Below are 142,146 nucleotides of genomic sequence, written 5' to 3' on the forward strand. Positions count from 1 at the left end.
GAAATATCAGCCTTTGCTATGAGATCCTTACATTAAAAATATTATCACTATGATGCCCTTTCCGAACTACATTTATATATACAATGGAGTGCTGTTATGCGGCACTTGTTTAAAGGGGGCAGCAAATAACTTCATCCTTGACATAGAACTATAACTATCCAAGCAATGCTGCCACATTTCCCCCAACCCTTTTCTGGTATAAAAAAGCAGCCCCGGGGCTGGGAGAGCTTGCCTTGTATACATGAAGCCCTGGGTTCGATTCCCCAGCACCACATATACAGAAAACGGCCAGAAGTGGCTCTGTGGCTCAAGTGGCAGAATGGTAGCCTTGAGCAAAAAGAAGCCAGAGACAGTGCTCAGGCCCCGAGTCCAAGGCCCAGGACTGGCAAAAAAAAAAAGCAGCCCCTATAGTTCATCATGACTATGTAGCTGCAGGAAAACTCACCAAAAATTTTACTTTAAGATCTGTGGGTTACTCTATGAACTCACTATATTTAAGTAGAAACACGACTGAAACAAGGGTCTTTGATACCCAACATCCATATTTCCTCTTCCTACAGGTCTAAAAGATCTCCTTAAAACCAGAGAAGCGAATCACTGCAGTGCTGACACAAACGGACCTCAGAGACTCTCTCTCTCTCCTAACTGCTCTACCGTACACTAGACCTAATCGTCCCTGGTTTGCAGTTCTAAAAGATGACCATCCAGGCACCAAACTAGCTTCTACTACTGCTAAAGGAAAGAAGATGGTTCAATGCCCTGAATGAGTCCAGTAGGAGCTCAATTACCCCACAAGCTACGCCTGGTGCTACATGCTGAGCAAATGTGCCAGGTCCGACACATGCTCCTCACTTCTGTCTTCTAAGAGTTACTAAAGGAGTTTTTTTTCCTCCTCTAGGTTTATCAGAGTTATGTGATTGTCAAATAAAGCTAAAAAGTATGCAGCTCAAGCAACAATACAATCTGCTTCTTAAGAAGCAGTCTTTACTTCGTTGGCTTCTACTGCATCCTTCTAGGGGGGCCGTGTTCTCCCAGCAGTTATATGCTGACAATTCCAGACACGTACAGGCAGCTAGACATGTGTGGAAATGGGCAGGGAAATATTTTGTGAAAGACTGAACAAAGTGAAATTCTTCAATCTGTTTTTCTTACATTGTTTTCATTGCACACAGACTAACCGGTGTAATTAAATATTTTATGAGTAACTAAAAAAAACTTCAAATCTAAATATAATTTCAAATATTTAAGAAATGGGCTGGACAGTCTTTTAAAGGTGTGCAAATATTAAGAAGAAAATGTAAATAATGAAAGATGAAAAGGTAATAAAGTGATTATTAACTAAGATGTGGCACCTTGTGTTATCTGGCTGGAGTATCAATGTCTTGGAGAAGTTGGGGTGGGCAGAAGGCCCCTGAGCGGGAGAACTGCCAAACTCCTCCTGACTGCAGTCTCCTCAAGGCCCCTCAGAAAAGCCCTACGTGACTGGGGTGGCATAAGGGAACTTGTTCCGAGCCTCACACTCCACAGCCAAGTTTCTAGAAGACATCTCCATCTGCGTATTCCACAAAACCTTCAAATTCCAAATGCCTTACATTCCCTTCTCTTAGATCTGTTTCTTTTCTTCTATTTCCCAGGGTAAATGCATTCAGTTCCCAAGCCAGAAGCATGAAGCAATTCTATACTACTTCCCTTACCTCCACAGCCAGTTGTTTGGAATATACCTATAATACAACTAGTTGGCAAACTTTTAGTGCCTAGAATACACGAACACACACACACACACACACACACACACACACACACGGCCAAATTAGAAAGAGAAGTGAATAAAATTTTCATAGAAGAAAAGGGCATGAACTCCTAATATGAAAAGATGCCCAGCTTCGTCGGTAATCAAGACCATGCACATTCAAATCCTTACAGGAAGCCCCGCACCTGGGCTCACGGGAAGCTCACCCCTGTGATCCTAGCCACGCAGGACTCTCAGCCACTGACCTCCAGGGTCTTTTCAATGTGAAGAACCACTTGTCTTCTGTTGTCAGGATTCTCTTTATCTCTGGGTTTTGAAACTTTGACTATTATGTCGCTCAGCCTATCTGGGTTTCTCTTGCTCGAAGGTCACTGCATTTTTTGGATATGTAGATCTGTATCCTTCATTAGATTGAAGAAGTTTGGGGTAACTGTTTTTGTGAAGATGGTTTCTACTTCCCTCTTGTCCCTTTCAAAACGCACAGTACACACACGGTGCTCTATCTGCTGGTAGCCCACAGAAGGCTCTGTCCTTCTGTTCACTGGTTTGGCTTTCTGCTTCTCACTCAGTGTCAAAGATCCTACCTTTCAAATTTGCAGATTCTTCTTTCTGGTTGTTCAAAACTCCCACTGAAGCCCACGGGTGAGTTTTTTCTTCATTCAGTTTTTTTGTGGGAAGTTTATTCTTTTTTTAAATAATTATTATTTATTGTCAAAGCGATGTACAGAGGGGTTACAGTTTCATACGTAAGGCCACGGGTACATTTCTTGTACTCTTTGTTACCTCCTCTCTCATTCCCCCCTCCCTTCATTCAGTTTTTATCAATTTCTGATCTAGAATTTTAATTTTATTCTATTTTGGTAATTTCTAACTTCTAATTTGATTTTCTCATTTTTCCTTTTGTTCCTTAGCTCTTTGGTATCCTTTACCTCTTCAAGCATATTTAAGTCAACTGGTCTGACATCTTTGGGTAGTAAATTCAATGTCTAGGCTTCCTCAAGACTTGAGGGGCTTTATTCTAACTTAATTATTTTCTTAAAGCCCCCAACTCTAAATTCTGTCACCTTCTGAGAGCACTAGCTATTATAACTGCAACCCAAGGATTTTGAGGAGACATGATTCAGCTATATATACTTTCTCAATTTTTTTTTAAAGAAATTAAGGTAATAGAAAAAAAGCAGATGTTTAAACTAAGAATGGACTTTCTATTCAGGACAAGTAAAGAATTGGATTTATAATATTACAGTTTCACTTTTAACATATTGTTACCAGGAAAAAATATTTTGAAAGGGACAGAAATATCATCTTCATGTACCTTTCATTATAGCATATTGTTATAACTCTTTCATTTTGATATTGCTTTTCTTTGTCCAGTCCTGGGCCTTGAACTCAGGGCCTGAGCACTGTCCTTGGTTTCTTTTGTGCTCAAGGCTAGCACTCTACCACTTGAGCCACAGCACCACTTCTGGCTTTTTCTATATATGTGGTACTGAGGAATCGAACCCAGGGCTTCATGCATGCAAGGCAAGCACTTTACCACTAGGCCATATTCACAGCCCCTTAGTATTGCTTTTTTAAATAGTATTTTATGAATAAGAAGATGATGCACGTATGTATAGGAAAAAAATAGTGTTTGGTACTACCCAAAATCTCAGGCATCCACTACAAGTCTATGCAGGCATTAAGTCAGCATAAACTCAAATGCCAATATGCAAATTAATTTTTCTGGCACATTATTTATCAAAATATTCCAGAAATGTTTTAATTTTTGTAGTTCTAGTGTAGATAAAAAATCTCAAGTAAAAATCTTGTTTTTAAGAAAGTTTCACTTAGGTTGCCCAGGTTGGTCCCAAACATCTGGGCTCAGGTAATCCTCTGGTCTAGGCCTCCAAGTAATCGGGACTGCAAGCACATGTCACCACATCTGGCATTAAGAAAACCCTTTTAAAATAAATAAAGGAATGGATTGTGACATTCCTGACATATCAGAAAACAACCCAAATACCCAGGACTGAGAAGAAGCAAACCAGAAAGATGAAGAACTATTTTAAAATATGGGAGCAGCTTGGAGTCAGTCGCTCATGCCTGGAATCCCACATCTGAGGACTGTAGTTCAAAGCCAGCCTGAGCAGAAAAGTCTGAGAGACTCTCATCTCCAATGAACCTCCTGCTCCCCCCGAAAAAAGCTGGAAGTAGAGCTGTGGCTCAAGTAGTGGAGCACTAGCCTTGAGCAACAAAATCTCAGGGACAGTGCCAAGGCCCCAAGTTCAAGCCCCAAGACTGGTACACACACACACAGAGAACTATGCACACACTATGAAAGTTTATGTAAACCAAAATTAGTTAATGGGAATTATGCCGTGAAAATGCTTACACATATAACTGTGTGTAAAAACTTCATCATTCGCTTGTTATTCTCCCTCGGGGTGTCATCACTACAAGATTAAAAGGCCACTTTTCCTCCAGTTTTGCTCCATTTTCTAGCCTCCTGTTTCGCCATTACTTCATTGTTAGTCACCGGTGCCCAAGTGTTTACAGCTTCTGAGATCTGGCATACTTTATCATGCCTTCTGCTAAAAATATATTCCCTTCACTTTCATCTAGCAACAAACTCCAAGCACGTCTTTTTTTTTTTGTTTTTCAGCCCGTCCTGGGGTCTGAACTCAGGGCCTGAGCATGGTCCCTGGCTTCTCTTTGCTCAAGGCTAGCACTCTGCCACTTGAGCCACAGCGCCACTTCTGGCTTTTTCTACCTATGTGGTGCCAAGAAATTGAACCCAGGGCTTCATGTATACAAGGCAAACACTCTACCACTAGGCCACCTTCCCAGCCTCCAAGCAATTCTCTTTCAGGCCTGATAGTATAGCTGTATTTGAGCCCATCTGTGAGGGTGGGGGCCTTCTCTCTGAACCGGATAGTTTTATATAATCCTTTAACATAGGATTTCTTCTACAGTAACTAATTTACACGTTGTCCCCCTGACCAACTAAACTGAGCTCTCTAAGGGTAGAGATCATTGCTGGTATTTGTGTCCTCAGTCTAGAATCATAATAAAAGTTGAGCAATGACACATGTGATAAAACACTCAGTGAGGATTTAAAGGCTGTAGATTTTCTTTTCTTTTTTTGGTAGACATATTTTTTAAAATAAATCCGGATATTTTAAGTATAAAAGTTGTTTCTCCAGGGCAATTTTTCCTCGGGTAAGGCGGCTGCTTAGCGAGTAGAGTCACGTGCAGTCAGACCAGCGCCCAAAATCACACAAGAAAAACCTCGCCGCTGCCAACATCCAGCCACGGCTGTCCTGGAAAGGGGGTCCTGACCTCCTCTCTCGAAGCCGCTCACCCCCGGATCGCACCCGGCCCTCGGGCTGTGAGAGCCGGCCACCCAGACGCCCACAGAGGAGAACTCAACTCGGAAGGACGTCCCTACAATCCGAGATGCAGACAGGACGCGAGACCCAGGCAAACTATCACCGGCTGGCTGGTGGCTCGACGTACCCTGTGTCCCACTACTTGGCTGCAGGGGGAGAAAGGGGGGGTGGGGGGTGGGAATGTGAAGTTGGGGTTCTGAGGCTGTTCCCCACCCCCACCCCCGCCCCCGTGCTCGGTCTTTCGGTAGCGGCTGGAAGGAGCGGAAGTCCACTGAGGGAGAGATAAAGCAAGGCGCGCTCCGCCCTGCGCGCCCTGGGGGCCGGTGCACCCCCAGTCCCTGCGCACAGTGGGGGTCCCCCCCCCTGCCCCGCCCGGCGGATCCACCGGGGAACGGCCACTGTCCCGCCGTGCCTGGCTCCCTCCCCGTCCCCTCCCCGCGGGACCGTGGGAACGTCCTGCCCCCTGCGGGCTGGGAGCCGCTTTTACTCCCACACGAGGGGCGTTCCGACCTGGGCCCGGGCCGCCTCCTCCCCATCCCGCCCCCCCCCCCCCCGCGCTCACCCAGGCGCCTCTCCTTCCCGGGTGGGATCGATCCTCCGCGCCGGCCCGGGGACCCCGAGCGGCGACGCCCGCGGAGCTAGCGAGCGTGGGCAACTGCGGCGGTAACTCCAGCCTGGAGAAGGTTCTGGAAGCGCGGCCGGCCGGGCATGCGCAGGGTGCGAGCCCCGGCGGCGGCGGCGGGAAGAGGCCCGGGAGGCCCGGCCGGCCGACGCGGGACCCAGGTAGCGCGGCCCGGAGCCCCTTCGCTCTCGGCTGAGCGCGCGTGCCGCGGACTTCCGGGGCCCGGCTTCACGAGATGCACACGCCATGGGACAGAGCGCATGGGGCGCTCACGCCATGAGACAGGACGCGGGGCGCACGCGCCAGGGGACGCACGCACCACGGAACGCACGCACCACGGGACAGGGCGGGCACGGCGCACGGGACACGGGCCGGGGCTGGGACAGGGGCGGAGCAGCGAGGCCTCGGTCCCCCCAGCCCACCCCCGCCGTGGGCCTGCCCTCCTCCGGGACCGTCCCCCGGGGATAGGGGCGGGGAGGAAGCCAGGCGCCCGCATTTCCCGCTGGCATCCGCGCGCCCCTCCCTCCGTGACATGCGCTGGGGGGGGGGGAGGTGGCGGGGGCGGAAGGAGCCCGGGGTACCAGACGCGTGGCCCGCCCAGGCTCAGCCCCAGGCCCGGGATCCGCCCGGGACCCGTGGCGGGCGGGTCCTGCGGGTGTCCTCGGGGAGAGGGTGCGCATCGCGGGGAAGCCGAGGCGGGCGGGTGTCCTCGGGGAGAGGGGGCGCATCGCGGGCAGGCTGAGGCGGGCGGGTGTCCTCGGGGAGAGGTGGCGCATCGCGGGGAGGCCGAGGCGGGCGGGTGTCGTCGGGGAGAGGGGGCGCATCGCGGGGAGGCCGAGGCGGGCGGGTGTCGTCGGGGAGAGGGGGCGCATCGCGGGGAGGCTGAGGCGGGGGGGGGGTGTCCTCGGGGAGAGGGGGCGCATCGCGGGGAGGCCGAGAAGCCGCGTGAGCGCGGGGGAGACTCAGCGAGGGCGCCCAGGCCCCGGGTCCAAGCCTTGGCGTCCACGGCCACGCGTTCTGGCCGACTGCCCTGGCGTGGGGAGGCTCCAGAGGGAGGCGCGATCCGAGGGCCTGACCCGGGGAGACAAACGGGACCGGAGCCGGGAAGGAGGTGGACAGGAGACGCGGCTCGCGTGCTCGGGGTTTGGGTTCCCGGCGGCTTTCCTGTAGGCCTGGCATTGAAGGGGGTGCGGGACTGGAGCTGTGGCTCCAGGGGCAAAGGGCCGCCTGGGAGCAGGAAAACTGATTCTCAAAAGCTCTGAGTTCAAGACCCAGTGTGGACACAGGAGGGGGGGGAGGAGAGGGAGGGAGGAAGGAAGGAAGGAAGGAAGGAAGGAAGGAAGGAAGGAAGGAAGGAAGGAAGGAAGGAAGGGAAAAGACAAAAGCATGCATACTTTCTTTTAAAGGCTACCGGGAGTGGTATGCATACTTTCTTTTAAACCCACCGGGAGTGGTGGGTTCCCCCGCACGCCCGCGGTTGTCCTCGGGGAGAGGGGGCGCATCGCGGGGAGGCCGAGGCGGGCGGTTCCTGCGGGTGTCCTAGGGGAAAGGGGGCGCGGGTCCGCGGGGAGGCTGAGGCGGGCGGGTGTCCTCGGGGAGAGGGGGCGCATCGCGGGGAGGCCGAGAAGCCGCGTGAGCGCGGGGGAGACTCAGCGAGGGGCCCAGGCCCCGGGTCCAAGCCTCGGCGTCCATGGCCACGAGCTCTGGCCGACTGCCCTGGCGTGGGGAGGCTCCAGAGGGAGGCGCGATCCGAGGGCCTGACCCGGGGAGACAAACGGGACCGGAGCCGGGAAGGAGGTGGACGGGAGACGTGGCGCGGGCTCGTGGTTTGGGTTCCCAGCCGCTTTCCTGAAGGCCTGGCGTTGAAGGGGGTGCGGGACTGGAGCTGTGGCTCGAGGGGCAAAGGGCCGCCTGGGAGCCGGAAAGCTGATTCTCAAAAGCCCTGAGTTCAAGACCCAGTGTGGACACAGGAGGAGGGGGGTGGAGGGGGGAAGGAGAGGGAGGAAGGGAGGGAGGAAGGAAGGAAGGAAGGAAGGAAAAAGACAAAAGCATGCATACTTTCTTTTAAAGGCTACATAGATTCTTCACTGGAACTCCATTTTTGGGAGGCTACGGAGAGCGTGGAGAAGGAGGAGAAATGTGGACATGTACCACGGCAAGCCTGGCTGGAAGCGTGTCCCCCCCCCCCCCCCAGTAACACAGTGACACATTTGCCAGGTTTGTAACTAGTGTTTCTCTCCTAAGTAAAAGCTGTTACACGTTCAGGCATTGTTTCCTAAGACTTATTTTTAATTAGAAAATTATTTACCTTCAGTTCTTTGAATTAATTGCTCATATGGAAATTTAGATCTAATACTGTTTTCATTTGATGCGTTACATGCTTACTGAAAAAAACCCAAAAGACCTTTTACATTTCCCTTAAACATGTCCAAGTACTTCTGCCTTTTCCATAATAAGGCCAGGAATCTACTGAGCTGAGTTCCTTTTTGTTCTGCAGAGAAGTAACAAAGCCAGTAGATAAGCTTGGGCAAGCCCATCTGTCCTAATCAACAGATATGTCGGCTGCATCAGTTCTGTCCACACGCCTCTTAGGTGTTTGGGGCCAGGAAGGCAGGGGATGCTTGCGTGCGCGTGTGCGTGTGAGGACAGGGCAGTGCACTATGCGTGCGTGTGTGCGCATGTCCACTGTACTGGGGGCTGGAGAAGGGGCTGCCACAGCAGTCAAGTAGAAGCCAGGAGAGGTGGAGGGCAGAGTAGGGGCGCTCATTACGTAATCCATTCCTCAGCCACACGGGCAGCTATTTTACATCCTTTACTAAAAGTCACCAATTTATGTGAAATTGAAATTAAACCTGCAGAAATTCCCTTGGATCTGAAAGTAGGGTTTCCTCAGCACAACCCAGATGGTGCTCTGATTAGTTTAGCGACATCAGCTAAGGAGAGCAGCCAATCGGAGTTTAGTAGGAAGGTGATCCTCGCAATAAATAGGGTCCCCAAGAACATGCTCTCTAAAGGATCCCTCAGACTTGAGCTCCCCGGTAGGAGTGACCCGGCAGACCCCATTCCACTATGGAGAAAAGAGGGGCTCCTTTCCTCGTGGGCATCATCCTCCTGCTTCTGATTGCAGCTCAAGGTGAGAGTTTTGAGTAATATTAGGTTAGTCAGGTCAGAGCTGTGGTTCACGCTAAAATCCTTGGGGTTCAACCAGGTAATGTTGAATATTCTGCATGTATTAGGAAGCAACACTGGGATGAGAAAAGATCATGCAATCAGTCATCCAAAGGCCATCACCTAGATCTGCCAAGTCAAATATGAGTCTTTTCTGTCTGGGCACGTGAGTTCCTAGTGTTTAATACATGTTTGAACATTGACAGTGAGACATTATCTCTCAGATCCGAGGGAATTTCTGCAAGTTACTACTTCCAGATCACATACATGGGCAGTTTCTAGGAAGGGATGTGAAACCAGTAGCACTGGCAGCTGGTAATAAAGTCTCCTAAATTATGTTTATCATGCTAATCTTGTTTCTGTAATTATGTGTGTAATGAAGCAATCTCAAATCTAGATCAGAAAAGCTGTTTACTAATTGGTTTTGTTACTGTAGGCAAATACAACCTCTCTGCAACTCCACGTCGGTATAGTGGCACTGTTCTAGTTAATGTGTGGCATAGTGGATGCTAAGTGTGAATGAATGTAAGAATTAAGGTATGACGGTAACTGTTGTGAAGGCTTTGAGGTGAGCATGGCAACACGCGCCTGTAATCGAGCCCAGGGACTCGAGCGGTGGAGGTAGGAGGACCATGGCTTGAGACCAGCTTGGATGAGCATTTGTGAGACGCTGTCTGAAATACATTCTAAAAGCAAAAGGACCAGGGGCATAGCTCAGACCCCCTGGAACTCAATCTCCAGTCACACACACACACACACACACACACACACACTTCAAAAGATTAGAGCACTACTGAAAATCAAGGAAACGGGAGGGGAAAAGATGAGAAGGGGGTAGTAATTATTATAAATAGGACTTGAGATCCAAACCTATGCCAACTTAGGTAATAAATGGATTTGAAAGTTGCTTAAGGTACTGGTTCGCATAACATACCTGAATCATGTGTCTAACCTGTAGTAGGCATCTATTAATATCGTGTAAGTTTTCCAGCCAGGGCTATAAAATAAGGAAATTAAGAGCAATATCTTTGGATTGAGGGATCTGAACTGAGACCCTATTCTCCCTCTAAAACCATATGACTTTGTTCTTACACTTAACCTCTCCAACCTTCAGTCTTTTTCCTCCTCCTCCTTCTTCCTGTTGGTCGTGGGACTTGAACTCTGAGCCTGGGCACTGTCCCTGAGCTCTTAGCACTCTTACCGCTTGAGCCATAGCACTACTTCCGGTTTTCTGGTGGTTAATGGAGATAAGAGTCTCACAGACTTTCCTGCCTGGGCTGGCTTTGAACCACAATCCTCAGATCTCAGCCTCCTGAGTAGGTAGAATTACAGGTGTGAGCCACCATTCTTATTAATTTATTTTTTTCTTGTTATTAAGGTGATTACAGAGGGGTTATAGTGACATATGTCAGGTAAAGAGTACATTTCTTTTGGGACAATGTCACCCCTCAGTCTTCTTTTTTTCTTTTCTTTTTTTAGTCAGTTGTGGGGCTTGAACTCTGGGCCTGGGCGCTGTCCCTGAGCTCTTCAGCTCAAGGCTAGCGCTCTACCACTTGAGCCACATCGCCACTTCCCTCAGTCTTCTTATTTACAAAGTGTTGTGGTGAAGATGTACAGACAACTCACTAAAATAACTTCACTAGTGTCATCCTGATGGATCACATCCGCTGAGACATTAGCCTAAAGAGGCATTGTGATCTTTCTCTTTCCCAAAGGAAACCCAATAATTAGGACTCCACGTTGTACCTGCATCGGCAGTAGGCAAGAGAGGATCAACCCCAAATTCTTGAAAGATCTCAAACAACTTGCCCCCAGTCCTTCTTGTGAGGAAACTGAAATCATGTGAGTAAAAACTCCTCTGACACCGACTTTCCTTTGGGTGTCACCCCCTCCCCCCCAACGACAATTCAGGTGGTTCCTTCCTCTGAAAATTCCAGCAGCAACTTTCTTTCTTCACATAAAAGATAAATTTCTGGTAGAGGTTAGGATCCAGGAGTGATCAACTACTTAAGTAATATACATTCATTATAGAACATGTTTTGTTTCTTCAAGAACAAAGAAAATTGCATTTCTTTGAGACTAGTAAGAAATGCTATTTAGGATAGCACAGGTGCAAGCTGTCTTGAAAATGGGCTCCTAGAAAATATTGAATGCATGTAACTAAAAAGATGAAAATAAAAACCATTTACAATCCTGCCATCCAGTGATAAATACTATTAAGCCTTTGGTATTTGGTTTTCCAAAGTTCCCTCATTTGCTTTGTGTGTACATATTTATATGTAATGTATGCAAATATATACATATATACAATCAATATACAAATAAGACCAGTATAATCATGTGCTACATACAGTACTTTCCATCAAATCTGCTGATTCATGTTTCTTGGTTTTTACCCCTTGGTTACCTATGATATAAAAACTATAAGATGGAAACTTCTAGAAAAAAATGTTTAAATAATTTTATTATAGTATATTTTTATAGTTGTTTTAACATTAGTATTAGTTGTTTTTAATCTCTTGCTGTGTCTAGTTTATAAATTAAACTTTATCATAAGAATATGTATGCATAGAGATATGGCAAAAAATAGTATATATAAGGTTCAGTACTATCAAATATTTCAGGCATCTAAAGAATGTCTTGAAACATAAGCCCCTACAGATAAGAAGGGACTGCTGTATAGTTTTATACAGGTGTGTGTGTGTGTGTGTGTGTGTGTGTGCGTGTGCATGTGTGCATGTGTGCTGGTCCTGCAGCTTAAACTCAGAGCCTGGGCATTGTCTCTAAGTCTAGCACTGTACTAGAACAAAAGTTCAAGCTTAATCTCCAGTTAACCACTGATTTTTCTGGTGCTTAATTAGATAAGAATCTTATGGGCGCTGGGAATATGGTCTAGTGGCTAGAGTGCTTGCCTCGTATACATGAAGCCCTGGGTTCGATTCCTCAGCACCACATATATAGAAAATGGCCAGAGGTGGCGCTGTGGCTCAGGTGGCAGAGTGCTAGCCTTGAGCAAATGGAAGCCAGGGATGGTGCTCAGGCCCTTAGTCCAAGCCCCAGGACTGGCCAAAAAAAAAAAAAGAATCTTTCCTGCCTGAGCTGGCTTTGAACCATGATCCACAGATCTCAGCCTCCTAAGCAGATGGATTATAAGCGTGAGCCATCGTTGCTTCGTTTTATACTGATTTTTAGTAGCACAATGGTTATGAATTCTCTCACATCCAAAAATGTCTAATAATGTTATTTTTTCCTGATGTTGGTGCGGAGGGTTGAACTCAGGACTTGCACAGGTTTACCATATACCACTGAACAGTAAATTCCCCTACTAAAAATTATTCCAATAGCCAAATTATATTGCATGATACGAGTATCCCATAATTTATATATCTAATGCCTCTCAGAAATGTAGGTTATTTCCAGTTGTTCCAAAGTCTTATTTTAGCAATATTGAGTTTCCAGTTATCTTTCTAGAGATTAGAATTGCTATAGTTAAAGGACACATGTTTTCTAATTGCTTTGATACCAAAATCAAGGATGATACAGGGAATGACTACTTTTATTTAAGAGTATACAAAAAACTTAATGAATAAAATTTGAGATTATTTCTGGAGTGACAGTTATGGCTTTTTAAAACTTATAGCTTAGAAAACAGCTTATTATCTTTTAGGTCATTTCATTAGAAAGATCAGCCAACACCATTCTTTCATTGTTTCTGCAAAAACTTCTGAAATCATTACTAGAAAGAAAAACAATCCCATTGTTATTTCTTTGGCAGTGCTACACTGAGGAACGGAAAGCAGACATGTCTAGACCCCAAGTCCGCATATGTGAAGAAACTGCTGAAAAACTGGGAGAAACAGGTTTGTCAAGAGGAGGACCAAGAGTTTGCTTTACAACTTTGGGAGACAATCTATAATTCCCCATTTTTCATCATTTCATCCATTCAGTTGCACTGAACTGAACAGTAAGATGCTGAGGATAAAAAGTTAATAAGAAGCCAGGTGCCAGTGGCTTAGGCCTGTAATCTTATCTACTCAGGAGGCTGAAACCTAAGAATCACAGTTAGAAGCCAGCCTGGGCAGAAAAGTCTGTAAGACTCTTATTTCCAACTAACTACACCACACACACACATACACACACACACACACACACACACACACACACACACACACACACTCTGCCAGAATTGGACCTCTAGCTCAAGTGGTAAAGCACTAGCTTTGAGCAGAAAAGCTCAGGGACAGTGCCTGGGCCCAGAGTTCAAGCCCTATGATTGGCCAAAAATAAATAATAAATAAAAGGCAGTAAGGTAGAGTCCTTTCCTACTGTAGCAGAAATGTTTCAGTGATGTATTATGTAAGTGCAAAACACTGGGAGACGTATAGGGTATGTATAAGAATCTTGAAGATTATAGCCAGGCACCAGTGACTCACATCCTCGCTACTGAAGAGTCTCAGATCTGAAGACCGTGATTCAAAGCTAGCCCAGGCACACAAACCCAACAATCCGCAGCCAAACAGCCAGACTGGTGGTGTGGCTCAAACAGTGAAATGCCAGCCTTGAGTGAAAACTCCAATCAAGAGCGCTAGGACCTCAGTTCAAGTCCCAGTACTGGGGCACAAAAAGTTGAAGATTATAGAGGAAGGAGTCACAGGGGGAAGAGAGTTTTTTTGTTTGTTTCACTTTGTTGGGTCATGGGGTTTGAACTCAGGGCCTGGGCACTGTCCCCGAGCTTTTTTGCTCAAGGCTAATGCACTACCACTTTTAACCACAGCCCCACTTACGGTTTTCTGGTGGTTCAATGGAGATAAGAGTCTCACAGACTTTCCTGCTTAGCCTGGCTTTGAACCCTAATCCTCAAATCTCAGCCTGCTGAGTAGCTAGGATTACAGGTATAAGCTACCGGCACCCAGCTGAGAGAAGTATTAAAGACTTCTTGTATCTTGATTTAGATATGGAACGGTAATTAGTTTACCAGGAGGGTGAGTATAGCATAAAGAAAAGTAGACTCATGAGGGAGCTAGCCGTGTCAGGTCAGGGAACCTCAAGTAAACTAGCTGGGGAGCTTATGAGTAAAGCAACCGGTGTGGGGGAGGGGAGCATACCAGAAGAGAGTGGAAATAATCCTGCTTGCCATGCTCAGAGTTGGGTTTAAGGAGTGCCAGAGAGTACGTGCTTGAGTTCTGGAGTCTGACAGTCACGTACTACATACATAAATACATACAGGTGATTGAGTTCTGAAGTTCTGGAGTCTGACAGACGGTCACGTACTACGTACATAAATACATTCAGGTGCTTGAGTACTGAAGTTCTGGAGTCTGACAGACTGTCTTCATCATATACTACTAGCAGTCCAACTTTGGGCAAGTCCCCCGTCCTCCTCTCAGCTTCATGTAGACAATGGCACCAACCTCACAAGGACAGCGCTGGGATAAGGTCACTGGTGAGCACCAAGAACAGGCAAAAGGAGCACTATCGAGGAGGTAGGGCTGTGGCTCAAGTGGCAGAGCACCAGCCTTGAGCAACAGAGGCAAGCAAGAGCAAGAGGCCCTGCGTTCAAGCCCTTCTACACCCCCCACCCCCCCACCCCGAGAAAGAATCTGGAAAGCTGTTGTAGTGCCCCCTCAACATGAGCAAAATAAGGAATCAATAGCAGCCTCTCTGGGCAAAGAGCAGCTTAAGCCAGTTTTGAGACAAAACAAAACGAACAACAACAAATACCCCATACACAGTCAGGAGAAGTTTGAATGTAAGGAAAGAAAACTGATCAGACTCTTAAATTGTTCTTTCCTTCCACTTCTCATTGTAGATCAGCCAAAAGAAAAGGCAGAAGAAAGGGAAGAAACATCAAAAATTCAAGAAAGTTCAAAAAATTAAAAAATCCCAATGCCCTCATCAAAGGAAGGCTACCTAAGAGACTCCTTCACCAACAAGTACTTTGCATGTTTGTAATTGTAATGAAATTACTCCAACAAGAGATCACTATAGCTGTAATACATAGGCTTGCTGATTTCACTCAAAATCTTAAAACATTATCATGAAATTGTAACTAAAGCTGGAAAGTTAATGTTAAAATCCAAATATTAAGAATTGTTGCTGGCCTGGGAATGTGGCTTAGGGGTCGAGTGCTTGCCCAGCATGCATGAAGCCCTGGGTTCGATTCCCCAGCACCACATATATAGATAGAGCTGGAAGTGGCGCTGTGGCTCCAGTGGCAGAGTGCTAGCCTGGAGCAAGAGAAGCCAGGGACAGTGCTCAGGCACACTCTCAGCCCAACACGCTTATCTTCTGAAGAGAAAGTGAGCCTCCCATCACTGGGTGGGGGATACCCGCCATCACCACTCAGCATCAACTTTCTGCACATTGTCCCTTCACAGTGACACTTAGCTAGAGTTAAGGACCATAAAATAGAGTGCTCACTTAAACTAATTTTATATTGTAAGGAAGAGTGCTTTTCTTTCCTCAAATAAGCAGGCACATAGCTTAAAAAAAAGAAAAAATCCTACAATGGCTGGGTGCTGGTGGCTTATGCCTATAATCCTAACTACGTAGGAGGCCGAGATCGGAGGATCGCAGTTCAAAGCTAGCCTGGGCTTGGAGACTCTTATCTCCAATTAAGCACCAGACAACTGTAAATGGAGCCGTGGCTCCAGTGGTAGAGCACTAGGCTTGAGGATAAAAGCTCAGGATAGTGCCCAGGCCCTGAGTTCAAGCCCCAATACCTGTACACAAACACACAAAAATCCTGCAAAGACATTACATGGAAAATAATACTAAGAATACCAACATAAACAAACAGAAGAATAAAATATGCATTGATGGGTTGTACCTATGTGAGTGCATAAATTTAGGCCGGTAACCTAACCCATTTCCTCTTCCTTATAATCAGTTATAATAAACTTCAGTATGATCTGAAATTATCTTTAAAAGATTTTGTGAGAGTATTTCTTGTTCCTCATCTGCGAGCACGCACACACACACACACAGATACACACAGGTTTAAGCTCTAGGTCTCCTCCGTTGTGTCCCCCATACCTGAAACAGTCCCTAAAATCTAGAAAGTGCTTAATCCGTATCCTTTAGTGCATTGGCATTGCTTAACCCTAAGTTCTTTCAGGCTTTTTCCAAACCAGTCTCAACCTCTCTTACTGAGGTCATGTAGCCACCCTCATTTTGTCCTCCAGCTTTGTTCATTCTGTGTGGTTCACCCACCCTACTGCCCCTCCTGTCTATGGGACTCCTGTCCACCATGTCTCCAGTTCCGAGTCTCCACGACTCCCCCCAGATGCCTGCTAGCCACGTGGAAATCTGCCACTGCCTTGTCCAAGTGACAAGAATCACCTGCTTTATCAGGTGCTGTGTACCTTAACCAAGTTTAGACCCTAGAAAGCAGCTTTCCATTTCCCCCAAACAAAGCTGTTTCTCAATTCACTGACCAAGAGGTTACCGCCATTATAATAGAAAATTGGAGTTTACAGTGTCTTATCAACTGTTCCAGTCTATAAACTTTCTTCCCCTAAGAATTTCTAAATCTCCTTGAATAAGAAAACAAAAATGCCTCTGGTAGCTGATAATAGAGATCAAGAATAGTTAAAAAAGAGAGTAAGAAGTAGGATTGTGGTTCAAGGTCAGCCTAGGCAAAAGCTAGCCAGAGTCAATGTCAAAACAAAATAAAAGCAAAGAGTAATGTAGGAACTCATCTCCACCCCACTAAGCCTGTTGGTAGACCTGAAGAAGGACATAGATGGGATTTTGAGAACAAAGTTACAGTAAGTATGGGAAAAGGGAGGAAAGACAAGAAAATGAAGCTCACTTGGAAAGGATAAAGTTTCTCAGTCTCTCATTTGCATGTGCCTTTTTTTTCTTTTCTCAAACTGCTGTTTTCTTATTTTAAAGAAAGACAGGAGCACCACCTAGTGGGCAATTTAGCAATATATTCTAGCCAGGTGCCGGTGGCTCACCCCTGTCATCCTAGCTACTCAGGAAGGTGAATGTGTACCAGGTTAGAACTGGACAGGAGAAATATCTCCCAATGTTCTATTGTACAGGATGACGACTATGGTTGACCATAATTAATTGCATAATCTAAACACCTAATAGCAAGCAGAGGCTTTTTTTCCTTGCTGTTTTGGGGTTCAATTTCATCTCACAAATAAGCTATGTAGGGGGGCTCACCGATATAATCCTAGCTATGAAGGGGTTGTAAGGAGGAGGGCTGCTGTCTAAGGACAGCATGTATTATACCTGAAAAACATCGAAAGCAAAAATGTCTGAGGCACGGGCTGGGAATATGGCTTAGTAGCAAGAGTGCTTGCCTCCCGTACATGAAGCCCTGGGTTCAATTCCCCAGCATCACATATATAGAAAAAGGCCAGAAGGGGCGCTGTGGCCCAAGTGGCAGAGTGCTAGCCTTGAGCAGGAAGAAGCCAGGGACAGTGCTCAGGCCCTGAGTCCAAGGCCCATGACTGCAAAAAGAAAATGTCTGAGGCATGGCTCCAATGACAGAGCATTTGCCTAGCAGGTGCAAAGTCTTGAGTCTAAATTCTAGTGCTGCCAGTACTGCCAATAAACAAACAAACAAACAAAATGCAGGCGGAAGTCTCATGGGGAAGCGGAGGTGTTGTCTTTAGATGGAACCAAGGGTGCTTCATCTTACCGTGGAGTATACTAAAAATATAACCAGAACATTAAATATATCATTGCTTAATATTGTTACTGTAGACAAACCTGGATGAATAAAGGGCATATTTAGCCCCAACTTAAAGGAACACTTCAGTTGATCATGTAGATAGTACTTCCACGTAGCAAATATAATAAAGTCATGTGAATAGTATGAGATTGACTTCAGTCAGCACCCTCATTTAACACACAGCTATGTCCCCCAAATTCTCTATTTTTTTTTTGTTGTTGGTCGTGGGGCTTGATCTGTAGGCCTTGTTGTTGTTGGTCGTGGGGCTTGATCTGTAGGCCTGGGCACTGTCTCTGAGCTCTCAGCTCAAGGCTAGCACTCTACCACTTGCGGTTCTCTGGTAGTTAATTGGAGGTAAGAGCCTCATGGACTTTTCTGCCCAGGCTGGCTTTGACCTGTGTGATCCTCAGATCTCAGCCTCCTGAGTAGCTAGGATTACAGGTGTGAGTCACCGGCACCCAGAGTCCCAAAATCTCTTTAAATAAATTATACTGATAAGCTCTTGTAGAGATTATTACTTATCCTCATCGCCTCTTTTTCCTCTATGTATCCCTTTCATCTAAAAACCCCCGTACATCCTTCAAGACATATCTCAAATACAACCATCGTTATGAAACCTATTCTTATTTCTGGAAACAAGCAAGACCTCTTCTTCCTCTTATTCAAGTCCTCTCTTTTAAGCTGCCTCGTAGGCTTGCTCATGTACCCAGGTCTTGATCAAGCAGGTAAGTGCGGAAGCATTGCCTTCAGGCCTTTGTGCATCCCTGTACACCTGTAGCGGTGGCTCCTGCCTAACAAGTGGCTAACAGGACCCTGAGTTCCAACCGCAGTGCTGCAGGAAAGGTAGGGCATCCCCCCCTTAGCCTCGTGTCTTGCACTTACGTGATGCTGCATTGAAGTTTGCTGAAGGGCTCGCGTGTGACTCTCCAGCCACATTTTGGTGACTCCAGGTATTTTTTATAACACACCGGGCAAGCGTGGCTCACACTGCGGTCCTTGCCGCTGGGGAGGCTGAGCTCTGCGGGTCAGGCCAAAGCCAGCCCGGGCAGGAAACTCTAGGAGACTCCAAGAAGCCGGAGGTGGCATGGCGGCTCACCCGGAGCAAAAGCAGCTCGGGTCGGCATCCGGGGCCAGAGTTCAAGCCCCAGGACTGGCAAAACTCAGGTAAGGAAACAAACAGTTGTTTCCCCCAGGCAGCTGCCTGACGCTCGCCTCGCGGCTGGTGAGGGCTTCCCGTGGGCGGGTGGGACGGGCCGCGGGAGGGTGGGATCGGCCGTGGGCGGACCGTGGGTGGGTGGGATGGGCCGTGGGCGGACCGTGGGCGGACCGTGGGCGGGTGGGATCGGCCGTGGGCGGACCGTGGGCGGGTGGGATGGGCCGTGGGCAGACCGTGGGCGGGTGGCATGGGCCGTCAGTGTTCCGTGGCGGGGCGAAGTCCAACACCGCAGCCCGGCTGGGGCGGAGGAACAGTCACTGCACGGGGTTGGTGGCGGCCCAAGCGTGTTGTTTTCTTTTCCCGTGGCTGTGCGCAAGATGGCCCGGAATGAGATCCCGCCTCCTCCAGCCACGCTCCCTGCGCCCGCACAGGAGGGAAAGGTCGGGCCGCTTCAGGGCGGTGGGGTGGACGCGGGGTGAGCACGCGGGGGTGAGCACGCGGCGGGAGCGCGGCCGCGGGGGGCGGGGGCGGCGTCCAGGTCGGTGTCCCCCGGTTTCCTTCACCCCCTGGGCGCGGGCTGCGGAAGGCCGGGTCCGCTCGTCCGGGTCTTCGGGATCTGGGAGGCGTCCTTGCCCGCGAGCCGCCACCACGTCGAGCAGGCACAACAACAAGCTGCCCAGCAACCTGCCGCAGCTCCAGAACCTGATCAAGCGCGACCCTCCGGCTTACGCTGAGGAGGTGGGGGGGGGGGGAGCGGGGAGGCCGGGGTGCCGGGGGGGGGGGGGAGCCCGGGGAGGCCGGGGGGCCGCGGGGCCGGGGAGGCCGGGGGGGGGGGGCCTGAGGGGCCGGGGAGGCCGGGGGGGGTGCCGGGGGCCAGGGAGGCCGGGGGGATCCGGGGGGCCGGGGAGGCGGGGGGGGGGGCCCCGCGGGGCCGGGGAGGCCGGGGGGGGGGGGTGCCGGGGAGGCCGGGGGGGCCGCGGGGCTGGGGAGGCCCGGAGGGGCCCTGGGGGCCGGGGAGGCCAGAGGGGCCCGGGGAGGCCGCAGGGGCCCGGGGATCCGCGGGGCCAGGCAGGCCGGGGGGTCACGAGGCCGGAGGGGCCTTGGGCCCGGGGCGCCGCGCGATAGCTGCAGGCGCGGAGGGCCAAGCCTGGGCCCGCACCGCGTCCCCAGCTGGGCTGATGATGACCCACGAAGCTGCTCCTATGTAGCTCATCCACATCATGCTTGTTTGACACGCACAAGGCCCTGGGATGGATCCAAAGCACAACAGCAGCCACAGCCACGAGAACACACACCAGACGTGCAAAGAGTAGCTACCTGGCAAGCACGGGCTCGCTGGCTGCCCCGTTAAACGAAGGGTGGGTCGATGTCAGGATTAAACGTCCGGGCAACTGCTGAGTTGAAGGAGGAAGCGATCGATACTTCCAAATGTCTGATGCCCCTGGCTCCCAACATATCCATATCTAGAACGCTTGCATAAAAATCATGCGCATGTATGCATATGGGTGTCTGTGCCTGTACCGGGACTTGAACTCAGGGCCTGGGCACTGTCCCTTGGCTTTTTCGCTCCGGGCTGGTACTTTGCCACTTGAGTCATACCTCTACTTTTGGCTTAGACTTTTTTGTCTGGACTGACTTGGAACCAGGATCCTGAGCTCTCTCTCAGCCTCCTAAGTAGCTAGGATTACAAGTGTGAGCTGCTGGCACCTGCCTTCCCAGCACCAACGCTTAATGAGTATTTAGAAGAGGGAGATTTTGACTGGAGAGTATTTGTAGTTGATACATACTTTATGTTTTCTAGCTGTTACCTTTTAGCAGATTGGAATACTTTCCATACATACACACACAGCATTTTGTCACTCAGGTAGATAGATAGTAAATGGCAGAGCAGAATCTTCAGTTTTTGACTCTTGCTTTCTATTCCTTGCTCAACACCCAAATCTTCTGATCCTAAGGAAAGGGTCTTCAGGTTGTCTATGATGTGCTTAGGTTTTTTTTTTTTTTTTTTTTTTTTTTTTTTTTTTTTGCCAGTCCTGGGGCTTGGACTCAGGGCCTGAGCACTGTCCCTGGCTTCTTCCCGCTCAAGGCTAGCACTCTGCCACTTGAGCCACAGCGCCACTTCTGGCCATTTTCTGTATATGTGGTGCTGGGGAATCGAACCCAGGGCCTCATGTATATGAGGCAGGCACTCTTGCCACTAGGCCATATCCCCAGCCCCAGGTTGTTGTTTTTTTTTTTTTTTTTAACCTCACTTGCAAGAATGCAGATGAGGAAAAAAGAAACATGTCTGTATACTCATTCAAAGCTTTTTCTCTAGGCTCTTATCAAACACTTGGTTTACTGAGGAGATTTTTATCCTATGCTTAGTCATATCGTAGAACATAACAGACTTAAATTTGATTTCTCTACAGTTTCACCAGCAGTATAACCACTACAAATCCAATGTGGAGGTTTTCAAGTTACAACCGAATAAACCCAGCAAAGAACTGGCAGAACTGGTGATGTTTCTGGCACAGGTAAGAAGATGATTTCTGAATGAAACAAAACTCAGTGTCACACAGTCTGCAACTGTTTTTTCAATGATATTTAACTTCATTCCATTCTAGAGTGGAAACTTCAGGTTTTAGTAAAGCTTTCCCTTATTGCAGATTTCATTTTCTTCCTGTAGTATATTGTCATGCAATTTTGCTATATTTTTTCACAAAGCCAGTCAGAGCAAAACTGTCAGGCTTTGATTTTCTTCTTCCAATTCATCATAGAAGTAAGTTCTCAATCGTGTCACAAATGTTTTTTTAAAAACTGGAGTTTTCAGAAAACTTGTATTCTCATAGTTAAGAGACATTAGCCTATAGGAAAGACTGGCTCTTCAAACCCATCTACTTCTATGAAATAAAGCTTTTTCCTCTACTTTTGCAGAACATCTAAACCTGTGCATCTGAATTAGAGAGAGATAAAGGGAAACTTCAGGAGCGTCTTTGCTTTGTTACAGATCGGCCACTGCTATCCAGAACACCTAAGTAACTTCCCTCAAGAGCTGAAAGAACTTCTCTCCTATAACCATACTGTCTTTGATCCAGATCTTCGCATGGTAAGAGCAGTTCTTGGCTTAGCAAAATGATGCTGTGCTCATGTGTGCAGTAATAGCCTAGTCACCTCAAGGACACATTGTCGGTGAGCTTATCTTTCCTCTGCCCTGTGTGCTTGTTCCGGAGAGCACACTCCCATGGATCCTTGTAATGGATCAGGCTCTGTGTCCAAGCGGCCCAGCTAAGACATTTTCAAGTGGAGTACACCTGTCTTTCCAACAGCGTTACAGCAGCCTCTCACACAGATAAATTGCCATCACAAAAGTGTGTATCCTCTATTCAAAACTTGCAAAATCTGTATTCTTACATTTTCCAGGCTTTTTGTATCATTTTTGTTTGTTTGTTTTGTTTTTGTTGCCAGTCCTGGGGCTTGGACTCAGGGCTTGAGCACTGTCCCTGGCTTCTTTTTGCTCAAGGCTAGCACTCTGCCACTTGAACCACAGGGCCGCTTCTGGCCTTTTTCTATATATGTGGTGCTGAGGAATCGAACCCAGGGCTTCATGTATAGGAGGCAAGCACACTACCACTAGGCCATATTCCCAGCCCTAATTGTATCACTTTTATACTTCTCTAGGGTTTTTTGGTTTGTTTGTTTGTTTGTTTGGAGACTAGCCTGGCAGTGTTGGCTCAAATGATCCCGAGTAACTGGGACTACAGGCGAATGTCACCATGACTGGTAACTAGAATTTCATTCATTTAACTAGGCCCAAAAGGAAAATACCATCTCAGCCAAGCCTAGGTTATAAGCTGTAGTTTTTTACCTGATAGAGGCATGAGTTTTGACAACACAGGGATTTGAAACTCAATCAGTTAGAAGGCTTTATTTTTTTTTTTTTAATTTTGTGCCAGTCCTGGTGCTTGAATGCAAAGCCTAGCACTGTTCCTGAGCTTTTTTACTAAAGGCGAGCACTCCACTTGAACTACAGCTCTGCTTACAGCTTTTTTGGTAGTTAATTGGAGTCTCAGACTTTCCTGCTGGGGCTGGCTTCAAACCACAATCCTTAGATCTTGGTCTCTTGAGTAGCTAGGGTTTAGGCATGAGCCACCGGTATCCAGTTTTTATTTATTTGGGTAGTACTGGGATTTGAAATCAGGTCCTCTTGCTTGGTAACTAGGTACTTTGCCACTTAAGTTTGTACAGCTGGCAGGAAGTGACCAAAATGGTCTAGGGACCTATGTTGTTTGTTTTTCATTAATGTGTTGGTTGGAGGTGTGGCACAAGTGGTAGAGTCCCATCCTACCAAGCAAGCTGCTCGTAGCCCTTTGCTCAAACACGAGTACTAGCTAGAATAAATGAATGTTTATTTTGAGATAAGATTTGCTATATTGGCTTTTCTTTCTACCTAATTTGTTTTCCTGCTTTTTGGGGAGAACTTGTGGAATCCTTTCTCAGTTTCTGTCTACTTTTTCCTGCTGACAGGAATTAAAACATTTTTTGGTGAGAGAAATGAAAATCTATAAATATGTGATTGTTAACTTACCTATTTAATAGTAAGAATCGAACTTAGGTTTCTGTTTCCTTGGCGGTGTAATTTCCTGTTGAAGTACTTGTTACTAACTTCTTTTTGAGCCTTATTACTTTCTGGTCAAATTGTGACCACTTGGCTGAGGAGTTTTCCTGGTCTTTCCCCACAAAAGAAAACAGACTTGCGTCTGCTGTCACATTGCCCTTCCCTCACTTAGAACTTACCAGTCCTATTCCTGTCTCACCGATATATATCTTATTTGGATCCCAGGAAAAGGAGAGACTGTTATCCCTCCCTTTGTATATGGTACTTGGATTTGAACGCAGGCCTTGTGCTTGCAAAGCAGGCATTCTTACCATTGAATAGCCATACCTCCAGCCTAGTTTTGCTGTGATTTTTGAGATTAGGTCTCGTTTCCTGCCTGGGTATTTCCCTGGGTATGTCACCTGTGTTTGGCTTCTTGTCTTGACTTGTAAAACTGCATTGAACTTCCTGTTGTAACTATGCTACCCCACCGGCCTCAGCAGTCACTGAGAAGGAGTCGCTTGAACTTTTCTGCTCAGACCACCCTTGAACTGGGATCCTCCTGATCTTAGCCTCTGAATTCGCTAGAGTTGTGTGAGCCATTAGAACCCAGCTTCTCCTCTTTTTTTTTGAGACAGAGTGTCACTATGTAGCTCCAGTTGGCTTTGAGCTCGTCTGGCTGCCTCAGCCTCCTGAATGTCAGAATTATAGGAATACACTTAACCCCCTGCCCAGAAACTGTCCTGCTACTTAAAATGGTGCCTCATGTTAGTAAAAGGCAGAAAGCTGTTTGGAATATTTGTACTGCATTTTCTCATTGGATTAACATTACCATTGTCTTAGTGGGGATTTTTTTCTGTTCTGAGACATTCTGCAAAGCTTTGATGTTGCTGAGAAATAAGAACCTCATCAATCCATCAAGTTTGCTGGAGCTCTTCTTTGAACTTCTTCGTTGCCATGATAAGCTCCTGCGAAAGGTAAAGAGCAAAGCATTCCTTCCTGCATCTCATTCTGTTCGGTAGCGTTCGGAGGCCCTTGAACTCTACTTTACGTTGGCTATAATTAAGAATAGTTTCAGTAGACAAAAGCTCCACTATTGTGTGCATGCAATATGGTATTCGTGGCTAATTACTGAGTGCCTACTGTATGCCAGATACTATTCTTGGTTTCTGTGTATTAATTTGTTTATTCACAAATACCCCACAAAGGGATGATGGTGATGGCCATTAGTATTTCACAGATGAAAAGTCTGAGGAACAGAGATGGAGTAACTTGTTCTGGGTTACACAGCGCCTCTGATTGGCTGTCAGGCTCCAGAACCCAAGCTTTCTACAACTCAGTCAGGGCATGAGTACTCATTCTATACCCTTCTGCACAATAAAACTAGCTTTTGTTATTAAAATTTATCCATGACTTTAAGTTTACCTGTATAAAACCAGGAGCTTGAAGGCTTATGAAACAAAATTTCTTGTGGTGCTGGGAATCAAACCTAAGGTCTTGTACTTGATAGGCAAGCACTCAACCACTGACCTATATCCCAGCCCTGTGCAACAAGCAGGAAGAATTAGTTCACTTTCATTAACTTGAAAATGGTTAGCAAAGTAAGAGGAGACGAGTACTACATTAGAGTCTCTTTGCTTCTGGGCTGAGCTTCAGGCTGAAGGTGGTAGATGGAACCTGTGCTACTTGCATTCCCGGAATTAACCACATTCAGTTCGGTGCTCAGTAAATGGAGTCACTTTCCTTTTTTAAAAAAATCTGCATTTACCTTATTTTGTTTATTCATTTATCAATTAATAGACATTTTGGTTATTTCTACTTTTTGGCCATTGTGATTGATGTTGCCATGAATATTTGTATGAACACTGATGTGGAAATGAGTTTGGTTGTTTTTTTTTTTTTTAAATAAGGGTTTCATACTCTTTGGTATATAAACTACTCATGCAATTACTGAGTCATAAGGTAATTCTGTGTTAATCTTTTGAGAGCAGTTTTTCCTTTCTGGCTACTTTTTGTTTCCTTGTTTGCTTATTTTTGGTCTCTGGTGGAATGAAAGTGGATGAAATTGAATCTTGTACATTGCTCTAAATTTAGCATGGTCAGATTAGAGTTGATGTGTATGTTCTGTTTCTTTTTCTCAGACTTTATACACACATATTGTGACTGACATCAAGAACATAAGTGCAAAACACAAAAACAATAAAGTGAATATAGTAAGTGCCTTCTGTTTTTCCTGTTTGCTGCATTGCACAGCAAGATATTGTATTATATCGAGTCTTCTCTTTCTCCTGTTGTTCAGGTGTTACAGAATTTCATGTACACCATGCTAAGAGACAGCAATGCCACTGCAGCCAAGATGTCCTTGGATGTGATGATCGAACTTTACAGAAGAAACATCTGGTAATAGATACATCCATTTTCCTCTTGAGAAATGGATCTTTCTCTCTCTCTCTCTCTCTTTTTTTGCCCAGCTCTGGGGCTTGAACTCAGGGCCTGAGCACTGTCCCTGGCTTTTTTTTTTTTTTTTTTTGCTCGAGGTTAGCATTCTACCACTTGAGCCACAGTGACACTTCCAGCTTTCTCTGTATATGTGGTGCTGAGGAATTGAACCCAGGGCTTCCAGGGCTTCCTGCATGCTAGGTGAGCAGTCTACCACTAGGCTACATTCCCAGCCCCCGATCTTTTTTTTTTTTTTAATTAATCTTGCACTCTTCATTATACCTCTGTCATAGATTAAATTAGAACTAAAACTACAGAAAACTAATAACATTGACTTGCATTTCCTGAGCAAGTACTGAGATGCTCAGTACCTCGCGTCCTAGTACCTTTGATGTATACTTCGTAGTACCTTGTCGGCCTTCAGAGCAAGTTGAGAACAACTGTCTAGAATCATTCCATTTTATAAGTAGCAAAACAGAAGGGAAGTGAATAGAATAAGAGTTTAGCTATTAGTAGGCAGAGCTGAAATTCAAACCCAGATTTGTCTAACTCCTAACCTAACCTTGTATTCCTTGGCCTGCCACTTGGGAGAGTTTGAAGTCGATTCATGCTGCTTGTATAAAATAGTATGTGGTGTTTCTCATTGGTACAGTGCTCTGCCCCAGGTCTTTTGCTGTTCTTACTAACTTTTCTTACTGTGAGCAATCTTTACTGTTGCAGAATAAGTAGAGACAGAAAAGCTTTAGTAGCATGTGTTAGTAGTAGAGGGGGTTCGTTATGATAATCTGCAGGTTATCACACAGAGTACATGTCGTGTACTTTGAGCGATTCCCTCCCTCGGTGAAAGCCCTGTGGCCCTCCCCCCCCTTTGCATGTAGTATTTGATGCATTTCATTATGCTGCTTTTGTGCATATGTGTAGTGTACGTTGATCTCTTCACTGTCCTAGAAAACCTTTTTTTTCAATTGCATATAATCTCCACTTAGAGGTAATTATCATTTAAAAAACACTTTATGGTGTTTCTTCCTGTTTTGTTTTTTTCCAGTACTGGGTTGGAATTCATGTCTTAACCTTAGGCAGGCACATTACCGCTGAGCCACGCGTCCAGCGCTTTTTTACGCTGGTTATTTTGAAATCCTAATATTCCCTTCCCATTGCATGTGGGATGCCGGGCGTGCCAGCTGGCTCCACTTCTTCCGTTGAGATGGAGTCTTGTTGGATGTTCTGCCTCCATTGAACTGGAACCACCGTTCTCCTGCTCTCAGCCGCCCCCCTTGCTAGGATCGCAGGTGTGAGCCACAGTGCCCACCTCCTTCCTGATCTTTTAGTTAACATACAGTAACTATGCTTTGAACCAGTTTAGAGGCTGAATTTTGCAAAGTTGTCTTCCTTCTATTGTGTTAAATTTTTTCCCATGTACCTTGAGTGGGAGAAGGTATTCTTTTAAATCGGTAAATTCTTCATCTTAATGGCTATACATTTGATGTGAGTGGGCTAAAGTCTAATTAAATGCTCCACTTGTGGTTCATTGATTTAGCATGGGGTTGGGAACATGGCCTAGTGGCAAGAGTGCTTGCCACGATTTAGCCATCTACGATGTTAATGTCAGTATTTCTTGTGTTACTTTGTGTCATTGTCTGCGGCTTGGCTGGCAGTATGAAAGAGTGAAAACTGACTTCAGAACGCTCATTGATTCCCTCCAGGAATGATGCCAAAACCGTGAATGTTATCACAACTGCCTGTTTCTCAAAGATCACCAAGGTGAGCCCACGTGTAAGGTGCGTGGAAGCACTGGCTGGTCAGTTGCTGGGGCTGGGAGGCGAGGGTGTGGAGGAAGAAGCGGCGTGGGCATGCAGAGTGCTCACTGATGCTTGCTTGCTTCCTTTCTACTGTGCTTGCCTGAGTCGTCAGTATTCTTGAGAAGTCAGAATTATTATGAGCCCCTAAACGCTGTGTAGGTGATAGCTGCTGATGTTTTGCCTGTGATTCTTCACGCTTCTGTTGGGCATGGGCACAGGTAAACGGCTATATGGACTGTGTTTGATCTTTGTATTTGAAGGATTCCAATGTCTGACTTTGGGGAATGTGGAAGTTGACAGTCGACCTTAAGGATGATTATAGAACCTGGCAAATTTTATGTAGTTAAAAATCTTTTGGGGGTTCTAGGAATGTGGCTTAGTGGTGTAGAGTGCTAGCCTTGAGCAAAATAAGCCCTAAGGACTGGCAAAAAAAAAAAAAATTCTGGTAATGTTGGAACTTGAGCATGGGACTTGTGTAAGTTAAAAATGTGCTTGACTAAGCTATACTATCTAACCGTGAAGATTTAAAGGACAGATGACACCATAAAATGCTTATCTAAATTAAGAAGAAGGAGCAGAAACCATAACACCCTTGAATTTCTTCAGTTTCTAGCGAATATATGCATAAGCTACCAAAAAAAGTATTTGTCCTGCCTGTCACTGGTGGCTCACGCCTGTCACACCTGTCCTCCTAGCTACTCAGGAGGCTGAGATCTGAGGATCCCAGTTTGAAGCCAGCCCACGCAGGAAGGTCCCTGTGAGACTCTTATCTCCAATTAACATATCTTCTTCCCCAGGTACCCCTCCCCCCAAGGAAAAAAACAAAAAACACCAAGTGAAGCTGGGAAAAGTAGAGCATGCTAGTCTTGAGCAAAAGAGCCTCAGGGCCTATGTTCAAGCTCCACACCTGACCCAAAAAAACAGAAAGAGATAAAACATATTTGTTTTTTGATAGAAGCTGAGTTAAGTAGACTTTCCGGTTATCTTTAGATATTAGTGGCTGCTTTGACATTCTTCCTTGGGAAAGATGAAGATGAGAAACAGGACAGCGACTCAGAATCTGAGGTTGGTTTAATCACACAGGGATCTTTTGACATTTGCCAGTTCTTCAGGTTTTCCTATTGTGCTGAGTTTATGTTGTGAAATCTTTAGCTGTTCAAGTAAAAAAAAAACTTATTTGTCTCATTTTTTTTATTGAGTTCTGCTTCAGTTTTGGATTCATAATCCCTTCAGTTTAACTGGCTTTATGTAAATTTAGAATTATTGCTACCACCATATTATTAAGGTGGTATTGTGTCATAGAAATAAGCTCACAGTGTGGAAAGAAAATGAAATAATGGTAGCTTTAAATTGACAAATCCAAGATTTAAGATATGATCAGGGGGCTAGGAATGTGGCTTAATGGTAGAGTGCTTGCCCAGCGTGCATGAAGCCCTGCATTCAATTCCTCAGCACCACATAAACAGAAAAAGCCGAAGTGGGGCTCTGGCTCAAGTGGTAGAGTGCTAGCCTTGGGCAAAAAGAAGCCAGGGACAGTGCCTAGGCCCTGGTTCCAGCCCCAAGTCTGGCAAAAAAGATATGGTCACACTTTTTAGAAATATTAGAAAGAAAGATTTTTTATAGGTATAAACTTACCTTGTTGTGTTATCATTTTACTAGCTAGATCCAGACAGATAACATCTTTATTGTGTTAAGTGAGCAATGTATATTGATGTGAAAAATTCCAGATACTGTGACTTTTTTCGCCCTATATTGTTTCCTATACATTTTATATGCACATATGTCCATAAATTCTTACACTTACAGTTCATTTAAAAACTGTATATATGAAGCTGGTGCCATGGCTCACACCTATAATCCTAGCTGCTCAGGAGGCTGAGATCTGAGGATGGCTGTTAGAAGCCAGCCCAGGCAGGCAAGTCCGTGAGATTCGTATCTCCAATGAGTCACAGAAAAAGCTGGAAGTGGCGCTGTGGCTCAAGATAGAGTGCTAGCCTTGAGCAGAAGGAGCTCAGGGACAGTACCCAGGCCTGAGTTTAAGCCCTAGGACTGGCAAAAATAATAACCAGATTGTATGAGTGATGTGTGCTACTGCTTGCTTTCTTAGTGTCAGTATATGTAGATGTACTCACGCATTTAGATCTTTACAAAAACCACTACATACTTTAGAACAAATGTAGTTTTGGAAGTATTCCCCTGTTGATAGATAAGGACACCATGCATTGTTTCCGTGCAGATTTTCCTTGTTTCCAGTTTTCTGAAGTCCTTTTCTTCTTTAGGATGAAGGACCCACAGCAAGAGACCTGCTGGTTCAGTATGCCACCGGGAAGAAGAGCGCCAAAAACAAGAAGAAGCTGGAGAAGGCGATGAAGGTGCTTAAGGTGAGACTGGAGAAAGGACAGGGGACTCATAGTGTATGAAAAGCTCCAGCTTTTGAAGGGGCAGAGGAGCAGTATTAAGGTTTGAACTCGGTTTCTTGCTTTCTGCGTAGGAAGGTAGGTACTTACTGCTTGGGCGACCCAGCTCTCCCCTTCCTCACTTTTTTCAGTGCTAGTACTAGGGCTTGAACTCAGAGCTGTGAGTTCTCCCTTGGCCTTTTCATTCACAGCAGTTGCTCTGCCACTTGAGCCGCACCTCCACTTCCGAGCTCTGGCTTTTAGACTTTGAATGATGTCTCAAAGGTTGTTATCGAGCCATGAGACATGTCTAAGCACTAATTTTAAATGAATAAATAAACTTACCCTGCAAAACTTGTGACTTAAAAAAATAAATTTGATTAAGTATACTTTTACTTGTTCTGATCATAGTAGTTTCTTTTATGGTGTCTTTGTTAGACCTGTCCTATTTGAAGGCTGAAGTATGTGGGCTGGGAACATGGCTTAGTGGTAGAGTGCTTGCTTAGCATGCGTGAAGCCCTTGGTTCTATTCTTAGGCACCATGTAAACAGAAAAAGCTGGACGTGGCGCTGTGGCTCAAGTGGTAGAGTGCTAGCCTTGAGCAAAAAGAAGCCAGGGACAGCAGGCCCTGAGTTCAATCCCCAGGACTGACAAACAAAAAAAAAATTTAAAGAATGAAGTACATGTGATATTTTATTACAATTACTCCAAAAAGCACTCATTTGTCCCCATGTGTTTTGTTTGTTTGTTTGCCAGTCCTGGGGCTTGGACTCAGGCCTGAGCACTGTCCTTGGCTTCCTTTTGCTCAAGGCTAGCACTCTGCCACTTGAGTCACAGAGCCACTTCTGGCCGTTTTCTATATATGTGGTACTGAGGAATCGAACCCAGGGCTTCATGTATATGAGGCAAGCACTCTTGCCATTAGGCCCCATTCCCAGCCCTCCTCCCCCGCCCCGTGTGTTTTTTTAATGTTTGTGGTTACAAATTCTTGTAAGTCTCAAAAGTACCGATGGCTAGAACATTCCCAAGGTTTTTTGTTTGGTTTTTTAAAAAATTTTTTCTTTAGACAGGGTCTTCCTATGTTGTAGGTTGGCCTCAAACTTGCAGTTTTTCTACTGTATCCTCCCAAATGCTAGGATTTCAGGTGTTATAACACCAGGCCAGCTCTGAGGTTTTAATCTTAAAAGATAAAAACCATCTTAAGTTTTTCCAATTTAAATTATTTTTAGATCTAGGATTTTTTTTCTTATTTTCTTTTTTTGGTGCTGGGGATTGAGCTCAGAACCTTCTGCATAATAAGCATATATTCTACCACTATATATACCCTAGTCCTTTTTTTTTTTCATTTTAAGAAATTATTTTTGTCTGGTTGGTTTTGGGTTTGGTTTGGTTTGTTTTGGATGGTAGTGCTGGGATTGGATTGAAGGCCTTGTACTTGCTAGATAACTAGCCCACTATCACTTGAGCCATGCCCCTCAGCCCCTTTTAAGTAGCCTAATAGACTCACTTGCAGACTTTGTTAATGCATTGCGTTCTATAGCATCACCGTCATTTGGATTGGAAAGCGTTTTCTCATTCTTTCTTTCAGAAACAAAAGAAGAAGCCAGAGGTGTTTAACTTTTCAGCTATTCACTTGATTCATGATCCTCAAGGTAGAGAGAATCGTGACTATCCAAGTTCCTTGTGGTAGAACCTGTACCTGTTTAGTTGCACTGCCAGGGTTGTCAAGGCACTTAATAAGATCCTCAGCGCTTAATAGGAATCAACAAATGCTTAGCTGTTACCACTGGGTTATGACGTAGAAAATTAATGTTGTCAAGGAATGATTTCCAGTCTATATCAACATAAGGATGAACAGGTCTCTGATTTGTGTTATTTTCAACACAAAAGTAGTAAGACATTATACTTCACTGCAAATTGGTAGTCTCTTGTTAGTCTTTTCTTTCACTAGTTTGTGGAATCCAGAAGTTTGGGAAACCCGAGTTTTCAAACAAGGCTGCCCATTTGAATTAGCTAGAGGATGTATAAATCTGAACTGAACCCCAGGATTGTGATTGGGTTGGTGTGGGGTTGTGGGTGAACATTGAGATTTAAGCGTTGTCTATACATTTGCTAACCTGCTCTCGGTGTTTCTCAAATGTGTATGTGCCCACCAAACACCTGGGGACCCGGGTCAAGTGCCCATTCTGACTCAGTAGGCTTGGGTGGCCTGAGAGGCTACGTGTCTGTGAAGGTCTGGGTGAACAGGCTGCTGCTGGTCTTCAAAGCACATTCCAGAAGCAGGACCACCGAGCATCTGTTGTCAGTCTCGGTGGTGATGCTGAAAACCTTGACACGCCTTGAGGTGTGTTTAGTGACTGGGCACCGGTGCTGGTCAGGATCACTTGGGTTTAGTTCGTCACCCACCCCCTGCCTGGGCCGTGCTGTATGGACATGGACTCACCGAGCACTTCTGTGATCTTGTCTTCTCCAGATTTTGCGGAAAAACTCCTGAAGCAGCTAGAGAGCTGTAAGGAGAGGTTTGAAGTGAAGATGATGCTCATGAACCTCATCTCCAGATTGGTGGGGATTCACGAGGTTTGGATGCTTTGCTCCCCTTGTGGGGGTTCGAAGTCGGTGTGGGCTTGGTGAAAGGGGAGCCCTTTGTGTTAGGTGGCACAGCCCCTACACTGCCCATCCCTGTACAGTCCGCAGAACAACACAGCCTTCCCATCTGCGGATAGTCAGTTTACGGATTACTGTTTTATGTTTTCTGTATTTATTTCCCATATCCGTTTTCCTGGCCCATCCAGTCTTCACTGACTTGTACTGCATTGCCCATTACTTAACCCTCCAAAGCCTTCCTGACTTTCAGATGTCTCTGGCAGGAAATTAGGTTTTCAGAGCTGAATCCTTCCTTTCTCTCCTCTTAAATTAATTGCTAGAGCTCCTTTGTGGTGCGTGTGTGCTTGTGAGGTGTGCACATGGGCCCCACACTGCTTTTGCACTCACTGCCATTATGGGAAAAAGGGCTGGCAGAAAGCTACAGGCCAAAAAGAAACCACTAGACAGGCTAGTGCTGCTCTGAGCATTTGCAAACACGTGGCTTCCCTTAAGCTTTTTAAAATAACAAAAGGAAGGGGGCTGGGAGTCAGACTCTGGGGCAGCTGCTTACCATGCCCAAGGCCTGGGTTCCCTCCTGGCATTCCCTGTCCCTTTCCCTTCACTCACCTCGCTTCATCACCCACCTCGTCACCCACCTTGCTTCGTCTGAAAAGTAAGAAAGTCGGCTAGTAAATACACACATCCCAGTTTAAAGTGAAAGCACACACAGGAACATGGTTATTTCCTAAGAAAAACCTACCTCTTCACTGCTTTTTCTCTGTGGCTGTAGTTCCATAAGGGTCACCAGGTCAATGTATGCAGTTATTTCAGTGCAGGACTGAATTTGAACTTGATGGGAAAGCAAAAGTGATTGGTGGTTTAAGCGTAGTTTGAAGGAAATAATATTGGAGTTTTAACAGCTGGATATCCATCTTTATATCGAACCATTAGAAGAAATATCTAATGACCCAACCGGGTTTTGTTTTGTGGCTGAAGTGGAAAAAATAAATTTATTTCCATATGAAGAACATTGAGAAAGCATAACCAAGGTTTCATTTCTTGAAACTAATCGTTTCCATTTCCTTTATAACTGGACTCTTGTGACCCTTACGTAAGTAGGCTCCAAAGTGAGTATTTTCTCTTTAAAATATGGAGAGCAATTCCTACAAGGTAGCTGGACTAGTAGACAATACAATCAAGACTGGCAGTGTTTTGGTGGTCAGATTACGTTAGTGCTATTCAGAGTTGATTTTTTTTTTCTTGTTCCTTTTCCAAAAGTAATAGGGATTGAACTGAGGGCCTCATTCCTGCTAGAGGCTCTCTCCAGCCCTGTGGTTTTGAAATAGGGTCTGCTCTAGCCCTTAACTGACTAGTAGTCTGACATTTAACTCTTGCTTCCATCTCTAAACTAGCCGAAATGACAGGTGTTCAAGAGTGTTGTTTTGGTTAACTCTGCCTTTATTCTTCGTTGATTTACTTTTTTCTTTTTTTCTTCTTTTTTTTTTTGCCAGTCCTGGGGCTTGGACTCAGGGCCTGAGCACTGTCCCTGGCTTCTTCCCGCTCAAGGCTAGCACTCTGCCACTTGAGCCACAGCGCCGCTTCTGGCCGTTTTTCTGTATATGTGGTGCTGGGGAATCGAACCTAGGGCCTCGTGTATCCGAGGCAGGCACTCTTGCCACTAGGCCGTATCCCCAGCCCTGCTGGTTATTTTTTAAGATAGGAGCTCTTGAACGTTTCTGCCCTGGCTAGCCTTGAACTGTGAGCCTCTTGCTCTCAGTCTCTGGAGTTGCTAGGATTATTGACTTTACTTGTATATATTTTTTTAATTTTTAGGCAGGCACTGGGCATTTTGCGCCATGCCTCCAGCCTCATTTTGTATAGGTTATTCTTGAGGTAGGATCTCATTTTGTGTCTGGACTATGAGTCTTCTGCTTCCTTGTATCACTGGGAAAGATAGACAGGTGCTTTACTACCATGTCCAGTCATTGTGCGTCTCTCATAGCTGGGATATCAAACATTCCCATTCAAGTCATTGGTTGAGATGAATTCTCTCAACCTTTTTTTCCTTTGGCTGAGGCTGGCCTCAAACTCTGATCCTTCAATCTTTACCTCCTCAGTAGCTAGGATTACACTTCTGAATCACCATGCCTAATAACCTGAAGGTAGCAAAGAGATTCAACAGGAAAGTAGTTAAAAGTGTGGTACGTGGCACTGTGGCTGCTATCCATGGAAAATAGGGCCACCCCACTATCTAGTGCAAGTAACAGAATGAATTGAGCCAGGCGGGCTTAAATGAGGAAGAAGACACACAGGCTTCCTGGGACTCTAGTTAGCTTCAGTTATGGTATGATCCAGAAGTCTGTGGCACTCCCCTAAGCTCTCTTGGTTCTGACTTTCTCTATTTTAGACTGAGCACTCCACACTCTGCACCCCGCCCCCCGTGGTAGTAAAATATGATAACTCTTTCTGACCTTATATACGTACTCAGATCCTGGAAGAGAGAATCTGCCTCTGTTACCTCTATAGAAAAGAGAATCAATGTCTTTTCCTATCATCTCAGCATGATCTGTTTAAATCTTATTGGTCCAGTTTGGATCTGATGTGTTCATTAGGTTAGATTCATTCACAATCACCCGTCAGGAAGGTGGGCTGTGCTGGGTGAGTTAACGTACCTTAGAGCTAGGGGTGGGATTGGGCCACCCAGATCCTATAGAAAGAACATTTACACCTAGAAGAATCTGGCTGTTCCTGGTTGTGTGGGTGGGAAAGATACTTTGAGAAGAGCCGGACAGATGTCCACTCTAGAGCGCTGCTGACATCATGGGGACCGGACTTGGTCCAAAGAAGACCAGTCTCCTTGCCACTCTGGACCAACCATCTTTGTGCAGCACTGAGCCTGCATCTTGTAGATCGGCACTCTCTGACATCCTTGGGGCTGAAAGGCTAACTGCATGGGCCTCAGTTTCTCATGGCGGTGGGGGTGGGGGAGCTTGGGTTGCCAGCCTTGTCGCCTCGAGATGAGTAGTTGAAAGCGATCCTCACTGATTATTAGCTTATCAATCCTGTGGCTGCCTTCCTCTCCCCCGACGAGATGTCCCGAGAGCTGCCCTTTGCTTAACCATACACAAGTCAGCTCACTAAAAATCTCTTGAGCTGAAAAAGAACTTCTGTCTTTTTAGCTTCCACTTTTTTTTCCCCCCAGCCTGGCCCTTCTAGCTGGAGGAGGCGGAGTGTTCGTACTTCAGAAGCTAGAGGAAAGCTATAAACAATTCCACTTGCAGTGGGTGGGTGGGTGGGTGGGTGTGTATTTATGCATGTGTAGCTGGCTCTCCATGTGGCTCTCTTCTGAAGCACACAGAAATGCTGGTACTATACCCAGGATGCATAGCCTTTTAGGGTGGACTTGGCGTTTGAGCCTGTTGAGTCTCTGACCCAACACAGACCCTCCATCACTTGGTTCCTCCACATCTGACTAAGACAGCGGGCCGTCTCCCCACTTGCTCTCCCCTCCTCCCCCTGCAGTGATCTTCTGTAGGAGTGAAGATCTCTGAGCAGAGGAGAGACCATTATCCTGTGACGGAATGTTTTTTGGTTGCCTGTGAGGTCACTTGGAGACGCTGTGAGCTTGAAGAAGCCCCTTTGTCTCACCCTTCCCCTGTCCTTGTACTTTGAGTGCGTGCGTGGGGACAGCGCGTGTATAGGACTTTAGCTTTGACTTGTGGGGTGGGGGCAAGTCACTTGACCTCTGCCCTTGGATGTCTTGATCTGTAAATGGAAAATAATGTGAACTGTTTGGGGGTTTCTTTGGCGCATTAAATGAGTCACAGAGCAAAACCCTGAACATACATAACATGGGGTACAGATTCCATTATTAGCTACAGAACAATCAAGGGGTCGGCAGTGCTGCTGGGCCTGGCTTGTGCCTGGGTGCCTAGGGTGCCCCTTTATGGAAGATGAGCTTTCTGAGGTTAAGCGCTGGGGCAGGCTCAGGGTTGGGAACAGGGGAGGACAGGCACAGTCTGATTTTGGTTGTAGCGAGGAGGTTGTGTGTGCAGAGCCTTCTGTGCATTCCTCACCCTGATTTTTTGGCACTTCAAGTGATCCCTGGGGTCCCTTTCTGCTTCCCAGTTCGGGAGAGCCCATACCCTCAGCACTCAGAGAGAGCCTGCCATCTGCAGCCGGTATGCTTGCTGACGCTAGCCTCAGGAGGTGCTGGCTGTTTTAGTTCTCCTGAGCCTCCGTTTTCTCAGCTGCCTCCTCTGATCAGAGCCCCTTCCAGGGGCTGTTTGAAGGAGCACTGTTCTATGGTGACCCAGAGCCCTTCATATGATTCTATCGTGAAGCTCAGAAGGATTTCTAATCTTCCCAGGTGCCACTTCTGTGTTTCCTGTTTTTGTATCAGTACTGGGACTTGAACTCAGACCCTGGTTGCTCTGCCTTAGGTTTTTTTTTTTTTCCCCCCTCAAGGCTAGCTCTCCACCATTTGTTTTGTTTTGGTTTTTTGCCAGTCCTGGGGCTTGGGCTCAAGGCCTGAACACTCTCCCTGGCTTCTTTCTGCTCAAGGCTAGCACTCTACTACTTGAGCCATTAGCGCCACTTCTGGCCTTTTCTGTTTATATAGTGCTGAGGAATCGAACCCATGGCTTCATGCATGCAGGGTAAGCACTCCGCCACTAAGCCCTATTCCCAGCCCCTAACTCTCTACCATGTGAACCACAGCTCTACTCCTGGCTTTTGTGGTGGTTCCGTGAAGATAAAGAGTCTCACAGCCTGTCTTGCTTGGGCTGGCTTTGAACTATGATCCTCAGATCTCAGCCTCCTGAGTAGCTAGGTTTTATAGGGATGAACCACAGGCACCTGACTCTGACACTACTTCTTGACCATAGGAACTTACCTCAGCTCTTTTTGTGTCACTTTTTGTGACATCTTTGCTGAGTACGAGGAAAAGGAGGGAGAGAGAGAAGAGTAATTGGTGCTCATTACTGTTGGAGCTGGCTGGGCAGGAAGCCTGGCTTTGAGGAATGGTTCTTTCTGAGCTTCAGGGTGCTTCAGAAGCTCCAGGTAGCCTATTAAGGATGGAGCCTCCTGGGCCTAGATCCTTGGAGTGCAATAAGGGCCGGTCTGTAGTAGGCTAAGGATCCCATCTTTCAATCCAATTGAGGGCCCTGCAGAGAGCCTCTTCTTTGTGAGAGATCTCTCCTTCCCCAGGGGTCCATTCCACTCTCCCCAGACGCCTTAGAGTGCTGGGGAGTACCTTTGTCTGGAGCTCCCAGTCTTGCTGGTGAGCACCAAAAGGGCTCTGTGGTGCCTGGGGGCAGTGGCCCTGGGTCAGATGTCACAGACATGTCAGGGCTGGGGGCCTGCTGGCCTTGGCCATGCCGTTCTGAGTCCCTCTGCTGTGGGCTCTGTGGACTGGCAGAGCTCCTGGGCTTGGTTTCCTGTGCCACCTATAATGTCACCCTTCTAGGGTAGGTCTGTGCCTTCCTGCGTGGCCTTGTAAGTGGGGAAGGGCCATCCTGGAAAGAGTGGCATGGTGGAGACCCCGTGGGGGTCGGGAATAAGCTGGCACAGACAGAAGGACAATAGAGTAGAATTGTGAACTATCCCAATTGAGTTTCCAAGCCCAGTCAGGGTTGGTTGGTAGCTCCATGCCTGACCTACATACACATGGGGTGTCAGATTTCTTCTCCCCCAAATGAGCTTAAGTTAACCCTTGGCTTCCTAGTGTCCCGGTGATGGTGAGATTAAGCTCCAGTGGTGGGGACCCTGCTGAGAGGTGAAGTAATGCGCCCAGTGCACTCAGCTAGGGAGCAATCTCCGCTGAGATGCTCCAGTGTGCGTCCACCCGCGTGGGGGCAGCTGCCACATGGCTGGCCTTGGATGGATGTCTGAGGAACTGCCCGTCCTCCCCCTGGGGTTCAAAGAGTTGCTGGAGGAGATGATCGCTGAGAACCCAGGACCCCCAAGTTCTCAGGCTAGTTGCTGTTGACTCCAGAAAGCTCTTCCAGTACCTAGCGACAGTGCCAGGACAGTGATTAGAGCCTGGGCCACGTGCTGCGTGGGAGCCAAGCGCTGGTTGGCCAGGGTCATATGTCTGTGTGGCCCACTTCTGTGGGGTACAGATGGCATCTCGGGAAGCAGGTTGCTTAGCACAGCGGTGGGGGCCTGCTGGCATTTCTGGGGGAAGGGCATTTTCTTAAATAAAGAGAACAGGTTGGAAACATCTGGAAGGAGGCTTGTGAGAGCGACTTCCTGCTGCTTTGGGGTATTGTGTGTTCTCAACTGAAAACGGTTCCTTTTTGCCAGTTTCCTCCTGAGTATTGATCTAGGTCGGCTGTTGACAGTGAAAACGTGTATGTGCGTCCATGTCTTATTTGTGAAATAATTGGTCTCTCCGTCTGCCATCTAACTTTACCAAGAAGTTAATGATTCTCTTCTTGGAGCAGCTTCTGTTGTTGGTCAGTAATTTGGCTGGCTGGCTAGTTTATTAATACTATCTTATTGGTAGCTGTTTTCTTTAGAGATCTTTTTTATTAGTTCATTTGATCTTCACATAAAAAAGTGTCTTACATGCAAGTTCCTACAGAAGTTGGAAACCAGCGGCTTTTGGGTTGTAACCTAGAGGTAAGTTCTATATGACCTAGCCACTGCTGACCTTTAATGATGGGATGTCTTTATTTTTTGTACTGGTACTGGTGCTTGAAACTCGGGGTCTAGGTGCTTGCTGTTTCTTAGCTTTTTCACTCAAGGCTGGCACTGTATTGCTTCAGTCACAGCTTTGCTTCTGGATTTTGGGTGATTAATTGGAGAGAGTCTCAAGGACAGTCCTGCCTGGGCTGGCTTTCAGTCTTGATCTTCAGATCTCAGATCTCAGATTCTGCATAGCTAGGATTACAGGCCTGAGACACTCATTAGATGTCGTGTGTGTGTGTGTGTGTGTGTGTGTGTGTGTGTGTCTGGGCTTGAACTCAGGGCCTGCATGCTGTCCCTGAGCTTTTTTGTTTTTGCTGAAGGCTAGCACTGTACCACTTGAGTCACAGCTCCACTTCTATTCTTTTTGGTGGTTTTTTGGTGGTAAAAGTCTCATGGACTGTCTTGCTCAGGCTGGCTTTGAACCATTTATGCTCAGATCTCAGCCACCCGAGTTGCTGAGATCACGGATGTGAGCCACTGTTGCCCTCTGGATGTTTCTCATTTTACATGTTAGTAAATTGCCAGTAGCATAACATTGGATGAGTTGATATATTTTTAGGACCTATTCTTATTTCTTGCTTTTAGGGGGAAGTCAGAAAGTGAGCAGCTGGACTCAGGTTCTAGGATCCTAACTATGCTGGACTGGGTAGCAGCTACTCCTCTGGAGAGGCCTCAGGTCTCCTGAGGGCCGCAATACCAGCCACCCTTTGTGGTTTCAAACCTGGATGCTTCACCCTTTGAGGAAGCCCGCCAGCAGTGGGAGACATTTGGGTTTAGAGCTCTACTTTATTACCTACACACTTCTAGTAGGTTCTCTGTGAGGCAGGATAAGGCTTATGGGCCCCTTCTTAAGGCCCCCATAGCTTTGAAAACGGAGGTTCAAAGAGCTGAGTGACACACCGTCACAAAGCCAGCGCAGTGAGCCAGAGCCTTCTGACTCGAAGATCAATACACTTTCCAGGGGAAGAAGTGATTGCTTGGAAAAATAAGTATATTGTCCTTGGCCACTGAACTGGCTCACTCAAGTTTATATTCTGATGTCTGCTCTAATGCAGAAACCATTTCCCTTGCTTCTTTCTCTCTGTCTCTAGGCCTCTGCGTCTGAGGACTTCTGTGTCTAAGGCAGCTTGGTCCAGCTAAGGTGAGAGCTGCCATGGCCTTATGAGCTACTTTGTGGGTAACAGAGTTGCCTTTGTTTTCTGCCTTGGACTTCCTGGCATGTCAGAAAACTCCAGAATGTGCATCCTGTGATTGGGAGAGTGTTAGGATGTGAGAGAAATGGGAGAGAAGACAGCTTTCCAAGCAGAAATGGTCCTTCCTACATTTCCTTGTCAGAGGGAGCCTCAGAGGCACCCCAAAGACCGCAGCTGGGCATCCCCAGTGACTCCCTATCTCAAGCCTATGATCTTAGTTACTTAGGAGGCTGAGATCTGAGCATCTAAGATTCAAAATCAGGGAGACTCTTCTCTCCAATGAACCACCAAAAAAAGCCAGACATGGAGCTTGTGGCTCAAGTGGATAGAGTGTTAGCTTTGAGCCCCAAAGCTCTGCGTTCAAGCCCTGGGACTGTCACAGATAAAAGGGGGGCAGGGGCTGGGCTTGTCCATTTTTTGCCCTAGTCTTGTCCCCACCTGCCCTTCCTTGGGGCAGTTGTCAGAGGCTGTGGCAAGGGGTGAGTCATCTCCTCATCAGGGGTGGTGGTGGTGGGAAGAGGGTCTTCCAGTGGTGTCCCTCATGGGTCCCTGTGCTCCTGCCTGTTTTTCCCTCCCTTCCCAATGCAGTTTCCCTCTGTTCTCTGCTTTCCCCTGGCAGTGGGCGACACAGCTGACTGCTCCCGCCACCAAGGCTCTGCCAGTGAACATGGGCCACATTAAGAGGGCTGCCAGGTGCCATGCCAGAGGTATTAAAGGGACATTTGATTACTTTTAACCTGAATCGCCAGGCTTTGTACTCTTTCACTCTGCAGCAGTTAAAGGGCAGGAAAAGCCTAGGCTTTGTGGGGTTCTCTTTGTGGTGTTAAGTGTGCCTCTTTCACCCCAACCTTGCTCTCAACCATCTCTCCTCTGTTTGTATTTGTGTCACTCCTTCCCTCCCCCTCATTCCCAGTTGGTGTTGGGGTGTGTGTGTGTGTGTGTGTGTGTGTGTGTGTAGTGGCTATAAGCTACCATTCTGGAACCCACAACTGCCCCTTGTCCTGTCTCTCTTAACCTGTTCCCTGCTAGATGGGCAGCCATCTTTGGTTTGAACAGACCCCAGTGGTGGGGATCTCACTCTGTTTAGCTCAGCAGGGCTTAGGGGCTTAGGTAATGTCTTATGGCCCACGGTGACTTAGAGGGCCTCTTGCTTGGGTACTACCTCTTCATCCTTTCTGTCTCCTTCCTTTATCCTGGCAGGTAGAATTCATCTCTGTCTCTTGGAAATGCTTATAGAACTTAATTTGTACAAGGCTAGTGGCATGGATTTTGTGGTGTGTTTGTCATTATCCTTGGTAGAGTTAAGCAATGTTGAAGGAGCCTTCTCAGCAGAACTGCCACTAGGGTGAGCCTTTGGCTGGGGAGATGGGATCCCCAAGGTCTACCCTGTGAACCTTACACTTCTGGCCAGTGTATTGTCTGTGATTTGTTAGTCCAGAACATAATTTAGGCTTTGTAGATAGTAATAAGTCTCCAGTGCAGCCACTCACTTCGTCCACTGTAGTGTGAATATAGCCATGCCCAGTACATTCATTACCTGAATATGCTGTGTTTCCATAAAGCTTTATTTGCAAACGCAGATTGTTGTTTGCCAACCTCTCTTTTGCTTTCTTCCTGGTGGAAGAAGTCCTACATTGTGAAGTGGGGCCATCCTGAACTGTATGACTGGGCAGACCCTTGGCCTGGCAGAGCCTCAGTTTCCTTATGTGTACATTGTGTGAGACAGGGGAGAGTGAGTTCTAATGTTCCTGAGTCAGCCCTGGACACTCAATGAAACTCTGAGTTCTCCATTGAGTCTTATCCTGGCATTGTCTGACTCCACCCTTTTTCCTCCTCCTAGCCTATCCTAGCTCTCGTGGATTCTGGCTCCAGCCTTCCAGCTCCTGTCCCCACCTCTGCTGGAATCTCAGTCCATTCTTAACACTCAGCCAGAGAAAGCATTTATGAATAAAATCAGTCTCCTATCTCTTTTCTGAAACTCATTAGTGCCTTGCAGCTGCTGCTCAAGTTCAATCCCCTGCCTTGTCTGGTCCCTGCTTACACCTCCAGCCTCATTTTGTGTGTGTGTGTGTGTGTGTGTGTGTGTGTGTGTGTGTGGAGTTCTCAGCTCCAGTGTCACTTCAGACAGCCTTTTGTTGTTCCTATTGTTTGTTTTTATGTGTGTACTGGTCCTGAACTCAGGGCCTGGGTGCTGTCCCTGAACTTATTTGCTCAAGGCTGGTACTTTTCCACTTGAGCTATAGCTCCACTTCTGGCTTTTTTGGTGGTAAATTGAGGCTAATAGTCCCATGGACTTCTGCTGCCTGGGCTGGCTTCGAATCGTGATCCCTTAGATAGCAGCTTCCTGAGCAGCTAGGATTACAGAAATGAGCCACAGGCACCTGGCTTGATAGGCATCTCTTGGAGCTGGCATCTGGGGATTCTCTCATCACTCTGCAACCTGTCTGTGAATTATCCATATAGCAAGTTGGCACTAACTAGAATTCATCTTGCTTGTTTGTTTACATGTTTGTTTTTCTGCTTCAGTAGGTTGTAAGCACCATAAGCTTTGGGACCATATCTGTCTTTTGTACTGCTGCTTCCATAGCAAAGATAAGCAGATAGTGGTGCTCAGTATGTTGACTGATTACTGTGTTTCTGTTCAGACTGTGTGTGTGTGTGTGTGTGTGTGTGTGTGTGTGTGTGTGTGTGTATTTATCCTGGTACTAGGGCTTGAACTCAGGGCCCAGGTACTGTCCCTTAGCTTTTCTTGCTTTTGGCTGTCAATCTACCATTTGAGCCATACTCTACTTCTGACTTTATGGTGGTTAATTGGACTTCTCTTCCCTATCTGGTTTTGAATCATGATTCTTGGATCCAGCATCCTGAGTAACTAGGGTTATAGCTTGAGCCATGGATGCCTGGCTGCCCAGGACTCTTGTGTGCTGCTGTTCCCTTGTATGTCATTTGGAAGCCATTCTGCTCTTGGTGCTAGGAGACACTGCCCATGGTCTCCCTCAGGAGGCTGCATTCCTGTGCTTCTGTCTCTTCTGGTGATATCAGGGGCCTCAGAAGGATGAGCTTCCTGGAGGAGCAGCTAGTTCTTGGCCTGAGCTTTTTTTTTTTTTTTTTGGCCAGTCCTGGGCCTTGGACTCAGGGCCTGAGCACTGTCCCTGGCTTCTTCCCTCTCAAGGCTAGCACTCTGCCACCTGAGCCACAGCGCCCCTTCTGGCCTTTTTCCATATATGTGGTGCTGGGGAATCGAACCCAGAGCTTCATTTGTAGGAGGCAAGCACTCTTGCCACTAGGCCATCTTCCCAGCCCTTGGCCTGAGCTTTGACTGGGGGCTTCCTCTTAATCACAACTGTCCATCAGCATCAATCTGTCCCTCCCGTTGGCCTACATGGCTTGGTGGGTGGTGTCTCTGCATGAGAATCTGTCTAGTTCTTAACATTTTTTAAATTGTTCTAATAAAGGTGAAGTGGGGTTACAGTTATGTAATTCAGATGGTCTTTATAAGCACAAGAGAGTCTCTTTGGGGTTAGATTTTGTTCTTGGAAATGTGGACCCCTGTTAACTGTGTTGGGGGAAGGTGTTTGCTGCAGCTGGGGTGACTGTCCTGTGGGTCCAAAGGTGGGTCTCTTGTGGAGAAAGGCTGCATCCCAGTGACACAGTCCCTAGGCCCACAGCTTCCACGGAGGGGTAAAGATGGAATTGTTTCTTCAAATAAGGTCTGTTAAGCCGGGCACCAGTGGCCCTCACCTGTAGTCCTAGTTACTCAGGAGGCTGAGATCTGAGGATCGCAGTTCAAAGCCAGCTCAAGCAGGAATGTCCAATTAATATGCAATTAGCCACCAAAAAGTCAGAAGTGGGGGTGTGGATCAAGTGGTAGAGAGCAAGCCTTGAGTGAAAAGCTAAGGCACAGCTCCCAGGCCCTTAGTTCAAGCCCCAGGATCAGCACAGAACAACACACACACACACACACACACACACACACACACACACACACACACACACACACACGATCTGTTAAAATTCTAAGACTTAGTGCCTCAGAGTGTGGCCGTATTTGGAAATAGGGTGATTGTAGTTATGTGGTTAAGAGGTGGGCCCTGCTGGAATAGAGTGGGTCCTTAATCCCACACAACTCTGCAGGTAAGACTAGCCCTGCAGAGACAGAGGCAGAGACTGGGGTTGTGCTACCATCAGCAAAGCACACTGAGAGATTCCAGAGGCAGGGATAACTGTCTTAATCTTGTCTGGCTCCTTCCTTTCCTTTTTAATTCTTGGAAAAGATCCTCTCTTCCATGGAGGATTAACAGATCCCACTGCCCGTATGTGTTCTTTAACTAAAGCCACTCACCTGACTAAGAGATCTCCACCAGTAGCCTTGAATACCAGTGCATGAGCACGTGGTCCCTGTTGTTACTTGACTGCATCATCTCTCATTTTGATCTGAGTTCTAGCTATATTGATTTCAACAATTTTGTTCTGGACCCAAGCTAAATCTGGGGGAGTACTGTGTGAAAACAAAACAAAACTGCTGCCTGTCTAGTAGAGGAGACAGATGAGTTAACAGCACTGTAGCATGCAGGGCAGGACATAAGAGTAATTCCCACTGTGAGAGGGGACCAGCCCAGTGTTGTACCCATGAGACACCACACTGGAGATCTGGAAAGGCTTCTGCAAGTGATGAGGGTTTTATTTTGTTTTTGGTGCCAATACTGAGGCTTGAACTTAGGGCCTAAGTGTTGTCCCTTACCTTTTTTTTTTTTTTCCTCAAGGCTGGTTCTCTATCACTTGAGCCACAGCTCCATTTCTGGCTTTTTGGTGGTTCATTGGAGCTAAGAATCTCCTAGACTTTCCTGCCTTGGCTAGTTTTGAACTACGATCCTCAGATCTCAGCCTCCTGAGTAGCTAGGATGACAGGTGTTCACTCAGGCAGAAAATTTTAAAAAGTCCAGGACAACAAAGGCTACCTGGAGTCAAGATGTGCTCCTTCTCATCAATAATGCTCCTTAAACATATTGAGGCATTTTCCTATTTATCATTTCAACTATTTTTTAAAATTTTCTTAACAATCCTCAGAAGGATGGAACTCAGAGATGATTGTTTTCATTTTACAGATAAGGATACTGAGGCTCAGAAAGAAAGGCTGGGAAGTGGACTGGGAAGTGGATGAATGAGATTCACCTATGCTAGACTCCTGCTCTTGCTGACCTCGCAGGCACTCCCTGCCCTCCATGTAGATGAAACCTTTTAGACTTTTCTACCCAGATTGACCAGGAACCGTGATCCTCCTGATCTCAGCCTCTTCAGTAACTAGGATTCCAGGTGTCAGCATCTGGTGCCCTGCCCATGAACATAGCAGCCTAATACTATTTGGACCATAATTGCTCCATTTTATAGATGAGAACCTTAAGCTGGCTGCTGAAATGCTGACTGGCCTGCAGAGCCTGGCGTTCTAATCCCAGGATGCACTGCGGTGTGCATGCATGGGAGAGCCAGGCCTCCTGAAGGAGGGAGCCCTGACTGCTCTTTTCAAGGGGAGTGTGATGGTTCAGCCAGGCCCTAAATGCTAGGGATGGGGTGGGAAGCCAAGTGATTCTAGGGAGGGGGGGGGGAAACAGCATGGAGTAGTCAGGGTCCCCAGGTTTGGGAGAAGCTGGGCCACAGGGATGGCTGGGTCTGCCTGGACTCCACCTTGCAGTTCATGGAACACTGTGTTCAGTAGCTAATCATGCGGCCAGGCTTTCTCATGTGTTGACAGAGGGCCAGTTCATTGTTTTGTTCACCTCTGTCAGGCATTTGCACCTGGGCCAGCCGAGGCAGGGAGAAGCCCAGGACCAGCCTGGGGAGGACGTGTGCGCTCCAGGTCCAGGCCTTGTGGTGGAGTCTCAGCCCACTGGGGGGCTGCTGTCTGAGTCTATGGCTAGGCTCCATTCACATGTCAGTCATCCATCAATTTCTTATTGAATATGGAATGTGCCCCAGGCTGGCTCTCTGCTAAGTGCCTGACATTTCTAGAGGGAAGGACATGGTCTCTGGCCTTGAGGACCTGCTAGACCGCAGCTAGACTGATAATTCTAGTCATGACCTTGTGAGCACGGGAAAGGCCATGCAGAACCTTTTAGACTGCCTTCTTTACTGCTACTGCCACCCTCTCCTTGCCTCATCCTGCCTTAACACAGTGTTTTAAGACTTCAGTTTTGTCCAGGTTTCTCTCTGTCCTAGCTATGTGAGTTTAGATACATTTGGGGGATGGGGAGGGCAGTGCTGGTCCTAGGGCTTGAACTCAGGACCTAAGTGCTCTCCCTAAGCTTTTCTGCTCAAGGCTGGAGCTCTACCACTTGAGCCACAGTTCCACTTGTGGGTTTTTTGGTTGCTAATTGGAGATAAGCGTTCATGGACTTTCCTACCCACACTGCCTTTGAAGTGTGATCCTCAGATCTCAGCCTCCTGAGTAGTTAAGGTTAACAGGTGTAAGCCAATCAACACCCACTCTGGATATATATATATATCACTTTCTGATCTGTTTCTTTTGCCATTTCTTCAATTTTTTTTTGTTGTTGTTCCTGTCCTGGGGCTTGAACTGTGGGCTTGGGTGCTGTCCCTGAGCTCTTTTGCTCAAGGCTAGTGCTCTACCACTTGAGTCACAGCTCCACTGCTGGCTCTTTTGGTGGTTCATTGGACATAAAAGTTTCATAGACTTTTTCCTGTCCTGGTTGCTCAGCACTGCTTCTTCTCAATAAAATGGACACCATTCTAGAACTTAGTACTTCATGGGATAGTTTCTAGGATTAAATGAGTTTGTGCGCATGCGCGCACACACACCCTCTGCACTTGGAATAGGTGTCTGGTGCTTAATAATTGTGATAGAGATGCCATAGCTATGCCCAGTGTGGGTTCTCTTAACCCAGACCTTGTGTAGTGGACACACATTAGAATTCAGAGTTCGGGTTCAGCCGGGTTAACGCAGAGGATTTTAAACTATAAAAGAGGAGATTAGACTAATGAAACATTGGCTAATTAGGAGTACAACGAGCCAGTGGCTCAAGCCTGTAATTCTAGCTACTCAGCAGGCTGAGACCTGAGGATGGCCCTTGGAAGCAAAAGTAGAGCTATGGCTGAAGTGGTAGAATGCTAGCCTTGAGCAAAAGCAGCTCAGGAAAGGTGTCCAGGTCCTGAGTTCAAACCCCAGGACTGGCACCAAAATTTAAAAAAAGCAGCTGTATAAGACATCTCTCCCCCCCCTCCCCTTGTGGCAAAAATGTACTTAGACAACACACTAAGTGCATAAATAAAGACTAATAATGGACTCATATCTATTTAGGTCAGGCTTTGTTGCTAAATGAGTTATTTTTAAAAGTTATTAGTTTCTTAGGTTTTGGAATTGAGGCTAAGGGATGGTTGACCTGTGCTATTTTCGTGACTTTCTCTGCTCAGCAGTCACAGTGATCTCTGGAAATGTAGCTAAGGCCCCTGGCTCTTCTGGAGGAAACTACACCTGGTTCTGTCCTCTCCTGTCTTCCTCACCTCTGTCCCCAGCCGCATTGGCTACATGAAAGCCACCTGCCTCTTCCTGCATGGAATACTCATTCTCCCGCCCCCTCTCCGTCTCTCTCTGTCTCTCAATGTCTCTGTCTCTTTCACACGCACAAACTTATAATTGGTCCAAATGGTTTGAAAAACTTCGATGTAGGTGGAAAAGGATAAAGTGGATGTGGGGGGTGGTCACAGCCAATGTTTATGAAGGATATGAAATTATTGCATAATACAAAATTTAAATTCATTGATTAGAACAAATAGAAGGGGAAAGGGATGCTAGGAGGAGGAGAAGAACCCTCTTTTCTCCCCTCTCCCCCAGAAAAAAAAGCAAAGGTAAAAGGGCAGGAAGGGTGGCGTCCCAGGAGGGTTGTGTGGTTGCCGGGGGCTTTGGGGCTCGGAAAGGAAGAGCAAGAGGTGAAGGCAGAGCCTCTGGTGGAGTTGGCTGGAGCCGAGTGTGACAGGGCTGCATGGTTCCCCGTTTGCTAGAAGTTTCCATCTCCCTTCCTCCCTCTCCTTTCCTCCCCTCTCTGTTGCAGGGTTTGAACTTGGGGCCTGGGCACCTTCCCTGAGCTCTTTTTTTGCTCAAGGCTAGCGCTTGACCACTTGGAGCCACAGTGCAACTTCCGGGTTTCTGGTGGTGTTCATTGGAGATAAGTGTCTCATGGTCTTTTCTGCCCAGGGTGGCTTTGAACTGTGATCCTTGGATTGCAGCCTCCTGAGTAGCTAGGATTATAGGCAGGAGCCACTTGCGCCTGGCTTCCATCTTTCTTTTTTCTTTTGGTGACTTTTGATTGCATGAAGCCAGGTCTTCTAGCTGTTTTCACCCATGTGAACACTATAATTTCCTTGTTGTCTGCTTGCGGTAAGCATGCCATATGTTTCCTATTTTATTTAGTTTATTTATTTTGTTTTAGCCAGTACTGGGGCTTGATCCTAGGGCCAAGGCACTGTCCAAGGCTGATGTTCTACCACTTAAGCCATACCTCCACTTACCTGCTGCTTGCTGGTTGATTGAAAATGAATGGATTTCTGCCTGGGCTGCCTTCAAATCTTGATCCTCAGATCTCAGCCTCCTGTGTAGCTAGGATTATAGGTGTGGGCTTCCAGCACCTTCTGTGTTTCTTTCTTGTTTTAGTTATATGTTACTGCCTAACAAATCATTCTAGAATTTGGTGGCTTAATAGAACAAACATCTCTCAGTTTCTGTGGGTCAGGGATTTGCCCTTTGCAGTCTCTTGTGAGAATGCAGTCATGATGTCTAGCTCTTCTGCCTTCTGCGGTCTCAATTGAAGTGGGTGGTCCACTTACAACATTGTGCTATAGCTTGATTTCCCCAGAGCAAGTGATTCAGGAAGAAGAGAACAAGCCGAAGGCTCCATTCCTTCTGTGACCTAAATGTAGTCTCCAAACTTGTATGTGATACTTGATGCCTGTTCTCTCAGTTAGAAATGATACCTGAAATGCAGCCTCTGTACAGGAAGAGAACTAGACTCTAGCTCCTCAAGGGAGGAGTGTGAAAGAATGTGGGGACCATTGTTAAACTAATGGTTCCTGAGAGCCTGTTGTGTGATTGACACCATGAATGAGACAAGGGATGCAAAGTACAGCCTCCCCATCTGTACTCTACAACATTTCATCCAAGGGAAGTAAGACATGCTCTGCCCTGTGACTGATCATAAGAAGGGAGACAGACTGCTTGCAGAGTTCTGAGAAAGGGGAAATCAAAATGGATGGAAACAGAGGGAGGCTCTTGGGAGGAACTGGCACCTGCCTTCATGGATGAGCAGCTTTCTCCCCAGTTCTTGATCTTGATTATTGACAATGTCATAGAACACTAATGAATAATGATGGCAGCACGGAATGGTTTCACTGCAGCAGACCTGTGCCAGGTAGGATTGCTTTATGTGTAGCACCTCTCCTTTTATAAATAGCATCCCTTGGAATGATACAGTGGGACCATCCTGATGCCTTCTGGGATCACTACCACCACCACCACCACCCGTTATATACAGATAGCAAAAGAAAGACCTAGAGAAATTAAGAGACCTATGCAGGATGTGACAGCATAGTTGTGTCATTAATAAGTGACCCAATAGTTGAGACTACAGCTTCCTCAGAAAAGACATGTGTGCTTAAATTTTAGCTCTTTTTACTTCAGAGTTTAGAGCTTTGAGTCCATCTGTATCTCTGTTTCCTCATCTGTAATACCTATATAAAACTATGATCATTCTGGGCATAGGGCCTGGTAGATAATGAGCAGAAGCTATATTGTTGCTCTCAGTCTATAGTCAGACAGCTCTGCTGGCCTCAAATTCTTCACATTAATTTGTTATAATGAGAAAAGCCAGGGCTAAATGAATCCCCTTCCTATGTAAGGATTAAGAATTGGAAGGGAGGGCTGGGGATATAGCCTAGTGGCAAGAGTGCCTGCCTCGGATACACGAGGCCCTAGGTTCGATTCCCCAGCACCACATATACAGAAAACGGCCAGAAGCGGCGCTGTGGCTCAAGTGGCAGAGTGCTAGCCTTGAGCGGGAAGAAGCCAGGGACAGTGCTCAGGCCCTGAGTCCAAGGCCCAGGACTGGCCAAAAAAAAAAAAAAAAGAATTGGAAGGGAAGTACTTATGTGTCTAGCCCACACATTTCAGCAATAAGTGACTCAATCTATGATCCACAGTTTGTGCTTTCTTTCTGTGATGGGACTACATTCAGGAATGACTGCCTATGCCCTCCTCAGTGTAGGCCCAGAGTGTGGTCCACCTGAGTTTTAGGGAGCTGAACTTCAGGTAACGTCTTTCTTTGGAAGTCCTTTCCCTGCTGAAAAACAAGGAACAATGACTACATAACTGTATGTAAGTCTGGCTATGTGTTCTTGAGCCAATTACTAAACCTTACTTCGCTCAATGGGCCCTGTTTGCTAGAGGCTTGACAGCTCCTCTTCTTCAAACTTCTCCATCAAAGAGAGGACAGAAGATGCATTTTAGAGGCCATACAACTGTAGTGCAGTGTGTCTAGACTTTGATTTTCCTTCAAGCCATTGGATCCCTGGGAAGTGTTTGTTAGGAAGCAAATTGCTACCTGTTCTCTTTGCTTTTGCATTTCGGGATGTCTGAGTCTCGGTGGCCTTCTTGGTGGTTGTTTCGCGACTTGGCACAACAGTGGTGGATATTGGGTTTAACAGGCACCAGCTCAGGTGCCATTATGCCATGCTATGTGTTCTGTTAGTGTGTTTGTGTCCTCCTGCCACCCCCCTCAACATGGCATCCCACTGGAGTTTATCAAAATATGGTTTCTCCATTTTATAATCTGAAAATTGTTGTTTGCTAGCAAAATTGTTTTACTAACCGTCCATGTGGTTCTAAAATATTGGGCGAAAAAAAAATGTCATTTACTATTGGAATTCCAAAAGAGTCTACTGCTGAAATTCATTTTTTTATATATGTGTATATGTGCTGCTGAAGCGAGCACTGAAATTCATTTTTTGCATGCTGTAAAACCTATGTGCACACTGTGTATATCTGTGTAAATGTCATTTGTTAGAATGTCCATCTAGCTATATATCTGTGCTAAAACTCATCACATCTACTGAGTTTTGTCATTGCAGAATTCTGGCAAGTATTTGGTCAATTCTTGACAAGGTACAGGTAAGCTCTAGTCCCCTTAGTCTCCTTGTTGTTTTAATTGGAAATAAAAAAGGGCTTTTGTGGCAAAGACACCTTGGATTGCAGTTCGAAGCCAGCCCGGGCAGAAAATCTCTTTCAAACTCCATCTCCCAACTAACCAGCGAAGAGCCAGGCTGGAAGCATGGCTGAAGAGACTTATCTCTTACCAGCCAAATGCTGGAAGTGGAGCTCAAGTGGTAGAGTACTAGCCTCGAGCAGAAGTGCTCAGGGACAGTGCCCAGGCCCTGAGTTCAAATGCTGTGAATGCCAATGGGGGCAAGCCATCCCAGCAACAAGCACCTAGACCCCTGGAACTCAGCCAGTTCAGGGAACAAGGATCATGGAGAGGAGTAAGAGGAGAATGATGTCATATCCTAAATGGAGTCACTTTGTCTCCCCTTTCAAAATCAGAGCCGGGGGGGATCAAGAGATTGCCCATCTAATGTCCATGCCTGAGTATAAGAACTACACCCAGTTCTTAATTTTGTGCCCTAAACCCTTCCTTTTGCCTTAATTTTTTTTTTTTTTGTCCAGCCCCTGCCTCATGAGACTTCTTCCAGGCTTCATTCAAGGACTGGCATCTACCACCAAGGGACCCTGCTGCTCACCTTCCCCAGGAGGGGCTGCATTTCTGCCTTTTACCCCTAATGCCGATGCCCCTTGCCAGCAGGAAGCAGCCAGAGAGAGTCTTCGTCCTTTTTCATAACTACTAAAAGGCTGGAATGTAAGGTCTGTCCCTGGAAGGCTCCATGTAGATGCCCCCACCTCATTAAGTCTCCACCCAGTTATCTGGGTAACCAGCAGACCTGGAGGCATTTGCCTCCCCTTTCCCTGAGGTCACATCCTAATCCACCTGGCCACACCCCCTTGTCCCTGCCCTAGATATAAGGCAGGGCTGGATGGAGGTCAGCCCCTTCTCTCCCTTCTCTCCCTTCTCTCCCATCTCTCCCATCTCTCCCTTTTCTCCTTTCTCTCCTCCGTCTCTCCCTTCTCTCCCTTCTCTCTGGCCATGGATCATCTTGGCCACAGGCCAGCAGTTTGGTAATAAACTATTTGTCCTGCCTGAATTACCGTGTAGCGTTCTCCTTTACCGGCTACCTACTTAAAAAAAACTAACAGTTGACACCCAGCTTTATTTGCTTTTGATGGTAACTTCCTAAATTTAGGTGCATTTGTACCATCAGGGAGTTTGTGAAAAAATGCCTGTTCCAAAAAAAAAATTGTAAAAAATATATAATTTCCTCTGCTTTTCTGTTGCACTAGAAACTGGATAGAACTGGAGACTTAGCTTTGTTATTTTGATAAGCTGTTTAGTTTTATCTTTTTTTTTTTAATGCTGGTAATGTTGCTCTTAGGTTTGTTTGCCCAGCCATTGTTGTCCCCACCCACTTCCCTCACCCCTGGCTGGTTATTTAGAGATAAGTCTCAGATTTATCTGCCTGGGCTGGCTTCAAATCTGGATCCTCAGATCTCAACTTCTTTGGGTAGCTAGGCTTGAACCACTGTAGAACTGGCCTCTTAACCTGATGTTTTAACTAGTGGCTGTTTATTTCCCCCTACCCTATTCCTGGAGCTTGAGTTCAGGACATGGGCACTGCTCCTAAGCTTTTTGTTCAAGGCTAATGCCACTCGAGCCACAGCTCCACTTCCAGCTTTTTGTTTGGTTTGGTTTGGTGTTTCATTGAAGATTAGAATCTCACAGGTAAAAAGCTATTTAAAGAGAGCCAAAACAAATGTAGTTAAACCATTGGGGCTGGACGGGAGCTCAAAGGACTGTAGAATTTAAGCAAAGAAAGGGATTATAATGATCATCAGCATCCAAATCAGAAAACTAAGACCACTGGTGCACATCAGACCTAATTAGTGACTGAGGTGCCACCAAAGACCCTATTAGACTTCTAAATCCACGTCAGCAAGCACTTCAGTGCATCCGTGCAGTGCTATGGTTCCTGCTAATTGTGCCATCTGAATATGTATGTGCAGCTAAAATGAGGCTTAAACCAAAGGCCTCACACTCTTCCTTGTCTTTTTCACTCAAAGCTGGCACTTAACCACTTGTGACATACCTCCACTTTGAGCTTTTTACTGATTAATTGGAGCTAAGTGTCTCATGGACTTTCCTGCCCAAGCTAGCTCAGAATCACGATCCTCAGATCTCAGCCTACTGAATTGCTAGGATTATAGGTGTTAGCCAGTGCCTTTTTTTTTTTTTTTGCTGGTTCTTGGGTTTGAACTCTGGGTCTGGCCCCCTCTCTCTCTCTCTCTCTCTCAGCTTCTTTTGCTCAAGGCCAGTGCTCTACCATGTGAGCCACAGCTCCACTTCCAGCATTTTCTGAGTTTGTTGGAAGTAAGAGTCTCATGGACTTTCCTGCCTGGGCTGGGCTTCGAACTGGGATCCTCAGATCTCTGCCTCCTGAGTAGCTAGGATTACAGGTGAGAGCCACCGGTGCTCAGCTACCTAGACTTTTCAGTCTGCTTGACTTGCTTGAATTTGTATTTAGGACCACCATCTCTAATAGAAAGTGTTTGAATACATCAAAGGAGGGTAAGATTGGCATTAGAAAACCCATTTACAAGTAGAAAGATTGTGAGTGAGGAACAGGAGGACATAATTGAAAATCACCTAGGAGGTGGAATAATAATAATAATAATAGCCTGAATTATAATTTACTCACATCCATCTTATCCTCCCTTATGAGGGAGTTAACTGTTAATAACCTTTTTCAAGAGATACAAAAACTTAAAACCACTCAAGCACAGTAGTCACCCAGGGGTAACACTACTCTTGGCTGGAAAGCCCATTTTCCTAACGACTTAGCCACCTGATCCAGTAATTATATGATTACAAAAGTAGACGTGTGCCTGGCACTGGTGGCTCATACTTGTAATACTAGCTACTCAGATGGCTGAGGTCTGAGGATCATGGTTCAAAGCCAGCCTGAGCAGGGAAGTCCAGAAGCCTCTTATCTTCAATTAACCACCAATCCCTTGAAGTGGAGCTGTGGCTGAATGGTAGTGAATGCTCGCCTTGAGTGTTAAAAGGTAAGGGACAGTGCCTAGGCGTAGAGTTTAAGCCTAGTGCCAGCATACACACACACACACACACACACTTGTGTAACTATCATGCAAGCTATGCATGTACTGGGCATATAATTTGAAGGTAGACATGAGGAGTTGTTCATGTACTGAGTTAAAGAACAGGAAGGTATTTCAAGCTACAGAGGGTGAAAAATGGGAGTGGAGAGATGATAACTCTAAACCTGTTTCATCTGTGTTTCTGTCCTTGCAGTCGGTACTCAGCAAATGTTTATGGTAAAAAGTCACAGATACGATTGAAATAACTTTAGATTTAAAGCAAAGCTCTAAATAACTACTGAAGGTCTTTGACAGTGTGCCAGAAAATATGTTGAGCCAATCTATCCAAATGCTAGTTAGGAGCTCTGTGGCGGCTCCATAATCCTGTTGGAGGCATATAGGTTATTGTAATCTGAAACGTGTACATGAATGGTCCTCAAAATGGTCATATCTATTTGACTATCATGAACTTTCTTTTATGTTACACATACCTGTAATCATACTTGAGTATGAGCAGAGCAACTTTTCTTGTTCTTGGCATTGGATAGATTCATGCTAACAATCTCCTCTTCATTTTCTTGCTTTTCTCCTTGCCAGTTCAGAATGCTGGTTTGTTGATGTGTGTCCACTTGTAGGAACTCCTCCATTTTCCAGTGTGACAGTACAGGCAGAGTGAAGTAGATGAGCTGTAAATACAGCTTGGCACATATTTAATTATAGAGAACAAAACATTAATATTCCAGTATAATTGGAACAACAACTACAAAACATACCATCTGGCATCAGTGTCTCTATTTTTTCCCTTTGAGTTAGCCCAGAACTATTTCTACAAACAGCAGCTTCCTCAGCCAAGTTAATATTAAGCCACCAGAATGGAAATCAGCCATATTACTTCCTTATTTACTTTTGTTGGGAATTGGAACTGAATGGGAATATTTCTTCTCTCACAAGTTGGCAGAAACAGCAACAAGGCAATCTGTTAGGGATGACAGCTACTCTCTCCCTCTCCCTCTCCCTCTCCCCCTCCCCCTCTCCTTCTCCCTCTCTTAAAATAATGCAGTCACTAGTCATGATGATTTTCAAGGATAAATATCATCTACATATCTGATTATTCATGATCCAAGCAAAGTTTACATTCGGCATTGCAGAAAGATGAAAAAGGTGTTGGATTTAACGAGTCTCATGCTTCTGTTACATTCTTACTAATGCCAAAGAAAGATGATAGTAAATGGTACCAAGTGATCTTCCACAAGCAGAGGATAGCCCGTTTTTTTAAAAATGTATTTACCTTTCTACCAGTCTGTTTGTTTATGCAAATACTGGGGATTGAACTCAGGGCCTAGATACTGTCCCTTCACTTTTTCACTCAGGGCTGCACTTCTGGCTTTCTCGATGGTTAATTAGAGATAAAGAGCCTCACAGTTTCCTGCCTGAACTAGCTTCAAACCTCCATCTTCAGATCTCAGCCCTCTGAGTAACTAGGATTACAGGAGTGAGCCACTATATATTTTTCTTTCTTTATGGGGGAAGTGGCACTCGAATTTTCCCTCTCAACATTTTATTCTTCAGCTTCAAATGCATTGAGAACAGGCAGGCATACATTCCTAAATTTCCTCCTTTCTCTTAGGCTTTTCATCAGTATGTCTCACACTACATATCATATATAGTTAGCGGAACTAACCCCGCCATGCAAGCTTGTTTGTAAATTCCCGAATGTCTGAGACAGTGTGTAACTCACCTAAGTATCATTTTTAGCACCTGGTACCATATCTTGCATGTAAATGGGTCCCTGCTGGAACTGCTGATGTAAAAGTTCAAGCTAGAATGAGCTGAATGATTATGATCATTCAGCTGTATCAGAGAGGGTGGAAAAAACATTTATATGATCCTAGTTGATGTAATCTTTCTTCCAAAGTAGCAGAAATCCATTCCAGCTGATTTAAGTAAATGGAGACTGAAGAAGTCCATGATGTCAGTAGAAAGTGCTTAGTATTGACTTGACATAGAATGCATTTATTAAAGTCATCTAGGCAACTTTAGCAAGCTTGGCCTAAGAGTTTCAGAGTGATCACAGGGCTTTTCTAGATCCAGTCTTAAAGGTTTCTGTGAGCCAATGGCTCATATCTGTAATCCTAGCTACTCAGGAGGCTGAGGTCTGAGGATCGCAGTTCAAAGCCAGCCCAGTGTAAGTGCCTTAGATTCTTTATCTCTAATTACTACCAAAAAGCTGGAAGTGGTGCTGTGGCTCAAATGGTAGAACACTAGCATTGAGCAAAACAGCTCAGGGGCAGTGCCTTGGCCCTGAGTTCAAGTCCCAGGACTGGCACATTCACACACACACATATACACACACACACACACACACACACACACAATCAGAACAGGAAGTGTGAATGAGCCTCTTGCTTCCTCATCCCCACCCCCTCCTCCTCTCTCCTTTCAACTTCTTCTAGAGTGTAGCCCAACCTGATTGCCTCAATCACCTATGTGCCTTCCTCAAATCCTCCTAAACCACAAGTGTCTCAATTTAAAAATTCCAACCACTGAGGTTCTCATCTTATTTAACTAATGGATTGACTTCCTCCAGTATCGACAAAGACAAAGTCAGGGCTTGACGAAAAGGAGCCATAAGTCGAGAAGTTCACAAGCAAGGTCCTCCACCACAATCTCAGGACACCTTAGCATCATGATTGCAATCCAAGTTCATTATATGTGCCTGTTTGATCCATATTATGGCAAAGATATTGAATTGCAATGCGCAAAAGTGTGAAAATTGTAAATAAGTTAAAAAATGGAAATTGCATAGTAGTGACACTATTACAGTATGTGGGAATCTTTATTTTTAAATGGTTGTATAGTATGCTAAGTAAAAGTGTTTCACAATGATGAGATTGTATAGTATCTATTCTAATTCAGTAACTGAAAGAAATAGCAACAAACTGACAACTACAGTAAATTCGGTGATTGCCAAACTGTATGCTTAATATAGACTGAGCTGGTGCCAGTGGCTTCTCCTTATAATTTTTGCTACTCAAAAGGTTGAGATCTGAGGATCACAGTTTGAATCCAAAATGAGACTCTTATCTCTAATTAACCACCACAAGAAAAAAAAAAGCCAGAAGTGGACTGCCAGAAAACTAGAAGTGGCACTGTAACTCAACATGGTAGAATCCTAGCCTTGAGCTGAGAAGCTCAAGGATCAGGGGCAGCACCCAGGCCCAGAGTTCAAGCCCCACAACGGACAAAAAAAAAAGAAAAAAATACTACATAGTCTCTCTGCCTTTCAGGCCTTCCTATAAGAAAGCAGGATTCCATCCAGATTCTCCTACTACTTTCTAGCTAATATTAATAAAAAAAAAAGTCCCTGCAAGGTTTACAACATAGATTACATCATTTGTTAAATCCAGTCCAGTGCCAAAATCTTTATTTTCTTCAGTGTCATTGTAATAGTTTTTAGGACAAAATGGAAAGGAGCCTGTGTTTAATCCCCCAAATAGAGCCAGAGTCTGTAGTCTTGTTTTCTTCTCAATAGTCTAGCCTTAAACCTTAAGAGAGTTCAAAAGATTATTGTCATTATTCAACCATCCTTTCAAGGGCTAATGAAAATTAAATGACATTTAAAACTGCTTGTAATTCAGACATTGAGGAGTTTAATGGCAAAATACAATGATCCATTGCTTTTTTATGTTCTCTGATCAGGCAGCCTTCATATGAGTATACATGGTTTAAATGTCATTTTCAAAACTAATTATCCTGAGCCTTTACGAGAATAAAACTAGATATTTCATCCCATTTTTTATACAAGTATAAATTGAAATTTTTCTTTGAGAGAGCCAGTGGTTTAAAGGGGGAATGAAATTAGCAGCCAGATAATCATAAACACCTAGACTCTTAGACTGGTTTTTATTTTGCTTTTTATCCATGATATTTGGTTCTTTTAAATTTGTGTGATAATCCTGCCTTATATTTTTTTATTTGCATTTCTACCAACTGCATTCTTAGGCTGTCATTTCCCTTAGCTAATTTTACTAGACTTTGAGCTGGAAATTTGGCCTTCCTACATGCTTTTAAACATACTGTTTGTCTCAATTCTGGATAAACTCCTAATGGAAAATTCCTCTAGGACGTTTGCCAAAGAGGAAGGTTTTATAGCCTGAGAAGGCACTATCTCTATTTATGTAGCTAATACAATTTTGTTTCTAACATTAAGATAAAAAAATCCACCTCAGGTGTATCTGTATTATTCATAATTAATTTATATATGCACTGGGATTACACCAATTTTGAACTCCACAATTATGATTATGACGAACCAGTTGATTTCCATTATTGATACAACAACAGATGGTAATGGTTCAGGTTGAAATAAAAAGATCATTAAGCTAAGTATTTTAGCCTTCATTGGCTCCCTGATGCATAGAATTTGTTAGTGTGAAATAGAACCATAGCATTTCTGAACTAGAATTGTCCTTAGAGGATGCTTCATTTGACAAATAAGAGAGCAGAAAGCCCAGAGAGAAGGCTGCTTGCCAGGGCTCTACAGCTGGGAGCAAAGCTAGGCCCTGGAGCCTCACGCCTGTTGTTTCTCAATTCATTGCTGATTCTACTACCATCTCTGTGTAAGATTTTTGAGGTACACTTCTCTCTGATCACTGCCTGATGTCAGCCCCAATTATTCTAATCAGGTTCATATCTATTTATTTCTAGAACATATAGTTTCACCCTATTATAAATCTCACTTGGTTAAACCTTATATCTGGCTTTCTTTTAGGTTCATCTCAACTTACCTCTTTTCAATCTTGAAGTTTCCAAGATATACTTGGATCTATCTTTTTTCCTTTTTTTTTTTTTTGGAAAACTTCTCTACCAAGCTGTGCATCTTCAATTGTGCCCTTGTTACAGCAGAGCTGCTTTTGTGTTTCCTAAATCCAAACAAGATTTTTTGTTGTTGTTGTTATTGTTTTCTCTCCCATGAAGCCACATTGTTGCTTATTCATTTTAGTGGTGATTGTGCCAGCTGCTTTTGTTGGAAAGATGTCAATTTCAACCACATGGCTCTCCCAGAAGCAAATCAGACATCTGATGCCTCTTTTCCCCCAAGCTTTGAATTCTCAGCAAATTCCCACTCAGGTGATGGCGTCATCATAGCCAAAGAGGGCACCAGCATTTCTATGGAGTGTCTTCTCACAGTCGGTCCCCATGAAGATGTCCATTGGTACAACTCAAAAGGACAACAGCTGGATGGCAGAGGCAAAGTAATTGTGTCAGGCTATAATGTATCAATGTATCAGACTCCTTCATATTCTTTATTCTCAGACACATGTAGCAAGAAAACTCAAAAAACATGATGCCAGGATGAATAGCTTACAGCTTCTTTTTTTTTAAACTTTATGATATGTTTAATTCTATTATGAACACAATTGTATACCTGTCTTGATATCTTCATGGGGGCGGGCGGGGACCAAATGATGACACAAAGATGGCTTAAAACAGATTCCATCAGGATGTTATAAGTTTATGTATCAACAATGAAAGAATTAAAAACAGCTGATGGACTGGGAATATGGCCTAGGGGCAAGAGTGCTTGCCTTGTATACATGAAGCCCTGGGTTTGATTCCCCAGCACCACATATAAAGAAGATGGCCAGAAGCGGCGCTGTGGCTCAAGTGGCAGAGTGCTAGCCTTGAGCAAAAGAGAAGCCATCGACAGTGTTCAGGCCCTGAGTCCAAGGCCCAGGCCTGGCAAAGAAAGAAAAAGAAAAAAAAAACAGCTGAAAGGCAGCATGTATGAGAGGTGGATGTTGCCATCTGCTGTGGAATTCTAATGGCATGGACCGGTCCTTTTCTCAGCCCAGGGTGTGACAGTGCTAGTAGTTGGGAAAGGCTGGGTGTGGGCCCCACTTCTTGTCTTCAGCTGGGACTGAGCGATGTCAGCCAGTGCGCTCTGGCTCTTTTCCAGAAGCAAGTCTCCTCTATAAACGACATCTTCCAGACAGGTAGCAGTTTCGTGGTTCTCTTCCTCTAGCTTGTGCAAGCTAGCAGCCTGTAATGCAGCTGTGGATTCTTCACTGGGTAAGGAATCTATCAAAACATCAATGTCTTTTGCTGTCCGGGAAATCAGTGCAGCAAAAAGCTGAGCATATTCTTCTGTTGGGTTAGCTGGCTGGTGTTTGCTAATTGCTGATTGAATGTTATTAAATGAAGCTGGCAGACCACACTGTTACAATACTCCAATGGCATTACAAAACTGATCTGCAAGCGAGTTCACCGCGTCTTGGAGCTGGGTGAGGCGGTCCGCCATGTTGTTCCCACCAGCCAGCTTAAAACTTCTTGAAAGGCCCCAGAATATTATACCCATTAAAAGGAACAAAGCAATTATTTAACCAGAAAGGGAAAAAATGTATTAAGGAATAGTTATAAATGTAAAAGGTCTTTCCACGATGACAGTGAGTTATTTTCCTTCCTCTTTGGAAGTTTGGTTTCCTTCTTCATGGAAGTTAAATGAGGGCAGCAATGTACAGTTGTACGTCAGCATACTGTTCAGGGCCAGAGGTGTCAGCCGCATGTGTACGTACATCAAAGAGGGATTTGGCTGGACTTTTAAAAAGAAAAAAAAATCCAGGTGCTGGTGGCTCATGCCTATAATCCTAGCTATTCAGGAGGCTGAGATCTGAGGGTCACAGTTTGAAGCCATTCTAGGCAGGAAAGTTGATGAAACTCCTATCTCCAATTAACCACCAGAAAACCAGAAATGGCACTGTGGCTCAAAGTGGTAGAGCACCAGCCATGAGGAAAAATACTCATGGACAGCACTGAGCCCCCAAGTTTAAGCCCCGTACCCGACCCAACAAAAGAAGGGTAATAGGTTCTAAAAGTCCTTCCAGCTCATGTGTACACGTGTGTGCCTCTGTGTGTATGTGGGGGGGGGGGGGGTTGTATGCGTCCATTGGTACTAGGGCGCACACTTTCGTTTGGCTTTTTTGCTCAAGGCTACCTACCACTTCAGCCCTTGAGCCACAGCTCTAGTTCCATCTTCTTGCTGGTTAAATGGAGATTAAGAGTCTCATATACTTTCCTGCCTGGGTTGGCTTCCAGCCAGAATCCTCAGATCTCAGCCCCCTGCGTAGCTGGGGTTACAGGTATGAGACACAAGGACCTAGCTGCTCATTTCTTTTCTATTCCATACTTTATTTGAAAACAGGGAAGTTTCTCTTCCATTTTTTATTCCTCAGTCTTAAAAATTACATGAACATGATAATCAACTAAGATTTACTTTTTGATAGGTTTTAATTTTATTATATTTGTGGAACTGTCAATTAGTAATCAATACTAGAACGATGTTTATAATGAGTACTTAAACTATAATGTCCCTCAAAAGGAGTTGCCATGAAAAGCCAGAGGTGAAAATTCAATTCTGGGATCTCTACAAAATAAACACCCTGGAAAAAGCCACCTTATTTTTTTTTGGGGGGGGGGTGGTTCAGGGCTTGGGCACTGTCCCTGAGCTTCTTTTGCTCAGAGCTAGCACTCTATCACTTGAGCCATAGTGCCACTTCCAGCTTTTTCTGTGTATGTGGTACTGAGGAATGGAACCAAGGACTTCATGCATGCTAGGCAAGCACTCTACTACTAAGCACATTCCCAGCCACCACTATAATTTTTGTTTGTTGGTTTGCTGGCAGTGTTTTGCTAGAAAGAGCCTAGCCCCTTGAAATATAAAGGATGTCAGTTATTCATATTATCTTGGAAACTACTAGAGGAGGTAATTAGTAATTCCTTCTTTGGTATTCATACACAAAGGATAAGAGATGTCACACAGCTCCTAGCATGCATGAGAAAACTAAGGGGCAGCACCAAGGCCCTGAGTTCAAGTCTCAGGACTGGCACATGGAAAAAGAAAATGTATCAATCCTTTTAAATAAGATTCCCTAGAATGGTGCCCAGAATGTGTATTTCAAACATTATTTGGAGTTCCACATTTGAACCTACCACACTATTACCCCTTTCTCTCCCTTCTGTAGGATAGCCTGAAGAAACACATCTGAGACTTGAATTATTCAGTGTGACCATTCTAGACTGCTGCATAAACAAAGCCTTATGTTAGGACAAAACCTGCCAAGCTCAATGGCAGTTCATTTTCCTGGGTGTTTTGTGTTTGTTTGTTTTTTAACTTTGAAAACCACTAACATCGATCATTGGTGCTTTCAGCAACAGCCCTGGAAAATTGTATTAAGTTTTATGAATCTCAAGTGCGAGGAGTTTGAAGAGCATGTCAGTCTAGAGTAAGGTTCATAAATCTTGAGCTATTATCCGCAAGTGAGCTGGAGTTTCCATGATGGTCATTGTGCCCTGGTTGATTAATGGAGTTTATGGAGTTCTTTGATTCAAAGAGCATCGTTTCATAGCTCTGAGTTCAGAGAACAGAAACTTATAGGATAATGGCTGTAGTTATAGCTACATATTTTCCCCTTTTTTGCATTAATGAAGTGATAGCTACTAAAAAATAAATCTAGCTTGAACTTAGCTCAATTTTGATGGGCACAGTCCAGAGTACATATTAATGTGTCCATCCCTAAAATAATTCAGACCCATAGACCCTTGATGAAAGCTTTCTCTTTCCTTTTTTGGGGGGGCCAGTCCTGGGCAGTGTCCCTAAGCTTCTGTGCTCAAGGCTAACACTCCACTACTTATGACACAGCTCCACTTCTGGATTTTTGTGGTTAATTGGAGATTAGAGTCTCACAGAGGGCTGGAAATGTGGTTTAGCAGTAGAGTGCTTGCCTGGCATGCATGAAGCCCTGGGTTTGATTCCTCGGCACCACATAAACAGAAAAGGCTGGAAGTGGCACTGTGGTTCAAGTGGTAGAGTGGTAGCCTTGAGTAAAAAGAAACCAGGGACAGGCTCTAGGACTAGCAAAAAAAAAAGAAAAAAAAAGTGCATTGTGAAAAGTGAACAAGCCAACACAGTCACAACTAAATAAAAATAATAGAAATTATAACCCATCACTCCAGAAATGACCATAGTTTCATATTTCTGAAGTATGGTATATGCTTTATATTTCTAGAGTGTATCTTAGTATCTTTACAGGCATAGGTTGTGGTATACAAAAATGTTTTAGAGATTACTCATTGAGTATCAAGTACTGCTTAGACACACTTGTCTCCCTGACTTTTTTTTTAATTAGTCATGAGGCTTGAACTCAGGGCCTGGGGCTGGGCACTGTCCCTGAGCTCTTTTTCTCAAGGCTAATGCTCAGCCACAGTACCACTTCTGATTTTCTGTTGGTTAGCTGGAAATAATAGAGTCTCAAAGACTTTCCTGCCCAGGCTGGCTTCGAACCATGTTCCTCATATCTCAGCATCCTGAATAGCAAGGATTACAAAGCCACCAGCACCCAGCCTGAAACACTTTTTATGTCTAGCAGTAAAAAGGAAATGATGACATTTATTAGTGTCACAAAGGAAGATCTTGATTTTTTTAAAAATTCCAAGCTAATTAAATTCTGGCAGTAGATATAACGTGTGTGCGTGTGTGTGCGTGTGTGGTTTAAACAGTGGAATCTAACCAATGCATTAAATGGCTTTTATAAAAAAGTGGGACACTGAAGAGGCCATTTGCATGTTAATTGATTTTTATGCATATATGTATATCTTTTAATTCTGTTGGATTTATCAGGTGGAAAATGGCTGGTTTCTGATCACTTTCTAAACATCACCAACGTAGCCTTTGACGATCGCGGGCTGTACACATGTTTTGTCACCTCTCCCGTGCATGCCTCCTACTCTGTCACCCTCCGTGTGATCTTCACCTCCGGAGACATGAGCATCTACTACATGATCGTTTGCCTCCTCGCCTTCACCATCACGCTCATCCTGAACGTCACATGGCTGTGTATGATGAGCAGCCATCTCCGCAAGACCGAGAAGGCCATCAACGAGTTCTTCAGAACTGAAGGGGCCGAGAAACTCCAGAAGGCCTTTGAGATCGCCAAGCGCATCCCCATCATCACTTCCGCCAAGACTCTGGAGCTCGCCAAAGTCACTCAGTTCAAGACCATGGAGTTTGCTCGCTATATCGAAGAGCTGGCCAGAAGCGTGCCCCTCCCACCTCTGATTCTCAATTGCCGGGCATTTGTGGAGGAGATGTTTGAAGCCGTGGGAGTGGATGATCCTGATGACATGGGGGAAAGAATGAAGGAGAGACCTGCCTTGGACGCCCAAGGGGGCATCTATGTGATCAACCCAGAGATGGGGCGGAGTACCTCCCCAGGAGGAGATTCGGATGATGGCTCTCTCAACGAACAAGGTCAAGAAATAGCAGTCCAGGTGTCCGTCCATCTCCAGTCAGAGACCAAAAGTATTGGCACGGATTCCAAGACAGCAGCCACCCCGATGAAACAGGGTCTGCAGAATCCAGCTCGAACCACAGAGACGGACAGACGAACACTCCCAGCTGTGAGGCCACTTGCTACCAACCACAGCGGCTCAGGAAAGAACCTGCTTCTCAAAGTAACTTTTCTTTTTCACCAAAAGATGACTGGGATTTTCCCCTCAAATAGGAAGCACATCAGAGTATGAATTGCCAAAAATCTTCATAAAACTGTGGCATCCTTTCTGACATTTCTTTGTCATTTTCCCTGACCTTCCTTAAGCAACACATGTTAAAGATTTAAAGGCATCCAAGCAATAAACAGGTTGGGGGAGAAAAAGGCACAATTCTCCTGCTCAGAGGTAACTTACCCTTCTGTTGACATGTGAGCTTTTCCCATCAGTAAGATGAAAGATTTGAATTTGATGAGATCTAAAGTTAGTTTCCTTGCCCATAATTTCTTACCTTTAAACTTTATATAACCATCTTCAGCACATCTCTTGAGTAAACTTTTCCCTAGAGTTTTAGTCCCTCGTTGTGGAAAAGACCAAGCTGAGATTTTGTTCTACGTTCTAATTTAATCTACATCCATGCATAGCACACAGAGGTATAGATACTTTTTCAGTGGTCTGCCACCTTAAATCTTCTTGGGGAGCACATGACTGTGTTATATGTCAGCTCCTCTGCCTCTGATGAATAATGGATTTTAATATTCTATTAATACTTTCTCAGACTTGTCCTTAAAAAAAAATACTGGACTCTACAAGTGGGTTGTGTGTTTAGGAGCCCATTCTAGGATAAAACCCATATTCCTTTTCAGACTTCTATCAACACTCTTGCCCTCCTTGGTCTTAAAATGGTGCTAAAGGTTGCATGCCTCTGTGTCTTTGCTTGTTTTCTTTATACATTTATCGTTTGAGTGGGCTCCCGAAGCAGAATTTTGAGGTAGGACTGCTTTTGTGGGCTCCCTGGGAAGCACTTACCTGAACTAAGGTTAGACGAATGAGTTTGGCCTATTATTGTGTTAAAGTACACACATGAATCACCTAGACATAAAGGAGGAGAAAAATGATGGATGAGACCACCCCATTCCGCTCTGTGCAATAAACACTTCAGGTGGCATTATTTGCCTGCCTGAGATCTGATATCATGGAATTGTAAATACTCTCCAGGAAGCTTGGTGCCAGGAAAGTTTAAGAGCTCGCTGTGGGGCTCCATTTGGCACTTCATGTGGCTTCATTAGGTTCCTGGTTATGGAAGCATTACTTGAACCTGTGTGTCTCATGTCAAGACTCACCAGAAGTGATACCAGTGAGCTTCCACAGCCAGATGATAATACTGCCTTCTCTGACTCAGGCTGTTTCCATGGAAACCTCCAGAGACAAACAAAAGCTACCAATCGTTTTCGCCAAAGCTTGCCTTGGCTCCTAGACATGTATTTCTGTAAGGAAAATCGTTTTCATACACATGGTTATGAGAACAAGGGCTCTTTAGCATATCTTAGAGCATAGGACACTTTAATTCCCTTTCCACCATGTTTTTCTGATAATAGTAATGGGAAATCATTAAAATACCTTGTGGAAGGGTAGTCTCCTGAATGTTCCTCAGATCTTCAGTTACTGAACTCCATTCCTGCCCTAATCTAGCAGGTTTGAGGTCATTTCTTGGGGCCTATTAACAGGAAAGGTTTTTACTTCTTGTGTTCTCAGAAGGGGTGTCAGTGTTTAGAACCCTAAGGTAGAACACAGATAATGATCCAAGTGCTAGAAAACAGTGCTGTCATAAAAACAAAATATTGCAAACAATCTATAAGCTTGCACAAATAGTATTGCATTTAAAGTTAAGTGTAGGCTGCTCCACTGTATCCTGCATATGTTATTTTAGAAACATAATTGTAGGTACTAGGTATGGTGGTACATTCTGATAATCTTAGTACTTAGAAAGAGTAGGTTCAAGGTCAGCCTGAGCAGACTTTTTGTCTCAATCAAAGGGGAAGTTGATGTGAATATTACTCAATAGTAGAGTGCTTTCCTGTTATGCTTAAGGCCCTAGGTTCAAGCCTCAGAACCAACAAAAATATGTATATAATTGATGGTCATTCTTCCAGGTTTTAGTGCCACTAAGTAAGTTGGAATTAAGTAGGTGTTGGTTGTTACTTTGTAAAGGTAGTCTTTGGTTGTTGTTCATTTGTTTGTTCTTTTGTACTAGTACTGGGGCTTGAACTCAGGACCTGGGTGCTGTCTTTGAGATTTTGTGCTCGAGGCTGGCCCTCTGCCACTTGAGCCACAGCTCCATTTCTAGCTTTTTGGTGGTTAATTACATGTAAGAGACTCCCAGGTGTTCCTGCCCAGTCTGGCTTTGAACCTCAATCCTCAGATCTCAGCCTCCTGGGTAGCTAGGATTACAGGCACAAGCTACCAGCACCAGCTATGAAGCTAGTTTTTTAGAATGGGGGGGAGAACCACCACCACTTTAGTAACATTTAACCTGTTCTCTTTATATGTATCTAGCAATTTCATCTTCTTGTAAGAGCCTTGATCTTTGAACTTGACCTCTGAATTAGTCTTTTGACAATAACTGCTGTTATTATATTTTTCCCTTGCTGAATTTTATAATAAACAAATGCCTGCTCCCAACAAAATGTATTTAGAATAAGTCTTTTATCTCATACATAAATTTTGCATTTTCGCAGAACCATCCTTAAGTGAAATAGTTTTGTGAAATAAATTTCCCCCAAATTGACACATAAATATCTTCCTATCTGTATAGATTGCTTATACACAGACTCTTTGAGTTGATCTCCTAACACTGCTTATGGTCAGTTTGATAACTGCCTGTCCTCAGATGTGCATCTATTATAATGGGTTAATTCTTTGTTTTCCGTTCCCCCTTTTTATTGAGGGCGGAAGGGGACCAGGACTTGAACTCAGTATTGATGCTTTCACTCACTGGCTAGCACTCTATGAACTGAGCCACATCTCCAAGCCCCTTCTTCTTTACTCTTTCTTCCTCCCCTTCCCTCTCATTCTTTCCTGATAGGGTCTTACTGTGTAGGCCAAACTGGCCTTGAATTCAAGATCCTCCCATCACAGCCTTCCAAATGCTAGAACTACTGATGTTCTCCACTCTATCTGGTTTTAGAGCTTACTTCTTGAGTCAGGCCTCCTGAGGTTTCTATTTTCTACTCACCACTTTCATATAAGCTTTCAAAAGTACTAACCTGAGGGCTGGAAAGGTGGCTTAGAGGTACAATGCTTGCCTAGCATGCATAAATCCCTGGGTTCAATTCCTCAGCACCACATACACTGAAAAAACCAGAAGTGGTGTTTTGGCTCAAGAGGTAGAGTACTAGCTTTGAGCACCCAGGGACAGTGCTCAGTCCCTGAGTTCAAGCCCCAGGACTGGCAAAAAGAAAAAAGGAAGCTAGCTGCACAGGTGTGGTGCAGGAATTCCTGAACCTCCTCCTAGGGCAGATCACATTGGGAAAACCACTGGAGCAGTCACAAGCAGTGCCATACAGCACAGGAGGAACCTGGCATCCAGAGAGAGCCTACCAGCCTCCTCTTGGAGGCCCTGGGGGCTGGGGGCAGGAGGGGAGGGCCAGTGTGACAGCTATGGGAATGGCTCTTCTAATAGTAGTGAGACTTGCGTAGACACACTGGCAACCTAGAGAGACTGGGAGTCACGGAACAGGAAGTGGAGAGACAATCAGAGGGTAGCCATACCACAAAACACACAGCACATACCTTCCAGAATTCATAGTTGTTTTGCTCAAGGCTAGCAATCTACCACTCAAGCCATAACTCTACTTCTAGAGCTTTTGTCAATAGACGGAGATAAGAGAGTCGTGAAATGTACTGTCTGGGTTGGCTTTGAACCGCAATCCTCAGATCTCACTCTCCTGAAGTAAATAGGATTACAGGTGTGAGCCACTGGTGCCTGGCTCAACACTTCCTAGTGGATACAATTCCATTTCCAGTCCTGTCACCACACTGCCTGTCCTGGTAACTACAGCGCTGTTCTAGCCATGGTGTGAGCTAGTGATCCCGGCCTAGCAGCCACATTATGCTCCACTCAAGGATGACATCGGCAGGCTAGAATATTTCTTTGAATAGATACCACCCAGGTAGAGGCAATTAAGACACGTGGAGAGGGAGAGGCTGAGCTGGAATCTGTCAGTCCCTTGAATTCTGAAGCTCATGAGATCAGAAAGAGACAGCAACTAGTAGCACGGCATTCTAGAATGCCCTAGGGAAGACCACAGGAGCTCCCTGAGGAAGGAAGCTCATGTACATGAACAGAGTAATTGTGTGAGATGGGGATCCATTGAGCCCCCTGAAAGACGAGACAGCCCGGCTCATTATCCATGGAGTTTGAAACTTCCAGAACACAAAATCTGCCCATGCCTGGCAGCAGCAGTTTTCTCCAGGGAAGGGTAAGATCTGATCGCAGTCATGGTTCTGAAACAGGTGAGTGAAGAGCTTCCTAAGGACAGCTTGGCTAATACCCCATCTAGTGGGAGGTGAGAGTGGAAGGGAGCCCCGAAACTAGAGAGGGAAAGCTGGGGGTCTGGCTTATCACACTGGCCAGAGTTCACAGCAGGCCTCCTGTCTGAACTTCAGCATCACAAACAACCTGATACTTTGGCTGAATCCAACTCAACCTACATACAACCTACCAGTGTGCCTGCCCTCCCCTCTCTCTGTGTCTGTCTCTGCCTATCTCTGTCTCTGTCTCTGTCTCTCTCTCTCTCTCTCCCGCCCCCCTACAGATTCCTGGCACTGTGATTCTTCCAGTGATGACCAAACATGGAGAAAGAGTAAGAGATGGCTATGCCAGCCACATGCCCAGTCTAGACTGGAAACCTATTTTTTACATGGGAACAAATTCTCAAGATCAGATTTGGCCACAGGCAATGTTTGGAATATTCTGGAATTACAGAAAACTCAATGGTTGCTTATTTGGCCCATTAACAATAGGAATATCAGGAATATCAAGTTAGGTTTGGGGGCGGCGGGGAGGAGGTGTTTGTTTGCTTGGTCCTGACATTTGAACTGTCCCTAGCTTTTTAGTTGAAGTAAAGGTGATGTGCAAAGGGGTTACAGTTACATAAGTAATGACTATATTTCTTTTCGAACAGTATTGCCCCCTCCCTCATTTTCACCTACTTACACACACACACACACACACACACACACACACACACACACACACGCACACCTCTCCTCTCCCTATTTCTGTGGAGTTCATTGGAGATAGGAGTTTCGCAGACTTTCCTGCCTAGTCTGACTTGGAACTGCTGTTCTCAGATCTCAGCCTCCTGAGTAGCTAGGATGACAGGTCTGAGCACCGGTAGTCCGCTTCACGCTGTTTTTTTTTTTTTTTTTTTTTTTTTTGGCCAGTCCTGGGCCTTGGACTCAGGGCCTGAGCACTGTCCCTGGCTTCTTCCCGCTCAAGGCTAGCACTCTGCCACTTGAGCCACAGCGCCGCTTCTGGCCGTTTTCTGTATATGTGGTGCTGGGGAATCAAACCTAGGGCCTCGTGTATCCGAGGCAGGCACTCTTGCCACTAGGCTATATCCCCAGCCCCCGCTTCACGCTGTTTTAAGAATGACATGTCTTCACATCTCAACCCTTAGCATCAGGAAAACCTTCACTGTAAATAAACCTGGTTAACCTGTGAGAACTTTCAATCATAGCACCCAGTGCTTTGCACAGAAGATAAATTCGCTTGGTGTGTCCTGGTCATTATTGTGATAAATTCAGAAACACTGTAAAGGGAGCTCAAACTCAGCTCAAGAATCCACAGAAGAAAATGTAGGAAGACACTGAAGAAACAGCAAACGTCGTGCAGCTTTTTACTGAGCCGTGAAAGTAGGGTACTTCTGTATATTCTGTATGGACCATGACCTTCATGTTTGTGCTATGTACTTCCCACCTCTGTCATCCTGTATATTCCTTGTAAACAGATGATGTATTTTATATCTATTTGACTGAACCCATCACTCAAAAAAAAATCCAATGACCTTATGTCTGTTTCAATTTGTCTTGACTCTATCTAGGTGATTTATCTATAAGGCACCAACATCCTATAAGATCACTTTAATCACATGAGGGATTTTCCAATACCATGTTTCACAAGCATGCTGTCTAGTTCTATTCCCATTGGTGGGGGTGTGGGAGGGATGGGGAGGACTGGGGGGATCTCTGCAGTAAATCAGCAAATGAGTGTCCCCTAGCCTTTCCTGATGATGAAATGAACAAGAGAGGCAGGATTTGGGCCTACTTTAGGTCTAACAGGCACAAAGCCCCCTTTTTTATATTAATAGTAAAAAATGTACAAAACAATGGCAGCTGTTACCTGCTCCCTTTAGTTCTTTCTGGGAGAACAGAAGTGGTCACCTCTAGCAACCTCAAACCCTTAGGCAACCAGCTCAGAGGGAGGTCTCTTAGTATTCTAAACTATGGAGATTTCTCTGGGTCTACAATGGGTGAGCTTGGGGCTTCCTTTTAGATAAGCTTCCCATCTTAAAGTCTCTAGCCTTTACAGAGGGTTGCGAAGTTTTTACCATTTCAAACGAGTGGGGAGGACACTATTACTCATTAAAGAATAAAAGGGCAGGAAAGTATTTAAGGTAAACAGTATAGTTTATTTGGAAAGGAAACCATTGAAAGAAAGAGAACCCTGGCCCTGGTGGCTCCAGCCTGTAGTCTTTGCAGAGGCTGAGACCTGAGGATCCCAGTTAAAAGCCAGCCCGGGCAGGAAAGTCCATGAGACTCTTATCTCCAAGGAACCAAGAGAACACTGGAAGTGGTGCTGTGACTCTAGTAGTAGAGCAGTTAGCCTTGATCTGAAGAGCTCAGGGACAGCGTCCAGGTCCAGAGTTCAAGTCCCACAATAGGCAAGAAAAAGGGAGGGGGAGAGAGAGAGGGAGAGAGAGAGAGACAGAGACAGAAAGAGAGAGAGAGAGACAGTCCCACCACCGGGAGAGCAGACTGAAGGGGAGTTAAAAGTCCTTTATAGGGGCTGGGGATATGGCCTAGTGGCAAGAGAGCTTGCCTCCCATACATGAAGTCCTAGGTTCGATTCCCCAGCACCACATATACAGAAAATGGCCAGAAGGGGCGCTGTGGCTCAAGTGGCAGAGTGCTAGCCTTGAGCAAAAAGAAGCCAGGGACAGTGCTCACGCCCTGAGTCCAAGGCCCAGGACTGGCCAAAAAAAAAAAAGTTCTTTATATCTTCACTGATTAATAGTCCAGACTGGTTGCATCTCTTGGTCTCTTCGACATGGGCTTAGGAGAATTGGCTCAAGAGCTTGACCTACAAGGAATTCTGTTTGGGGAACACTCATAACTATTCTTTAAAAATTTGTATTAACACATACTAGTTGTGCAAAATAATGGTTATATTATGACACTTTATTCATGTATACAAAGAATGCTGATCATATGTACTGCTCTCCATTACCCATACCATTTATTTTGTGCCACTTAAATCTTGAAATGTAAGCGGTAGGCTATAATGAGCATTCTCCTCCCTCCCTTCCTCCCTCTGTGTCTGTCTCTGACTCTGTGTGTGTGTGTTTGTGTGTGTGTGCGTGTGTGTGTGCGTTTGCATGGCTACATTCCAATACCATGAATAATTCTTTAACTAGAAAGAGTGAAATACAATAAGAAATTATTCAACAGAATAAAGTAGAGCAAGCTTTCCTTCACTTGTGTGCAGGTGTGTAAGTGTGCATGTGATTACTGCATGAAACATTTTGGGTGCTGTTTTTTATGCCTGTCCAGGGCCTGGGTCAAGGTGTGAATCCTGATAACCATGAGCAAATACAGAAAAGCATACAAAACTTGGGAAAAATTGGCAGGTAGTTTCTGAGTTCCACCCTTAGGAATGGCAGCATTATCACTCAAAAAAAAAAGTCACAAGCTGAGCTTTGCCTGAAATTGTAGAGCCTGCTAGAAGAAAAACACACAACTACACCCAGAAGGAAGGAAGGAAGGAAGGAAGGAAGGAAGGAAGGAAGGAAGGAAGGAAGGAAGGAAGGAAGGTTAAAAAAAAGGAAGGAAGGAAGGAAGAAAGAAAGAAAGATAGAAAGATAGAAAAAGATAGAAAGATAGATAAAAGCTAGAAAGAAAGAAAGAAAGAGAAAGGAGGGAGGGAGGGAGGGAAGGAGGGAAGGAGGGAAGGAGTGAGGGAGGCAGGTGTTATACCAAGTCGCGAAAACCACCACCAAGAAGACCACCGAGACTCAGACATTCTGAAATGCAAAAGCAAGGCAAGGCTTTATTTAAGCAAGCTGCAACTCAGGCCTCGTCCTACCCACCGACACAGCGGAGGTTAGGAGGGAGCCCCGAGCTGTGATTAAACATTGCATATAAAGGCAAAGAACAAGGTTACAACAATCAGGTGTTCAAGCAAGCAAGATTAGGACACAGGTACAAATCTGATTGGCTCAGGTTTCGATTCTAAAATGGGGTTCACGTGGTAAAGTGGGGTTCACGTGGTAAAGTGGAGCTTGACTTGAAAGTCTGGCACTCATTTCCCCCTTTTTCTTTTTGGTTCCTTGGGAGCCAATCATGGCTCCATTCTGTCCATTTCAATGGCTTGCATGTCTAGGGGATGATACAGAGATAAGGCATGGGCCAATAGGGCCCAAAATAGTAACCATATTTCTTACAAGTACAGTTTTTGTACCTCGGTTTTGCATGCCTCTAGTTTATCCTGCCTCACCTTCCCCAAAACAACTCTAGTCCCTCGGTTTTAAAGTGGGGCTGATGGGTGAAGATCATCGATCTTCTGTAACTTCTTCAGGCTGACTCAGGGGCGTTGACCTTACCTAGCCAGGAACCTATAACCTTAGTCTAGTTTACCAAGGGACTGCAGGATTACTGCAAACTGAAAATTAACTTTCAGCTATACAGACTTACCATTAGCTGTACAGTGGTTAGTACCCAAATGTAAGCAACAAAATAATACATAAACTTCTCAACTGTGCTCTAAGGGTCGGGTGGCTATACCCGTATTCCTGAGCAAGCCCAAAACTACCTAAAATATGGTGGTCACTTCACTTTGGAGTGAGCTGCCAAAATAACATCAACACTAGCCAGGGTAGTAAGGAATGAAGGAAAAAAGAAAATTATAACAATATTCAGTCTAACTTTCTTTTCTTGAGACAAAGGTGAAGCGGCTGAGTCGGGTGCTTGGAGACCTCCCATGTTCCACCACGGTAGTCGTCGTCCAGGGCAAAAGGTTCAGCTGGCCTGGCGTGGGAGCACTGGACCCAAGTGGTGATGCCATCTACCTTAAGGGCGGTGGGAGTAGTCAGTAGCACCACGTAGGGTCCCTTCCATCGTGGTTCTAAGGATTTGGGGTTATGCCTCCAGTCGAACACCCAATCTCCTGGCCTGAATAAATGTGGGGTAGGGACAGAAGCAGAATCATATACTGCCTTAATTTGGGGCCACATTTTCTTGTGCACGAGCTGCAAATAATCAAGTTTACACAAAAATTCAGTATCATCCAAATCAGCAAGCAATTCAGTCTGAAGGCTAGGGATAATGGGCGCAGGGTACCCGTACATTATTTCAAAAGGAGTAAAGCCAAGCTGATAGGGAGAATTTCTTACTCTAAGCAGAGCAAAAGGAAGGAGTGACACCCAGTCTGCGCCAGTCTCTAAGGCCAATTTAGTTAAGGTCTCTTTTAGAGTCCGATTCATTCTCTCTACCTATCCTGAACTCTGGGGTCTATAAGCACAATGCAATTTCCAATCCGTCCCCAGTGCAGCGGCTATTCCCTGACTTACTTTTCAGACGAAAGCTGGTCCATTGTCCGACCCAACGGTGGATGGGAAGCCATACCTGGGTAGGATTTCTTCCTGAATCTTCTTAGCCACTACATTCGCGGTCTCATGCTTTGTTGGATAGGCTTCAACCCATCCTGAAAAGGTGTCTACAAAAACTAGCAAACTTTTGTATCCAAATTTTCCAGGTTTAAATCTACTTCCAAATACAAGCCTGGCCTATTCCCACAGAGGCGAGCTCCTTTAGTAATCTGTTGATTGGGGGCATTGGTGAGCTGACAGGCCTGGCAATTTTTAACAATATCTTCAATAAGTTGATCTCCTTGTCTAATTTTCACTTTGGAGTGTCGGAGGAAGTCCTGCATTTGTCGGGTTCCCATGTGAGAAGCTCAGTGGATTCTCTTAAGGATCCCCTTACCCAGCCCTTGTGGCAGGATAAGTTTCCCTTCACAAGTTTTCCACCAGTCATTGTTTCCTTCTCTGTCCAAGGGTTTTGTGGGCCATGGGAATTTTCTTTATCCACTCCAAGCCTTCTTGGAAATACTGGGGCACAGGAGGCAAAGCTCGTGGCCCTGGGTCTACTAAAAGTCTGTTCCCAGGAACTCTGACTTGTCTGGCTGATTTAGGCACAGGGATTTTCAGCACAGTCTACGTGCATCTGACAGCCAACGCTTGTTCTCTTTTAATATGAAGCCCAGATGGGTGACTTCAGGTTTACAAATTTGTGCCTTTTAACATTGTAGTTTGTAAAAGCTTTTTTTCCTGACTGGATGGGGAACTGATCTCTGATGACCTAAAAAAATTACCTTTGCAGGCCTTTAACAGATCTCAATAAGGACACAATCTCAGGTCTACAAGCTTTCTTTCCTGAGCAGACGTATCAGCTTAAAATTCTCACTGCTAGTCAGAGCTTTGAGTAGATGCGGGGGTTGAGATTTTAAACTATCCTCTCATTTGACAAACTTACCCTTACTAACCACTTTCACAGATGACTGGCAAGTTCCTGCCCAGTAGACAGACATGGGCATTTGAAAGGCATGCTTATGAACTATTCTTCTAGGACTTCCCGGCTTTGATTAACTTTTAAAAGGCCAAATGGGATTGACTCTAGGATCTGACACCATCTCTGCCATCCAAGCAGCAGCTTACTGCCTCTGGATGCTCCATCACTTTTGTCCCAGGAGGAGTGACTTTCCACTGGACTTGGACTCAGGGCCTGAGCGGTCCCCCAGCTCTCCAGCTCAAGACTAGCACCCTACCACTTTGAGCTCCACACAACACCGTTCCCAGCACTGTTCTGGCTGATTAGAGACAAGTCTCTCACAGGGACCTTTCTCTGCCCGGGCTGGCTTCGAACCGCAGATTTCAGATCAGCGAGTCTTACAAAAGTCCACTTTACTCCAATTAGAAGCAACAAGGTGGTCCACACAGAAGTAGTTTTTAAGCATGCTCTCTTACCTGGAACTTACTAAGGGCCAGTATTCGATCTTGACAAACTTGTAGAAATCACCTGTGCTTCTCTGTGGGCCTGCTGGAAACGGTTACAAAAAACATACAAAGAAGCTGGAATGGCAATTAAACATTTTGGTAGCCATAATCCTCCTTTTCTCACTTTGCAATAATTATTTAGGACAATTTTACTTCCAAATTTGTTATCTAGAAATGTATTCTTGATTTCCAAAGCCTTTTTAACAAAAACACAACACTTTAGCTTTTATCTGCATCGGAAAAACTGAAGCTCACAAGCATTCTGAAACCAGGTGTCACCCTTTGCCTACGGGCTGCTTGTTTCAAAAGAGCCTCTTTTTTTTCTTCAGTCCCAGTTGCTGCACGGCATGAAGACCTTTGAATTTTTCCTTAATGCAAGAATTACAATTAGAAATACTTATCCATTCAGCTTTCCAATATATTAGTGAGAAACATTGGCCCATTTTGCAATTTCTTCCTACATACATAGAGTTAATGAGAGTTTACTTTTATCCCCATTAGTTTAGTATATAAATATCTTTATATATATATATATATCCTTTTAAATCCAAATTTTTGACACTCAGCTCTGATTTTTTTAAAATTTTAATTAGAGAACCCTGAGAAATCCTTTTTTAACTGTAGTTGTTCTTTAAAACAATGCAATAATACCTTTAAAGCATTTGGTAATGCCCAAATTGATGACTATTTGAATTTAAACTTAAACTTAGTTTTGCATCATACTGCAGTCTTGAACAGGTTCACACTCACACATGCACACACACATACATTTTCAAAAGATCTTAAAGCGTGCAGAATTAGCATCGGCCGTACATTTTCAGACAAAAACATTTAACAAATAATTTTAGCATTCTCCAGCCTCATTTTCCAGCGCTTGATAGATTTAGTAAAACATTTTTAGTCTTAGTAAAACATTTTAGCACACCAAACAATTTTCTGCTTAATAAGGCTGGGAGGGGGTCCCCCTAGAGTTCTTTTTTGCGGACACTCACACTGATTGACTGATTGTGGGCTGTCACCTGTACATCTTTTCAGTGAGCTAAAGTCAAGTCCAGGGGAAGGAACGTTCCCCATCATCCCTTTGTCAGTCAGGCACAGCGCAAGAAAGAAACAGAAAAATAATCACAGGCACAAAGACCAGACAACACTTACAGACAGACTTAGGGAGCCGCGGCTTACAGGTTCGACTGTGTCTCTCCTGCCCCTGTGAGGGGGCAGACCACACAGTCTCACTGTGTCTCTCCTGCCCCTATGAGGGGGCAGACCACACAGTTTTGAGGCTCTCTCTCTCCCGTTCCTGTGTAGGAGAGGACCAGACAACCCCAAATATAGAGTGGACTAGACGGGCACCCATAGAAGGGCCCCTGGGTCCAGTCCTTCAGGTTTAGGGTGGTATTGGGAAGCCTGAGCCCCCTGTGGAGGGCTTGAGGTTTTCTCCAAGTCCTCCAGGACTTCCCATATGAGCGTGTCCATTCCGGCTGGTCCTTCACTACCTACAGGTTCAGATTCAGGTGGCTGGCCAAAACAGAAAACAAAACTACAAATCACACAGACACAGACACACAGAATGAACAGCGCTATTTTCTTACCTTCGGAGTCTGGGGTCTCGGGGGTCTCTGGGGCCATCCCGGATGAAATCTCAGATGTTACGCCAAGTCACGAAACCACCAACAAGAAGACCACCAAGACTCAGACATTCCGAAATGCAAAAGCAAGGCATGGCTTTATTTAAACAAGCTGCAACTCGGGCCTCGTCCTACCCACCAACACAGTGGAGGTGAGGTGGGAGCCCCGAGCTGTGATTACAAGGGTTGATAAAGGCAAAGAACAAGCTTACAACAATCAGATGCTCAAGCAAGCAAGGTTAGGACACAGGTACAAATCTGATTGGCTCAGGGTTCAAAGCACCACAGGGGTGGTCAGAGTTAAGCATTCCCAGTGGTTAAGAGTTCTAGACCAACTGGGCCATAATGGGCTTATCCTGGGTCTGCTGACAGCCTGCTTATCTCAGGTTCACGTGGTAAAGTGGGGTTCACGTGGTAAAATGGGGCCTGACTTCAAAGTCTGGCACTTCAGCAGGGAGGGAGTAAGGAAGGAAAAAGAAAAACAAGAAGCATGTTCAGGCCTGAGCATGAATAAGCGCTAGAGTTAGCAGACCCCAACACTATAATAACAATAACAAAATAATAATAATAAAATGAATGCAAAGGAGGGTAAAAAACTTAAGAAGATTAGCTGGGACCTAACAACAACAACAACAAAATTATATATGAAATAACAAAACAAGGACCAATAAATGAAAAGGAGGGTATAGAAGAGAGGAGCCAACAAATGATTTTTAAATTCATGGCCCACAACTATAATCATACCTGCTAAGATTGTTGAAATCTGAGATTCGTGGTTCGAAGCCAATCTACGCAGGAAAATAAGCGAGACTTGTTTTAGTGAGTATCAGTCTTGGGATTGAACTTGCTGTGTTTTGCTCATGGCTAGAGCTCTACAACTTCTTGCCTCATGGCGGTTTTACTTTTTGAGATAAGAGTCTCATGGACTTTCCTGCCCAGGATGGCTTCAAACCATGATCCTCAGATTTCAAGTCTCTCTGTAGTGCCCGGGGCTACCCATGGTCTCTTGTCTCATATTAACCACGAAAAAACTAAAAGGAGAAAGACAGAAGTTGAGCTTTGTCTAAAAAAAAAATAGAGCCTGCCAGCAATGAGGAAAACAAATACAAAAATACTAAGGCCAAATGGCTTTGCACTGAGTTCAAGTCCTAGAACACACACACACACACACACACACACACACACACAGAGAGAGAAAAAACAGAAGTTGAGCTGTGGCTCAAGGTGTGAAACCTGCCCTAAAAAGACAGACAACAAAGAACATCAGGGAGAGTGGCCAGGCCTTTAGTCATAAGCCATAAAACCTGCAGGAACAACAACAAACAAGAAAAAGAAGAAGAAGAAATTAACAGAAAGGCAAACGAGCCAATTACTGATTTTAAATTTGAGACTCACACCTGTAATCTAAGCTGCGTATGGTGAAAACTGATGATCATGGTTCGAGGCCAGCCAAAGCAGGAAAGACCATGAGACTCATGTTCATCTCTGACAGGGACACAGCTTTACTACTTCCTATCTATTGGTAGTTAATTGAGATGAGTCTCATGGACTTTCCTGTCCAGGCTTGCCTCGAATTCCAATCCTCAGATTTCAAGCCTCTCTGTAGTGCCCTTGACTACACCTGGGACTCATCTAATAACCACCAAAAGCAAACACACACAAAAATAATCCGAGCAGAAGTTGAGCTCAAGGAGTAGAGCCTGCTAGCCCTGAGAGAACACACACACACACACATTAAGACAGACAAAGTGGCTATGGCCTGAGATCAAGCCCTAGAACATCCAACCATACAATTAAAAAGAAAACAAAAGTTGATGGCCTGGGGATATGGCCTTGTGGTAGAGTGCTTGCCTCTTATACCTGAAGCCCTGGGTTCAATTCCCCGGCACCACATATATAGGAAAAGCCAAAGTGGTGCTGTGGCACAAGTGGAGGAGTACTAGCCATGAGCAAAAAGAAGAAAGGGACACTATTCATGCCTGAGTTCAAGCTCCAGGACTGGCCAAAAAAAATGTGCAGCTATAGCTCAAGGTGTGAGATCTGCTCTAAAGAGAGACTAACAGAGAAAGACAGAGACACACAGAGACAGACAGACAGACAGACAGAGAAAGAGAAATTTCAAGGAGAGTGGCTAGGCACTTAGTAAAAAGCCAGAAAACTGCACTAACAATAAAAAACCTCAAGAACAAAAACTGTAAAGGAAGGCAAAGAAGAGCCAATTGAAGTTTTAAAGATAGAGACTTACATCTGTAATGTAAGCTGCTCCTTGCTGGTGAAATCTGAGGATCACGGTTTGAAGCCAGCCTGGGCAGGAAAGTCCATGAGACTCATTGTTGTGTGTGCCAGGGGTGGGATTGAACTTGTGGTGTTGTACTCAAGACTAGGCTCTACTTCTCTGTCTCTTGGTGGCTAATTGAGATGAGTCTCATGGACTTTCCTGCCCAGGCTGGCTTCAAACCGCAATCCTCAGATTTGTGGACAATGTGTAAGTGCCCTAGGCTTCTCATGGACTCTTATCTCCTATCAACCACCAGAATGACAGAGATGAAAAGAAGAAAAGAAACAAAGAAAGAGAAAGAAGAAAGAAAGAAAGAAAAAAAGGAAGAAGGAAAGAAAGGAAGGAAGGAAGGAATTAAGGAATTAAGGAAGGAAGGAAGAAAGGAAGGAAGGAAGGGAAAGAGAGACACACGGACAAAGAGTAAGAAGGAAAGAGAGAAATAGAAAGAGATAAAGAAAAGAGAGAGAAATTGAGAGGCAGAAAGAAAGAGACAGGCAGAAAGAGGAAAGAGAAAGCAAAATAAAAAGAAAGTAAGAGAGAAAAAGGGAACGATTGAAAAAGAGAAAGAGAAGAAAGGGAGAAAGGAGAGAAAGAAAGTAGGGCAAACAGTCAGAAGTTGAGCTGTGACTCAAGTAGTAGAGCCTGCTAGACTTGTGGGGGTAAAAAAGAAACTGAGACAAAGTAGCCATGCCCTGACTTTTGTTTTAATGAGAACCAGTCTTGGGCTTGAAATTGCTGTGTTTTGCTCATGGCTAGAACTCCACAACTTCCTGCCTCTTGGTGGTTTTACTTTTTGCCATAAGAATCTCATGGACTATCCTGCCCAGGCTGGCTTCAAACCCCCATCCTCAGCTTTCAAGTCTCTCTGCAGTGCCCTAGGTTTCCCATGGACTGTTGTCTCCTATTAACTACCATAAAAATACCTGAATTCCCTACTTTGGGCTAAAGAAAAATTAGAGCCTGCCCGCAATGAGGACCACAAATACAAAATTACTAAGGCCAAGTGGCTATGCACTGAGTTCAAATCGTAGAAGTTATACACACACACACACACACACACACACACAGAGAGAGAGAGAGAGAGAGAGAGAGAGAGACAAACACACAAGAAAAAACAAGTTGAGCTGTGGCTCAAAGTGCAAAACCTGCTCTACAAAGACAGAGAACAAGGAACTTCAGGGAGAGTGGCCAGGCCTTTAGTAATAAGCCATAAAACCTGCAGGAACAACAACAAACTACAAAAAGAAGAAGAAGAAATTAACAGGAAGGCACATAAGCCAATTACTGATTTGAAAATTGAGACTCACACTTGTAATCTAAGCTGCTTATGGTGGGGGAAATCTGAGGATCATGGTTCGAAGCCAGTCAAGGGAGGATAGTCCATGAGACTCATGTTTATCTGTGCCAGGGGTGGGCTTGAACTTGAGGTGTTTTCCTCAAGGCTACAACTCTACTACTTGATGTCTATGGGTGGTTAATTGAGATGAGTCTCATGGACTTTCCGGTCCAGGCTTGCCTCGAATAACAATCCTCAGATTTCAAGCCTCTCTGGAGTGTCCATGACTACACCTGGGACTCATCTACCAAAAGCAAACACACACAAAAATAAACCAGGCAGAAGTTGAGCCTGAGGAGTTGAGCCTGCTAGCCCTGAGAGAAACACACACACACGCACACATACATTAAGACAGACAAAGTGGCTATGGCCTGAGTTCAGGCCCTAGAACATCCAATAATACAATTAAAATAAAACAATAGTTGGTTGATGGTCTGGGCATACAGCCTAGTGGTAGAGTGCTTGCCTCTTATAAAGGAAGCCCTGGGTTCAATTCCCCAGCATCACATATATAGAAAAAGCCAAAGTGGTGCTGGGGCACAAGAGAAGGAGTACTAATCTTCAGCAAAAAGAAGATAAGGACACTATTCAGGCCCGGAGTTCAAGCTCCAGGACTAGCCAAAAACTATGTGCAGCTATGGTTCAAGGTGTGAGGTCTGCTCTAAAGAGAGAGAAACAGAGAAAGACAGAGATACACAGAGAGAGACAGACAGAGAAGGAGAAACTTCAAGGAGAGTGGCTAGGCACTTAGTAAAAAGCCAGAAAACTGCACTAACAATAAAAAACCTCAAGAACAAAAACTGTAAAGGAAGGCAAAGGAGAGCCAATTAAAGTTTTAAAGATAGAGACTTACATCTGTAATGTGAGCTGCTCCTTGTAAGTGAAATATGAGGATCACGGTTTGAAGCCAGCCTGGGCAGGAAAGTCCATGAGACTCATTGTGTGTGCCAGGGGTGGGATTGAATTGTGGTGTTCTATTCAAGACGAGGCTAAACTTCTCGCTGTCTACTGGTGGTTAATTGAGATGAGTCTCATGGACTTTCCTGTTCAGGCTTGCCTCGAATGCCAATCCTCAGGTTTGAAGCCTGTCTATAGTGTCCTTGATTACACGTGGGACTCATCTATTAACCAACAAAAGCAAACACACACAAAAATAATCCTGGCAGAAGTTGAGCTCAAGGAGTAGAGCTTGCTAGCCCTGAGAGAAACACACACACACACACACACACACGAAAACACACACATTTAGACAGACAAAGTGGGCTAGGGATATGGCCTAGTGGCAAGTGCCTGACTCATATACATGAGACCCCGGGTTCGATTCCCCAGCACCACATATACAGAAAATGGCCAGAAGTGGCGCTGTGGCTCAAGTGGCAGATGGCTAGCCTTGAGCATAATAAAAAAAAGAAGCCAGGGACAGTGCTCAGGCCCTGAGTCCAAGCCACAGGACTGGCAAAAAAAAAAAATCAAGACCGACAAGTGGCTATGGCCTGAGTTCAAGCCCTAGAACTTCCAACAATACAATTAAAAAGAAAACAACAGTTGATGGCCTGGGGATACGGCCTTGTGGTAGAGTGCTTGCCTCTTATACCTGAAGCCCTGGGTTCAATTCCCCGGCACCACATATATAGGAAAAGCCAAAGTGGTGCTGTGGCACAAGTGGAGGAGTACTAGCCATGAGCAAAAAGAAGAAAGGGACACTATTCATGCCTGAGTTCAAGCTCCAGGACTGGCCAAAAAAAATGTGCAGCTATAGCTCAAGGTGTGAGATCTGCTCTAAAGAGAGACTAACAGAGAAAGACAGAGACACACAGAGACAGACAGACAGAGAAAGAGAAACTTCAAGGAGAGTGGCTAGGCACTTAGTAAAAAGCCAGAAAACTGCACTAACAATAAAAAACCTCAAGAACAAAAACTGTAAAGGAAGGCAAAGAAGAGCCAATTGAAGTTTTAAAGATAGAGACTTACATCTGTAATGTAAGCTGCTCCTTGCTGGTGAAATCTGAGGATCACGGTTTGAAGCCAGCCTGGGCAGGAAAGTCCATGAGACTCATTGTTGTGTGTGCCAGGGGTGGGATTGAACTTGTGGTGTTGTACTCAAGACTAGGCTCTACTTCTCTGTCTCTTGGTGGCTAATTGAGATGAGTCTCATGGACTTTCCTGCCCAGGCTGGCTTCAAACCGCAATCCTCAGATTTGTGGACAATGTGTAAGTGCCCTAGGCTTCTCATGGACTCTTATCTCCTATCAACCACCAGAATGACAGAGATGAAAAGAAGAAAAGAAACAAAGAAAGAGAAAGAAGAAAGAAAGAAAGAAAAAGAGGAAGAAGGAAAGGAAGGATGGAAGGAAGGAAGGAATTAAGGAATTAAGGAAGGAAGGAAGAAAGGAAGGAAGGAAGGGAAAGAGAGACACACGGACAAAGAGTAAAGAAGGAAAGAGAGAAATAGAAAGAGATAAAGAAAAGAGAGAGAAATTGAGAGGCAGAAAGAAAGAGACAGGAAGAAAGAGGAAAGAGAAAGCAAAATAAAAAGAAAGTAAGAGAGAAAAAGGGAACGATTGAAAAAGAGAAAGAGAAGAAAGGGAGAAAGGAGAGAAAGAAAGTAGGGCAAACAGTCAGAAGTTGAGCTGTGACTCAAGTAGTAGAGCCTGCTAGACTTGTGGGGGTAAAAAAGAAACTGAGACAAAGTAGCCATGCCCTGACTTTTGTTTTAATGAGAACCAGTCTTGGGCTTGAAATTGCTGTGTTTTGCTCATGGCTAGAACTCCACAACTTCCTGCCTCTTGGTGGTTTTACTTTTTGCCATAAGAATCTCATGGACTATCCTGCCCAGGCTGGCTTCAAACCCACATCCTCAGCTTTCAAGTCTCTCTGTAGTGCCCTAGGTTTCCCATGGACTGTTGTCTCCTATTAACTACCATAAAAATACCTGAATTCCCTACTTTGGGCTAAAGAAAAATTAGAGCCTGCCCGCAATGAGGACCACAAATACAAAATTACTAAGGCCAAGTGGCTATGCACTGAGTTCAAATCCTAGAAGTTACACACACACACACACACACACACACACACACACACACACACAGAGAGAGAGAGAGAGAGAGAGAGAGAGACACACACAAGAAAAAACAAGTTGAGCTGTGGCTCAAAGTGCAAAACCTGCTCTACAAAGACAGAGAACAAGGAACTTCAGGGAGAGTGGCCAGGCCTTTAGTAATAAGCCATAAAACCTGCAGGAACAACAACAAACTACAAAAAGAAGAAGAAGAAATTAACAGGAAGGCACATAAGCCAATTACTGATTTGAAAATTGAGACTCACACTTGTAATCTAAGCTGCTTATGGTGGGGGAAATCTGAGGATCATGGTTCGAAGCCAGTCAAGGGAGGATAGTCCATGAGACTCATGTTTATCTGTGCCAGGGGTGGGCTTGAACTTGAGGTGTTTTCCTCAAGGCTACAACTCTACTACTTGATGTCTATGGGTGGTTAATTGAGATGAGTCTCATGGACTTTCCGGTCCAGGCTTGCCTCGAATAACAATCCTCAGATTTCAAGCCTCTCTGGAGTGTCCATGACTACACCTGGGACACATCTACCAAAAGCAAACACACACAAAAATAAACCAGGCAGAAGCTGAGCCTGAGGAGTTGTGCCTGCTAGCCCTGAGAGAAACACACACATACCCCCCCCACACACACACAGAAACACACACATGCACACATACATTTAGAAAAAGTGGCTATGGCCTCAGTTCAGGCCCTAGAACATCCAATAATACAATTAAAATAAAACAATAGTTGGTTGATGGTCTGGGCATACGGCCTAGTGATAGAGTGCTTGCCTCTTATACAGGAAGCCCTGGGTTCAATTCCCCAGCATCACATATATAGAAAAAGCCAAAGTGGTGCTGGGGCACAAGTGAAGGAGTACTAATCTTCAGCAAAAAGAAGATAAGGACACTATTCAGGCTGGAGTTCAAGCTCCAGGACTGGCCAAAAACAATGTGCAGCTATAGCTCAAGGTGTGAGGTCTGCTCTAAAGAGAGAGAAACAGAGAAAGACAAGAGATACACAGAGAGAGACAGACAGAGAAGGAGAAACTTCAAGGAGAGTGGCTAGGCACTTAGTAAAAAGCCAGAAAACTGCACTAACAATAAAAAACCTCAAGAACAAAAACTGTAAAGGAAGGCAAAGGAGAGCCAATTGAAGTTTTAAAGATAGAGACTTACATCTGTAATGTGAGCGGCTCCTTGTAAGTGAAATCTGAGGATCACGGTTTGAAGCCAGCCAGGGCAGGAAAGTCCATGAGACTCATTGTGTGTGCCCGGGGTGGGATTGAACTTGTGGTGTTCCACTCAAGACTAGGCTAAACTTCTCTCTGTCTACTGGTGGTTAATTGAGATGAGTCTCATGGACTTTCCTGTTCCGGCTTGCCTCGAATTCCAATCCTCAGATTTCAAGCCTCTCTATAGTGCCCTTGATTACACGTGGGACTCATCTATTAACCACCAAAAGCAAACACACACAAAAATAATCCCGGCAGAAGTTGAGCTCAAGGAGTAGAGCTTGCTAGCCCTGAGGGAAACACACACACACACACACGCACACGGACATTTAGACAGACAAAGTAGGCTAGGGATATGGCCTAGTGGCAAGTGCCTGACTCATATACATGAGACCCTGGGTTCGATTCCCCAGCACCACATATACAGAAAATGGCCAGAAGTGGCGCTGTGGCTCAAGTGGCAGATGGCTAGCCTTGAGCATAATAGAAACAAGAAGGCAGGGACAGTGCTCAGGCCCTGAGTCCAAGCCCCAGGACTGGCAAAAAAAAAAAAAAATCAAGACCGACAACTGTCTATGGCCTGAGTTCAAGCCCTAGAACTTCGAACAATACAATTGAAAAGAAAACAACAGTTGATGGCCTGGGGATATGGCCTTGTGGTAGAGTGCTTGCCTCTTATACCTGAAGCCCTGGGTTCAATTCCCCGGCACCACATATATAGGAAAAGCCAAAGTGGTGCTGTGGCACAAGTGGAGGAGTACTAGCCATGAGCAAAAAGAAGAAAGGGACACTATTCATGCCTGAGTTCAAGCTCCAGGACTGGCCAAAAAAAATGTGCAGCTATAGCTCGAGGTGTGAGGTCTGCTCTAAAGAGAGACTAACAGAGAAAGACAGAGACACACAGAGACAGACAGACAGACAGAGAAAGAGAAACTTCAAGGAGAGTGGCTAGGCACTTAGTAAAAAGCCAGAAAACTGCACTAATAATAAAAAACCTCAAGAACAAAAATTGTAAAGGAAGGCAAAGAAGAGCCAATTGAAGTTTTAAAGATAGAGACTTACATCTGTAATGTAAGCTGCTCCTTGCTGGTGAAATCTGAGGATCACGGTTTGAAGCCAGCCTGGGCAGGAAAGTCCATGAGACTCATTGTTGTGTGTGCCAGGGGTGGGATTGAACTTGTGGTGTTCTACTCAAGACTAGGCTCTATTTCTCTGTCTCTTAGTGGCTAATTGAGATGAGTCTCATGGACTTTCTTGCCCAGGCTGGCTTCAAACCGCAATCCTCAGATTTGTGGACAATGTGTAAGTGCCCTAGGCTTCTCATGGACTCTTATCTCCTATCAACCACCAGAATGACAGAGATGAGAAGAAGAAAAGAAACAAAGAAAGAGAAAGAAGAAAGAAAGAAAGAAAAAAAGGAAGAAGGAAAGGAAGGATGGAAGGAAGGAAGGAAGGAATTAAGGAATTCAGGAAGGAAGGAAGGAAGGGAAAGAGAGACACATGGACAAAGAGTAAAGAAGGAAAGAGAGAAATAGAAAGAGATAAAGAAAAGAGAGAGAAATTGAGAGGCAGAAAGAAAGAGACAGGAAGAAAGAGGAAAGAGAAAGCAAAATAAAAAGAAAGTAAGAGAGAAAAAGGGAACGATTGAAAAAGAGAAAGAGAAGAAAGGGAGAAAGGAGAGAAAGAAAGTAGGGCAAACAGTCAGAAGTTGAGCTGTGACTCAAGTAGTAGAGCCTGCTAGACTAGTGGGGGTAAAAAAGAAACTGAGACAAAGTAGCCATGCCCTGACTTTTGTTTTAATGAGAACCAGTCTTGGGCTTGAAATTGCTATTTTGCTCATGGCTAGAACTCCACAACTTCCTGCCTCTTGGTGGTTTTACTTTTTGCCATAAGAATCTCATGGACTATCCTGCCCAGGCTGGCTTCAAACCCCCATCCTCAGCTTTCTAGTCTCTCTGTAGTGCCCTAGGTTTCCCATGGACTGTTGTCTCCTATTAACTACCATAAAAATACCTGAATTCCCTATTTGGGCTAAAGAAAAATTGGAGCCTGCCTGCAAAGAGGACCACAAATACAAAAATACTAAGGCCGAGTGGCTATGCACTGAGTTAAATCCTAGAAGTTACACACACACACACACACACACACACACAGAGACAAACACACAAGACGAAAAAACAGAAGTTGAGCTGTGGCTCAAAGTGCAAAACCTGCTCTACAAAGACAGAGAACAAGGAACTTCAGGGAGAGTGGCCAGGCCTTTAGTAATAAGCCATAAAACCTGCAGGAACAACAACAAACAACAAAAAGAAGAAGAAGAAATTAACAGGAAGGCACATGAGCCAATTACTGATTTGAAAATTGAGACTCACACTTGTAATCTAAGCTGCTTATGGTGGGGGAAATCTGAGGATCATGGTTCGAAGCCAGTCAAGGGAGGATAGTCCATGAGACTCATGTTTGTCTGTGCCAGGGGTGGGCTTGAACTTGAGGTGTTTTCCTCAAGGCTACAACTCTACTACTTGATGTCTATGGGTGGTTAATTGAGATGAGTCTCATGGACTTTCCGGTCCAGGCTTGCCTCGAATAACAATCCTCAGATTTCAAGCCTCTCTGGAGGCTTGACTACACCTGGGACTCATCTACCAAAAGCAAACACACACAAAAATAAACCAGGCAGAAGCTGAGCCTGAGGAGTTGAGCCTGCTAGCCCTGAGAGAAACACACACACACACACACACACACACACACACACACACACACAGAAACACACACACGCACACATACATTAAGACAGACAAAGTGGCTATGGCCTGAGATCAGGCCCTAGAACATTCAATAATACAATTAAATTAAACAATAGTTGGTTGATGGTCTGGGCATATGGCCTAGTGGTAGAGTGCTTGCCTCTTATACAGGAAGCCCTGGGTTCAATTCCCCAGCATCACATATATAGAAAAAGCCAAAGTGGTGCTGGGGCACAAGTGAAGGAGTACTAATCTTCAGCAAAAAGAAGATAAGGACACTATTCAGGCCCGGAGTTCAAGCTCCAGGACTGGCCAAAAACAATGTGCAGCTATAGCTCAAGGTGTGAGGTCTGCTCTAAAGAGAGAGAAACAGAGAAAGACAAGAGATACACAGAGAGAGACAGACAGAGAAGGAGAAAATTCAAGGAGAGTGGCTAGGCACTTAGTAAAAAGCCAGAAAACTGCACTAACAATAAAAAACCTCAAGACAAAAACTGTAAAGGAAGGCAAAGGAGAGCCAATTAAAGTTTTAAAGATAGAGACTTACATCTGTAATGTGAGCGGCTCCTTGTAAGTGAAATCTGAGGATCACGGTTTGAAGCCAGCCTGGGCAGGAAAGTCCATGAGACTCATTGTGTGTGCCAGGGGTGGGATTGAACTTGTGTTCCACTCAAGACTAGGCTAAACTTCTCTCTGTCTACTGGTGGTTAATTGAGATGAGTCTCATGGACTTTCCTGTTCCGGCTTGCCTCGAATTCCAATCCTCAGATTTCAAGCCTCTCTATAGTGCCCTTGATTACACGTGGGACTCATCTATTAACCACCAAAAGCAAACACACACAAAAATAATCCCGGCAGAAGTTGAGGTCAAGGAGTAGAGCTTGCTAGCCCTGAGAGAAACACACACACACACACACACGCACACACACATTTAGACAGACAAATTGGGATCGGGATATGGCCTAGTGGTAAGTGCCTGCCTCATATATATGAGACCCTGGGTTCGATTCCCCAGCACCACATATACAGAAAATGGCCAGAAGTGGCGCTGTGGCTCAAGTGACAGAGTGCTAGCCTTGAGCATAATAAAAAAAAAAGAAGCCATGGACAGTGCTCAGGCCCTGAGTCCAAGCCCCAGGACTGGCAAAAAAAAACAATCAAGACCGACAAGTGGCTACGGCCTGAGTTAAAGCATTAGAACATCGAAAAATACAATTAAAAAGAAAACAAAAGTTGATGGCCTGGGAATACGGCCTTGTGGTACAGTGCTTGCCTCTTATACCTGAAGCCCTGGGTTCAATTCCCCAGCACCACATATACAGGAAAAGCCAAAGTGGTGCTGTGGCACAAATGGAGGAGTACTAGCCATGAGCAAAAAGAAGAAAGGGACACTATTCATGCCTGAGTTCAAGCTCCAGGACTGGCCAAAAAAAATGTGCAGCTATGGCTCAAGGTGTGAGGTCTGCTCTAAAGAGAGAGTAACAGAGAAAGACAGAGACACACAGAGACAGACGGACAGACAGACAGACAGAGAAAGAGAAACTTCAAGGAGAGTGGCTAGGCACTTAGTAAAAAGCCATAAAACTGCACTAACATTACCAAACCTCAAGAACAAAAAGTGTAAGGGAAGGCAAAGAAGAGCCAATTGAAGTTTTAAAGATAGAGACTTACATCTGTAATGTAAGCTGCTCCTTGCTGGTGAAATCTGAGGATCACGGTTTGAAGCCAGCCTGGGCAGGAAAGTCCATGCGACTCATTGATGTGTGTGCCAGGGGTGGATTGAACTTGTGGTGTTCTACTCAAGACTAGGCTCTACTTCTCTCTGTCTCTTGGTGGTTAATTGAGGTGAGTCTCATGGACTTTCCTGCCCAGGCTGGCTTCAAACCGCAATCCTCAGATTTTTGGAAACTGTGTAAGTGCCCATCTCATGGACTCTTATCTCCTATCAACCACCAGAAAGACAGAGAGGAAAAGAAGAAAAGAAACAAAGAAAGAGAGAGAAGAAAGAAAGAAAGAAAGAGAGAGAGAAAGGAAGAAACAAAGAAAGGAAGAAAGGAAGGAAGGATGAAAGGAAGGAATGAAGGGAAAGAGAGTCACACGGACAAAGAGTAAAGAAGGAAAGAGAGAAATAGAAACAGTTAAAGAAAAGTGAGAGAAAGAAAGAGACAGGAAGAAAGAGGAAAGAGAAAGCAAAATAAAAAGAAAATAAGAGAGGGAAAGGGAACAAATGAAAAAGAGAAAGAGAAGAATAAAATAAAGAAAAAGAGAAAGGAAAGATAGAAAGTAAGGCAAACAGTCAGAACTTGAGCTGTGACTCAAGTAGTAGAGCCTGATAGACTTTTGGGGGTAAAAAAGAAACTGAGACAAAGTAGACATGTCCTGACTTTTGTTTTAATTAGAACAGGTCTTGGGATTGAAATTGCTGTGTTTTGCTCATGGCTAGAACTCCACAACTTCCTGCCTCTTGGTGGTTTTACTTTTTGCCATAATAATCTCATGGTCTATCCTGCCCAGGCTGGCTTCAAACCCCGATCCTCAGATTTCTAGTCTCTCGGTAGTGCCCTGGGCTTCCCCTGAACTGTTGTCTCCTATTAACTACCATAAAAATCCCTGAATTCCCTACTTTTGGCTAAAGAAAAACTAGAGACTGCCAGCAATGAGGAACACAAATACAAAAATACTTAGGCCGAGTTGCTATGCACTGAGTTCAAATCCTAGAACTTACACACACACACACACACACACACACACACACACACACACACACACAGACAAACACACACAAGAAGAAAAAACAGAAGTTGAGCTGTGGCTCAAGGTGTAAAACCTGCTCTACAAAGACAGAGAACAAAGAACTTCAGGGAGAGTGGCCAGGCCTTTAGTAATAAGCCATAAAACCTGCAGGAACAACAACAAACAACAAAAAGAAGAAGAAGAAATTAACAGGAAGGCACATGAGCCAATTACAGATTTGAAAATTGAGACTCACACCTGTAATCTAAGCTGCTTATAATGGGTGAAGTCTGAGGATCATGGTTCAAAGCCAGCCAAGGGAGGAAAGTACATGAGACTCATGTTCGTCTGTGCCAGGGGTGGGCTTGAACTTGAGGTGTTTTCCTCAAGGATACAACTCTATTACTTGATTTCTATTGGTGGTTAATTGAGATGAGTCTCATGGACTTACCGGTCCAGGCTTGCCTCCAATTCCAATCCTCAGATTTCAAGCCTCTCTGTAGTGTCCATCACTACACCTGGGACTCCTCTACCAAAAGCAAACACACACAAAAATAAACCTGGCAGAAGTTGAGCCTGAGGAGGAGAGCCTACTAGCCCTGAGAGAAACACACATACACAGACACACACACACGCACACACACACGTTAAGACTGACAAAGTGGCTATGGCCTGTGCTCAAGCCCTAGAACATCCAACAATACAATTAAAAAGGAAACAAAAGTTGATATTCTGGGCATACGGCCTAGTAGTACAGTGCTTGCCTCTTATACATGAAGCCCTGGGTTCAATTCCCCAGCATCACATATATAGAAAAAGCCAACATGGTGCTGTAGCACATGTGGAGGAGTACTCGCCTTCAGCAAAAAGAAGAAAGGGACACTATACAGGCCCTGAGTTCAAGCTCCAGGACTGGCCAAAAAAATGTTCAGCTATGGCTCAAGGTGTGAGGTCTGCTCTAAAAGAGAGAGTAACAGGGAAAGACAGAGACAGGCAGAGAAAGAGAAACTTCAAGGAGAGTGGTTAGGCCCTTAGTAAAAACCATAAAACTGCACTAACAATACAAAACCTCAAGAACAAAAACTGAAAAGGAAGGCAAAGAAGAGCCAATTGAAGTTTTAAAGATAGAGACTTACATCTGTAATGTAAGCTGTTCCTTGCTGGTGAAATCTGAGGATCACGGTTTGAAGCCAGCCTGGGCAGGAAAGTCCATGAGACTCATTGTTGTGTGTGCCAGGGGTGGGATTGAACTTGTGGTGTTTTACTCAAGACTAGGCTCTACTTCTCTCTGTCTCTTGGTGGTTAATTGAGATGAGTCTCATGGACTTTCCTGCCCAGGCTAGCTTCAAACTCCAATCCTCAGTTTTGTGGACAATGTGTAAGTGCCCTAGACTTCTCATGGACTCTTATCTCCTAGCAACCACCAGAATGACAGAGAGGAAAAGAAGAAAAGAAACAAAGAAAGAGAGAGAAGAAAGGAAGAAAGAAAAAAAGGAAGAAGGAAAGAAAGAAAGGAAGGAAGGAAGGAATTAAGGAAGGAAGGAAGGAAGGAAGGAAGGAAGAAAGGAAGGAAGGAAGGGAAACAGAGACACACGGACAAAGAGTAAAGAAGGAAAGAGAGAAATAGAAAGAGGTAAAGATAAGAGAGAGAAATTGAGAGGCAGAAAGAGACAGGCAGAAAGAGGAAAGAGAAAGCAAAATAAACAGAGAGTAAGAGAGAAAAAGGGAATGCTTGAAAAAGAAAAAGACAAGAAAGAAATAAAGAAAGAGAGAAAGGAGAGAAAGAAAGTAGTCAGAAGTTGAGCTGTGACTCAAGTAGTAGAGCCTGCTAGACTTGTGGGGGTAAAAAAAGAAACTGAGACAAAGTAGCCATGCCCTGAGTTTTGTTTTAATTAGAACAGGTCTTGGGCTTGGAATTGCTGTGTTTTGCTCATGGTTAGAACTCCACAACTTCCTGCCTCTTGGTGGTTTTACTTTTTGCCATAAGATTCTCATGGACTATCCTGCCCAGGCTGGTTTCAAACCCCGGTCCTCAGATTTCTACTCTCGGTAGTGCCCTGGGCTTCCCCTGGACTGTTGTCTCCTATTAACTACCATAAAAAATCCCTGAATTCCCTACTTTTGGCTAACGAAAAACTAGAGCCTGCCAGCAATGAGGACCACAAATACAAAAGTACTAAGGCCGAGTGGCTATGCACTGAGTTCAAATCCTAGAAGTTACAAACACACACACACACACACACACACACACACACACACACACACGAAGAAAAAAACAGAAGTTGAGCTGTGGCTCAAGGTGTAAAACCTGCTCTACAAAGACAGAGAACAAAGAACTTCAGGGAGAGTGGCCAGGCCTTTAGTAATAAGCCATAAAACCTGCAGGAACAACAACAAACAACAAAAAGAAGAAGAAGAAATTAACAGGAAGGCACATGAGCCAATTACAGATTTGAAAATTGAGACTCACACCTGTAATCTAAGCTGCTTATAGTGGGTGAAGTCTGAGGATCATGGGTCAAAGCCAGCCAAGGGAGGAAAGTACATGAGACTCATGTTCGTCTGTGCCAGGGGTGGGCTTGAACTTGAGGTGTTTTCCTCAAGGATACAACTCTATTACTTGATTTCTATTGGTGGTTAATTGAGATGAGTCTCATGGACTTACCGGTCCAGGCTTGCCTCCAATTCCAATCCTCAGATTTCAAGCCTCTCTGTAGTGTCCATCACTACACCTGGGACTCCTCTACCAAAAGCAAACACACACAAAAATAAACCTGGCAGAAGTTGAGCCTGAGGAGGAGAGCCTACTAGCCCTGAGAGAAACACACATACACAGACACACACACACGCACACACACACGTTAAGACTGACAAAGTGGCTATGGCCTGTGCTCAAGCCCTAGAACATCCAACAATACAATTAATAAGGAAACAAAAGTTGATATTCTGGGCATACGGCCTAGTAGTACAGTGCTTGCCTCTTATACATGAAGCCCTGGGTTCAATTCCCCAGCATCACATATATAGAAAAAGCCAACATGGTGCTGTGGCACATGTGGAGGAGTACTCGCCTTCAGCAAAAAGAAGAAAGGGACACTATACAGGCCCTGAGTTCAAGCTCCAGGACTGGCCAAAAAATTGTTCAGCTATGGCTCAAGGTGTGAGGTCTGCTCTAAAGAGAGAGTAACAGGGAAAGACAGAGACAGGCAGAGAAAGAGAAACTTCAAGGAGAGTGGTTAGGCCCTTAGTAAAAACCATAAAACTGCACTAACAATACAAAACCTCAAGAACAAAAACTGAAAAGGAAGGCAAAGAAGAGCCAATTGAAGTTTTAAAGATAGAGACTTACATCTGTAATGTAAGCTGTTCCTTGCTGGTGAAATCTGAGGATCACGGTTTGAAGCCAGCCTGGGCAGGAAAGTCCATGAGACTCATTGTTGTGTGTGCCAGGGGTGGGATTGAACTTGTGGTGTTTTACTCAAGACTAGGCTCTACTTCTCTCTGTCTCTTGGTGGTTAATTGAGATGAGTCTCATGGACTTTCCTGCCCAGGCTGGCTTCAAACCGCAATCCTCAGTTTTGTGGACAATGTGTAAGTGCCCTAGGCTTCTCATGGACTCTTATCTCCTAGCAACCACCAGAATGACAGAGAGGAAAAGAAGAAAAGAAACAAAGAAAGAGAGAGAAGAAAGGAAGAAAGAAAAAAAGGAAGAAGGAAAGAAAGAAAGAAAGGAAGGAAGGAAGGAATTAAGGAAGGAAGGAAGGAAGGAAGGGAGGGAAACAGAGACACACAGACAAAGAGTAAAGAAGGAAAGAGAGAAATAGAAAGAGGTAAAGAAAAGAGAGAGAAATTGAGAGGCAGAAAGAGACACGCAGAAAGAGGAAAGAGAAAGCAAAATAAAAAGAAAGTAAGAGAGAAAAAGGGAACTCTTGAAAAAGAAAAGACAAGAAAGAAATAAAGAAAGAGAGAAAGGAGAGAAAGAAAGTAGTCAGAAGTTGAGCTGTGACTCAAGTAGTAGAGCCTGCTAGACTTGTGGGGGTAAAAAAGAAACTGAGACAAAGTAGCCATGCCCTGAGTTTTGTTTTAATTAGAACAGGTCTTGGGCTTGGAATTGCTGTGTTTTGTTCATGGTTAGAACTCCACAACTTCCTGCCTCTTGATGGTTTTACTTTTTGCCATAAGATTCTCATGGACTATCCTGCCCAGGCTGGTTTCAAACCCCGGTCCTCAGATTTCTACTCTCGGTAGTGCCCTGGGCTTCCCCTGGACTGTTGTCTCCTATTAACTACCATAAAAATCCCTGAATTCCCTACTTTTGGCTAAAGAAAAACTAGAGCCTGCCAGAAATGAGGACCACAAATACAAAAATACTAAGGCCGAGTGGCTATGCACTGAGTTCAAATCCTAGAAGTTACACACACACACACACACACACACACACACACACACACACACACACACACAGACAAACACAGACAAGAAGAAAAAACAGAAGTTGAGCTGTGGCTCAAGGTGTAAAACCTGCTCTACAAAGACAGAGAACAAAGAACTTCAGGGAGAGTGGCCAGGCCTTTAGTAATAAGCCATAAAACCTGCAGGAACAACAACAAACAACAAAAAGAAGAAGAAGAAATTAACAGGAAGGCACATAAGCCAATTACTGATTTGAAAATTGAGACTCACACTTGTAATCTAAGCTTCTTATGGTGGGGGAAATCTGAGGATCATTGTTCGAAGCCAGTCATGGGAGGATAGTCCATGAGACTCATGTTTGTCTGTGCCAGGGGTGGGCTTGAACTTGAGGTGTTTTCCTCAAGGCTACAACTCTATTACTTGATGTCTATAGGTGGTTAATTGAGGTGAGTCTCATGGAGTTTCCAGTCCAGTCTTGCCTCGAATAACAATCCTCAGATTTCAAGCCTCTCTGTAGTATCCATGACTACACCTGGGACTCATCTACCAAAAGCAAACACACACAAAAAATAAACCAGGCAGAAGTTGAGCCTGAGGAGTTGAGCCTGCTAGCCCTGAGAGAAACATACACACACACACAAACACACACACACACACGCACACATACATTAAGACAGACAAAGTGGCTATGGCCTGAGTTCAAGCCCTAGAACATCCAACAATACAATTAAAAAGAAAACAAAAGTTGATGTCCTGGGCATAGGGCCTAGTAGTAGAGTGCTCACCTCTTATACATGAAGCCCTGGATTCAATTCCCCAGTATCACATATATAGAAAAAACTGGTGTTGTGGCACAAGTGAAGGAGTACTCACCTTCAGCATAACGCAGAAAGGGACACTATTCAGGCCCTGAGTTCAAGCTACAGGACTGGCTAAAAAAAATGTTCAGCTATGGCTCAAGGTGTGAAGTCTGCTCTAAAGAGAGAGTAACAGGGAAAGACAGAGACACACAGAGAAAGACAGGCACACAGAGAAAGAGAAACTTCAAGGAAAGTGGCTAGGCACTTAGTAAAAATCTTAAAACTGCACTAACAATAAAAAAACCTCAAGATCACAAACTGTAAAGGAATGCAAAGGAGAGCCAATTGAAGTTTTAAAGATAGAGACTTACATCTGTAACGTAAGCTGCTCCTTGCTGGTGAAATCTGAGGATCACGGTTTGAAGCCAGCCTGGGCAGGAAAGTCCATGAGACTCATTGTTGTGTGCCAGGGGTGGGATTGAACTTTTGGTGATCTAGTCAAGACTAGGCTCTACTTCTCTCTGTGTCTTGGTGGTTAATAGATGAGTCTCATGGACTCTCCTTCCCAGGCTGGCTTCAAACTGCAATTCTCAGATTTGTGGACTCTGTGTAAGTGACCTAGGCTTCTCATGGACTCCTTTCTTCTATTAACCACCAGATAGAAAGAGAGAGGAGAAAGAAAGAAAGAACGAAAGGAAGAAAGAAAGAAAAAAGGAAGGAAGGAAGGAAAGAAGGAAGGAAGGAAGGAAGGGAAAGAGAGGTAGACAGAATAAGAGTAAAGAAGGAAAGAGAGAAATAGTGATAAAGCAAAGAGTGAGAAATAGAGAGACAGAAAGGAAGAGACAAGAAGAAAGAGGAAATAGAAAGAGAAAAAAAGAAAGTAAGAGAGTGAAACGGAACGAATGAAAAAGGGAAAGAAGAAAGAAATCAAGAAAGAGAGAAAGGAGAGTAAGAAAGTAAGGCAAACAGTCAGAAGTTGAGCTGTGACTCAAGTAGTAGAGCCTGATAGACTTGTGGGGGTAAAAATGAGACTGAGACAAAGTAGCCATGCTCTGAGTTCAAGCCCCACAGCTTTCACAAAAAAAGAGAGAGAGAGAAAGAAAGAAAGTAAGAAAGAGAGAGAGGAGTAGGCAAAAAAAAAAAAAAGAAAAAACAGTCTCGTGGGCGTGGCTCATGTCTGTACTCCAAGCAAAAATGCAATCCTCAGATATTAGGACGTGTGTAGTGCCCTTGGCTACCCGTGGAGTCTTTTCTCCTAGTAGCCACCAAGAAAAATGAAAAAGGACTGAAGTTGATCTGTGGCTCAAGTAGGAGAGCCTGCTAGCCTTCAATTAAAAAAAAGAAAGGAAAAGAAAAGAAAAAGCATACACATTCCAACAATCTAGTTTTGGCTCTAACTATACACTGTCTTTGATTTAAGCCTAGACACAAAAACAAAAAGCAACCACTCATGGACAGTGATGAGGCCCTAAGTTCAAGCCCGACAAGAAGAAACCGAAAAACAAAAATAATAATTAAAACATGAAAACCGGTCCCCACCCTCGCCACCCCATACACACAATGGCAGAAATGCCCTTGTGGGTAAACTTGGAGAGCCTGCTAGCTTTGAGGGAAATAATGAGTAAATGTAGCCAGTGCCTGGGTTCACCCACCAGACCCAACCAGCCACACACAGAATCACCACCACCAACAACAAAAGGCCAGAAGTTCCACTTTGGGACAAGGTGTGAACCCTGCTCACCCTGAGCAAATACAGAAAAGTATACAAAAATCGGGATAAATTGGCAGGCAGTCCCTGAGTTCCATCCTTAGGAAAAAAAAAGTCACAAGCCGAGCTTTGGCTGAAATTGTGGAGCCTGCTAGAAGAAAAACATACAACTACACCAAGAAAGAAGGAAGGAAGGAAGGAAGGAAGGAAGGAAGGAAGGAAGGAAGGAAGGAAGGAAGGAAGGAAGGAAGGAAGGGAAGAAGGAAGGAAGGAAGGAAGGAAGGAATTAAGGAAGGAAGGAGCGAAGGAAGGAAGGAAGGAATTAAGGAAGGAAGGAAAGAAAGAAAGAAAGAAAGAAAGAAAGAGGAGAGAGAAGGAGGGAGGAAGGGAGGCAGGGAGGGAGGAAGGAAGGATAAAGAAAAAACAAGGGGGCTGGGGATATAGCCTAGTGGCAAGAGTGCCTGCCTCGGATACACCAGGCCCTAGGTTCGATTCCCCAGCACCACATATACAGAAAATGGCCAGAAGCAGCGCTGTGGCTCAAGTGGCAGAGTGCTAACCTTTGAGCGGGAACAAGCCAGGGACAGTGCTCAGGCCCTGAGTCCAAGGCCCAGGACTGGCCAAAAAAAAAAAAAAAAAGAAAAACAAGAAGCATGTTCAGGCCTGAGCATAAAATAAGGAAGAAAGAACGAGTAAGAGAAAGAAGAAAGAGAGAAAGAGACACAAAGAAAGACAGAAAGAGGAAAGAGAGAAAGAGAAAGAGAGAAAGTGAGAGACAGGGAAAAAGAGACAGGAAGAGAGAGTAACAAGAGAGAATAGAAAGAGAGAAAGAAAAAGAGAAAGAAAGAAAGGCAAAAAGGCAGAAGTGGAGCTGTGACTCAAGTAGTAGAGCCTGCTAGCCTTGTGGGGGGAAAAGAGAAAACTAAGACAAAGTAAGCCATGCTCTGAATTCAAGCCACAGAGCTTCCACAAAAGAAAGAGAAAGAAAGAAAGGAAACAGAAAGAGACACAAAGAGGAAAGAGAAAGAGAAAGAGAGAATGTGAGAGAGAAAGAGACAGGAAGAAAGCAGAAAGAGAATGAGAAAAATAGAAAAGACACAACCAAAGAAAGAGAAAGAAGGAAAGAAAGAAAGAAACCAAGACAGGCAGACAGGCAGAAGTGAAGCTGTAGCTCAAGGAGTGGAGCCTGCTAGCCCTGTATTAAAAAAAAATAAAAAAAAAGTAACAAAGCATCCCAGCAATCCAATTGAAGCTGGACTTGTACATTTCTTTGAATTAAGCATAAGAACAAAAGGGAAACAAAGTCACCAGCTCTTGAAAAGTGGTGAGGTAATGATTTTAAGTCCTAGCAAAAGAACAAAAAACAAAACAGTGGTTAATCTGAGGCTCAAGTTGTAGAGTCCTGCTAGTTTCAAATTCGAAAACCATGCCAAAAAAAGAAAAAAGAAACTGACGGGTAAGTGGACTATGTTCTAACATCAGGGCCAGAGGAACTGAGAAGAGGAAGGAGGAGGAGGAGGAGGAGGAGGAGGAGGAGGAGGAGGAGGAGGAGGAGGAGGAGGAGGAGAGAGGAGGAGGAGGAAGGAGGGGAGAGGAGGGGAGAGAGAGGAGGGGAGAGGAGGAGGGGGGAGGAGGAGGGGGGAGGAGGAGGGGGGGAGAGAGGGGGGAGGAGGAGGGGGGGAGGAGGAGGGGGAGGAGGAGGAGGAGGAGGAGGAGGAGGGAGGAGGAGGAGGAGGAGGAGGAGGAGAAAAATAGATAAATAGATGAAAAGGAAGATGATACAAGACCGCCATTTAAACATTTTAAAATTATGGCTTAAACCTGTAATCTTACCTGCTCAAGTCGCTGAAATCTGAGGATCATGGTTCGAAGCCAGCCGGAGCAGGAAAGTATAGGAGACATTTTTTTAGTGAGTACCTGGGGTGGGCTTGAAATTAGGGTGCTTTGCACAAGAGTAAAGCTCTACTACTTTCTGTCTTATTGGTGGCTTAGAGATAAGAATCTCATGGACTTTTCTGCCCAGGCTGGCTTTGAACCACATTACTCAGATTTCAAGCCTGTGTGTGGCACCCTAGCTTTCCATGGAACTCTTATCTCCTATTAACCACCAGAAAAAAAAAAGTACAGACAGAAGTTAAACTGTGACTGAAGTAGTAGAGCCTGTTAACCTTGTGGGAGCGGGGAAGAAACTGAAAACAAAGTAACCATACCCTGAGTTCAAGCCCCAGAGCTTCCACAAATAAAATAAAAAAGAGAGAGAGAGAAAACCAAAAGAGAAAGACAGAGACAGAGAGAGAAAGAGACAGAGACAGAGGAAAAAGGAAAGAAAGAAAAAAAAAAGAAAAACCAGCCATGCAGAAGTGGCTCAAGTCTGTAATCCAAGCTAACTCTGGAGGCTGAGATCTGAGGATCATGGTTCAAAGCCAGCCCTGAGCAGGAAAGTCCATGAGACTCTTATCTCCAAGGAACCACCCCGAAAATCCCAAGTGGCTCTGTGGCTCAAAGTGGTAGAGCTCTAGACTGGTGCTGAAGATCTCAGGGACAGTGCTCAGGCCCAGAGTTCAAGCCTCACTACTGAACAACAACAACAAGAAAGCCAAAAACAAGAAGAAAACCCAGGGGCTGGGGATATGGCCTAGTGGCAAGAGTGCTTGCCTCCTATACATGAAGCCTTGGGTTCAATTCCCCAGCACCACATATAAAGAAAAACGGCCAGAAGTGGCGCCGTGGCAGAGTGCTAGCCTTGAACAAAAAAGAAGCCAGGGACAGTGCTCAGGCCCTGAGTTCAAGGTCCATGATTGGCAAAAAAAAAATGTTTAGCTATGGCTCAAGGTGTGAGGTCTGCTCTAAAGAGAGAGAAACAGAGGAGACATAGACACAGAGAGAGAGAGAGAGAGAGAAAGAGAGAGAGAGAGAGAGAGAGAGAGAGAGAGAGAGAGAGAGAAACAGACAGAGAAGGAGAGAGAAACTTCAAGGAGAGTGGCCAGGCCATTAGTACCAAGCCATAAAAACTGCACTAACAACAAAAAAACCTCAAGAACAAAAACTGAAAAGGAAGGCAAAGAAGAGCCAATTAAAAGTTTTAAAGATAGAAACTTACATCTGTAATGTAAGCTGCTCCTTGTAGGTGAAATCTGAGGATTGCGGTTTGAAGCCAGCCTGGGCAGGAAAGTCCATGAGGCTTGTTTTTGTGTGTTCCAGGGATGGGATTGAATTTGTGGTGTTCTACTCAAGACTAGGCTCTATTGCTCTCTGTGTATTGGTGGTTAATTGAGATGAGTCTCATGGACTTTCCTTCCCAGGCTGTCTTCAAACCGCAATCCTCAGATTTTTGGACACTGTAAGTGCGTTAGGATTCTCGTGGACACTTATCTCTTTTTTAACCACCAGAAAAGATAGAGAGGAAAGAAAGAAAGAAAGAAAGAAAGAAAGAAAGAAAGAAAGAAAGAAAGAAAGAAAGAAAGAAAGAAAAGAAAGAAAGAAAGAAAGAAAGAAAGAAAGAAAAGAAAGAAAGGAAGGGAAGGAAGGAAGGAAGGAGAGAGAGAAAGAGAGACAGAGAGAGACAGAAAGGAAAAATGGAAAGAGAGAAAAAAGAAAAAGAGAAAATGAGAGACAGAGAGAAAGACACAGGAAGAAAGAGGAAAGAGAAAGAGAGAAATAGAAAGCAGGAAAGAGAATGAGAATGAAAGAAAAAGAGAAAGAGAGGAAAGAACGAAAGAAAAGGAGAAAGAGAGCAAGAAAGAAAGGGAAACAGGCAGACGTTAAGCTGTGATTCAAGTAGTAGAGACGGCAAACTTGTGTGTGGAGAGGGGGGAAAGAAACTGGGACAAAGTAGCCATGCCCTGAGTTCAAGTCCCAGAGCATCCACAAAAAAAGAGAGAAAGAAAAAAAGAAAGAATAAAGAAAGAGAGAGAGAGAGAAAGGAAAGAAAGAAAAGAATAAACAGTCTCGTGGGCGTGGCTCACGTCTTTACTCCTAGCAAAACTGCAAACCTCAGATTTTAGGACCCTGTGTGTAGTGCCCTTGGCTACCCATGGACTCTTTTTCTCCTAGTAGCCACCAAGAAAAAGAAAAAGGACTGAAGTTGATCTCTGGCTCAAGTAGGAGAGCCTGCGAGCCTTCAATTAAAAAAAGAAAGAAAAAGCAAACACATTCCAACAATCAAGTTTTGGCTCTAACTGAACACCTTCTTTGATTTAAGCGTAGACACAAAAACAAAAAAGCAACCACTCATGGATAGTGATGAGGCCTTGAGTTCAGCCCTACAAGAAGAACCGAAAAACAAAAATAATAATAAAACATAAAACCCGCCCACCCCCACCACCCCATACACACAATGCAGAAATGCCCTTGTGGGTAAACTTGGAGAGCCTGCTAGCTTTGAGGGAAAAAAATGAGGAATGTAGCAAGTGTCTGGGTTCACCCACTAGACCCAGCCAGCACACACAGAACCACCACACACCAACAACAAAAAGCCAGAAGTTCCACTGTTGCTCAAGGTGTGAATCCTGCTAACACTGAGCAAAAACAAAATAACATACAGAAATTGGGGAAAATTGGCAGGCAGTCCCTGAGTTTCCATCCTTAGGATCAGCAGGATTACCACTCAAATAAATAAAATGTCACAAGCTGAGCTTTTGTCTGAAATTGTAGAGCCTGCTAGAAGGAAAACACACAACTACACCAAGAAGGAAGGAAGGAAGGACTGAAGGAAGGAAGGAAGGAAGGAAGGAAGGAAGGAAGGAAGGAAGGAAGGAAAGAAGGAAGGAAGAAAAGAACGAAAGAAGGAAAGAAAGAAAGAGAGAGATAAAGAAAGAAAGGAAGGAAGAAGGAAAGACGGAAGGGATGGAGAGAGGGAGGGAGGGAGGGAGGTAGGAAGGAAGGATGGAAGGAAGGAAGGAAGGAAGGAAGGAAGGAAGGAAGGAAGGAAGGAAAGAAGGAAGGAAGGAAGGAAAAAGACAAACAAGAAGTATGTTCAGGCCTGAGCATAAATAAGCTCTAGGGTTAGCAGACCCCAACTCTGTAGCAACAATAAAAAAATAATAATATTATGAATGAATAGGAAGGTAATAGAAGAGAAAAGCCCCTGAAAGATCTTAGATATCAGAGTGATGTTTGTTCTTGCCTGAAATTCTAGATTCTCAGTAGGCTGATGGTTGTGAATCTTAATTCTCACCCTGACAAGGTGGGAAAAACCATGAGAATTGTAAGCAATAAATCACACACATACAGGAAAGAAAAAAAGAGAGAAACAGAGAAAGCAAAAGAAAGAAAGAAAGAGAGAGAGAGGGGAGAAAAGAAAAGAAAGAATCAAAGAACAAAAGAAGGGAGAAAGAAGCAGAGGGAATAAAAAAGAAAAGAGAAAGGAAGAACAAAAGAAAGGAAGGAAGGAAGGAAGGGTTGTTTAGTTCTCAGCCTATGTGGAGATGGAGCTCTGTGCTCTGCCCCCTGAGGCTGTGCAGCCTTGGGAGAATTGATAGGATGGGCACCACCTGACTTCCTTATTCCCTGAGCTCTGGGCAGAGACCCGGCCCGGGAGGGGGCTGTGGGCACCAGCAGAGGTCATCACTCAGGCGCTTGCTCGCCCGAGGGGCTGCGCCCAAGTCAACCCCATCACCAGCAGCCATCTAGGCTGCTTTGCTTCTCTTTGTGTTTTTTTTTTTTAATTTTTATTTTTTTTTTAGGATTTTAAAGAAGGGAGAGTTATATTATACTTATAAAATCACTTATAGAATTAATTTATACCATGTTCATTTCTAAAGGAAGGCTATGGGGGATTGTATACACACTACAAGTAAAATTAGAACTAATTAAAAAACAACTTGAAGCTTAAGTGATGAATGATTTAGCTAGGTTTAAAGTGGGACCCAACACCTCTGCACTATGCGCGTTCATCCTAAGTGTGCTAAGGATGGAGAATACGGAGCCGACAGCGGTTTCAGGCAACCACAGACAGTGGGATCGCAGTTGTTTCCTTCAGATGAATGTTCCTGTTGACTTTGCAGGACTTTCACTTCTTTTATTTTTTGGGAAGAAAATCAGTCGAGTGTTTTCAGGCAGGACAATTGGTGACCATCAGAGCAGTCTTCTATGAGGTTAGCAGTGTTCAGAGCCTCCAGCTCAGGTTCCCTTGCATGCCCCTGTTGTTCCAAATCCCCTGACTGGGGTTGTGTGAGTCAATGACAGGGCATCTTGCTCTCAGTGACTCTGGTCTTTCAGTCTCTGCCATCCCTGGAAATGTTCTCTTCCTGGGGAAGCACACAGCAGCACAGTCTGCAAAGGGCAGCGACTATCCTGCCAAACACCCCCGTTCTTCCCTGCTCTCTCCTGGGTCTAGAGTCTCTGTAATCATCCTGAGGCTGCCCAGAGGGAAGGGCATTTACCTCGGATGTGTTGTTTCTGCCCCCAAAACAACAGCAGCCAGGGGAGTTTCCTGAGCACGCTGGGGACACAACAGTGGGCAGTTGCTGTGCAGCCTCCTCTGGCTGCATTTGACATTCATTCCAGGAGAATCTGCTAGGCCCCATTCCAGGCTCCTTGCAGCCCTGACTCTTGCTAACCCTGCAGAGGCTGTTCTCATATCCAAGCCATGCAGGGAGCAGGGATTGGGATTTGGCTTTGCAGCGCTGCATCTCCCCCTGGCTCTTGGGGGTGGAGGAGAAGTGGAGGGCAGTCTCCAGGTCTTCCTGGGAGAGGACCATAGGACTGGAGCACCTCTGCAGTAAATAGAGGGGAATGGCAGGCAGGGAGGCACTTCTGCCACTCTGCTTCTCATCCCAGGCCAAGAGAAACTGATATGGAAATGGCACAGATTGAATCTGGGAAGGTAAACCCATCTCCCCGTGGTTCTTGGGGGTGGAGGAGCAGTGGAGGGCAGGCTTGGGCTCTTCATTGGAGAGGAGACTGGGACTGGAGCTCCTCTGCAAGAAGCAGAGGGGAATGGCAGGCAGGGAGGCACATCTGTCACTCTGCTTCTCATCCCAGGCACACAGAAACTGATATGGCAATGGCACAGATTGAATTTGGGAAGGTAAACCCATCTCCCCGTGGTTCTTGGGGGTGGAGGAGCATTGGAGGGCAGGCTCCATGTCTTCCTTGGAGAGGAGACTGGGACTGGAGCTCCTCTGCAAGAAGCAGAGGGGAATTGCAGGCAGGGAGGCACTTCTACCACTCTGCTTCTCATCCCAGGCCCACAAAAACTGATATGGCAATGGCACAGATTGAATTTGGGAAGGCAAACCCAACTCCCCGAGGTTCTTGTGGGTGGAGGAGCAGTGGAGGGCAGGTTCCAGGTCTTCTTTGGAGAGGACACTGGGAATGGAGCTCCTCTGCAAGAAGCAGAGGGGAATGGCAGGCAGGGAGGCACTTCTGCCACTCTGCTTCTTATCCCAGGCCCAAAGAAACTGAGATGGCAATGGCACAGATTGAATCTGGGAAGGTAAACCCATCTCCTCGTGGTTCTTGTGGGTGGAGGAGCAGTAGAGGGCAGGTTCCAGGTCTTCTTTGGAGAGGACACTGGGACTGGAACTCCTCTGCAAGAAGCAGAGGGGAATGGCAGTTGGGGAGGCAGTTCTGCCACTCTGCTTCTCATCCCAGGCCAAAAAAAACTGAGATGGCAATGGTGAAGATTGAATCTGGCAAGGTAAACCCATCTCCCCGTAGTTTTTGGGGGTGGAGAAGCAATGGAGGGCAGGCTCCTGGTCTACCTGGGAGAGGATACTGCGACTGGAGCTCCTCTGCAAGAAGCAGAAAGGAATGGCAGGTGGGGAGACAATTCTTCCACACGGATTCTCATCCCAGGCCCACAGTAACTGAGATGGCAATGGAGAAGTTTGAATCTGGCAAGATAAACCCATCTCCCTGTAGTTTTGGGGGGTGGAAAAGCAATGGAGGGCAGGCTCTGGGTCTCCCTGGGAGAGGATACTGCGACTGGAGCTCCTCTGCAAGAAGCAGAGGGGAATGGCAGGTGGGGAGGTACTTCTGACACTCTGCATTTCATCCCAGGCCCACAGAAACTGAGATGGAAATGGTGGAGATTGAATCTGGGAAGGTAAACCCATCTCCCCATAGTTTTTCGGGGTGGAGAAGCAATGAAGTGCAGGCTCCTGGTCTACCTGGGAGAGGATACTGCGACTGGAGCTCCTCTGCAAGAAGCAGAGGGGAATAGCAGGTGGGGAGGCAGTTCTGCCACTCTGCTTCTCATCCCAGGCCAAAAAAAACTGAGATGGCAATGGTGAAGATTGAATCTGGCAAGGTAAACCCATCTCCCCGTAGTTTTTGGGGGTGGAGAAGCAATGGAGGGCAGGCTCCTGGTCTACCTGGGAGAGGATACTGCGACTGGAGCTCCTCTGCAAGAAGCAGAGGGGAATAGCAGGTGGGGATGCATTTCTGCCACTCTGCCTCTCATCCCAGGCCCACAGAAACTGAGATGGCAATGGTGAAGATTGAATCTGGCAAGGTAAACCCATCTCCCCGTAGTTCTTGGGGATGGAGAAGCAATGGAGGGCAGGCTCCAGATCTACCTGGGAGAGGATACTCGGACTGGAGCTCCTCTGCAAGAAGCAGAGGGGAATAGCAGGTGGGGAGGCAGTTCTACCACTCTGCTTCTCATCCCAGGCCCACAGAAACTGAGATGGCAATGGTGAAGATTGAATCTGGGAAGGTAAACCCATCTCCCCATAGTTTTTGGGGGTGGAAAAGCAATGGAGGGCAGGGTCCAGATCTACCTGGGAGAGGATACTGGGACCAGAGCTCCTCTGCAAGAAGCAGAGGGGAATGGCAGGTGGGGAGGCAATTCTTCCACGCGGATTCTCATCCCAGGCCCACAGAAACTGAGATGGCAATGGAGAAGTTTGAATCTGGCAAGGTAAACCCATCTCCCCGTAGTTTTTGGGGGTGGAAAAGCAATGGAAGGCAGACTCTGGGTCTCCCTGGGAGAGGATACTGCGACTGGAGCTGCTCTGCAAGAAGCAGAGGGGAACGGCAGGTGGGGAGGCACCTCTGCCACTCTGCTTCTCATCCCTGGCCCACAGAAACTGATATGGCAGTGGTGATGATTGAATCTGGGAAGGTAAACCCATTTCCCCGTAGTTCTTGGGGGTGGAGAAGGAGTGGAGGGGAGGCTCCAGGTCTACCTGGGAGAGGATACTGGGAATGGAGCTCCTCTGCAAGAAGCAGAGGGGAATGGCAGGTGGGGAGGCAGTTCTGCCACTCTGCTTCTCATCCCAGGCCCACAGAAACTGAGATGGCAATGGTGAAGATTGAATCTGGCAAGGTAAACCCATCTCCCTGTAGTTTTTGGGGGTGGAAAGGCAATGGAGGGCAGGCTCCAGGTCTACCTGGGAGAGGATACTGGGCCTGGAGCTCTTCTGCAAGAAGCAGAGGGGAACGGCAGTTGGGGACACACTTCTGCCACTCTGCTTCTCATTCCTCGCCCATAGAAACTGAGATGGAAATGGTGAAGATTGAATCTGGGAAGGTAAACCCATCTCCACGTGGTTCTTTGGGTTGGAGGAGCAGTGGTGGGCAGGCTCCAGGTCTTCCTTGGAGAGGACCATGGGACTGGATCTCCTCTGCAGGAAGCAGAGGGGAATGGCAGGTGGGGAGGCAGTTCTGCCACTCTGCTTCTCATCCCTGGCCCACAGAAACTGAGATGGCAATGGTGAAGATTGAATCTGGGAAGGCAAACCCATTTCCCCGTAGTTCTTGGGGGTGGAGGAGCAGTGGAGGGCAGGCTCCAGGTCCACCTGGGAGAGGATAGTGGGACTGGAGCTCCTCTGCAAGAAGCAGACTGGACTGGCAGGTGGGAAGGCATTTCTGCCACTCTGCTTCTCATCCCAGGCCCACAGAAACTGAGATGGCAATGGTGAAGATTGAATCTGGGAAGGTAAACTCTCTTTCCTCTAGAGGGAAGGTGGAAAGGTTTGTGAAAGTTGTGTATTTTCCAGTACCCAAGTGTTCTAATTGTGCAGAGCTGACACTGTCTGACTTGAAGTCACTTTGTAGAAGCAGGTAGGTGGCCATCACGGCATCAAATGTCCTCTGTGTTACTGACTCGTGGATCTGATGCTCGGTGTAGCCCATGTCACACATTATGGTGACAACCAGTGGGTCTAGGTGATTGGGCAGTGGCTCATCCTGATACAGGGAGCCTTCCTCAATCGGAGCCAACCATGGGTGCACCATGACTTGTTGTATATTCGGCCTGTATTCTGGATTTACAGTTAAGAACTGGGAAATGATGCTTTGTCCTTTTGCACTCAAGTGAAATGGTATCTCATACCTGCCGTGCACAATTGCTTCACGTAGCTGGTTGCTATTGCTCCCTTGAAAAGGGAATTGTCCCGTCACCATAAACAAAAGTATTGTGCCCAGACACCACACATCGACCTTGAAGCCATCATACGCTTTCTTCAAGTAGATCTCAGGGGCACGGAAGACATAGGCTCCTCGGACTTCTGTGAGCAACTGCCCTGGGGCAACTCTTACACTTAACCCAAAGTCGCTGACTTTGGCATTGCCATATTCATCCAGTAGGATGTTGTCAGGCTTTAGGTCGAGGTGCGCAATCCAGTTGACATGGCAGTACTGCACAGCACTTAATATCTGCTGCAGAAGCTTTCTGGCTTCGTTCTCAAAAAGGCAGCGTGAATTTTGGATCCAGGTCTGTAGGTTTCCCTTGGTGGCCATTTCCATGACCAAGTATGTGTGTTCCTCTCCCTGGATCACTTGGTACACCCTGATCAGGTGGGGGTGACTCAGGGACTTAACAATGTCCACCTCATTTTCTACCAGTATGGGGTAGTCTCTTGTCTGCAGTACTTTCACTGCTACCTCTTTGTCTGTGAGGTGGTGACAGGCCTTCTTCACATGCCCATAGGTGCCAGAGCCAATGGTGTGATATACATAGTATTGGCTGGTAAGGGCCTCCTCGTCTTGGGAGGAGAATGTGGTACATTCGCTGTGACTTAACTCCATATTGTTGATGGGACAGCTAGGGAAATGTATTGGGTCGTGAATCTTAAGTAGACTTATCTGGATATATACGCCAGGTAACAAATCTTAAACTTAGCTAAATAATAGGGTAGGTATGTAATCTTAAACTTAGATAAAGCAATGTGGTGGGTATTAAATCTTAATTAAACTTAGCTAAATCATTTCAACAATAGCTCAGCTTAGCACAGTATAACCTCCAGAATAATGGAAATTCCCCCAACCGACACCACCCCAAGCCTCCCTCCCTCCCCCCCACCCCCACCCCCAAATGAAAGCTTCAACCTCGCTCAGGTTTCAGTGCAGCCTTTTGTCTGATCGCAGGAGTTCAGTCGGATTGCTCAGCACCACAAGGGAGGAAGGAACCGCCTTCTGCAACTGCAGCCTGGCCTCGGAATGACAGGTGAGGAAATGGGCCAATCACAGGCAGGCCCGTGACAACACCGAGGGATGGACCAATCACAGGCGGTACCGGTGACATCGGCCCCCGTGGCGGTCTTGCGCCTAGGCCTCGAGCACCAGCTGTCAAGGACGCGAGGGCCCGAGGACCGCCGCCAAGCACGCGAGGTGGACGCCGCGGTCACCCGCGTGGCCCGAGGTGGATGCCGCGGTCACACGCGAGGCCCGAGGTGGACGCCGCGGTCACCCGCGAGGCCCGAGGTGGACGCCGCGGTCACCCACGTGGCTCGACATGGCTGCCGCGGTCACTCGCATGGCGGCATCTCAGGAACCCCGAGGACTGCGGCCCAGCGCCTCCAGGTCTCCCGCGCTGCAGGCCCAGGCCCTCGGCCTCCCCGTGGCAGGCGCCGCATCCGGGCCTCTCTGCGGTGGAGAGACTAACCACAGCTAAGCCACATTCCCAGCCCCCACTTCCAACCTGTCGCTGGTGAGTTGACCTAAGAGTCTCATGTACTTTCCTTCCTTTCTTTGCATGTCTTTCCATCTGGATCCTTAGCTCTCAGCCTCCTGAGATCTCCTCAGCTAGGATTAGAAGTATTACCAAGGCCCTGGGCTCTCTTGTTTTATTTTATTTTTCAGGGGGTGGGGTAGGGGGGTTGGGGCAGTCGTGGGGCTTGAACTCAGGGCTTGGGCTCTGTCCCTGAGCTTCTTTTTGCTCAAGGCTAGCACTCTGCCACTTGAACCACAGCGCCACTTCCAGCCTTTTCTGCTTATGTAGTGTAGATGAGTCAAACCCAAACTTTCATGCATGCTCGGCACACACTCTATTGTAAAGCCACATTCCCAGCCTCTAGATTTATTTTGGGACAGTACTGGAATTTGAAGTCAGGGCTCAGTGCTCTTTTGGAAAACATATATTTTTTATTAAGAAGTTGTACTTACAAAAAGGGGGATTTGATTCCAGATGTGGTCAATACAATGCATCTTGATTGATGGCACAGTTTCTGTCGTTCTCCATTTTTCTCTATCCCATCCCTACCCTCAAGTTGCTATTTTTTTTATATAGTTCACAATAAATATAATTTAATCTCAATTTTTCTGTCTCTATTTGTGTGCTCCCCACATGCATATTTCCATTTTGTTTTCATTCTCTCAAAGGGTTAGTTGTTCAAAGGAGTTACACCATTGGACTTATACGTGCAATTATGTACTCTGTCATCATCCTTCACTGATGAATATTCTAGATGTTTCTAAACTTTTCCTTGTACCCATATTTCTGTAATGTTCATCTCTGAAGTCTATCTTAGCACACTTTAGAAACTTGATTGGTAAGACAACTTCTTAGAAGATTTAAACCCTACACTAGTACCTTTCTGTGTGTTCACTAAAGCAGTGTGTCAATGCTCATGTCAGCCTTCCAAGACTGGTGGCTGCCTCATTGGCTGCCCGAGGCTCAATGCACTGGAAGGTGGTGTTCATCTTTATTGTGAAGAGAGGTGATAATGTAAGAAAGTGCTTAACGTTTCCCTGCCTGTCCCAATTGTCTGATAAATGACTGTGGTTAGTGCCATGGCCTTTATCCCTTGAATGGTCAGGAACTGATTTCTAGAGCCTGAGAGAAAATATAACTCAAGTTGATGGGATGGTGTAATGCTATTTTAGGTGGCACTGTTTTTAGGGTGCTCAGCTATTTAAGAGGAATATCAGATAGGACAGCAAGTTAGGAAAGTTTTGTTGTTGTTTGGTCAATCGTGAGGCTTGAACTCATGGCCTGGAGGATGTCCCTGAGCACTTTTTCTCAAGGCTAGTACTCTGCCACCTTGAGCCACAGCTCCAATTCTGGTTTGCTGGTAATTAATTGGAGATAAGAGTCTCTGGGACTTTCCTGAAATCGTGATCCTCAGCCTCCCGAGTAGCTAGGATGCCAGCTGTGACCACCAATGCCCTGCTGAAAGACTTTTTCAGATAGCAAAGGAAAAACAAATCAAGTATTATGCTCCAAATTTAGAACTTTTCTCTGTCTAGCTCTCGCAAAGGCTTTTTCAGTAATATAAAATCAATCTGGAGAAAAGTCAGTTGCCAGCAGCAACATGTTGACTTTGTTTTGTTTCTGTGTGTGTGTGTGCGTGCGTGTGTGTGTGTGTGTGTGTGTGTGTGTTGTATGTACCCACACAGGGCTTGTGATTCCATTTACCAAACCTCCCAACACTGCCACCTCTACACTCCCGGCCACAGTGGCAGCAAGTGTCACCACTGCTTGCACCGGCCCAGATGTGAACTCCTGTGGTCATCAGGATAGTTTGGGTTAGAGTGACTCCACCTGCAGCAGGCAACGTTTCCTGAGTCCCCATCTATTGGCTGATGTGGGAAATCATTGGCAAGGGAGCAAGCCAGGGAGGACAGCAGCAAGATGAGGCCCCTTCCTTCCCAGACAAGATGGAGATCCTGGACGAGTCCCTGGATAAGTCCCCCAGCTCTCACCTGTCAGAAATGAATAGAAAAATGGTGCAGAACTGTTTGAGGCACTTTCCTTCCTGTCCTCCCCCCCACACCCCCCGTCTGAGCTAGGCAGCACACTGAGTGGAGGGGTCTGCTTGGTTTCATCCCATCCCAGGAACTATGTGTCCCTTCTCCTGGTTGCTAAGGAGTCAGGATCACATCTTTCTAAACAGTCAGTTACCAGGGCAATAGAGTCATAGAAGGAAGACAGCATTCTCAGTGCTGGACGGCCCCTAGGAAGGAGGGGGAGTACTTTGGGAGGCAATTGTGCAGAAAGAAATACCGTCATTACCTGGTAATGAAACTGTAACTCCACTATACATCACCTTTGTCATTATAACAACAACAACAACAAGACAAACAAACAGGAGTGGGCTGGGAATGTGGCTCAGTGGTAGAGTGCTTGCCTCGCATGCATGAAGCCCTGGGTTCGATTCCTCAGTACCACATACACAGAAAAAGCTGGAAGTGGTGGTGTGGCTCAAATGGTAGAGCACTAGCCAATTACAGTTGTTAAAATGAGCGGAGAGCTGGTGGCTTACCCCTGCAGCTCAAGCTACACAAAAGACAGAACTTGAAGCTCTCAATTCTAAGCCAACACACACAGAAAAGTCCAGTAGGAATTACTGAGTGTGTGTGTGTGTGTGTGTGTGTGTGTGTGTGTGTGTGTGTCAGTCCTAGGTCTTGAATTCAGACCTTGAAACAGAAGTATTTTGATTACAGGTAACACTCGACTACCTGCTCTCTTTTGGAGGTTAAATGGAGATGATTCTCATGGACTTACCTGCCTGAGCTGTTTTCGAATCCCAGTCTTCCAATTTCAGGCACTGTTGTAGTGACCTTACCTTCATAGGAGATGAGCCACCAACGAAACCCAAAACAAGCAAAGAACCCCAGAAGCTGAGCTGTGGCTCAAAGAATGGAGCCTGCAGCAAAAACTCCGGGACATTAACCCGGTCGTAAGTTCAAGCCCAATGACCAACACAAAAAGAACAAGAAGAGGACAGGAGGAGGATAAAGAGGAAGAGGAGGAGGAGGAGGAGGAGGAGGAGGAGGAGGAGGAGGAGGAGGAGGAGGAGGAGAACAAGAACAAGTCCTTGCTGGGACTACACCCTGATTTCAAGGCCTATGAACAGCACCAAAAAAATAAATACATAGCTGACTGTAATCGTAGCTACTCAGGAGGTTGATTTCTGAGGATTGCAGCTGGAAGCTAATCTGGGCAGGGAAGTCATGAGACCCTTATTTCCAATTAACCATTTAAAAAAAAAGCCAAAAGTGAAGGTGCAGTTCAAGTGGTAGAGCTTTAGCCTTGAGTGAAAAAGCTCAGAAACAGCACAGAGTCCCCGAGTTCAAGCCCCAGGACAGCACAAATACAAAGATAATGTTATCTGCACATAAGGATAATTATACTCCTTCCTATCTACATACTTATGTTTCAATTGTCAAATTGACCGTGCTAGCAACACCAGTACAGTGCAACTTAAAAGTGCTGAGAGTAGATATATTCATTGTGTTGCTGATCTTAGGATATAAATACATGTGGTTTCACCATTATAAGCGGAATATTGGCTCTATACTTTTTATGTGTACATTTTTTTACTCAGTCACCCTCACCATTTTCCCTACCTCTAGCACTGGACACATTATCCAACACAGACTGTACTTTCTGTATGTTGTCATCACTATTTTTTTAGTACATTCTCCAGTAAGACTGGAATCTGGCACAACAGCCACCTTTTTCTCTAGGTGTCATACTATCTCTTTGCATACGTGATAGCTTTTAATAAAAACAGAATATTTAAAATGACATAGTGTAGCACCTGTGGACAAAACTTGTTTATTTCTTTAGCTACTTAAAGACTATTGTGGAGAATTCTGCTTTTCTACAGAGCTGTTCCAAGGGCCAAACCTAAGCACGCACACAGGCTCATCAGGGTTTGCCTAGCAAGGTGCTACTTCTATTGCCCTCACTACACTGAGAAATGCCACTAACACTAGCTGATTGTTGTCTTGTTTGTGGGAGGAAAATGGGAGCTAGGAAGATGGAGACTTTTCTCCCCAGGATGTCTTCGAACTGCAAACCTCAGATCTCAGCCCCCGAGTAGCTAAGATTACAGGTGCCCTGTGTGAATACAGTTCTTTTTAGACCATGCCATCCCTTTCCTTTCTTTCCCTCTCCTGTCATTTCCCACTAGTTGCATGGTTCATTTCACCCCACACATTTTTATGGCTTGGGCTGGTGGGGGGGGGCCTTCTATAAATTAGAGATTCTAGAGAGTGGGGACTGGGGTTGGGGGTGGGGTGGATAGGAAAAAGCTGTGAGCCTTGGGCTGAAGAATCCAGAGTAGTGAGAGGCCAGGTACATACTTCAGGCTGGGCCAGACCAAGGAAGGCCTTGAATGCCAGAGTAGCTCATCACAGTCTTCGCCCTCGTTAGCTCTTGATCGTCCTCCCTTCCCTTCCCTTCCCTTCCCTTCCCTTCCCTTCCCTTCCCTTCCCTTCCCTTCCCTTCCCTTCCCTTCCCTTCCCTTCCCTTCCTTTCCCTTCCCTTCCCTTCCCTTCCTTCCTTCCTTCCTTCCTTCCTTTCCCTCCCTTCCTTCCTTCCTTCCTTCCCTCTTACTTTCCTTCCTTCCTTCCTTCCTTTCCCGTCCTTCCTTCCTTCCTTCCTTTCCCTTCATTCCTTCCTTTCCCTTCCTTCCTTCCTTCCTTCTTTCCTTCCTTCCTTTCCCTTCCTTCCTTTCTTCTTTCCTTCCTTCCTTCCTTCCTTCCTTCCTTCCTTCCTTCCTTCCTTCCCTTTTCCTCCATCCTTCTTCTTTCTTCCCTCCTTTTTTTCTTCCTTCTATTTTTTTCTTCCTTTCTTCCTCTCAATCTTTCTGCATTTGTGCGCACATGCTCGTGCTGGTTCTGATGCTTGAACTCAGGGCCTGGGTGCTGTCCCTGACCTCTTCAGTTTAAGGCTAGTGCTCTATTACCCTGAGTATAAGTCGCTGGGGTTTTTCCCAGGTCAGAATTCTAGGCTGTAAACATGAGATTCTAAGACTCGAGAGTCAGTCTCCACTGTTGCTCCTGGCCTTTGCCTGTCAATCTGGACTTACAGTAGACTCATGGCTTTGGGTGTGGGCGTCCATGTGTGTGGTCTTGTGTCCCCTGCCTTATCAGGCTGGCCCAGAGGTGGTCAGTCCTTGCTTGTCCTGTGGCTGGCTGATGGGAGCAGTTTGGCCTTCCCAAGGTGCCTTTGAGGGGCAGGTAGGAAGGCACATGTAGAGAAAGGCAGCAACCCAGAAGATGCCCACATCTCTTTTTTAATGTAGTGTTGGTCCTGGGACCTGAAATCAGGGCTTGGGTGCTGTTCCGTAAGCCACAGCTCCACATCCAACTTTTTGGTAGTTTATTGGAGATAGAGTCTCATGGATTTGCCAGCCCAGGCTAGCTTTGGACTGTGACCCTCAGATCTCAGCCACCTAAGTAGCTATGATTATAGACATGAGCCACCAGTGCCTAGCTTCCCAGATCTCTTTGATTGGGGAGGAATGGGCCTGTGGCGTGAGCCTGCAGCCTCCACTGAATGGCAGGTTGTTTGGTGCTATCTCTGGAGTTGAGGCCTCATTGCATCTGGAGGTATGAGAGCCCCATGCACAGGACTTCTGAGGCCTCATCTGCTCAGAAGACTGAGCCCCACTGTGATTGGTGAAGCCACACCCATCCAGTGTTTTTACATCGTCTGGAAGGTGCTCATCTCGTCCTGGAATGAGGTTGCCTGTCCTCCAGGAAGCACATAGCCATCAACAGTGAAGATAGTATCAATTTCCTTTATCCACAAAGCTGTGTGTGTGTGTGTGTGTGTGTGTGTGTGTGTGTGTGTGTGTGTGTGTGTGTGTGTGTGTAGAGAGAGAGAATATATGTGTACCCATGTGTGTGCACACCTATCCTGGGGCTTGAACTGAGGGCCTCTCCTTCTTCCTTAGCTTTTCCTTTTCTTTGGTTTTTGTTGCTTGTGGGGCTTGAACTCAGGGCCTGGGTGCTGACCCTGAGCTCTTTTGCTCAAAGCTAGCACTCTACTACTTTAAGCCACAGCACTCCTTCTGGTTCTCTGGTGGTTAATTGGAGATGAGCGTCTCAGACTTTCCTGCCCAGCCTGGATTCGAACTACCATCTTTGGACCTCAGCCTCCTGAGTAGCTAGGATTGCAGGCATGAGCCATTGTATCACAGGAGGTTTCAGAGCTGAGAAAACTGAGGATCAGGGGGATTAAGTTGTGACTAGTGTGCAGCTAAGAAATCTGTGGCTAGAGACTGCTCTAAGTCACCACACTGTTCTGGATGCTATGATCCAGTTCATTACATAGTTGATTACTGGCTGGGAACGTGGCTTAGTGGTAGAGTGCTTGCCTAGCATGCATGAAGCCCTGGGTTTGATTCCTCAGCACCACATAAACAGAAAACGCCAGAAGTGGCACTGTGGCTCAAGTGGTAGAGTGCTAGCCTTGAGCAAAATAAACTCAGGGACAGTGCCCAGGCCCTGAGTTCAAGACCCAGGACTGACAAAACCACAACAAACAAACCAGAAAAAGGTTGAATGTTGTATCCCCGCCACTCAGAACCTAGGACCCCGCTCACCTGGCCTCCTCACCACACAGGGCCAGCTGATAAAGCCCCCCCCCCCAATTCAGCAATCTCTATCAGGCTCTAGCAGGCCCAGGGGTCCCTTGATCTGGTTGCCCCCTGCACCCCCAGGGTGGGGCTTTCCTAGCAGTCAGCTGCCTCCTGGTCTACCCAAGATAAGAAGAGCTGCAGGCAGAGTGGGTGGGAAACTTCTAGAAGTGTAGTAGACACGGGGTGGTGGTGTGGGGTGGTGGTGTGGGGTGTTGGGGCCTTTGTAGGCCCAAGCACAGAGGCCTCTGAAGCCCAGAGAAGGTGTCATTGTACCGTCTGTGCTTGTTGGTCTTGGCTGTGTACTCTGTGCCCCAAGTTCATGTTGTGATTCCTGATTTCAACCTGGTCTTAAAATTGTTTTTTCTTTAGGGCTGGTCCTAGGGCTTGAACTCAGGGCCTGGGCTCTGTCTCCGAGCTTTTCTTGCTCAATGCGAATGCTTTAGTACTTTCGCCACAGCTCCACTTCTGGCTTCTTGGGTGGTTAACTGGTGATAAGAGATATTACAGAGTTTCCCTCTAGGCTGGCTTTGAACTGTGATCTTCTGATCTTAGCTTCCTGAGTGAGGCTAAGTGAATCATCAGAGCCTGGTCCAACCTAGTCCTCTTACAGGAAAGAAACAATCCCTAAGAAGCTCCAGTGGACAGGCAGACAGAGAGACAGGCAGGCAGACAGGCTGATGGCAGGATAGATGGACTGGACATTCTCAGTCCCCACATCTAACCACGAGTGGATTGGCAGAGCCTGGTTTCTGCCTCCTAAGCCTGAACACCCACAGCACACATGCCTACTGGGGGCACACAGGTCTGCAGGATTCCTCCCCCACCCCAATTCCCCTATGTTTCCAGGGCAAGGCAGGGCAGGGCCACCAGGCCAAGCCAAGACTTGTTTACGTGTCTAAAGTTCAGAAGCTGCCTGCCATGGAGCCGGAGTTGCTGGCCATGGCTAGCTGTGTCCCCAGCTGAAAGATAAACTATGATGAGGGGGAGCCGGACACCCCAGGAGTGGGTGGATGAGAACATCACTCCTCTAGATCTCTCTGGTTAAATCCCCTGTCAGCTCTATTGCTGGGACCTACCAGACTCCTTTGGGCTTCTCCTAGGGGCTATCCACCCCTCAATCTCTTCCTTCACCCTCTCCCCTTTCTGCTACACCTATCCATTTATTTGTGGGTGGGGAGAGGATGCTGGTACTTGGGCTTGAACTCAGGCCTTATACCTCTGCTTAGCTTTTTCCACTCAAGGCTGGCATTCTACCCTCTAAGCCATACTTCTACTTGTGGGTGTTTGTTTTTCACTGGTTCATTGGAAATAAGGCTCCTGGGGAATTTTCTGCAGTCCACAGATTTCTACCTACTGAGTAAGCTAGGACTACAGGTATGAGGTACTGGTACCCAATTCCATCTCCTTCCTTCCTTCCTTCCTTCCTTCCTTCCTTCCTTCCTTCCTTCCTTCCTTCTTTCTTTCTTTCTTTCTTTCTTTCTTTTTTTCTTTCTTTCTTTTTTTCTTTCTGTTCTGTGTATGGATCCTGGGACTTGAACTCAGAGCCCAGGTGCTGTCCCTGAGCTTCTTTGCTCAAGCTAGTGCTCTACCACTTGAGCCACAGCTTCACTTCTGGCTCTTTTGGTGAGGCAAGAGTCTCAAGGAATTTTCCGGCCCAGGATAGCTTTGAACCGTGATTCTCAGACCTCAGCTTCCTGAGTAAGGATGATAGGTATGAGCCACCAGTGCCCGGCTTCCATTGTTTGTTTTAGACCCGGACATGTTTGTACTTCACCTTGCCTCAGTTTCCCTATCTGTAAAAAAGGGCAGGGAGCAGTGGACAGGCTCAGGTGTGGCCACGATGTCAGAGGGTGGGTGGGGTGGAAAGGACCCCATGGTGGGAGGAGCCCCTATTTCTAGGGATTGCCATACTCCACATCCCCTTCACCTATCCCCCCAACTGTTTCCCACACTTGGTTCTCCTTTGCACCACTCTTTGCCCATCCTCAGGTAATGGAACCGTGAGTCACCCTGGGGCTTCTAGTGTGGGTGTGGTGGCAGGATTTGTCACTGGAATCTGTTAGAATGCTGGCTTTTCAGTACTGGAACCCGAAGCACAGACAAAGCCCTCTTGGCTGTGTTGGCCTCAAGGGAATTTGCCGTCATTTTTTATCTGTCCCCAGCGGGGCTCTGGATCCTGTTCACCTTCTCTCTCTCTCTCTCTCTCTCTCTCTCTCTCTCTCTCTCTCTCTCTCTCTCTCTCTCTCTCTCTGTCTTTTCCGCTCTTTCTCATCTTGCTATCTAAGCACTGTCCATGGCTTCTTTTGCTCAAGGCTAGCACTCTACTTTTGAGCCACAGCACCACTTCCGGATTTTTTCTATATATGTGGTGCTGAGGAATTGAACACAGGGCTTCATATATACAAGGCAAGCACTCTACCACTAGGATGTATTCCCAGCCCCCATGTTAGTGTTTTTTAGCATCACAGGAAGGTTAACACACACACACACACACACACACACACACACACACACATCCTGTGATCAGAATTTTCAAAACACACATATCAATGGACGTGGTCTCCAGAGGTACATGTGCACACACATGAACCAACACAACACAACCAACACAAGTGTGCACACATTTCCCAATGTATCAGCATAGAAAAGTGTTGGAAACAGTCATGCCAGGTATTTAATTCATGTCACGTTCTCCGACTGGGAAATGACAGCCCTGTCTCATTATCCTCCTTTATAAATTAGAAATCGCAAATCTTGGAGTTGGAGGCGTGGCTCAGTTAGTAGAGGGCCAGCCAAGGATCAGGTATCAAGTCCCAGTCTCAGATCTTAAAAAAAAGAAAAAGAAATTATCACATAGGTTTATGATGAGAATTTACCTAGTTAATGATTGTAAATCATTTGACACATAAAACTCAAATTCTTAGAGCATGATGCAATAGTAAATTTGTAGCTAGCCCCCCCCCACCAAAAAATATATATATTTTCATTGAAATTAAGGCTGATTCCTTTGCCTGTCTTTGCTACCCTCTGGTGGCCATAGTTGAGAATGCACATATTGCAAGGCTTGACTTCTTTGCTTTTAATCTTTTTTTTTTTTTTTTTTTTTTTTTTTTTTTTTGCCAGTACTGGGCCTTGGACTCAGGGCCTGAGCACTGTCCCTGGCTTCCTTTTTGCTCAAGGCTATCACTCTGCCACTTGAGCCACAGCGCCACCTTTGGCCATTTTCTATATATGTGGTGCTGGGCAATCAACCCAGGGCTTCATGTATACAAAGCAAACACTCTTGCCACTAGGCCATGAGTAAAGCTCTACTACTTTCTGTCTTGTTAGTGGTTAGAGATAAGAGTCTCATGGACTTTCCTGAACAGGCTGGCTTTGAACCGCAATCCTCAGATTTCAAGCCTATCTGCAGTGCCCTAGGCTTTCCATGGAACTCTTATCTCCTATTAACCACCAAAAAGGAAAAAAAAAAAAAAAAAAGAACAGACAGAAGTTGAGCTGTGACTCAAGTAGTAGAGCCTGTTAACCTTGTGGAGGGAAAAAAGAAACTGAAACAAAGTATCCATGTGGGGCTGGGGATATGGCCTAGTGGCAAAAGTGCTTCCCCTTATACATGAGGCCCTGGGTTCAATTCCCCAGCACCACATATATAGAAAATGGCCAGAAGTGGCGCTGTGACTCAAGTGGCAGAGTGCTAGCCTTGAGCAAAAAGAAGCCAGGGACAGTGCTCAGGCCCTGAGTCCAAGCCCCAGGACTGTCCAAAACAAAAACAAAAACAAAAAGTATCTATGCTCTGATTTCAAGCCCCTGAGCTTCCACAAGAGAGAGAGAGAGAGAGAGAGAGAGAGAGAGAGAGAGAGAGAGAGAGAGAGAGAGAGAGAGAGCTCTGCCTTCTTACCCGCTCATGCTGCTTGCCCTCCATCTTCTCCTTAAAATATAAGACAAAAAGCAGAGTTTTTATACATTCATCACACATCCAATGGTCAGGTTAATAGGACATTTTTGTTTGTCTGGGTTTTTTTTTCTGTTGTTGTAGGGCTTGAACTCAGGGCCTGAGCACTGTCCCTGGCTTCTTTTTGCTCAAGGCTAGCACTCTACCACTTTGAGCCACAGCACCGGATTTTTCTGTTTATGTGGTGCTGAGGAATCGAACCCAGGGCTTCCTGCATGCTAGGCAAGCACTCTACCACGAGGCCACATTCCCAGCCCTAGGATTAACATTTATATCAACCACTTGATGGTTCAAATTAAAAAGTGTTTACAATTTAAGGGACTAAAATCTGAGTTGTCATAACTCAGCTACTTATTAGCTCTGAGACTTTGGGCACCTTATGTAACCTTAGTGAGCACCTTGGTCACCTGAGGAGTCAGAGTAACAACTCCCTGGTGGGTCAGAGATGGTAGGAATTGCTACCGAGTGGCGCAGCTGTGGGTAACACACGAAGAACATTGTGGCAGTGATGGCTCTGAATGGCTTATTAAATTTGGTCCCTCTGGTGGCCTGATAGTCCCATCCTAACTCATTCTCATGCAGTCAAGATTCCCGTTACATTTTCAGTTACTTCACAGTCACGGGCAAGACTGGCCCAAGGGTGACAAATCAACGTTTGCTTCTGATGCTCGCACCCCACCCCCACCCATCTGAGATCACAGTGCTTCTCGTCTCCAGAGTCCTGCACTCACTTCGGGGGCACAGACGCTGGCATTGGGACGAGATGGAGGTCAGCAGGACCAGGATGTCGCTGGTGTGTGCCTGTTTAATGACCACGTCGCAAAGAGAGCTCCCCTTTCCAAGTGGGAGTTGCCAGTAGCCACTCCTAGCTTCTTTCCTAGGCTGTTCCCTTGATGGGAGGAGCTCAGGGATTGGAGGAGCAGGAGTGAGGACCTCGGGAGAGGGAGGATGGACTTTCCCAGGTCCTCTGCCTGCAGAATTCGCCTCTCCCTCCCTTGTGTCACCGCCGTGCATTCACCGCAGGCCATAGGTTTAAGAAGGACCAGCTCAGGAGTTTTGATTTTACCAAGAACGTGCTCCTTTGTCCTTAAATACAAACCTTAACTTCCACCACAGTGGCATCTTCGCTCTATTTGCCTAAAGATCTTCACATGGCGATCAAGGATTTAAGATTTATAGCATGTGCCTGCAAGTAGATATCCCTATATGGAGACAGTTATTATTTCCAGTCATTTAATATACATTCCATATTTTTGTCCATTTCTTATAGGATCCAGTTCATTATGAATTATAGGATTTGGTTTTATTCTCTTCCCAATTAAGTGTTCTTCTTATGTAAAATTAATAGGGTTATAGGGAAATGTAAATTTATGTAAATGCCATGCAAATGATAAGTCCCTGCACCACCGAGTTCACTATGGAACACAGGAGAGCAGGCAGGATCCTCTGTAGAGAAGCAAACATTAGCGGAACATACAGACTTTATGGCACAATTAATCACATGCAATATTATACCAGTGCTAGGCCAAAGTTCCAGTGAGTAAAGATGAATTATGACGCACGTAGACTTCCAGTCGATCAGCTGTCCTGGAGTTTGTGGGGCATAGAATTATTCCAGTGATGACCTAGGAGTTTGGGAGACAGGGGGTGTTGGGGTGGGGATGCAGAGGGGTGCAGTGTGAGTGGCAGTAGACTGAAAGGTTCTCATGGGAAAACCTCGAAGGCCCTCTATACTCCTGCGTACTCGTGGGTCTTTTCCACAGTCTTTATCATGCATTAGCAATTGCTGATGTTTAGTATTCTGTAATAAATCACCATGCACATGTTCATTGATTCAGTGGAGGTTTAATGATTACTTAATATGCACGAAATGGTACGCTAAGTACAAAAGGAAGGTCTTTGTTTTTATGAAGTTTGTGGATAACTAGAGAAATAAAACAGAGACATAGTTCATTAGAATTCATAGGAAAAGCCAGAATAGGTTCAAGGAGGCTTTGGGGAGGGGGAGGGTTGGATTGGGAGACTGGAAGGTAAATAGACTTTATCACCTTGATACACACAAAGGGTATTGTTAAAACTTTTTAGAAAGAACTCGTTTTTAGACTATATATCAAGCAATAGCCATGAAATTTCTATAGGTTTGACATTTTTTTGAAAGATTGTTTCCTTCCAATATCAAATATGCTCCATTAATTCTTCTTCTATGGTCTCTACATTCCATTTATTAGAGGGATGACTTTGAAAATCTACTCTATGTCTGGCATTAAAAGTTGTAAACATGAAAGTTAGTAAGGTAAAATAATTTCTGATTTTTGGAAGCATCTAAATCCTAGCAGTTCCTACCTGAATGTATGCATACTCACACTTAGACACATGCACATACATCCTATTTCAAGATGATGCAAGAATGCTGATATTTATTTTCTAGTGAATGTTTATTTTCTACTATCCTAAGGAATAGAAGACAAAATCCATCTACTCTTTTGAGTGGCCATAAATTAACTTTTAAATCTAAAACATTTTCCTGATTAGAAATTTCATGAAACTTAGTACTGAAGAGAGGTATCTTATTAAATCCCAAACTGGCTTTTTCACAATTAATGCGGGAAAACCAGGAGAATTCTTAGGAAAAATCAAGCACAGAACTATCAAGCCCATTCTGGCCAGAGTAATTCTCATTCTTTTCAGACAAGAAACAGAACTTCAAAACAAGAAATTGAAGTATATACAATTGTCAGGGGCTCACTATGTTCCAAAGCTATGAAGCAAGTTCTATAGTATCAAGTCAAATATTTAAAATGTCACAAAGGGGTAATAACAGGATTTAATCTTTTAAACAAAAGATATACTAAATGCATAGATTCTGGAGCATGTCATTTGAATCTGCTGAATGAAAGCTAATGAAAACAACAAAAGGAACCAGTTCACTAAGGATGAACTTAGTACCTTGAGGAATCGTTCCTTCATGGAAACTGCAAGGGTTTTGTGGATTTGCTGTTACCAGTAGCAGTGATAAGCTCCTCCCGGGGGTTCAGCCGTTCCTCTAGGAACACAGGCATCTTCATTTATGGCCATGAGGTGTTTGTTGTTGTCTGTTTTCTGTCCAGTGCTTAGAGACCTGGCTGAGTACTAGAGTCTTCGATGGAAATATCTGTGAGGGTTTCTCCCATTCTCTTTCCACACACACACGGCCAGTCAAGGGTCTCTGCACACTGCAGGACTCAGACCCAGTGTCCTTTGTCATCAGTTTGAACACACGTCCCCCCAGACACCTCTGACACTGCGCTCTCTCCTTGCTCAGTGCGGAGCCTTTACCTCCGGTATCCACTCAAGTTATCTCGCTGGAGCTGAGCAACGAACTTAGACCACGTAACAAGACCGAGTACTGACTAAGTTCTTCACATTCCCACATCTCCTGTGAGCCTGGGCCTGGCTGGGTAGCTCTAACGCCCAGCTTGGGATGAGGCTTTGACGTGGCTGCTCTTTGGATATTGTTGGGTGTGGTCACCCAGATGACAAATATTCTTTTTAGGTGGATTCACGGGGGCGCTGACTGTGAGACTGGGATTGAAGTAGCATCACTTCTGGGTGATTGACTGCTTTAGTCTTGTGGCACCTTAATTGTCAGGTTTTAGCTTTATTTTAGCTGCTAGGGCTCTTGAACTCCATCTGCCCAAATTCTATAGTAAACGTGTGTCTCTACCAGATTAAGATTACCTGCCAGTCCTTCTACCGTCTTACATTTTCAAACTCCTAATTCTGTCTTTAATTTTATCCTCTTTTGTTAAGAACTTTTAGCATATTCTACCCTTACGTACAACATTTAAATTTGCATTGTGCATTTTATCGTCACTTTCTCCCTGTTTTCTTCCCTCCCCATTCTGAACAGTTTGTAAACTATCACTCCTTTATCTGTTTAGCTTTCCCTAAGTCGGAACAAGTGTTGACCAAATAAAAAGTCTTGAATACACTAGGAAAAGATAAGTTCATGTAGCATGCCTCCGTGTGGGTGTGCATTAGTTGTCCTTTTTTTTTTTTAAGTGAGTGACAGCAGTCACGTGTATAAAGAAGGTAAAAGAGGAATTTCGTGAGGAACAAACGCGGACTGGCCCTTGGGGATGCCGAGGTGCCAGCAGGAGCTGGAGAGCTGCCAGTTGCTTCAACTACCCTCTTGAAAGAGGGGCCGGGGGTGGCGAGTCCGGGCCACGTGCGATTATCCAAATCCATGTCCGTGCTTTACAAATGGGCCGGAACGCGAAGACCTTGACGCTGCTCTTGTGGTACGGAAGCTAAAGTGGAATATTAAATATTCTAAGAGTAGGTCAGCCTTCACCCACGCATTTCCTTGTGGTCCAGCCCTGAGATGGTAGGGGGCAGAGGAGCCGGCAAGGGCGCGGCCGCCTCCTGGCCGTCCACGCGTGGTCTTCTGTGAAGGCTGACCTTCTGTGTTCACAGGTGAGGCTTCCTCTAAACCTACACCCGGCAAACGCCGGAGCGAGAGCTAGAAACGTCCATGCCGAATTCCCAGTCCACGCGGATGGGCAGGGCCTACAGGAATCATTCAGGACACACGGTCCCCACGCCTGGAGCACGCAGGGCAGGAGCAAAGCGGGGGAGCAGGGGCCCAGCGCCGTCCCACGCCAGCACCCGCCACACAGTTGCCCCTGCGTGCAGACAGTGCCGCCCCCGTCCCTGCCACCCGCGGGGGGGGGGGGGCACTGGCTCTAACACCCCGTCCTCCCCACAGTGGTTGAATGTTCCACCTAGATTCGTGGCGGCTGTAACATTTCTCTGCCGCCACTTCCAACAGGGCAGTGCCGGGGCTCTTCCAGGAACACGGGGATTGTCTGCCACTCTCTCTCAGGGCAAGAGCCCAAAGTCGTGGCTGAGATCCATCTTTTGACTAGAACAGCAATGAACAAGGCCCAAACACCCTCTATTGAAGTGGATCGACCCCCCAGCAGCCCATCCCCAGGCCAGCTGGCACTGTCAGGTTCCAGAGAAAAACCCAGCTCTACTCGGTCATTTCAGCTGCCAGTTTCTCCAAGGACTCAGGAAAGCACCAGCTGTCCAGTGGGAAGGTTCTAGAAATCAGCTAACCCTGAGCACATGCTGGAAAGTCTTTGCGATGTCTGCCATGGCAGAAGAGCAGGGTGAAATAACACACTTTCCCGGGCAGCTGGGAAGTCTGAGCCGGCTGGATGACGCTTGCGGTCCTGCGCGTCTGACACGTGGCGCAGACGTGTGGCCTAAGCGCAGGGCCAGGTCCACAAGGCGCAGCGGCTCGCTGGTCACTGTGGAGACAGACGGACGGCGGGCCTCATGCAGGTCGGGAAGAGTCTAACTTTCCTTGTGGTACGAAAGGGAAGAATCACCAGGCCACTGTCTCCTCCGACGCCCCAGGTCCGTCCACACCCCCCCCCCGTCCTCTTGAAGCCGCTTCCCCCGCTCCAGGCTCCTCGCTTCCCCTGCGGCGGCGCCCAGCCCGGGGAGACTGAGCTGACGCCCGCTCGCGCGCACGCCCGCTCTGCACGGCCGGAGCCGGGCATGCGAGGCCAGGAAAAAAATAATAAGTAAAGGTTGTTTTTTTTTTTTTAAACCAAGGTGAAAAAACCGGAACTGGTGACATTCAAATGTAAAAGAGCAAAATGGCTTTGGTGGGTTTCTATGTAATTACTTAGGTAAAGCAGGGTGAAGAAAGAGAGTCGTTCTTCCCGTCCCAGGAGGAGAGGGCCGGGTCCTTGGAGGGGTTTGAATTACCACCACGATTCGTTTCCTCCAGGGGACACTCTCCTGAGAACCTGCAGTGCCTGGGAGGGGAGGGGAGGTACCTGTGTGTGCACAGGTGTGCCAGGCGTGTGTGTGTGTAAGAGAGAGAGAGAGAAGAAGGAGGAGGAAGAGGATTAGGAGGAGGAGGAAGGTGAGGAGGAGGAGCCGCTTACTCCGGAGTCCCAGCCTGTCCTAGCGGGGCTGCGCCCCCCCCCCCCCCCTGCCCGCCCAGCCCCTGCTGCAGGGGCAGCTCTGACACCGGGCACAGCAGGGCGGGGCGCCACACAGCGCTCTGACACCATGGCTGTCACTCAAGGCATCATTAGTGACAAAGGGAGGCTGCCAGCTTGTTGTGTTGTCACCACACTGCCACCGAGGGGTGTAGAATGCCACCGAGGGGCACATGATCTCGGCAGCGGCGTGCGCCCGGCGAGGGACCGAGTGCCCTCACCGACAGCCGCATTCACAGTCCAGCAACCAGCAACACTCATTCCCAGCGCCCACCTGGCGTGGACCCCCAGGGAGCTCTGCAGAGATCACGGACCTGGACACCAAGTTGCAGGGGCCCAGAGAAAGCCGCGACCGCCTTGTGTGCAGGGCACCGAGCCCCAAATACACCGCAGGGACACCGGTGATCCCTTTTACTTTAGAAGCAGTAAGCTATTAACAACTTGCAGTGAACTGAAAGCTTTAACAACATAGGCTAATAAAAGCTAGACGGACACTGTCTATATCAGAAGAGCAGCACGGCCTTCGTCTGGGATTTAGCGTATAATCATGAACTAATGTTCACATCTTGGGTTTTAGCCGTGCAGGTGCAGATAACAGACGGGGAGCACCGAGTGAGTGAAGGGAGGCGGGAGTCCTCTGCCCGCCACCCTGAGGGCTTTCTGCTCTTCTTTGGTTGTTTTCCCAACGCCGGGTTGTGTATTCACGGAAGGACGGCAAGGCCAGCTAGGAAGTGTGTTCCACCGCCCAGCTGCTCCACAGGGCCTCTTCCCGCCCACGGGGAATGGGGAGGGGGGGAAGGAGCCGGCGCCCCGCAAATCCCTACTGGGGAGAAGGAGCCTTCAGTCTTCTGGTGAGGAAATCACGTGGGACAATTCCTGTCTGCTCCCTCTTCAAATGCCCTGTCTCCTCACCACTCAGCAGAGGGGCAGGATGGCTGCTAAGATGGGCAGATAGGCCAGGGCGGGGCAGCCTGTGGGGTCGCACTCTGGCACACCGCCCCCCCCACCCCGTGGAGACCTGTGTGGGGTGCCCCATGCTGCAGTGGAGAGAACAGGTGTATTTTTAGGGGAAGGGCAGCAAAGAACTATTAGAAAGTCCATATGGCCTAGATATATGTCACAGTTTCAGTTTCACTTAAAAACACAGTTAATATTTTTATCTCCATCTGTTTCATTTCTATATTTACTTTTCCTTTGATTATAAACTTGAAAGTGAGCTCTGCTTCGCTGGGAAGAGCTTGGTCTCGGGGCAGAGATGATAAAGATGGTTAACCTACTTTCGTCAACTCTGATTTCCTCAACCCACCCCGATCTGTCGCCATCGGGACGAATTTTAAAGTCTGCACTGCAGGTGTTTTTACTCAGGCTGCAGAAACAGGGGAAGATGTCATGATATTTCTCTTCTTCATTACAATAACTCATGGATAAGACAAGCTGTGTACACTCCGGGCTGACACGACGCATGTCACGGGAAGTTGGAACCTGGGTGGAGAGGATGTTCTATCCGCTTCTTAATTTCTGTCATGAGAATACTTAATTCTACGCACTTAGCAATTTTCAAGTCCATGGTGTGCTGCTATGAGCCACCACAGGTGCACATTATTATTATTACTATTCCTGTCTAACTGGAATTCCACCTTTGTGTGTCTTTTATGCGACACCTCCCGCGTCGTCCGGGCCCTCACCGAGCGGCTCCCGGGGCTCCCGGGGCTCCCGGGGCTCTGCCTCCTCCTCTAGGAATCAGGCTTCCACAGGCGCCCGACGCCGTTCAGGTTACACCGTGCTTCCCTGTGCCTTGCTCTCTTTACCTCACGGGGTCCTCCTCGACACGCCTGCGTCCACACGTGCCAACGTGACTGTCGTCTGTCACACCGGTGCGAGTCGGGACGAGGTTGTCCCAGCAGCTTGATTTGCACTTCCCCGATGAGCGGTGAAGTTGAGCGTTTTCTCTGATTTCCCTGTCTGCCATTTGTATGTCTTTGCTTGAGAAATGCACATGCAGGACCTGGGCGGGTCTGTACCGATTCCTTTGCATAGGTATTTTGTCCATTAGCATATTTGCTTTTCAGTTATTGGCTGGAATTCTTTACATTGCTAGAACTGATTCCTGGTAAGATGTATTCCATCCAGATATTTTATCCCAATTCGTACACTGTCCCCCATGATCGGGCTTCGGGTATGACTGAGACAGTGTCATTTCATTTGTACTCTTTCCGTCCCTGACAGACAGTCTCCTAGTTGCAAGTGGGTTTGTCAATCAACAATACATGTTAATTGATGTCACGCTTTTCTTAATTGGATTTTATAATATAGATGGACAGACAGAAAGCCAGACAGATACATAGATTATGGATAGATGATAGATGTGTAGACTCATAAAAAAATACAGAGATACTAAAGATTGGTATAATTTGAAATCCTCCAGCCTTATATATGTATTTTTGAAGGCTTTAGCTGCTATTTGCTTCTTTTTTTCTATTTAATGATGCCAGAAATGACTAAACATTTGAGTTCAATGGAACAAAAGTGATGTATTGAACAAGAAGCTGTTCATACAGAAAGAATTTCATGCACACTCGAGGACCAGCCAGAATGCTGTGATCTACGAGGGCATCTGCACTGATTGATTTCTCAGTCTTAGCTTTTCGTGCATTTGTGGTTCAGGTGATGTGAAACAAGGTGCAAGGAACACTTTCTCACCTGAATGCATGACTAGTCACTAAGCAGGTCCATTTGTTAAGGTAGAAGTCACCTGGATTATGGAAAGACTTCTTTTTAATTCATGAAATTCACCAAGAATTTTTAAAGGATCATCCCTTACTTTTGCTCCTCTTATTTGATTTAGGACTCACAGGGACCCTCGAGGACACCAGCTCGTGGGAGTGGCTGGTACGCCACAGGGGTCTGGAGGGGCCGGCCTTCCCCCAGCAGGATCCACATGAACACGTGTTATGCACGACTGAAGCACACAGCTACACAGCCGAGGGTCCACGCACAAAGCCCACCACTCCCTCCTCTGCCCACCAGCCCCACCCATACCACGCCCACGAGACAGCCAGTGTTCAAGGGAAGCATAGACCCAGATGCCCCTCAGTAGATGAATGCATAAGAAAATGCGGTGTACAGACAATGGAATTCTATATTTCCATCAGAAAGAATGGCATCGCTCCATTCATAAGGAAAGGGAAAGACTTAGAAAAATTATACTAAGCAAAGCAAGCCAGACCCAAAGAAACCCAGGCTGCATGGTTTCCCTTGTTTGTAATAACTAGACTATGTCTATGATAGTCTTAGCAGAGGATGATAGTATTTCAACAGCTAGGTGCATAGGACCATATAGAATGAAGTCCAAGAAATGGAAACAAGAGGCTTTTGTAATGTACTCTTTTCAGCTATTTCTTTTTTCTCCTTTGGTTTATTCCCTGTTGTCACTAGTTTTTATTTCTGTGCCCTTTGTCTTGTATATAAGTATATCTGATTTGCAGAAGGGAAGGGGAATCACAGAAACGGTGAGACAAAAGTGATAGTGTAACAATGATAATGCAACTCACTAGACACTGTGTTGGAGATGAACTGTACAACTTAGGGGAAGGTGAGTGGGGGTGGAGAACATGAGGGAGGGTAGCACTGTTCAAGAAGAAATGCACTCATTAACTTACTTAGGTAACTGTAACCCCTCTGTACCTCACCTTGACAGAAACAATAAACAGTGAGGATAACGAGCCTTGTCAGGTACTTTGTTTCTGGAATATGCCATCTCCTGCTCCCCTAGGGACCTGCTTCTCTGTGACCATCTCTCTGCAAACCCCACTCCCGCCCTCCACAGTATCTGGCTTCAGATCCTCCAGGGTTTGAGTCTGACCCTAACGCAGAAACCTGGCTAGGAGTTGCTTTGAAGACCAGCCAGGTTTAGCCTTGTGAAAGCCCCATCCCAGTGCAAGCCCCCGGGCTGGCTGGAGAACTTCTTGAAATGGAGAGAGGATGGGAAGATGGACGGTCGGACACGCTGCTGTATCCAGGGGGACGTTTTCTTCCACCCAGCGCTGTTCCAGGAGGGGCCACGGGTGTGCGTTTCTTTAGCGCCTGCAGTTGATCTCATCTTCCCTCCATCCTGGCGATACTGGCGAGTTTAGTAAGTGGCTTAATTTTGCTGATATCCAAAAAGAAATGCCTTCGGGTATGGCCTTTGCGCATGGCCTCTCGCCCCCTGTGTTTGCCCCTCAGCAATGCGACATGTGGGGCATCACAATTCCATGTCGTCAGTTTAGTAAGTGTTACGTATAAAGGAGTTGTGTCCAACCCAAGTCACACGTTGTTTGTGCATGGCACTCCAGTGTCTCCTTTACGCACACCTCCCCACGCCGCTCGCCCCAGCACCGCTCAGTGTTCTGTCTCGGGGAGCATGGGGGACACGCCCTCTTCCTCGTCTCCACATCACCGTCCCCCCCTTCTTTTCCAGATCCTTCGGGTTGAGGGAAGATCTGCTGTGGTCGTGGGGATTCCGCCCTGTGCGGCTGGCCCTGGCTCACGCGGATGGCGTCCGCCTCCAGGTCAAGCGTTGGCACGCCGGCGCCCAGGCCTCCAGGTCAAGCGTTGGCACGCCGGCGCCCAGGCCTCCAGGTCAAGCGTTGGCACGCCGGCGCTCAGGACGGCACGAGCGAGTCTCTGCTGCTCCTGTCAGCGCTGCCCTGGCTCAAGTGGTAGAGCGCTAGCTTTGAGCTCAAGAGCTCGGGGACAGCGCCCAGACCCAGGGTTCAAGCCCCACCACTGACAAACCACACTGAAAGGAAGCAAGTTGTGGGAACTGAGAAATGTGATAGGTACAAGGGGAATTCGATGTCGTTTTGTCAAAATCCAAGAAGCAGATCCATTGGGAGAGCCAAGTTATAGTCACACAAGGCCGCCGGAGTGCCACGGCTTGACCCCGAAGTGCGGGAGCGATGGGAGGAGGGACGCAACTCTACCTCAGTCCTCAGCCAGACATCCTGCAGCCATGTCCAAGCACTTTTTGTCAGTGCTTTTTGTATTGTGCTTTTTCCATAAGAAACTTTCATGAATGTCGTTTACCTAGGGCTGGAGCACGCGCAGGAACCAGCAGTGAACGCGACCCACGCGTGACGATGATGCAGTCACGGCAGAAGCGGCCTCCGCCACTGGCTGTGTTGCTGTCCGCGGAACTGAGAGCCCAGGAGCGGAACCCGGTACCTCGTGGCTCTCTGTGTAAAATACGGTCTGGTTACGATGACGTAGATTCTATTTGGTGGGATCTTCAGCGCTAGCAGTAACCAGAGGGAAAATTTAGCAATAGGATAAAAATGCAAATGTGACGGAATTAGGGTTGTGAGGATAAATATACATCTTGCAGGAAGTCAGCGATAGAAAAGAAAAATGGAGCCAGGTGCCAGTGGCTCAAGTTTGTAATCCTAGCGAATCAGGATCTGAGGAACATGGTTCAAAGCTGGCCAGGGCAGGAAAGGCCACGAGACTCTTATTTCCAATTAACCAGCAAAACTCAGAAGTGGAGCTGTGACTCAAAGTGGTAGAGTGGAAAAGCTCAAGGACCGTGCCCAGGCCTGAGATCAATCCCCAAACAAAAACAACAACAACAACAACAACAGCAAAAAGACAAAAGTTAAAAAAAAAGAAAGAAAGAAAGCAATGAAAAGAAGAAAAATGGTCCGAGAAAGAGTGGCTTCCAAAATCTCCCCCATGGACTGTTCCATACGGTGGAGATGGATGCAACAGGTCCACGGGAGGTACAGTACTTATCCTTTAATAAGAGGTATATTTAGGTATAACTCAATCACTGGTGTGTGTGTGTGTGTGTGTGTGTGTGTGCTTGTGGGTGGGTGTGCACCAGTTCTGGAGCTTGAACTCAGGGCCTGAGTGCCATCCCTGAACTTCTTTTGCTCAAGGCAGGCACTCTACCACTTGAGCTGCAGCACCACTTCCAGCTTTTTCCGAGTAGTTTATTGGAGATAAGAATCTCACAGACTTTCCTGTCCAGGCTGGCTTCAAACTTCAAACCATAGATCTCAGTCTCCTGTGTAGCTAGGATGACAGGTGTGAGCTATTAGCACCTAGCCAGTATGTTTAACACCTTAACCAGTATAGGCAAATGGAATGTACAGGAAAAGAGATCCTAGTGCTCATGAACACTGCTAACTGACTGCAGGAGTGTCAGAAGTTGAATCCAAATTGTTTTTTTAATCAAAATTATCTACATTGAGAGCACATTAATATCCTATTCATGGGGAACCACAGATTAATTTAGTCAATGATGAAGATTTGTAAGCATTTGCTTATTGGAATATTTAGGACAGAACATAGACACAGGTACTGTGCATGAGGTTGAGGAATCTATGTTCTAATTCTGCATCATCTTGGAGATGTGTCAGTACTGGTTAAATGTATAGAAATACTTATATATAATCACTGTGCTGGTAATACCAGCTAATGTAGAAAGCATATATTTAAACAAATTTTAGGAATTTAAGACTTGTAAATCACTGTATCCTCAATATTTCATTGACATAGTAGCTACTTTATTTTCTGAAAATCTCTTCCCCCGCCCCCCCCCCCACCACAGCTGTGGTGCCTGTAGTTCCAGCCACAGGAGGAAAAGGGAAGAGAGTGGAGCTTGAGAAAATCCCAAAGGAACTTCTCACCCAAAGTCCACATGAACAGTGTTACTAATGGTGCTCTATCTACCCAATCATTCCTAAAATGGGAAATAGAAGAAAGGAATATACTGACTTCCTTCATAGAGCTCCCTAAATATCTTTTCTAATTATGTAGCACTTGGGTTTGCTTTTATGGCATATTCTTACATAGACATGTATTCTTTAAGCCATCATATATTTTTGCTTCTCAGCTAATCTCTTTTGTGATACATAGAGTTCTGATGCATGAGTATTTTGTTGTCAAAGGTATAAACTTTGCAAATCCTCTGTTCAGCTGACTTGTCTCCAGATGTGTGGGTGTATAAACACAAACACAAGCATACATACATACATGCATACATGCATACATACATACATACATACATACATACATACATACATAATACACACCTGCTGTGTGATGGTAGGGTCCAAAGGGCTGAGTCATTGCATGCACGAGATGGAACTTACCAAAACTTGTGGCTATAGTGTGTGACCCTCCAGATGTGGTTACACTAACAGGTCCAGGTGTTCCTGAAGACCATCCAGGTGTGGTTCCACTGAGAACTATAGGCCTTGTTCCTGATGACCCTCCAGGTGCAGTTCCACTGACAGGTCCAGGTGTTCCTGATGAGCCTCCAGGTGTGGTTCCACTGGCAGCTCCAGGTATTCTTGATGACCCTCCAGGTGTGGTACCACTGACAGCTCTAGGACTTGTTCCTGATGACCCTCCAGGTGTGGTTCCACTGACATCTCTAGGGCTTGTTCCGGATGACTTTCCAAGTGTGGTTCCACTGACAGCTCTAGGTGTTCCTGATGACCCTCCAGGTGTGGTTCTAACAACAGATCCAAGTGTTCCTGATGGTCCTTCAGATGTGGTTCCACCAAGAGCTCCAGGTGTTCCTGATGACCCCCCAGGTGTGGTTCCACTGACAGCTCCAGGTGTTCCTGATGCCTCACCAGATGTGGTTCCACTGACAGTTCCAGGGCTTGTTCCTAATGGCCCCTCAGCTCCAGGTGTTCCTGATGACCCTCCAGGTGTGGTTCCACTGACAGCTCCAGGTGTTCCTGATGACCCTCCAGGTGTGGTTCCACTGACAGCTCCAGGTGTTCCTGATGACCCTCCAGGTGTGGTTCCACTGACAGTTCCAGGGCTAGTTTCTGATGACCCTCCAGGTGTGGTTCTACTGGAAGCTCTAGGGCTTGTTCCTGATGACCCTTCAGGTGTGGTTCCACTCACAGCTCCAGGGCTTGTTCTGATGACCCTCCAGGTGTGGTTCCACTGATAGCTCCAGGGTGTGTTCCAGATGACCTTCCAAGTGTGGTTCCACTGACAGCTTCATGTGTTCCTGATGACCCTCCAAGTGTAGTTCCACTGACAGCTCCAGGTGTTCCTGATGACCCCCCAGGTGTTGTTCCACTGACTGCTCTAGGCGTTTCTGATGATTCTCCAGGTGTGGTTCTACTGGAAGCTCTAGTGCTTGTTCCTGATGACCCTCCAAGTGTGGCTCCACTGATAGCTCCAGTTGTTCCTGATGACCCACCAGGTGTGGTTCCACTGACAGTTCCAGGGCTTGTTCCTGATGACCCTCCAGGTGTGGTTCCACTGACAGCTCCAGGGCTTGTTCCTGATGGCCCCCAGGTGAATTTAAGTTCCTTCCCAAGAGAAATAGAGTAAGATGATGACATTGCTGGTGCAGAGACCAGACCATGAGCCATGATTCAGGAAATGGATGGTAGAGATTTAGTGGAATATGTTTAATACCTTAACAATGGCAGAAGCAAAGAACAATGACAGATGCAAAGAACAAGACAGGTAAGCAGTCACTAAAACTGTTCACATACTGCATGAGTGTCAGGGCTGAAGACAAACTGTTTTCAATCGAGATGGCTGATAATTAAAGAATACTGATACTCTAATCATGAATCACAGGAGGTAAGCTTAAGCCAAGGATACACAAGGACAAGTATTTATTTCATTGGCTTTTGTGGACTCTGGGCTCTTGCACACTGACAGCAGAACTTAGAGATAGATATTGCCCACAAAGCATAGGAAGTTGAATTCTAACCCTGCATCATCTGGCTTGGAGATGTTGTATTATTACTAAATGAATTGAAATAATTAGACATCTTTTCTCTAGTGGCAAGTCATAACTACATTATAGAGCACACAACTGAGAATATTAAAAAAATTTGTGTACCCGAAAAAAAAAAAAAAAGAAAGCAAGCAATGAAAAGAAGAAAAATGGTCCGAGAAAGAGTGGCTTCCAAAATCTCCCCCATGGACTGTTCCATACGGTGGAGATGGATGCAAGAGGTCCAAGGGAGGTACAGTACTTGTGAATGTTATTTAACATAATTCATAAATTAATTAAACCTATATACGATCTAAAGTTAAAATTTAATAACAGCTGAACACGGGAGAGGAGAGACTTTAGGAGAAAGGCCAGAAAATGGATCAATGAATTTGACTCCGATGGTAGGAAGCCAATATGTTCTAAAGACAGAAAAGCATAGTAGTTCAGAACATATTTGGGATTAGTCTTCTTAACACTGATAGGAGAGAAAAAGGAGAGAGGGAGCAAGAGAGGAGAATTATCTAATGGATGAATAACATTGTCTGAAGATGATCCTACCAATTTAATAGCCACATTTTACAAATTTTTGAGTGGAGAGGGATAGTGACTAAGGATTTCATCATAGTAACTTCCTCAGAATGTATTGTTCTCCCTAATTAACGGGTAGGACTTACATACTTTGATTTTAAAGACTTCAAAAGAGTCATTCTGGGATTCTGAGTTCAACCCATGGAGATGTTTTACAATAAGCCAACATGACACCAGCATGTTAAGTGATGCCCCTAGGTTCAGCCCTTCTGGATATGGGCACTGCCTCAGTTTCTCCTCATATGAACAGTCCATCCTAAGGGCAGACTCCAGTAGATTCCACTGTAGACGTGGAGCTATTATTTATGGCACAGAAGTTAATTAGAAGATCATCTTGGAAGATAATAGCATGGAAATGTCCAGCACATTTTACAAATAAATAAGAAAATAATCTTTTCCCCTGGGTACCTGAGTGTTAATGAGGTTTGTATACTCATCATCTTCTTTCAAAGTCTGCAAAGAACTAATATATTGCTTTGGAGATAGCTAGAGTATTGCAAAGGTGTGGCCAATTTGACTTTTGGCACACACTTGTAATTCTAAAGGATTGAATAAATGCATTCATAGATTTTAAACCAGTCAAATCAGAAAGACAGGTCCTGTATTAATTTCCCAGAAAACATTATTATACAGCCCCAATTTCTGACTTCTCATTAATTAATGGAGCTACAAAATCTGGAGCTCACCCTGCAATATATTAGTCACCCCATCTTATGTGGAGAAAACAGACTGGACTCTGGTCTCTGGACTGAAAATCAAACCACGATCATGGTTGATTTCACCATATTCATCTTAAAACACATAGATGTTGTCACCATAAGTTTTATTAAACACACAGGTGCTGTCATTCTAAGTCAGTTAATAAAATGTGTGCTGGTTGACCAGATGTCATAGTAAAGTGGATCCTCCAGGAAAAACAACAAGAAGGTGAGAGTGAATGAATGTCAAGATAAACAACTTGGGGAGGTTAAGAACTACTCAAAGTAGAAACATTTCAAGCAGGAGCCAAGAGCTACCTGAATGGGGGAGGAAGGAAGGGAGGGAAGGAGGGAGGGAAGGAGGGAGGGAAGGAGGGAGGGAAGGAGGGAGGGAGGGAGAGGGAGGGAAGGAAGGAAGGAAGGAAGGAAGGAAGGAAGGAAGGAAGGAAGGAAGGAAGGAAGGAAGGAAGGAAATGTAGGCTGGGTAGACGGACAAGCAAAGAGCCTTGGAGGCTCGCAGTGCACACCACGGCCCCAGGCAGGCGCAATGCCTGTGGGTTCTGAGCAGCTTCAGTCCCAAGTCTGTGTGACAGGTGGCAAGGCTTCTCCAAAGACGGCTGACAGCTGATGTTCGGGGCTTGGAGGACCCGTCTATTTCCAGAGAGGTGAAATATCATCAGTTTCTTTTGCAACAGTGCCCAGTACAATGGATGAGGTGCTTGGAACTGTGGTGTAAAGTGCTGAAGGCCAGATAAATTCCCAAACACTTTAACAAAATGGATGGCAGGAATGCAACGTCCAGGCCACGGGATAGGGAGGAGGAGGAGGGGGAGGGGGAGGGGGAGGGGGAGGGGGAGGAGGAGGGGGAGGAGGGGGAGGGGGAGGAGGAGGAGGAGGAGGAGGAGGAGGAGGAGGAGGAGGAGGAGGAGGAGGAGGAGGAGGAGGAGGAGGAGGAAGAGGAGGAGGAAGGGAGAGGAGGAAGGACAGACGGGGCTGTGGTCAAACTACTTTGTGTACACGTATGGGAATCTACCGGCGAGGCCAGCGGAGACCGACATAGCAGGAAGCGGGGGTGGAGGGGAAGACCCTGGCCGGGCTCATTCGCGTCTCATACCGATGTCAAAATGAAAGCCGAGTGTACAACTCATGCTGAGAGAGATCTGAAAACAAGAGAGGAAACAAACAACAAGTGCCGGCAAGGATGCCGGGAGGGGGGGAGTGGAGGGCGGAGGAGGCGTCCTATGCCTTAGGCGGGCCATGAGCTGGTGCGCCCCCCTCCCAGACAGTCCCAGGGTTCCAAGCAGGTGGCATGTGTCTGTGTGCCTGCCTTTGTATTTAGACTTGCACAACGATTGCCACTGTGAATTTAGTGTCATTTTGATTTGTATTTCCCTTACCTCTTCACGCATTGATCAGCCATTTGTATTTCTTCTTCTGAGAACATGTAGTAGTTGGCTTATTTTCCCCATTGCTATTTTTTAGCTCTCTTTATATTCTTGCGACTATCAAACCATGAAGTTTTCGCCCATTATTGTTTTAGATGTCCCTTTTTGTAGAGCAAACTTAGCCCTTTCTCAGTAGAACTAAACCAAATTAGAGCTTTCTTAAGATTTATTTTCAATTTATTCTTAAGCTGATATATAAAAACATTAAGTACATGTTCATGACATAGCAATGTAATAGTTGATACAGATATACATTGTGTACTGTTGCAGTCAAATAAAACATTTATGTTTAGGTTTCTTAATGTGAATTTTCTCAAGTTCTCCATTTGAATTATCTCTGCCCCAGTAAAAAGAGGCCATTACTAGCATTTCAATTTAAACCTTCAAGATGACTTTTCAGTAAAGAGAAAAAAAATCGACTCTGCGGTGCCTGACAGGAGTAGAGTCCTTAGTAGCAAGGTCAAGTAGCAGGAGTAGCAGCAGGAACAAATTAGAGCTTTATAATGGATTTTTCACCCAAAAAGTGGTGAAAGTTGAAGTTATGTAAAATTGCATTTTATATTAAATACACACTGATTCTGATGCAAAGAGAACGTGGGAAACAGGAGAACTGGGTTCAAGAAGCCGCTGGTGTTTCTGCGGCTTCGCGTGCCTGTGTCTGAAGCGCTCTCCTATCCTAAGATGAAGATAAACCTGGCTTCGCAGAGGTCACTGCGGGAGCGCCATGACTTTCACAGAGGCAACGGAGACGGCGCTTAGCCGTGGACGTGACACAGCACAGCACAGCACGGGGGGCTGTTACACGACAGAAGAGGCCCTGGCGGAGGGCTCTTCACTTGGGAATTCCTGAGTCCCCGTGACCTGGCATCTTCCTGCACCTCCCATGGGGTGAGCTTGCCACGCTGGAAAGGCCCTGAGTCAGGCAAAACCCCTGTGTGGACGCGGGTTTGGCTACAGATGGATGGAGACGCAGGTCTACGGGCAGCATCCTCGGCCCAGACAGCCAGGGAGGATCCGGGGCTCGGCCCAGCCAGTGGAGAGCGGCGTCCGTTCCCTCATGCTCCGTACGTGCCACGCCCTGGCTGGTCTCCTGTGATGTCTACCGAGAGAACACGCCTCGTCTGCGGCTCTGCCGGTGGAGCAGCACATTCCAGGCCCAGACACACTGCGGGGGGGGCGGGGGGAGACATGACCCTCAGTCTCCCTCCCTCCCGAGGCGGCCTACCAGCCCCTCCCAGAACACCACCAAGGGCTGCCTTCATTGCATCCTTGGTCCTCTACTCCCCTACAGCCGGGCTCCTCCCAGCCACGGAATCACAGCCTTGAAGAAGGTTCTCCTTGGCGTTGTTGTGTTTAAAAAAAAAAAAATCTGACCTCCATGAGCACCTGGACCCCAGGACACTCGGCCTCCGCAGGCACCGGCTGGTGCCCGTGGCAACCGCAGGCCAAAGGCCTGGCTCAGCCCAGGAAGAGTGGGGTTGTGGTCTCAGCAGGAAAGGTCTTAGTAATCACCACTGGAAGGGATGTCAAGCACCAGGTATTTTTAGCCTTATGTTAAAGTTGGAGGAGGCGCGTGTGTCTGTGAGCAAGAAGGAAGCGGGTAGAGAAGTAGGGAGACAGACAGACAGACAGCAACAGGGGGAGAGAGACCAAGGAACAGATACACAGGGCAAAAGGGCATCTGTCTGTCTGGATATCGGTTCAATACCTCTGTGAAGATGTTAATACTTGTCAAGGTGGAAAAAAATCAGGAAAACCTTTTACTCCCTGACTCAAGCTATCTTGTACTGGAGGACAAAGTGGACCTTTCACAACCAGATAAACAACTGGCAGACTTGCTGATTTTTTTTTTTTAATTTGGATAAAGCGTGAGCACTTTTTCTTGTTTCGCCCACAAAATAATAGATTTAAAGAAGGAATGAAGTGTAATCCTAGCTACTCAAGTAGCTGAGGACTGAGGATCGTGGTTTGAAGCTAATCTGGGCAAGATAGTACGTGAGACTCTGATCTACAATTAACCAGAAAAAAGCTGAAAGCGGAGCTGCAGCTCGAGTGGTAGAGAGCCAGCCTTTGAGCGAAAGGCCAAGGGACAGTGCCCAGGTCCTGAGTGCAAGCCACAGCAGTGGCACAGGAAAGAAGAGAGAAGGGAAGAGAGGGGAGGGGAGGGGAGGGGAGGGGAGGGGAGGGGAGGGGAGGGGAGGGGAGGGGAGGGGAGGGGAGGGGAGGGGAGGGGAGGAGACGGGAGGAGAGAGGAGGGGAGGGGAAAGGAGGGAAGGAACGAAGGGAGGATTACATTTCTTAGAAAGGTTACGATTGTGTGCCTTTGAACAGGGGAAGGTTCAGAACTATTTTGAACACAACCTACTCGTTAGGTGCTTCCATGGGATGAAGCCCCTGAATTGGAGCCGCTGCCCCATAGCCAACACCCCGGTTGCCTTTTCCTGTAGTCACGCGTGGGTGCCCGGCTGACCACGAGTCCCTTTCTGTCGGTACACTGATGCTGCTCCTTCAAGATGGGCCAACTTTTCCCACTGTGTGCTCTAATTGAAGCGGGTCTTTAAAGAACGTTGGCAAGTTTCCTTGTACATTTGTTTACTGGAACACGACTCTCGCAGCACTAGTGGATCACATCTGTGGTCCTAGCTACTTGGGAGACTGAGATTGGCCCAAGGGGAGTCACGCAAAAAGTTCAGGAAAATGATCTCAGCAAATACCTTGGTGAGGTGGCTCGTGTCATCATCCTAGATCCTCAGGAGACTAAGATGAAGAGGGTCATGGATTCCAGGCAAAAATGTGCACAAGATCCAGTTGAAATAAAAGGAGGGTGTGGGAGTACGCGCCCAGCACCCCAGCTACCACAGGCTGAAGAACAGGAGGCTCGCGGTTTCACAGATCTTTCCGCCCTGGGAAAAAGCAAGCCTTGTCCCAAAAGTAACCAGAGAAAGGGAAAAAGGCGGGGATGTGCCACACATAGCAGGACATCTGCCTAGACAAGTGGGACCACCTGAATGCCAAAAAATAGACAAAGAGAGAGAGAGAGGGAGGGAGAGAGAGAGAGAGGGAGGGAGAGGGGAAGGAGGGAAGGAAGGAAGGGAGGGAGGGGGGAGGGAGGGAGGGAGGGAGGGAGGGAAAGAAGCAGGCAGGGAGGGAGAAAGATGAAAGGAAAGGGGAAAGGGAAGAGAAGAGAAAGAAAAGGGAAAGAGAAAATACTATAACAACCTTTAAGGAAAACAAGGTAACACGTTTTGCTTAATCCATCTTTTTTCGGGATTGTGTCTGCTGACCAAACCACACAGAAGGAGATCCGCGCTCTCCCTCCCCTTCCAGCGCTCAAGGCCCCTGACAGCCCTGTCTTCCCCCACATCGTCCCTCCCCACAAGGGGCTTTTGTGGATGAGATACTGGGCTCTGCTCCCTGGCTGGGCGGCTCAGGCCCGGCTTCTCCACCGCAAGATGGCTGGCGGTGGGGTGGGGTGGCAGGAGCCGCCTGCTGAGCGGAGCCCACTGGGCAGAGCTCCAAGCTCTGGGACCCCAGAGAAACCTGTGCATCCGAGAAATGGGCCAACGGGAAGAAGCATGGAGGGTTTCCTGGAGCTGTCACCGCAGTCCACTAGCGCCCCTGCTGTGCGACGCGGTGAATGTCCCTGTGAGTCATGGGAGCTTCCAGGTTGGCCCAGGATGAGCAATCACTCCACGTGGGACACAAGGTTCAATTCTAAATACTCCATGTAAAATGAACAATCGAGGATCTCCTGCTTCACTGCAGGAAGCCGCCCCTCGGGCTCTAGGGAGGTGGGCTGGGATGCAAGGGTGGGCTTCACCCACCGCCCCAGCGGAGGTTTCTCGGGAACCCGGTTTCTCCACTCTCCTGGAGACTGGAACAGAAGCACGTGC

General features: G+C 46.0%; 4 protein-coding genes, 1 long non-coding RNA gene and 2 pseudogenes across 5 annotated transcripts in view; 5 read left to right on the top strand and 2 right to left on the bottom strand.

Annotated features, from left to right (window-relative positions):
• The window catches only part of LOC125345455 (C-X-C motif chemokine 10-like), a 2,120-nt gene extending 1,063 nt beyond the window's left edge, over positions 1–1,057 (top strand). Inside the window, exon 4 of the mRNA XM_048337609.1 lies at positions 561–1,057. Coding sequence (XP_048193566.1) covers positions 561–579 — 19 coding nt within the window. The 3' untranslated portion in view covers positions 580–1,057. The remainder of the gene's footprint in view (positions 1–560) is intronic.
• A 7,726-nt stretch (positions 1,058–8,783) lies between these two features.
• Positions 8,784–15,004, top strand: LOC125345461 (C-X-C motif chemokine 9-like). The gene is made up of 4 exons (XM_048337613.1): positions 8,784–8,876; positions 10,627–10,753; positions 12,687–12,771; positions 14,721–15,004. The coding sequence occupies exons 1-4, from the start codon at positions 8,813–8,815 to the stop codon at positions 14,823–14,825; spliced, it is 381 nt and encodes a 126-aa protein (XP_048193570.1). The 5' UTR covers positions 8,784–8,812; the 3' UTR covers positions 14,826–15,004.
• A 4,139-nt stretch (positions 15,005–19,143) lies between these two features.
• Positions 19,144–45,882, top strand: LOC125345449 (protein SDA1 homolog). The gene is made up of 13 exons (XM_048337605.1): positions 19,144–19,494; positions 21,168–21,272; positions 21,746–21,844; positions 24,199–24,309; positions 25,474–25,545; positions 25,632–25,732; positions 27,475–27,532; positions 28,561–28,635; positions 29,850–29,951; positions 31,555–31,618; positions 32,440–32,543; positions 41,055–41,142; positions 45,824–45,882. Exons 1-13 carry the CDS (start codon positions 19,144–19,146, stop codon positions 45,880–45,882), a joined length of 1,389 nt encoding a protein of 462 aa, XP_048193562.1.
• Positions 45,883–59,557: 13,675 nt separating this feature from the next.
• On the top strand, positions 59,558–65,333 carry LOC125345458 (annotated as a pseudogene).
• LOC125345459 lies at positions 60,511–60,999 on the bottom strand (annotated as a pseudogene).
• A 42,376-nt stretch (positions 65,334–107,709) lies between the features above and the next one.
• Positions 107,710–109,263, bottom strand: LOC125345450 (sperm motility kinase Z-like). The gene is made up of 3 exons (XM_048337606.1): positions 108,265–109,263; positions 107,975–108,032; positions 107,710–107,729 (listed from the first exon to the last, which is right to left on the bottom strand). The coding sequence occupies exons 1-3, from the start codon at positions 109,261–109,263 to the stop codon at positions 107,710–107,712; spliced, it is 1,077 nt and encodes a 358-aa protein (XP_048193563.1).
• Positions 109,264–111,283: 2,020 nt separating this feature from the next.
• On the top strand, positions 111,284–127,098 carry LOC125345457. Its single transcript, XR_007209734.1, has 3 exons — positions 111,284–111,416; positions 121,633–121,638; positions 127,088–127,098. It is a non-coding gene; the product is annotated as an uncharacterized LOC125345457 (long non-coding RNA).
• The last annotated feature ends 15,048 nt before the right edge of the window (positions 127,099–142,146 follow it).

The sequence above is a fragment of the Perognathus longimembris genome, unplaced genomic scaffold (genome assembly GCF_023159225.1).
Source record: "Perognathus longimembris pacificus isolate PPM17 unplaced genomic scaffold, ASM2315922v1 HiC_scaffold_5664, whole genome shotgun sequence".
Classification (NCBI taxonomy): Eukaryota; Metazoa; Chordata; class Mammalia; order Rodentia; family Heteromyidae; genus Perognathus; species Perognathus longimembris.

What these genes read in the sequence shown, in the direction of transcription:
- LOC125345461 (XM_048337613.1), top strand. Translation starts at nt 8,813, where the DNA reads ATGGAGAAAAGAGGGGCTCCTTTCCTCGTGGGCATCATCCTCCTGCTT. An exon ending in GCTTCTGATTGCAGCTCAAG is followed by an intron (nt 8,877 to 10,626) that starts GTGAGAGTTTTG and finishes TCTTTCCCAAAG; the next exon opens with GAAACCCAATAATTAGGACT. An exon ending in TGAAAAACTGGGAGAAACAG is followed by an intron (nt 12,772 to 14,720) that starts GTTTGTCAAGAG and finishes TTCTCATTGTAG; the next exon opens with ATCAGCCAAAAGAAAAGGCA.
- LOC125345449 (XM_048337605.1), top strand. Translation starts at nt 19,144, where the DNA reads ATGAGATCCCGCCTCCTCCAGCCACGCTCCCTGCGCCCGCACAGGAGG. An exon ending in ATGATAAGCTCCTGCGAAAG is followed by an intron (nt 24,310 to 25,473) that starts GTAAAGAGCAAA and finishes TCTTTTTCTCAG; the next exon opens with ACTTTATACACACATATTGT. An exon ending in CTTTACAGAAGAAACATCTG is followed by an intron (nt 25,733 to 27,474) that starts GTAATAGATACA and finishes GATTCCCTCCAG; the next exon opens with GAATGATGCCAAAACCGTGA.
- LOC125345450 (XM_048337606.1), bottom strand. Translation starts at nt 109,263, where the DNA reads ATGGAGTTAAGTCACAGCGAATGTACCACATTCTCCTCCCAAGACGAG. An exon ending in GTGACTTCAAGTCAGACAGT is followed by an intron (nt 108,033 to 108,264) that starts GTCAGCTCTGCA and finishes ATCCTCTCCCAG; the next exon opens with GTGGACCTGGAGCCTGCCCT. An exon ending in CAAGAACTACGGGGAAATGG is followed by an intron (nt 107,730 to 107,974) that starts GTTTGCCTTCCC and finishes TTTCCATCTCAG; the next exon opens with TTTCTATGGGCGAGGAATGA.